This window comes from Cnephaeus nilssonii, assembly GCF_951640355.1.
Source record: "Cnephaeus nilssonii genome assembly, chromosome: 3".
Classification (NCBI taxonomy): Eukaryota; Metazoa; Chordata; class Mammalia; order Chiroptera; family Vespertilionidae; genus Cnephaeus; species Cnephaeus nilssonii.
This window is the reverse complement of record NC_137074.1, coordinates 26,746,689-26,890,867: the sequence shown is the minus strand read 5'-3', so window position 1 is coordinate 26,890,867 and position 144,179 is coordinate 26,746,689. Positions and strand designations below refer to the sequence as shown.

Below are 144,179 nucleotides of genomic sequence, written 5' to 3'. Positions count from 1 at the left end.
ATCACTGTTATTCTTTTATTTTCTGAAAATATACATCTCTTATGGGCATCAACATTTAGTTTCAAATTTCCCTCGTCCAGTAGGCCTCTACTGATACATAATCAATAAATGTTGAGTACTCTCTCAAATAGTTATGCACAATATATACTCTATGGTGATTTGGATATTTTGGAATATTTCAATTTAAGCATCCTTCAGTCACTTTTCCTGTTTGTGCCAAGAATTCTGGCTTTTCAATTATATTATAAGCACTTGAGAACACAGAGTGTCTTCAAGATGTTTTGTAGCCCAGTGTCTGGGGCTATATTTTGCACAGCTATAGGAAATGGATTCAGATAAAACATCTGAGTTCCATGGATCTTATCATGTTTCTTGAATAGCAACATTATTACCTTTCTTCCCATCATTTCTAACACCCAGCCTTAACAATAAACACTAGATAAATATTTGTTGACTAAATGAATTAAGTTTTAAAATATGTGTAGCCTATGAGTTCTTGTAAAAATTGGTAGTTCTTTGGAATGTAATAAAGAGTGAAAGAGGACTTTGGAGTGCAAGAAATATGTTAAGTGTGATAGTGTTAGGAATATAATAAGTTCTTTTCTTGGATTTCTTTATTAGTTATATATACATGGATCTCAAGGAAATAAGATTGAAGAAATAGTAGTATGAGTATATCTCTGGGGAGGAATTAATGAAGGAAAAGAGAAAGGAAGGAAGGAAGGAAGGAAGGAAGGAAGGAAGGAAGGAAGGAAGGAAGGAAGGAAGGAAGGAAGGAGAAGAAAAGGAGAGGAAGAACTAATAACCCTGGTTTTATCCTCCTCATTAGTAGCCAAAGCAGAAAAAAGAGCATGCACAGTCGTATGCAGATCTGGTATTAGTGAAGCTGGTGCTCAGTTGCTTAAATGTTTACAAATAAGAGCAATAATTTAGTAGGCTTTGTTAATATCTTCTTGCTATAATAGCTTAACTGAAGGTTCTACCACTTTGCTGATAATTCTACTGGAATGTTAATCCAGCCAAGAGTATTACAAGTAAATAAAACAAGGCACACATACAAGTATTATACATACCACCTTCCTTTAGATAAATATTCAATTTAAAATACTTATTGATACCATACAAAAGTACAAGATTTCACACTTACAGTGAGAGAACATGACTAGCTCTATCCCTATATTTCAGTCTCTGATCCTGTTATGCACAAATTGGGGTAAAATTAGATGACGAATAAAGAATTGAGTGGATGATCTTGTTGATGAATATATAAAATATATTACTACCTTTCAAGATCCAAGTTTTAATGCATAGCTAACCACATTTTTACTTCAATAAAGTGAGACTTTAAAAAGGAAATAAAAGTATCTGTGCTCTTATTAAAGTATGAATCTTTGAAATGCTACTATGATCATATTCTCCTCTATCTTACCAAAAACTATAATAATCAGTGAAACTTTAATTGGCCATAAATTTAGTCCAATAAGAAACATTTAAGGCAAATGCATATAGATTTTTTATAAACTGCAAGCATTTATTTTATTTATTTTCATGAAAACTACAGCCATGTAGAAATTCAAAGTCCACTTGAAGCTTACCATTGTGATACTGGACCTTGGCTGTCTTGGATGTTTGGCTTTTTGTAAAATTGCATAATCCTGTTTATATTTTATATTATCCTTGAAGTATACTTGTGTTTGAACTCTAATTCTATTAGAAAAGATATGACCCTAAACTGAATCATTTTTTGAATAAAGATATTTTAGTGCATTTAGAGTATAATTCAAATATTTTATAAGTTGTAAAAAGGATTGCAGAATTTCAAACTGTTGTCAAAGCAAATAAATTGCATGGAGCCAAGCATGTCTTAGAAGATGTAACATAGTCTACTGCCACATCTCCCTGAATGCGCCCAATTTTGTCTGATCTCAGAAGCTAAGCAGAGTTAGGCCTGATTAATACTTCGATGGGAGAAGATATAACATAAGAGTGTCTTGATAGTCAATGGCAACAGGGATGTAGAGATAATAAATTCTTCAAACCTGAAGTAGGCTTGTCCAAAATTAAGATCTAAAAATATTTTATGTTAGGACTATGTAATATATTGAGATTTTAAATGAAAATATTTATATGTATAAGTATGACTATATTTATACCCATATCCCACATACCTTTTTTATGGTTTTCATTAGTAAAAATGCAATGATGATATATTACAAAGTTAATACATATCTTACAAAAGCTATGAACATGAATTGTGTTTTATCTCTTGACTCATTATAGAGGTAGACCTACCATTTGACCCGATGATCCCACTTCTAGGCATATATCCTAAGAAGCCTGAAACAACAATCAGAAAGAAAATATGCATCCCTATGTTTGCAGCAGCATTATTTTCAATAACTAAGATCTGAAAAGAACCCAAGTGCCCATCAGTAGATGAGTGGATAAAAAGCTGTGGTATATTTACACAATAAAATACTATGCAGCTGTAAAGCAAAACAAGGATCTCTTACCCTTTGAGACAACATGGAGGGACCTGAAGAGTATTATGAGAAGTAAAATAAGCCAGTCAGAGAAAGACAAATATCACATGATCTCCCTTGTATGTGGAATCTAATGAACAAAAGAAACTGACAAACAAAATAGATTCAGAGATACAACAGCCAACAACAGACTGAGGAATTTCAGAGGGAAGGAGGCGGGCAGGAAGAGATTAACCAAAGAACTTATATACATATATGCATAACCCATGGACACATACATTAGTACAGTGAAGGGGGCGTGGAGAAATGGGGATCAATGGGGGGGGAAAGGGGGGTATCTGTAATACTTTTAATAAAAAAGATAATTTTCTTAAAAAGTTAATAAATATTTCAACTTGAATTTTTCTGAATAAGCAGCTGTGTAAAATATGATGCTGTACAAGGGCAGATAGGGTAATAATAACTCCCAAAGAAAGCTTTCTCATGCCTTAAAAAATGCTCACGAAGTGTAAGTTCTATTGGAGCTTTATAGAGTGCTTATATCTAAGAAACAAAGTCTTTTGCACTATTAAAATGTACTTTTTTGTTCATCATTTATAGTTCTGAAATTTTGATATAACCAAATTTGTTTAAATAGGCAAGGATCTCCTTTCACTATGTATGGAAATTCTGCTCTGAGTCAATGATATTTCATTATGGATTATGCTCTTATCTTAAAAGGCTAGTGTCAAAAACAAACAAAAAATATATATTTTAAAAACTGCAACAACTACAAATATTTGTTAAATGAATACTATCAGGACTTATATTTACCCTGCCCCCTGCTATTATCAGGTGAAGGGATGATTGATTGGGTAAGAAAAGACTATTGCTGCTTGTGATCTCATACTTTTGTCCAAGTTTCTCTATATAAAGCTACTATGATTTAATAGAAAGTAATGTCTAAAGAGGATCCAACAGATAACCAGAGATAAAAGGTTTAACTGCTAAATGCCTTTGTCCCTATAAACAATGGACATGGGATGGTGGTGCTCATTTTTGTCTTAATAATTAAATTATATAGCTTGAAAATTCTTTTTTTTTTAAATTTAAATTATTTATTGTTTAAAGTATTACATAAGTCTTCTTTTCCCCCCCATTGACCTCTCCCCGGCTACCCCCACACCCCAACACATGCCCTCACCTCATCCCCCCGCCCCCTCCCATCTGTGTCCATTGGTTATACTCATACTAGTGGCCCGTTGCAGGAAGATTCCTGCAATAGGGCTTCCTGCTGTGGTCGCTGCCCCGCCTGCTTTCCTCCCTTCTCCCCCGGCCCCGCCTGCTTCCCTTCCTTCTCCGCCGCCCCGCTTGCTTGCTTCTCCACAGCTTCGCTTCCTTCTGCAGGCTTGGCTTCTTTCTACATTGTCTTGATATGCAAATTAACCACCATCTTGGTTGGGTTAATTTGCATACTCACCCTGATTGGCTGGTGGGCGTGGCTTGGGCGTAGCGAGGGTGTGGTCAATTTCCATATTACTCTTTTATTAGGTAGGATGCATGCATACCAGTCCTTTGGTTGATCTCTTAGCTTAAAAATTCTTGACATTTTTATATAGTTTCAGTTCTCCACTACATTCTAGATTGTGGGATGAGGCCAAACTTTAAAAGGATGTAGTCATGATCCAGCTATTGTGGAGAGAAAATGGAGAGAAAAAAAGCTTCATATTCAGAATGGGGGACCTCTGCTACTGGCATTCTGCTGGTGTGTCTTTTATTTGTGATTTCCATTTTAAAAAAATACAGTTTCCATTCAACAGTATTTTGTTAGTTTCAGGTGTACCCATAGTGGTTAGACAATCACCTACTTTCCAAAGTGTTTCTCCCAATATCTCACGAACCCACCTGGCACCATACATATTTATTACAATATTGTTGACTATATTTCCTGAGCTTTACTTTACATCCCTGTGACTATTTTGTACAGGTTAGTACTTCTAATCCCTTCACATTTTTCACCCCAGACTCCAATCCCCCTCCACTGTGGCATCCATCAGTCTGTTCTCTGTATTCGTAAGTCTGTTTCTTTTGAATGCCTATCCCTATAAGCCATCATGGTGAAGGTAATTGTGACTACTGCAATAACCGCACAGGAAGACCTTTTCTCATACCTTGTAAAATTTTCAAATCATGCATTATCGCAAACCTTTTATAATGAACTGTAGCTGAAAAGCATTAAGGACTCTTTCTTACACTCCTGGCCTAACAGTTTATTTGGTATTGATAAGGAATTTTTAGAATTTTAAATCAGAACAAATGTAAACCATGAATGGGATATATGTAAAATGGGAAACATCAAATTCTTCCTTATAAGTGCTGAATTTATATAGAGAACTCAGTAGTATAATGCTTAAGAAACAATAAAACCTTCATAGGTGGGTGAGAATCCCTGTCCAGCCATTAATACCAACATAATCTTGGACAGGTTGTTTTAATATTTCTGAGCTTCTTAAACATGTTAAGTTACATGGTCAGGTTTATATTATTAAAAGATCAATTCTAGCTGTTGTGAAGGATGGATTTAAGGGACTAGAATGCCAGCTAAGAAAAGAGTTAGGTTTTAAAAACAATTTATTGTTTGCTATCACTTTAGATGTACAGAAAAGTTGCAAAGATATTAAAGAAAATTTCCTGTATATCCTTTAATCAGACTCCCTTAATGTTAACATCTCACAGAATGGTAGTGCATTTGTCAAAAGTAATAAAATGTACTTTTTCTGTTCCAAAGTTCAACCAGGATGTCACATTGCATTTACTAGTGTCACTATTATATTCTCCACATTCCAGCCTATAGATACTGGTGGCTTGGACTAGCTAGTAGCAGTGAAGATAGAAAGATGTTGATGTGAAACATATGCTGAAACTATGAACAATGGGATATGTTGCTAAATGAATGAGTCATGAAGCAAAGGAAAGAATCAAGGATGATTTCCACTTTGGGCTTGAAGAACTGGATGAATGGTGTTTATTAACACATCATGACTGGAGGGTTAGGATGGGAACATATTTAGAAGGAAAATCATCAGTTTCATTTTGGACTTGTTAAGACATATTAGCAATAATGTATGTAAAACATTTAAATCAATGGCTGCCACTTAGTAAGTGTTCAATAAATAATGGTCACTATGAAATGTCTATCATCATCATCATTGTCATCAACATCATTATCTTCAGGAAATAATTTCAACATTGCTTCGGGTTGCAAAGAGACTTTCTATGAAGGTAACGATGAGAGAGGCATTCTTTCTGGTTCTACACTTTTTTCTCTGTGAAGTTTTTCAGAGACATATCCAATGGGAGTATAAACTAGAAATTCCAGGACTTGTTTTGGGCAGCAGTAAAGTGGACTTATTTTGGGCAGCAGTAAAGTATGCATATAACATTCCCATTCTTCTCTATCCTGAATTGACTGCTGCAGTTGCTGCCCAAAATAAGTCTCTAGATAGAGACCCTCTACTGTAAGATGCCAAGTTGAGAGGGTACATATTACACAACTCTGACAAAAGCACAGGGTATAAATGACACTAAAGGTTTAAAAAATAGGAGAGGTTTAATGAGTTGAAGGGAATAAAGATGAGATTAGTAAGGCAAATTAGGACCATAGTGAGAAGGGCTTAAATACATACTAAAGAGTTTGAAAATCATCCCAGTAGAGGGCAGATTATACAATTTTGTAATATCAGTGGGAAAACTACATCAATGTAATAATAAAATTTTAATGTTAAAAAGTTCTCATATAAGCAATACAATTTCCTATGTTCAGTCCATTCTTAACCATAGTGCTCTTCAGAATATTAAGAATAAATATCTTGAAGATGAGAATGGCAAATTTAGTAAAAGAAGTCATTTTTTGCTTTCGATAAATATTTAATAGATTCCTATGCTGGAAAAGGCCCAGGGATGCTGTAAAGATTCAATTATGATGTACATTACCTCTATCCATCTTAAACCATTCCCTTCAAGTCAGGGAGAGTGGGAAGAGTAATGTGCCGACAACAAGGAGTTACACTTAATTTCCTATGTAGGATGGTAAAATATTTAAATCCTACCATAAGTTTTATTCAGGGCAAAATAATATAACTTGATTCTGGCTGAGCCAAAAATGTGAGGCATCTGCAGCTTAAGAAAGGGCAGTATCTATTCATGATGCTATGGGACACTTTCTTTGTGCTGTACATAGCCAAATGACCCAGATTTTATAAATGTCAGCATGTATCTAGCCGCTATGCTAATCCTACACAATAAAAGGGTAATATGCAAATTGATCCTAACAGCGGAACTACTGGGAACAACCAGGTGCTACGACATTCACTGACCACCAGGGGGTAGACGTTCAATGCAGGAGCTTCCCCCTGGTGGTTAGTGCGCTCCCACAGGGGAAGCTCCTCTCAGACACAAGCTGGGCTGACGGTTGTGAGCGCAGCGGTGGTAGCGGGAGCCTCTCCTGCCTCCATATCAGTGCTAAGGATGTCCCACTGGGGCTTAGGCCCACTCCCCCTGGGGAACGGGCCTAAGCTGTCAGTTGGACATCCCCCAAGGGCTCCCGGGTTGTCAGAGGGATGTCTTACTGGAGCTTGGGCCTAAGCTGGGAGCGGGCCTAAGCCAGCAGGTGGATATCCCCTGAGGGGCCCAGACTGAGAAAGGACACAGGCCAGGCTGAGGGACCCCCCGCAAGTGCACAAATTTTTGTGCACTGGGCCTCTAGTGATAAGATATTCTGACTAGAACCATATAGTTTTTATTCTATCTTGTGTTTGGTTCATTCTACATGTACCTTGAACATGAAGGAGGAACCAAAGGACAGCTTCAATATGCTGCTGAATGTAAAAATAGGAATGAGTTGTACACATGCTAAAATATTAAAAATTAAGAGTTAGTCTACCGTTCATTAGGTGGAAGGTGGGTGCATGTAAGTTGGTAGAAGGAAATCAAACAAAGGAACAAAGATTCCTTCATAGCTATGAATAATCTTTCCTATTCTATTCATATTTTGCCCGTGCTTGCATTACTGGGGATTATACATATTGCCTAGAATTATTTAATTGTGTTGACATAGGTCCTGGGATTCAGATTTTTCAGGGTGAATGGTACAAAAAGTATTGAAGATGACCTCACTTACTTTTCTGTTTACAATCTTATATTTGCTCTCTTCCATGCAGCCTTAAGTATATGTTTAATTTATTAGATCTGCTTATAATTTATTCTCTGAGCACATGTGCATGCTAAGCCGCAGAGAAGAATAATTAAGACTTACAGCATTTACAAACAAGGGAATGTTGTTAAGAAAATGAATTTTTTTTTCATTCAGAACTACCATAGTAGAATCCAGGTTATGAATCCTATTTGCAGATTTTGTCCTTGAATAGCAGTCCCTGGCAAAAGACAGAATGCCAATATAGACTGACTCCATATATAGGCTGAAAGTGTGATGTTTAAAAACATACACACTTCTTCTTAAACCATGGGATAATTTAATCTTACTGGTGTTATTTGAAACACTGGTCTCAACCCTTTTCTTTGCTTCTCCTATGTGGACACAGCCATAACAGTGCTGAGTGGAGAAACTACTGTTTTCATAATTTAGATATTGTTAGAACAGAAATAATAGAAGAGCCTACAATAATATGTGTGCCATTTACAAATATTTTTGAAAGTTCTCTGGAAAAGTTCTATAGGCTTCTTTCTTAAAGTAACAGATTCAATTTTTAAAACCTTAATTTTGAATGACTTCCGCATTGCTGTCTGTGATACTGCTGCATGATCTTTCTCAGTCACAGTGGTCCTGTTTCTTCACCAGTAATGGCCCCCCTATACTTACCTTTTCTTATTGTGAGTGAAGAATTAAATTCTATCACTTTAAAATTTAAATTTGCTATAAAACAGGCAACAAAGATGCAGCAACTTTATAAATAAAATGATCTGATGCCTCCTAAATTATGTTTAAAATGTGACTTTTAGGTGTATTGTAGGAATAATGCAAAGTTTCTTATTAAGAGGTTGCTGAAGTAGTGACAAGAATGTATAGTATCATATTTTGCACAGAATTATTGAAGACCTACTGCTTCAAGGCAAGCCATTGTGAATAGAAATCTATATGATCTCAAGGAAATGATAGACTAGTTTTGGTGAAATTTGTGACTTACACATGCAATATTATTTTAATGTATTAAAATTATGGGTATAGACAGAATGCATAATAAGAATTAAGAAGGAGTTGCATTTCTGTTTGGCAGAAAGTCCTGTGGTATATATTCTGATATCCTCAACACCCAGGTCAGTCCTGAGAAAGACCTTTTGAAATGCTAAAGAATGGAGCCTTAGCTCCCTGTTCACAGATTCTTTCTGTTTTCAGTCTGTGAACAAACTCAAACCAACTACGAAGAGTGTAGAACAGCAAAGTATGGACATTATTAGAAGGAAAGAATAATCATGATTCTACACTTAAAAAGCCTTAGCTGCAGATCACGTAAAGGCACAGGTATAATTATTCAAACTTTTACAATGTTTGAAAAGCGTTCTAGATTTGGAAAAATGCTGACTTGTTCAAACAACTGGGTCTGAAATCATTAAGCACTCCTTTTGCAAGGAAAAAAGAAGCTCATATCATCCTGGTTTAAAATATTAATTTAAGCATATTTTATGGAAATAAACTCCAGCTCTTTGAATTTGGTTGTATTGCCATCATTATCTCTGGATTCATAATCATTGTGTCCAAGCATCCATTTTTAAAAATTTTTTTAAATTGATTTCAGAGAGGAAGGGAGAAGGAGAGAAACATTAATGAAAGAGAATAACTGATCCACTGTCTCCTGCAGCCCCACTACTGGGGGTTGAGTCCACATGACCAGGATTCAAACCGTGACCTCCTGATTCAGGTTGACGCTCAACCATGGAGCCACAGCATAGCCACACCAGTTTGGCCTCCCTTTTATGACTGATAGAAAATGACTCACACTGAGATGAGAGAATGACTGAAGATATAGTGGCTGTACAGTTGAAGATCAGGTTTTTCTAGAATCTTCCAGATTGCTATCACTGCTATCATTACTCTGTAATGTTCTACTACTTTCAATAAATAATTATGGATCTTGGCAATAAACCTATAGGAGTCAGCAATATTCTGATTCTTAGAAGTTAGAGGTTTTCTTAAGGTAAAAATAATAAGCATAATACAATCAGTTCATAATCTGCACAATAACCCATGCCGTTATTTCTGTGGAGGAGCTGCTTATATAATCACATTTGACCAGAATGATTTAGGTGTAGTCTCAGGAACCCATGACAAGAACAAGATAAAAATAGCCTATTGATTTTCTGTCCCAAATATTTCTGGAATTATTTATCTTCATCTCTAAGAAACCATTCTTCAATTCATCATAATTTATTCCTAAACTACAGCAATAGCTAATTATTCTAACCATATTCCCTTTTGACCCTACCCACATAAACATTTTTTCAACAGTAGCAAAACTGATAATTTAAAAATATAATTTTAATTATTTCCTCCCTTCCTTAAAAACCCTTCAGCTAATCCCTGTAGTCCTCTCTTAGAAAGTCCAAAATCTGCAATATATTCAGAAATGTCTTGCATGGTCTCTACCTCCCGAATCCTTATCTCTACCCTCTCATCAGTAATCACTCTTCCCCTCATTCACTAAGCTCCAGCTACGCTTTCTATCAATTGTTTAAAATATTCAAGTTATTTCCCACCTGCAGAACTTGCTCCTACTGCCTAAAAGTCTCTTCCTCTACCTCTATGTTGGATTCATCCTACTAATCCTTTAACTCTGAGCTTAAAAATCATTTCCACAGGGAAGCCTTACTGCAAGCACTCACATCAAATAAAAGTAATTAGTGTTTTGGACTCAATATTGTGTGTAATTATACAATAACAACTGGATGATGCTCACTTCTTTTGAAAGACTAGAGGCCTAGTGCACGAAATTTGTGAACTCAGCGGGGGGGGGGGGTCCCCTCAGCCCAGTAGTTGGACATCCCTCTCCCTTCCTCTCTGAAATCAATAAAAAATATATTTAAAAAAATAAAGCAATAATATTCCAAATAAAAAATGTTGTAAGGAATCACAGCTGACTACATAACCTTGCAAGTTTGATAAAAATTTCCCACTTCCTAAAATTGCTGCAAATACAGGCCAGAGGGATCACACTAAGATCCAAGACTCACAGGATTAGATGAATGTCAATTCAGCAAAACTAATCAAACCCAGAGGAAAATTTATTGATTACAAAAAGCCAAACCCACATTAACATATCTAAATGTTCAAAGGCATTAATGTGTTTTGATCAAGATATTATGAAATCAAAGCATAATCTCTGAACCTATATATAGAGGCCTTGAGAAAGGAAATTCCTGGGACAGTCACAACAACTATATGTAGGGCTGTCTCTGGTTTCATTAAAACCATAAGCTAATCTCTAAATTATGAACTGTAGTTAATGGTAATAGTGAACTCTGACTATGAGTGTTCAGGTACCAAATTAAAACTATAAAACATAAATTCCACATAAATACTATGCCCTACATTTTTCTAAGTGTTTGTATTAGTATGTCTTTTTATCAAAAGTATTTATTTTGCTTAATAATTTTGTATTTATAGATCATTTATCATCTGAGGTCATACCATCCAAGAAATAGAAATTTGTGTTCAAAAAGCTTTTTCAATACTGAATCAATACAATTTAAATTTTAATTGATTAGTTTGATATACCAAGTTGCATTGATGCCTTCAAAAAGTTTTGTTTTTAATGTAGTTTGTCTTTAAACTTTTATTTCAAATGAATAATGAAAGGCAATTCCATTTATCCAAAACTAAAATTAAGTACCAGTGAATTTTTTCTTCATAAAAAAATCTATGGCAAAATTAGGTGGTGGAGAAGAGACAGATACTGCATGTACCTGTAAAAACAAAGATCATAACATATTGAGGCCCTTTTCCCATTTCAGTGAATTAGCAACAAGTAATGATCTTGCCTTCCTCAAAAAAAGTTAAATATAATTCCTTGTTCAGAAGGTCATACTCAGTATTCAGCTTTGCAGAATTATGTTTGTATTACTTAAAATGGGATTTCTGAGGTTCATGGGAGAGCAAAATCTGCCCCTTAAGATATATGCTCATCAATGAAGGGAAAAATATGGAATGTAGTTATGAAAAAATCTATTTACATAATTAATCTTTTACATGATATGAAATGTCCCAAACTTTCAAAATAGAATATGTTTTTTTAAAAAATCAAGCTTTTGGAGGAACCCACATTAATTATTCAGTATTAGTATAACAGAACTTCAGTCCTATGACTTCTTAAAGCAATGTGTTTTATCATCCTAACTAGCTGTTTGTGAAATATTATATTATGGGCTAGAAAGGGTGAGATGAAATCATGAATTTTTAAACATGTGCTTTACTTGTTTTAATGCTGGAATACATATGAGATGATCACAAAACAATTGTATAAGGTAACATTTTAGATATACTATTAAAGCATAAGGTAATGAATATCATATTCCTCTCAACTCTATGGTAGTTCTCCTGAGGGGGAGAAATGCTAATGGGAAAGTATTTTCAATTCACTTTGCTTTTCATACTTGGTCACTTTGTTAGCATGTTATTCATGTACTTAAAGGAAAAGCATCTATTTTAACACAAGTGCCTAATATTTAATTCAGGAAATTTGCTAACAATGAATTGTCTGGGTATAAAAAAGAAATTTGAAATCAGCACATATTTATTTCTAACAAGAAACTAAATAAAATATATGAATCACTACTATCTAGCATAACTAAAGAGTGCAAAAATTTATAAAAGTGATTCACTCTGGATTTGTACTCTGAAAATTGGTAGCAAACCTATGGAAGGCTTTGTCTTGTAGGTTCACATTGTTGGAGTCATTATTTTAAGCCTGAGAATACAACAACTAGGTAGGCTGGCCTTCTTTTTATGGGTGCACTATCGACTGAATGTTCATGCCCCCGTCCCCCAACTCATATGCAAAGTCCTAATGCTCAATGTGATGGTGTGAGGAGATGGGCCTTTGGGAGGTGATTAGGTAATAAATAGAGATCCCTCATGAGTAGGATTAGTGGCCTCAAACAAAGACCCCAGCCCAGGGAGCACCCTTTCACCTTCCACCAGGTGAGGACACAGTGAGAAGACTTCAGCCTATGAATAAGGAAGCAGGATCTCACCAGATATCAAACCTCCTGGTGCCTTGGTCTTGAACTTCCCAGATTCCGGAGCTGATAGAAATACATTCCTGTTGCTTATAAGCCAAGTATTTTTTATACTTGGAATATGCATGTTTCGTATCATTACATTAAACAATGGCTTAATGATTTCTGCTTGAACTGGTCCTCAGGAATAATAAGCAAGTTCAAGAGAAAAGATTAAAAAAAAATTCGGCTACATAGATTGCATGTGTAAATCTTAACAGACCAAAGGTTTTCCTTAAAACAACCAAACAAACAAACAAAAAACCATCTGTCTGTGTCTGTCTTTCTGTCTCTTTCTTGATTGTTTGATAATGTATGCTCCTAACTTTCAGAACTTGCATAGGTAGGGATAATGAAAAGATTACAGACCAGAATAATATTTCTGAAATTTACATTTTGGTGCAATAATATATCTCCATTGTCTGTAAAATGTATGTTATGTTTCCTACCACAAAGATTATGAGAGTGTATGATAGTAAAATTAGTTTGCTTTTTTTTTCAAGATCACATGAAGAGTGGGGCACATGTGAACTTTATCATAAATTCTCATTCATTGGAAGTATATGTTGAGGATGTAGACTTAAGAAAAGCTATAAAGAAGTTTTTTTGTGTTTTTTTTTTTAATACAGTTTATTGATTTTTTACAGAGAGGAAGGTAGAGGGATAGAGAGCTAGAAACATTGATGAGAGAGAAACATCATTCAGCTGGCTCCTGCACACCCACCACTGGGGACGTGCCCGCAACCAAGGTACATGCCCTTGACCGGAATCGAACCTGGGACCTTTCAGTCCACAGGCCTACGCTCCATCCACCTAGCCAAACTGGTCTTGGCTATAAAGAAGTTTTGAAAACAATTCACTGCTGTAATGAGCCCTAACTACACGTGCTATAAAAGAATATACATGCAAATCTTGTGGTCATATACAAATACCTAGTGTTAGGGGCTTTCATGATTGTATCTAGAGATACCTGTGAGATGGTCATGCTCTCAGGGATAGTTTAATGCCTTTAATAAATTTCATAATTTTATTCAAGCCATTCCTGACCTCTGATGAAAAAACAATAGAAGCTTGAAGTTCTTTACCTATTTTGCTTCTGCTGATGGTAATATTGGAACAAATTAGCTGCCTGTCTTTCATTTTATGAGCCATCCACCTGCCAAGTAAGTACTTCTGGGAAAAGTCTGAGTAACTGGAAAAGAATTTAAGAAATGGTGCTGAGCAAGGAAGGGGGAGCTAAGACTAAGGAAATGTACGGTAGCAAATTTTCCTAAACTAACTGGCGACACGGACATGATTTGTTTCAGTTGGCTATGATTCCCCAGATTTGGATAGACTGGACTAAGGTTTGGAAGGAGCTAGAGTAGGATAATAAGCTTTTCTAGACCAGTGGTCGGCAAACTGCGGCTCTCGAGCCACATGCGGCTCTTGGGCCCCTTGAGTTTTTAGCAAAGGCCAGCTTAGGAGTACCCTAATTAAGTTAATAACAATGTACCTACATATATAGTTTAAGTTTAAAAAATTTGGCTCTCAAAAAAAATTTCAATCGTTGTACTGTTGATATTTGGCTCTGTTGACTAATGAGTTTGCCGACCACTGTTAGACTAGAAACAGAAAGAACGTTCCCAGAATGTATAACAGAGATTATACTTGCCTTATTAGACTACAGTGAAAATCAGAAATGGGAGGGTGTTTAAAATTTGGCCTGGCCCTAGTTCGTTTGGCTCAGTTGATAGAGATTCGGTCTGTAGACCCAAGGGTCCCAGGTTCGATTCTGGTCAAGGGTACATGCCTGGGTTGCTAGGGGACATGCAGGAGGCAGCCAATTAATGATTCTCTCTCATCATTGATTTTCTATCTCTCTCTCCCTCTCCCTTCCTCTCTGAAATCAATAAAAATATATTTTAAAAATAAATAAATAAAAATAAAATTTGGCCTGAATGAGATGACATAACTAATAGTCTCAAAGAAGACAAACTGAGATGAGACAGGACTTTACAATTGTGTAACTGGTTTTTTGTTTGTTTTTAGTAAATTACTTCCATAAATTGATGCTTAAATATTAGTGATTAGGGTGAATAAGAGAATGATTAGAATGACATTTATCATGCTATCTGTTTTAAGTTTTAAATTTTTAAATCTGTATTCATGGTAGATTAATATTCTATAAACCTGGGTTATAGCATAGATCTGTGTTGGAAAGCAACAGAATAAATACCTGGCTCAAAAAATAAGTTATCTGAATTTAATGCACTTGTTTCAGTTTCAAGGAGTAGAAATTAACATATTTGTTAGGGTTGAGTAGTCATAAAGTGTCAATTAATTTTTAAAAATTAGCACTATATCTAGTTAAAAGTCATTTAAGCTCACTAATAAGACAGTAGTGGCTCTCTGAGATTTTAGTAGCTTCTACTAAGATTAGAAATAATGGGAAAATCAATGTTGATGCCATAATAAATGTTATTTGGTATTAAAAACAGAACTGCAAGTGTAAGAAAGAGATACAGTTAACATAAAAAAAAAAAAAAAAACAGGGACATCCAGCCACAAGGAAATAAGTAATTTTAATTAGTCCCTTAGGTCAGTTAAAGTACAAGGCACACCCTCACTAACTGTGTGCTGTGGTTAATTTTGGAAGCCATAAAACAGAGAGTAGGGGCTTTGCTTTGGTAACTAGATTGAAAATTGTAAAAAATGGATGAACATAAAATTGGAATTATTGGTATGTTTTCTTCACCCCTAGATATTACTTCCTAGTAGAAAAGCAGTGGGAAGAATCAGAAAAAAAAAAGTTTTTGTGGTTCAAAAGTCCTAGATAAGGAATGGATTCTTCCTCCTTTGACTTGAGATAAAAAACAAACAAACAAACAAAAAGCAAAACAACAACAACAAAAAAACTTCTATTAAAATAGCTTATCCCACTTGACTGTAATCACTTTGGGGTCAGAGGCTGTGCACATCTTAGTATCTAGCAGTACTTAGTGTTGGTATATAAAAAACTCCAAAAATATTCTTGTTAGTCCAAGTAGTAATGTTCTAAAAGGACAGGGGAACAATGAGTTAGTAAACATTGAACTGCTGTTCCTGAGGGAAATACATGTATATGTATATGTATATATATGCACCCTAGGCACATACATATCTCATCCTATCTAATAAAAGTATAATATGCAAATTGACCATACCTCCGCTACACCACAAGCCACACACACCAGCCAATCAGGAGCAAGTATGCAAATTAACCAAACCAAGATGGCTGCAGCCACAGAGAGAGCAGGAGGTTTGGGTTTCCCTGGCAATGGAGGAAGCCAAGCTTTCCTGGCCTGCCTTGGCCTCCACTTAAGGCTACAAAATTTCAATTATAGAAGATAAACAAATCCCAGATACCAGGGCCTCCACTTGGTTTGCCGGGGGGTGTGGCTGGCCTGCAAACCACCACAGGCCCCTCACCCAGGCTGCCCCATGCCCCAAAGGAACCCTCACCCTGATCCGGGACACCCTTCAGGGCAAATCAGCTGGCCCCCACCTGTGCACCAGGCCTCTATCCTATTTAATAAAAGGATAATATGCAAATTGACCGTTACTCCAACACACAAGATGGATGCCCCCATGGGGTCAAAGATGACTGCCCCCATGTGGACACAAGAAGTCTGCCACAAGATGGCCAGCAGGGGAGGGCAGTTGGGAGGGAACAGGCCTGCAGGGGAGGGCAGTTAGGGGCAAACAGGCTGGCAGGGGAGCAGTTAGGCATCAATCAGGCTGGCAGGGGAGTGGTTAGGGGGTGATTAGGCTGGCAGGTAGAAGCAGTTAGGGGCAATCAGGAAAGCAGGCAGGCTAGTAGTTGGGAGCCAGCAGTCCTGGATTGTGAGATTGTGAGAGGGATCCCAGATTGGAGAGGGTGCAAGCTGGACTGAGGGACACACTCCCCCCCCACCCCCATGCATGAATTTTGTGCACGGGGCCTCTAGTATAGATTATAATCTTAAACCCTCAAAACAACTCATTCTGATCTATCTCTATCTCTATCTCTATCATCTACATCTATATCTTTATATATATTGATATATTTTAATTTTACAAAAGAGAAAACAAGGCTCAGAAATGTTATGACTTGCTTGAGGCTGCCCTATTGATAGGTGCCAGAGTTAGGATCCAAATCCCATCTAACTGACCCCAGAGCTGGAGATTCCAGCATTGCATTTCCTATGACTCCATCGTCTAGTCATCTCTACATTAGAAATTAACCTAGGCAGAGTATTGCCATGTTTGACCTCAGTTGGAAATATGTATATTTTTAACTAACCTGCATATGTCCAATAACTACTCCAGAAAGTACTTCAAGGATTAACTATGGGGTTATAAATACATTTTACTGAGTAGGTGGATTCACAAATATTGGCTCTGTGGATAACAAGTCATAATTGAATATGACTGTATTCAATTCCATCTTCAAAAGAAGTATAATGTAGTTCATTTTTCCCTACTATGGAGGTGGCAGTAGTTCACTGAAGAAGCACTTTGACACCCATCTTTCTATTTAGCATAAAGAAATTGTAGAGTTTAGAAGACAACTAGAACATTTTTGTTCCTCTTCATGAGTAACCAATAATTCTGTTTTCTGCCAACCAACAGAAGTTTCATCAAGACGACTGTTCAGGTACACTCTATCCTTTGTCCTATATACAAGGGATTGAGAATGACAGAGCAAAGAATCCTTCCTTCCATTTTTTGAAGCTGCATATCGAGCAAGGTAAATAATAGGGTTTGCTGGCAACTAGCAAAAACTTAAGTACAAAACAGTATGTCAATTATAAAACAGTAACTATTGAGCTCAAATAAAGCCAATTAATCATCCTATCAAAGCAATAGTAAAATAATTAGATTAATGGAATGCATAGTAACTGAAAACCTGCTCTTTTCCTGCATTAGTGGAGAACATACAGTTATATGTAAGTTTATTAACAAAATATGTAATATAAAAAGCTTAAAAGATTTAATGTTCATATGTAACTATGAATTTATGCTCAGCAAAAGACATCAAAATTTATCAATTAGTTCTCTTAAAACATTTAAGGAAATGAAAGAGAATAAACATTAAATGTTTTGAATGGGCAGAAATAACTTTACAATGATTATTAACTAAATGTTCAACCCTTCATTTTTTTCTTTTTCAGTGATAATTTTTTGCTGTTTAGAGAATCAACTAATCATTATCTGGAAGTCAATACTGCTTTCAGTGAAAATTGCTTTAGAAGAAAAAAAGCTCAAATATACTTTGGGTTTAGCAGTTCCATACAACTCATTTGGTTTTCATACATGATTGTTTTTTGTTAAGTGAACATATTATTTTGCTATTACATAGAGAGTTTTTTGCACTATGGCATGTATTGTATATTACATCATAAGTGTGTGTGTGTGTGTGTGTGTGTGTGTGTGTGTGTGTGTGAGACTTGTCTGCTTTGTTGGACAGTGGGATGGAGGATGGCAGGGACTATGTTTTACTTATCTCTAATTCAAAAATAGTTTACATTTGGAACACACTAGGTATTCAATAAACACATGCTTTTAAAATTATTTTTTCTTCTTAATCTTGGATTACTAAAGAATGCTGGATAAATAGAAGACTATAAAGTAAAGTATTTAAATATTCAGTAAGATTATAACCAAAATTAAGTACTTATATTTTGATATATTTTCTGTTTTTTAATAAATGCACATGTAGCTATATATTCATATACAGATGTACATTATATTATTTGGATCACATAATAAATTCTGTTTAGAGCTTCCTTATTTTGCTTAATATTATACATGCTAATTTTGCAATATCACTAAAATCACTTAAGTATACCTTTAATGGTAGTACAATATATAACCTGATTTATCTAACCATTCTCACCTTGGCTACTTAATATTCTAAACTAAATTTATATGGTATAAAATTTGATGATGAAGCTATATGATCTTAGAGTCTATGAACATATAACATTATTATACCTTAACAGGAGTTTCTAATTTCTATGCTTCATTACTTTTTGTAAGATTTTTAGAGCATGTTATTAAATTTGACAAATGGTAGGACCAAGACTAGGGTGAGGCAAGCAAAGTGCCTTAGGCACAAAATTTAAGGAGGCATTCACTTTCCATTACAAATGCTGACCCTGCACTTGCAGGAACCTGAGAGTGGGTGCTTCCTTAAATTTTGCATTGGATCCCTTATTTGTCCTAGTCCCAAGATAGTGTTAATGCTAAATTTCTGAAGCATCCTAAACATATATATTGTGGGAGATGTATTATCACATTCAGGATATTCTGTTCCTAAACTCTAATCTCTAATTTCAAATTTAGAAAGGATTCTTTGTTAATAATTATTTTCCATTTGAAGTTCATCTGTGTGTATCATTCTTTTGAAGTCAGGATTTTTAAATATTTTTATGTTATTATGAATAAAGTATACTACCTCTAATGTGAATCTGCTTATAATATAAGCTGAAAACAACTTAGTCTTATTTTCCATTTCACCACTTAGAAAACTTAAGGCAAGTTTCTCTCTAATAAATATTAGAACCAACCATGTAAGATTTTTTAAAAATTATTAAAGAACAGAGTATCTGTAAAGTAACTTGCACATGTTTGGCATGAAGCCAGCCCTAAAAATTGAAGCTATTATTTATCATTTATTAACTATTACTGATATAAATGTATACCTTCTTTTTTCCCATCTTAGTAGGTGACTTATCCTACTGTTTGGTACCGATTCTACCATGCATGTTCTTAATTCCATGTCCTCCTCCGTCAACCCTGTGGTCATTAGCCAAATGCCTTAAATAGAAGAATCAACACTCAGTGCTTTGAATTCTTAATCTGTCATTAATTTCTAAATCTGACTAATAACCTAGTTTTCAAAACCAGTGAAAAATGGTCCTAGCCGATGTGGCTCAGTTGGGTGGAGCATCATCCCATAATCAAAAGGTTGTGGGTTCGATTCCTGGTCAGGGCACATGCTTAGGTTGCAGTTTCAATCACCAGTCAGGTGCATAGGGAAGACAATTGATCAATGTGTCACTCTCACATAGATGTTTGTCTCTCTCCCTCTCTCCTTTCCCTTCTCTCTAAAATCAATAAGTATGTCCTCCAGTGAGGATAAACAAACAAACAAACAAACAAACAAACAATGCAGGTATGTAGTATCTTTAACTTATTTTCCACTCAGTAGCACTGGACTATTACCTCCTTGAATTCCATTCTTCTTGCCTGGCTTCTCTAACACTCCTTAATCATGGCTGTCTTTGTAAATCTAAGGACACCTCTGCTTAGTGTTGTGTTTGCTTTTCTTTTTGTTATTTGTTTGCTTCTTTTACTTTTTTGAAATGGCAATAGACAAATAATAGGATTTGAAATATTAAGATGGTATACTCAAAGTCATATTTTGGGGAAATACTTTGCAGTGAAGAACAGGAAAAATAAAGAATAACTAAGTGGGTGGAAGTTACAGAAAAAAAGGAATTACAGGTGAAGGAGTTAACTCGGGATAAGAAGTTCAGTTTGGGTGTATTGTGTTTGAGAGGCCTATAGAACATCTGAGTGGGAAGATCAAGTAAGTGGTTGAAACATGGAGTTCTAAGAAAACTTGTTGAGTTCAGAATTTGGCCGTGATCAACATAGAGGTTGTCATTCAAGTATTTTTTTTTTAAATGACTTCCCTGGATATTTAGTGCAATAAGAAAAAAAGGAAGTAATAGAATTCTGGGAATGAAAATTCAATGGCTTGGTAGAAAATAGAAATCCTGAAACTGAGAAGCACCTGGTGGTTGACAATGGCAAAGTCTCTGAAGGTCTTATGAAGCCAGAGAAAACATCATTCTATTTGGTATTTATAAGGCATTTGTTTGACCTTTGAGGTTTCACTTTCAGGAAAGGGATATAATGTATAAGAAACTGAAACAATGGATGATAGTCTAGTAAGTTCGATATGTCCTCCAGTGAGGACATGTTTGGTGTTATGAAAGTTTAAATGGGAGCGCAATAGAAAGAAGTGATAACCTGAATGGTGAGCTGAGGGTTTTTCCCAGGGTCGTATCTCGTAATGCCAAAAAATGAGCTTCTCAGACCAGAAAATTAAACAAAAGGGTGAAAATTTTATTACAAGCAGATTCAGACTCCCTGCACATGGAGGGGAACCCAATAATTGGTTACCTATAAAACCTTGTGGTCTAGAGGTATATATTTGCTACAAGTCTGATCTATGTCTATCCCTGTCTCACCAGATTAATTCCCTTAATTGTTCTTGCCCAGCAACGGACTTGAACTTTCCCTGTTTCTATATGTCAGTTCACCTTATCATTGCAGACTCTCCCTAGTTCCACATGCCTCCTGCTTTTGAGTCCAGAAACATTTTATTGCTTCTGCACGGTTGGTTCCTGTGATTAGACTTGCTGAAATTGCCATGTCTCCCCTGCCTATGTTCCACCTGCCTGTTTTACACTGGACCCCTGCCCTATCTGCCTGTGTGTCACAGAGAGTTAATCCTCTTAGAAGGATTTTTTCATTAATCATTAAAAATGTGGCCATGTTGCCGAAACCGGTTTGGCTCAGTGGATAGAGCATCGGCCTGCGGACTCAAGGGTCCCAGGTTCGATTCCGGTCAAGGGCATGTGCCTTGGTTGCGGGCAACATCCCCAGTGGGGGGTGTGCAAGAGGCAGCTGATCGATGTTTCTCTCTCATCGATGTTTCTAACTCTCTATCCCTCTCTCTTCCTCTCTGTAAAAAATCAATAAAATATATTAAAAAAATAAAAAATAAAAAAATAATAAAAATGTGGCCATGTTTATAGGCCTACTAGTGAATTGAAGTTTGACTATGAATAAATAAAATAATTGATGGGTACAGTTGAGGGCTTCTCTGAAATTGTCTACTTGGCTTTTTAGGGGATTCAACTGACAGGTGACTTTTCTGTAGTGTTGTGTGTTTTTTTAATTTTATTATTTTTTAAATTTCTTTATTGATTAAGGTATCACATATTTGTCCTCATCCCCCCATTCCCATCCCAAACCCCTCCCCAAGCATGCCCCCACCCCTCTGTTGTCTGTAACCACTGGTTAGGCTTATATGCATGCATACAAGTATTTTGGTTGATCTTTCCCTCTTACCCCCACCCTCCCCTACCTTCCCTCTGAGGTTTGACAGTCTGATCGATGCTTCCCTGTCTCCAGGTCTGTTTTTGTTCATCAGTTTATGTTGTTCATTATTTCCCCTAGATGAGTGAGATCATGTGATACTAGAATTACACTTATAAGAACCCAAAATGAGACTAACAATAATGGTTATGCTGAGAGACAAATGAATCAGTCTGTAGTGAGTTTCTTTCTGGGCCAACAGTTCTTTTGAGTCCCAATTTCAATGTCAAACAGTTCCTATGTATACATGTCAGCAATGATATTTCAGTCTGGATGGTGGACAAATGGTGGTAATGCAGGTCCAACCCTCTCTGGTTTGGTCCTGGGCAACCTGCAGTGATGCACAGCTGCTGACTGCTAGTATGGCAAGGCGTCGTCAGCGTCTTCCATCTCTGGACTGTTTCTCTTCTGTCTTCATGGCTGGAGCAGTCCTGTAGTGTTTAGAATCATGGGACTTAACATGAGGAAGAAAAATGTGAAATCAGTGGAATTGGGGGAGAAGAAATGATGGGAATATGAGAATAGCCTGGAAATATTCTAAGTTTAATACAGAAGTAGAGCAGTTTCAAGTGGCAATCAGGTCCAAGAGGCAACTGTGCATGTGAGCGGTAGAGAGGACTTTAGGAACTGTACAGTGAAGGTGCCAGAAAGGGCTCAAAGATAAAGCAGAAGTCAAATATAACTGGGTGTGGCTGTGATAAAGGAGATTAACACATTCTTTTAGTTATGGAGTTTGACCCTTGGCATTTTACCACAAATTACTAAATAACTAATAAATTAATCTGAATAAAAAAGCTTTAAAACTGAAATGGATTATCTAAAATAGATTTGCAGAACTGCCATCATTGTGCAATTGAGGAACTGGAGAAATGTTGAGTTGTCTGAGGTCACACTGTTCATGCGTAACTAAGGCAACATTAACAGCATAGCATTGGGCTACCTGTAACTTAAGTAGATTCTATCTTACTGATACTGAAGAGTGTTTTCTATCACATGAAAAGTATCTGTGAAATTTGTCCTTTCCACAGAAATATGTTTTCTCCCATGGTAATAAATTTACTAATTGATAACAAAGATGCTTTTTTAGATAAAATATGAAGTTATGTAGAATAGCAAGTTCTGATTCGTTCTAACAGACTTATTACCCTTTAGCACATTTACATTTTATTTAAAATGTATATTGATTGAAGTGTATCTTCAAATTTTATCACTTCCTAGAATTGAATAATTTCTGAATCACATTACTCTTTGCCCAGATAAATATTAGTTTCTTTTAATTTCACCAAGCTCAATGGGAAAGTATTACTAATATCTTCTTGTGTATAGAATCACATACAAGAAGTGAATAGCTACATTGCTAGAAGAGATCACTGAGACTAACCAATCCTACACCTTCATCCTTTAGATCAGTGGTTCCCAACCTTTTTAATGCCGCGACCCTTTAATACAGTTCCTCATGTTGTGGTGACCCCCAACCATAAAATTATTTTCATTGCTACTTCATAACTATAATTTTGCTACTGTTAATGAATCGTAATGTAAATATCTGTGTTTCCCGATGGTCTTAGGCGACCCTGCTAGCGGTTCTCAACCTGTGGGTCGCAACCCACAGGTTGAGTACCGCTGCTGTAGAGCATGGGGTCATGCAGAAGGCAGCCAATCAATGATTCTCTCTCATCATTGATGTTTCTATCTCTCCCTTCCTCTCTGAAAGCAATAAAAATATATTAAAAACAAAACCAAAAAAAACACCACTGAAGGAACAGGTGGTCTTTCTGCTTCTGGGTGAATAGCCAAAACTAGTCAACACGTGGAGAGCCTTGTTACTGCTTTTGTGGCTGCAGCTGTGGCTGGAGGTGACTCACTCAGGCTGCAGGCAAAGCTACAACTCAGAGGCTAAGGGGGGAGGGAGGGACAGCAGAGAAAATGGATCATCAGCAGATTGCCTTTTGATACTGAGCTGAAGCTCATATCCATACATTCAGCCCAAGGTGGCACCGGCCCACAGTATGCACACTGGGAAAAGGCACCCTTCCTCTGGGGCGCACAGCAGGGTGAGCAGATTGCAGGCTGAAGTTCAGGGCTGCGCCCACTAAACCAACATGCACACACCTCATGGCCATCTATATCAGTGGCGTTAAAAAGGTTGAGAACCACTGCTTTAGATGAACAAAATGAGATGAAAAAGTTTCAATGTTTGGTCCCACGTGTCTTGTGCCACATGAGTGGGGTCTTAGGTTTCTCAATTTTCTTGGCACTTTCATGTTCCTCCTATCCCAGGAATCTAAGTATTTGGTAACAGTAGCTGTGGATTAATGGAGATTCTGAGTCTCAATCTCCACTACAATTTACTTTAGTGTACATTTTCTCTCCTCTCACTATAATATGATATACTAATTAACTTTACATATTTATATCCAGCCCATTCATATCTCATGAATATAAGCCATGAACTTTTTAGTTACAGAAAAGCATCCCTAGAAAGGGGCAGCCTAACAAGATCAAAAAAGTAGTTTTAGAAAATAACCACTGTATTGCAGAAAAATAAAAAAGAAACCCCTCCCAGAAATAAAGCTTGTACCTTTGAGATTTCTTTTTGCCCTCGAAGTCAAACTAATAACTGTGTTTAGTACAGAGGTGTTTGCTGGTTTTCTTTGATGTTTTTTCTAATGCAATAAACTTACTGCCTGCTGAAGTAAAGAAACCATGGCCCAAGCCCACTCATATTAGCACAGGCTCAGGGGAGCACAGACTTCTACCCTCACAACCATGTAATGGAGGCCTCTACAATCCCATTGAAATGGTCTCAATAGAGACCACACGGGGAGCTTGGACGTGAACCCTCACTGGGTAGTAATAAGATGCCCAAACCTTCTCTCTTTCCCCTCTGTCATGGTGTCAAAGGAGGCTTAATAAAGTCAAAATGCTCATTATTACCTGACAGAAATGAGGTCACCTCCTCCTCCCGTTCCCCCCCCCCCCCGCCCCTCCCCACACACTGCAGCATCAGTAGAGACCACTTGGGGAGTCAGAAATCCTATCACCTACCAATAAAATAAGAACCCTCCCCTTCATGTGTCAATGGAGACCAAGTGGGGAAACCTGAACATCTACCTCTACCAGGAAGTAATGAGAAAGTACCCTTCTTTTCCCCTGATGGAATGAGCAGTGTCAAAAAAATCCAATTAACACAGAAGGTTTAAGTAAGACATAAAAATTCATAATATAAAATATTCATGTTTCAACATCAAACCACTCATTAATCAAGTATCAGAAAGATCTCCAACTAAATGAAAAAAAAGATAACAAATAGATACCAACACTGGGATGGCAGAGATGTGAGAATTAACTGGCTAAGATTTTTAAGGGGCCATGATAAAAATACTTCAACAAGCATTCATAATCATTCTTGAGTGAAATGGAAAAAAAAATGAAAGCCTCAACAAATAGAAACCTTTGCTAAAGAAATCAGATATAAAGAATCACCAAATTGAAATTTTAAAACCAAAAAAACACAGTAACAAAATTAAATACCAGTGATCAAACTCCAATATAGAATGCAAGACACAAAAGTAAGAATCAAAAACCTAGAAGATAAAACAATGAAAATTACCAAACATGAACAGAGAGAAAATAGACTGGAAAAACACACAAAAACAACAACAAAACAAAACAGAATCTCAGAAACCTGTTGGAGTCCAACACAGGTTGGACTCAGAAGAAAGACATGGAAATCCATACGAGGATATATCATAATTAAGATGAAAACTGAAGACAAAGAAAATATCTTGAAAGCAGTCTGAAAAAAAATGATTCTGTATTTCTAAGGGAAAAACAATTCCAATGGTAGTTGCACATGGAGGTAGTCTCCATTGACACATGAAGGGTAGGGTTCTCATTTTACTCAGAAGTTGCACCCAGGCATGTATTCCAGAGAAATAGACTAATGTTCACTCAAAAACCTGTATACGAGTATTTCTAACAACTTAATTTACAATAGTGTAAGACTGGAAGCAACCTAGATGTCCAACTGATGAATGGTTAAATGAACTGTGGTAGATCTATACCATGGAAAACCACTCAAAGATACAAAGGAACAAACTGCTGATTTATACAATGTGGGTAATTTTGCTGAATGACTAAAACCAATCACAAAAGGTAATTTATTGTATGACTAAAACCAATCACAAAAGGTAATTTATTGTATGATTCCATTTATATAACATTCTTGAAATGACTAAATAAGTGGTTGCTGGGAGTTAAGAGAAGGTGGGGATTGGGAATGAAGTGTGGTGTGGCTTCAAAAGGACAATATAAAGGGTCCCTGTGACTCTGGAAATGTTCCGCATCTTAATTGCCTCCATATGCATCAATATCAGTATCCTAGTGGAAATATTATACTATAGCTTTTTTCAAGATGTTACCATTGTAGGTAAAGGATGCATGAGATATATCTGAATTATTTCTTAAAACTGCATGTGAATCTACAATGATTTCAAAATAAAAAGTTTAATTAAACAATCAAATTGCTAAGCTCTTTCTCTACTTTCCCTGACACTCATTCCACCACCAAAGGTTTCTGGAACAATAAAGTTACTCTCACGATATATATATATATATATATATATATATATATATATATATATATATATATATATATATATATATATCAATATCAATTCTAACACACCATTAATCATAAATGATCATAAGTCCTTACATGGGATGGAACAATGAAAATAACCAGATAACACCACCTCTTACGTAATCCTGTCCTGCTCACCATTTCCTCAGGCTGCTCAGGCCCCACCTGCTTCCTCCTCAAGCCACGTGGGGTCCTAAAGAGCCCAGAGCCTGTGCCTCCCCTCCCACTCTCATCACAGGGACCCCACTTGGACCCCAGGCCCACCTCCAACCTGGCCAGCCTCTTCCCTCCACACCTGTTGGGACAGACTCACCTCCCCTGCCCTGGGGCTGCAGGGGTAGAAGCCCCTGGAGACCCAGAAGCAGCTCAGGCCCTTGTGGACTGGAGGTCAAAGGTGAGTGGGTGGGTGCCACTTGCTTGCTTGTGGAGGGCACATGCCAGGGTGTGGGAGGCAGTCAGGGGCAGTCTGAGCAAGCACTGACAGCAGAGCCCCGCAGGGCCTCCATGCAGTCACTCCACAGAGCTCCCCTGCTCTGGGTTGTTTCTGCTGGGCCAGGTAAGCGCCTCCTTAGGTCCCCTCTGCCTAAATGCCTGTGGCTCCTCCCTGGCCGCCTTCATGGTGAACTCAACATCTGAAGGGATATTTCACTGTGCAGCCCCTATCCCCACGCTTGCCATCCATGTCCTTTTCCTTGTTTACTTTTTCTTTGTTCGCCCTACTATTCACTTTGGAGGTAGATATTTTAACTTCTTGTTAGTTTACTTTTCTTTTTTTTTTTTAATTTTCTGAAACACTCTGGTAGAAGGTAATCTTAAGGCAAGGAAAAAAAAATCCCTAGCCATATCTGCTTCAGCATTTCTGTCCGACTTCTGAGCTGGCTCTTTTTTTATGCTCTTGCTGTCACAGTCTAGATTCAAGCAACGTGAATTACTGCAGTAGCCTTCAGTGCATCCCCTTATATTCATTTAGAGAGAATTTTCTCAAATGGAAACTTGATTATGTTACTTCCCTGTCTGAAATCAGTTAAACGTTTTCCAATTAAATTTAGGATTGCACAGTAGTGGGTGAAAAAGTTCATTTGAGAAATTCAAGGATGGTTGAGTATCCTTAAGGACACATTTAAACTTGGAGATTGTAGAGTTATTCCTATTGCTCTGGGGTTTAGAGTTGTGGTTTGGGGGAGAGGGGGAGTGGTCGTGACTTGGGGATCTCTGGAATTTGTGAACAACATGCACAACTGCATGCGTCAGCCCTCATCCCGTCTGGACAAGTGAGTTTCTCCAGCTGCCTTCAGAATTCCAGGTTCAGACACAGAGAGGCAGACAATGGGATTTTCCCAGGATTTCTGTTTTTCTAGTAGTTTAACAATATTGAGAAACCTGGAAGTTTATTAGCATGAATGGGGGACTTTGTGAAGACAAAGTTAGAATGGTAGGGGAGTGAAACAGGGCAATATGTAAGAATTTGTTCAGATTTATAACATTCCCTGGTATTTAGCTAAGATAATAGCCTCTGATTGATGGGGGGAGGGAGGATGTGACATAGCCTGGTGCCTAGGTGCTGAGGACAGGAATTTAAGCTCATGTAAAATCATTGACACATAAAATGATAAAGCTAGATGATATCTTAGTATGACACTTGGTATTATCTTAGTATATATTTAATATATACTTTATAATATCTTTACAGATGTTTTATTCCAGGTAGACTGTGATTTATTTTGCTAATTTTAAACACTTCTATCTCAAGAGGCAATGTGGATAATAATTTTGTACCATCCTATATAATAAAAGGCTAATATGCAAATCGACCAAACAGCAGAACAACCAGTCACTATGACATGCACTGACCACAAGGGGGCAGATGTTCAACACAGGACCTGACACCTGGTGGTCAGTGTGCACAGGGGAAGCACAGCTCAGCTAGAAACTGGGCTCAGGGCTGGCGTGCACAGCAGCAGTGGTGGGAGCCTCTCCCGCCTCCGCAGCAGTGCTAAGTATGTCCAACTGCCAGCTTAGGCCCACTCCCTGCTAAGCCATCAGTCAGACATCCCCCAAGGGCTCCTGGACTGTGAGAGGGCACAGACTGGGCTGAGGGACCCCCTTTTCAGTGCACGAATGTCATGCACCGGGCCTATAGTTAGATAAATAATGTTATATTCTTATTACTATAATAAACTAATTTCTACTAGAACACAGATCATATCTGTCTTGCTATTTCTAGTTCCTAGAGCATACTTTTTATGCCTGGGAGCATACTTTTTTATTTTTTTTAATAAATGGATAACATTTATTAGTTTTATATAATTTGTGTTGAATATTATATTACCATTATACTCACTAAAATTTTTTAAATGTTTTATCTGAGTGAGAATTTGCAATCCTATGGTCTATTTATAAATCCTGTGAAGAAGAACATATGAAGGACAGTTTGATGGATAGATGTTCATGGTAGATTGCATTGAAGTTAGGAAAAGGAAAGGCCTTTGGTGATGAATGTAAAATTATTTATTTATTTATTTTCATTCTTGAGGTATTATAGATATGCCTCATTTTCCCCTTCATCTGGTTCCCGCTCCACCCCAGGCTTTCACCACAATATTGTCTGTGTCCATAGGCTATGCATATCTATAATAATAAAAGTGTAATATGCTAATTAGACCGGACAGCCAAACAACCTTCTGAATGTCCTTCCAGACGACCTTCCAGATGAAGCTGGGGCTGTGAGGGCCGAGGCAAGCCTCCATGGCTGAGAGGGCCAAGCCCCTTGCATGCATTTCGTGCATTGGTCCTCTAGTATGTGTATAAGTTCTTTGGAGAATCTCTCTCGGCCCCTCCTCCCACCTTTCTTCTGAGATCCCTCAGTCTGTGCCAGGCTTCCATGCCCCTGCACCTATTGTGTTTGTCAGTTTATTTTGTTCATTAGATTCCACATATGAGTGAGATCATGTGATACTTGTCTTTCTCTGACTGGCTTATTTTGCTTAGCATAATGCTCTACAGGTCCCGCCATGCTGTCTCAAGGGAAAGAGTTCCTTCTATTTTATAGATGCATAGCATTCCATTGTGTAAATGTACCACCACTTTATATAGTAGGTAATAGTCCTTATATTGTACAGTGAATTGAAAATACATTTAGGTTGTGCAGAAGCTGGATTTTAGTGGATATGATGCTTCTTTGAAGAGCATCACTAATCTTTATTTTTAACCTGGAGCTAATGGGAAATATATCAAATAAAAATTTGATAAAAAGATATATAATGGGGAAGTATCTTTTTAATTATTGGAGAGTAAAATTCATTAGGACTCTTAAACACTAGTAAATTTTTTATGTAGAGTTTTACAAATAAAATTTATCCCAAATAAAGTTTATATTTGATTATAGCTGAAATATCAACACTTTGTTGAAGTTAAATAGCTTATTTTCAATGATATATAAAGATTTTATAGTTAAAGATTAATGCTAAATTTTGGAACATGATTCACTCATTACCTGTTTATTGATAACCTACATTATACTAAGATACTGAGGCAAAGCAAAGTCTCTGTCAACACACACACACACACACACACACACATATTCCACCCATCCTACATATTCATATATACATACTTGTATGCCTACTACAAACATACACATACCTATATAATTAGTATATCTATTAACATACAGCTATTTACCTATTAGATTTACACATATAAATACTACTCATAATGTCATATGTATATATTTCCTGAGACTTAAGGGAAACTTCTAAATATGGAAGTTAAAACTGGAGAATCAAGCCATTGTGAATGGGAAAGTAATTTTATCATTTTAATAATATATGAATAAGTATGTTTATCCAAAATTTAAAAATAAATAAAGTAAGCATGACAAAACGATTGTTATTTTATTATTTTATTTTATTTTATTTTATTTTATTTATTTTATTTTATTTTATTTTTGTGAGAGGGCTTCCTATATGTGTTATTACAAGTTTGTCATTTTATATTTTGTAATTTTATATGAAGGAACATTCATATTGGAACATGTGCTCAATTTTTAATTAGGGCTTTGCCGTAATTTTAATTGCATCTCTTCAAGTTTTTTCTGTTATCTCCGAAGGATTCACTTTGCTAAAATGATTATACAACTTTAAAACCATTCTGTTTTCAAAATGTTGTGAAAGTAAAGGAGCTGCATCAATAAATTATTTAGCTTATTTTAAAATGGCACCACACAAATATTCTGCTAGGCCCTTTCTGTGCTTCCTGGAAACCTCACTTTATGAGATGCATTGACTCTTTCAGGTTGTCAAGGTGCTCTTTAGTAAATGGCTTCATAGGGCATTGATTTCTATGCAAACCGGTGCTGACTGCTCCTCTTCCTCAGCCATTCTTAAAAGTAGTGGTGTTTTTTTAAAAGATCAGAAAAAAGTCTTCATCTTTCCCTTGGTACATATATACCAAATGTATTCTGAGTTTTTTGTTTGTTTGTTTTATGTGCATGCCTTGAGAAAGCACGTTTTCCACCACACAGGGAAAATGTGACTCATGATAACCTGCGTTATCTCATCATTTTTATAGCTGATTATTATGGGATTTTTGTACTGGACAAAGATCAATTTAAAACAAGCTCAGGGAAATGCTGTTATAATGTGGATTGTTATCAAGTGGAATCAGTTTTATGTCAAATTTTGTCCTCCAAATATTTAAGGTACATACTGTAAAAACTTGATAAACTATTTACCTAACATAAAGTGATCATGTTACATACAAATTAGAAAATACAAGGAATGAGGAGACAGTTGCTGTGTGGCTAGCAAGCTCCAAGGATTTTAGTGCCTCCGTCATGGTTCGTACACTAAACTGCATCGACGCTGTGTCCCAGAACATGGGCATCCGCAAGAACGGAGACCTGCCTTGGCCCCCGCTCAGGAATGAATTCAAGTATTTCCAAAGAATAACCACAACGACTTCAGCAGAAGGTAAACAGAATTTGGTGATTATGGGTAGGAAGACCTGGTTCTCCATTCCCGAGAAGAGTCGGCCTTTAAAGGACAGGATTAATTTAGTTCTCAATAGAGAACTCAAGGAACCTCCAAAAGGAGCTCATTTTCTCGCCAAAAGTCTGGATGATGCCTTAAAACTTATTGAGGAGCCAGAATTAACAAATAAAGTGGACATGGTTTGGATAGTGGGAGGCAGTTCCTTTTATAAGGAAGCCATGAGCAAGCCCGGCCATCAACAACTCTTTGTGACAAGGATCATGCAGGAATTTGAAAGGGATACATTTTTTCCAGAAATTAATTTGGAGAAATATAAACTTCTCCCAGAGTACCCAGGTGTTCTTTCTGATGTCCAGGAGGAAAAAGGCATTAAGTACAAATTTGAAGTATATGAAAATAATGAGTAATGTGAAGGTGTTTTCTGATTCATTTCAAGTTGTTCCCCATCCCCTTCAAACAATTATATATTTAACATTAGAGAAAGATATTTCTGTTAATTAAAAAAAAAAGTATGAGGAAATGTCAGAAGGTAGGATGGGGAATAAGGTAGGATGAAAAGTCAGAAGTCAGGAAGAAAGGAGAAAGAGAAGAATGGTAATCAGTAAACAAAATATTATGTTTAAACAGATAAAGAATAAAAATGTTTCACCCTGGCCAGTGTGGCTCTGTGCTTGAGCATCAACCTATGAACTAGGAGGTCAAGGTTAGATTCCAGGTCAAGGCACATGCCCATGTTATACGCTCTATCCCCAGAATGGGGTGTGCAGGAGGCAGCCGATCAATGATTCTCCTTTCATCATTGATGTTTCTATTTCTCTCTCCTTCTCCCTTCCTCTCTGAAATCAATAAAATATATTAAAAAAAAGAATAAAAATGTTTCAACAAAACAATCTATTGTTAATTCTCAGTTATCTGATCTCTTCTCTCAGTTTCCTTGATATTTGTGATGTTAGAATTTTAAAATTTTAAATCACTGTTCCTACATATGTAATATCCTCTTTTCCTTAGCACCAACTCATTTTTGTCAGCCAGGAAATATTTTTAAAAAATTGCTTCTATGAATGGAGGTGGGGATATACAGTATATGCTTTAGCAATTGACTAAATTAAGTGACTACGCTTTAGCAATTATGGCATTTCAAGGAAAACATTATTGGTCCTATCAGTTTGTAGTTTTAGTAAGCCCTCCAAAGGAGTAGCTAAAATCAATGTCAGATGGTTCTAAAGAAGGTTTTCGAATGATTGTCTCATTATTTGTTTACTTTGGGAAAAGTGTTCCTTTGAACAAGCTACATAACACTGTCAACATGTGTGCCTCTGGGCTATGACAGAAACTGTGACCTTAGTGATAATAGAAGAATCAGCTTGATCAGCTTTAAAGTTCTTAAAATGCAGATTCCTCAAATTGTTTTAGCATATGAATTGCCCAAGAATCTAGTTGAAATACAGATTTTTGGCCCACTGCCTTTAAGATTTAGACCAATTATTTCTGGAGCTAGGTCTAGGAATCTGTTTTTGATGCATATTCCAAATGATTCCTATGTAGCTTTTTTTTTTTTTTTAATCTTTATTGTGGAAAACATTACATATGTTCCCTTTTTGCCCCCATTGACCTCTCCTATCCCACCCCTGCCCCCCACCCTAGGCCTTTACCACCCTATTGTCTGTGTCCATGGGTTATGTATATACTAGAGGCCCGGTGCACGAAATTCGTGCACTGGGGAGGGTGTCCCTCAGCCCAGCTTGCACCCTCTCTAATATGGGACCCCTCGGGGGATGTCCAACTGCAGGTTTAGGCCCGATCCCTGTGGAATCGGGCCTAAACCTGCAGTTGGACATCCCTCTCACACAGATCGCCCCAGGCACCCCAGGGAGCGGCCACGCCCCCATGCCACGCCCCCTGGGGTGCCGATCGCCCCAGGCACCCCCGGGGAGCGGCGGCACGGGCGCGGCCACGCCCCCCCGGGGTGCAAATCTCCCCAGGCAACCCCGGGGAGCAATGGCAGGGGCGTGGCCACGCCCCCCGGGGTGCCTATCGCCCCAGGCACCCCCGGGGAGCGGCCACGCCCCCTTGCCATGCCCCCAGGGGGTGCCGATCACTCCAGGCACCCCTGGGGAGCGGCCACGCCCCTATGCCACGCCCCCCCGGGGGTGCCCATCGCCCCAGGCACCCCTGGGGAGCGGCCACGCCCCCATGCCACGCCCCCCAGGGTGCCGATTGCCCCAGGCACCCCCGGGGAGCGGCAGCATGGGCGCGGCCACGCCCTCCGGGGTGCCGATCACCCCAGGCACCCCCAGCGAGCGGGCACGGGCGCGGCCACGCCCCCCCAGGGTGCCGATCACCCCAGGCACCCCCGGGGAGCAGGCACGGGCGCGGCCACGCCCCCCCGGGGTGCCGATCGCCCCGGGCACCCCCGGGGAGCGGCCACGCCCCCATGTCACGGCCCCCCCGGGGTGCCGATCACCCCAGACACCCCCGGGGAGCGGCCACGCCCCATGCCACGCCCCCCGGGGTGCCGATCACCCCAGGCACCCCCGGGGAGCAGCTGCACGGGCGTGACCACGCCCCCCCGGGTGCCTATCACCCCAGGCACCCCCCGGGAGCGGGCACGTGCGCGGCCACGCCCCCCCGGGGTGCCAATTGCCCCAGGCACCCCCGGGGAGCGGCAGCACGGGCGTGACCACGCCCCCCGGGGTGCCGATCACCCCAGGCACCCCCGGGGAGCAGCTGCACGGGCGTGGCCACGCCCCCCCGGGTGCCTATCACCCCAGGCACCCCCAGGGAGCGGCAGCACGGGCGCGGCCACGCCCCCCCGGGGTGCCGATCGCCCCAGGCACCCCCGGGGAGCGGCAGCAGGGGCGCGGCCACGCCCCCCCGGGGTGCCGATCACCCCAGGCACCCCCGGGGAGCGGGCACGGGCGCGGCCATGCCCCCCCGGGGTGCCGATCACCCTAGGCACCCCCGGGGAGCAGCTGCACGGGCGTGGTCACGTCCCCCGGGGTGCCGATCACCCCAGGCACCCCCGGGGAGCAGCTGCACGGGCGTGGCCACGCCCCCCCGGGTGCCTATCACCCCAGGCACCCCCAGGGAGCGGCAGCACGGGCGCGGCCACGCCCCCCCGGGGTGCCGATCGCCCCAGGCACCCCCGGGGAGCAGCTGCACGGGCGTGGTCACGCCCCCCAGGGGTGCCTATCACCCCAGGCACCCCCAGGGAGCGGTCACGGGCGCGGCCACGCCCCCCCGGGGTGCCGATCACCCCAGGCACCCCAGGGGAGCAGCGGCTCGGGCGTGGCCACTGGGCACCGCCATCTTGATTTTATCAACGGTCGACAGGCCACCCGGAGTCCCGCCCTCAGCCTCCGCTGGCCCAATCATGGGCATAGCGGAGGTGCGGTCAATTTGCATGTTTCTCTATTATAAGGTAAGATGCATACAAGTTCATTGGTTGATCTCTTCCCACCCACCCACCTTCCCCTGCCTTCCCTCTGAGGTTCAATGGTCTGTTCCATGGTTCTACCTGTCTGGATCTATTTTTTTCATCAGTTTATTTTGTTCATTTGATTTCACATAAGAGTGAGATTATGTGATATTTATCTTTCCCTGGCTGGCTTATTTCACTCAGCATAATACTGTCCAGGTCCATCTATGATGTTGCAAATGGTAAGACAAACTTAACAAAAGGAAGACAAACAACCCAATTAAAAAATGGGGAAAGGACCTAAAGACACTTCTCCAATGTGGGCATGCAGAAGGCCAAGAGACATATGAAAAAATGCTCAAAGTCACTAATCATCTAAGATATGCAAATCAAAAGGACAATGAGGTACCACCTCACACATATCAGTATGGCTATCATCAACAAATCAACAAATGACAAGTGTTGGCAAGGATGTGGAGAAAAGGGAACTCTAGTACCTTGCAGGTGGGAATATACACTGGTGTAGCCTCTGTGGAAAACAGGTATGGAGTTTCCTCAAAAAATTAAAAGTGGAACTTCCATTTGACCCAGAGATCCCACTTCTAGGAATATATCCTAAGAAATCAGAAACACTAATCAGAAGGGATATATGCACCCCTATGTTCATAGTAGCACAATTTACAATAGCTAAGATTTAGAAATAGCTAAGTGCCCATCAGCAGATAGGTGGATTAAAACAAAACTGTGGTATATTTACACAATGAAATACTAAGCACCGGCAAAAAAGAAAGAACTCTTACCATTTTCTCTGTAGCTTCTTTAAGGACCTTCATTTTAGTAAAACATAAATAATCCTTGCTAATAACAAGCCAGGAGGTTGCTTTTGTAGTAATGCCTATTCTAGGTATCAGAAATTTCAGGCATTACACAGTTTGGATAACTTTCTGTAACCACAATTGAAATAATTTAGAATTTGTGAAGATAAAAGTTAGTTAAAATCACCGAGACCATATTATTCAAAGAGAACTATATTCACTGCACGTTTAACCTCAGTAAGTGTTAATAATCAAAACAAGTGTGTATTAAAATGAATTCCTTTGCACTCAGAAATCAGTAACTACTTGGAAGCTTAAAATTCCCTTTTTAAATTAGAAAATACGTTTTTCCAAGTAAGTAATGAAATTATTCAGTGCTTTTTTGTTGGTGGTGATACTTTTTTATGTTTTAATTAACAGATATTAAATAAATATAAAAATGCTTGAAGCTTTTTCTTTGTTTCTGAGCAAAGTACATCATAAGTTGGGAGGTAAGAATACTAGTATTGTTGCTATGTTATGCCTTGGAAGATGACATTGGAAGTGTCAATACCATATTTTTCTTTTCTTTCACTCCACTATCTGTTGTGAAATGAACCAAAGTAGGAAATCTTTAATTTTTTTCTTGTATTTATTCTCTTTATTTTGAATTATTGATTTAGATGTCATCAATTTTCCACATCTGGAATTCTAGAAAGCAGAGGCCTATAAAAAAAATCAGACAATTCAAAGAGAATAGAAATTTGAACTGGAAGAATTTTACTTAGAAAACTGAGTAGAAAAATGGTTATTAAGCAGGGCTGGGGAAACAAAAGTCCTGTTTCTCAAATGTGCCCATTCACAGACTCACATAGTTTACTTGCTAAAAATACGGGTTTCAGAGGTCATAGGTGGGTCCTGGAACCTATATGGTTAATGATTACCCAGGCCTTTTTGTGACCATACACATCTTGAAGACACTGAAAAAGCATTAGCTTGGAGGGGACATGTTTGCAAAAGTCTTCACAGCTGAATCTGGGAGGAGTTGATGACCCTGGCCCCCAAATATGGGTGAGTCTTAGTTTTATAGTCACAGAGCTTTTATAGTCTCCATAAACTTTAGTTACAGTACGATAGCACAATTCCCCTACAATAAAATATACACATTTTAAGTGTGCCTTTGAATGAATTTTGTCTCTATACAGTTCTTTTTTTTTTTGTTTTGTTTTGTTTTGTTAATCCTCACCCAAGGATATTTTTCCATTGACATTTAGAGAGAGTGGAAGGGAAGGGGAGAGACAGAGAGAGAGAAATATCGATGTGACACACATCTATTGGTTGCCTCTTGCATACCTGGACCAAAGCCAGGGATTGGATCTAGCCTGCAACCACTGTATGTGCCCTTGGCTGGAATCAAACCCGGGGACCCTTCTGTCTGAGGGTTGATGCTCTATCCATTGAGCCAAACCTACTAGGGCTCTATGCAGTTCTGATGATGAAATACTTGGTGCATAATAATGTTTTAAGAAATAGTTATTACACATTTAAAAATTTAAAACAATTCTCCATTTTATATTTATAGAAACCTTAAAAGCAGAAAGCCTCAGAAAATGCCTTGTTACATTTGTTGGTAACTTCCAATAGTTTGACAGTATGAATGCCTTCAAATCTGATTGCTTAGTCATAGTGAAAACAAATTATTTTCCATGAGCCTCTTACATGTTCTTCTTTCAGTGTTGAGTTGAAGTTCCACATCTGAAGACATTACACTGAAAGGCATAGCATTCAATAATTGCAATGAGCTTATTCTAATTTTCAAAAATATATGACAATCCTGAAAATTTTGACAAAGGAACCAAAGAATACTAGAGAGATTATCTTTAAAAATCACAATCAGATAGTCTTCTGTTACTTTTGCAGAAATTTATGAGACTGTTGCCAACACTACAGAATGCTATGTACAAGACCATGTTATTTCTGAAAATTATGTAACTCCCGCACGTCACAATCATTTAGGATATTAAGACATGCTTATTCTAGTAGGTGTTGTGAACTGAATAGGTAGTAGAGAGTAGATAGTGCTATCAATCATCATCCAATTCAGATCTTTACCCAGCAAGCCTATATAAAACCAGAATACACTAATGAACAACTTATGGATTTATTTAATTTATATTTGCTTAACAAATAACAGCAAACAAAAACATTTTGATTCTTTAAATAGACAGCCTTAATTTATGTTTTATCACTAATTACTACATAGGTTCAGTAGTTAAGAACAGTTTTTAACTCAGTGATTAAGAATGCTCAGTAGATTTTGAAAATTTTTTTAAGTTTTTAAATTCTAAGGCAAGGTTTGTAGGTAATATATGTATTTGAATCATTTACTTTGTCCTTAAGTAAATGTCTATTGACTGTCCTGGAGTGATGTTTACTTCACTTCATAGTTTTTTATTTAAATCACCTTTTACATAAGTGGAATTCATTCCTTTTATATTTTACTACAAATGTACTTTTTATAAGTTTTTAAATCTAATAATACTCTTTTGATTTTTTTGTCTTTAAATGTATCACTGAGGCTTTTATACTTTGTTTAGTAATTATGAGCATAACTTACTGCCATCTATTCCCTTTAATTTCTTCTCCTTGTTCAGATGGCATTTCATCACCTAATTTTTATTTCAGACCAATGCTTATGAATATGAAAATGCAAGTTTTGGATAGTAAGAATGAGGCATTTGTCATCCTGATAAAATAAACGTATTAATCGAGTGTGATAGCTTTAAGGAAAAAAGTTAGTAGCCTTGAATTGGATTTGGCACTGGATGCCATATACATTGATGTCCTAAATATGAGTTCTTCAAGAAAACCATTTGTATGAGTTAGGCTACAGTTTCTTAGTCAAAGTGACTGTGAATTGCCAATGTTCTCCAACCAGCATCATTTCTAAAGTTCATGTTTATTATATAGCATCTACTGTACTGTTTTAGTTTGAGGAAAATAAATATAAAGTTTCTTCAAATATTCCCCAAACAGTTTAAAGTTAAAGAATGAATAGAAAGGGACATATCCTCTTCACAAAAAATAACATAGCTGTTCAATTTATTGATTTCCAGTCCATGTTGTGTCATTTATTGTTAGGTATCCTGAAACTTACTTCTAAATCCCCTCTCCGACAAGAATCCATGACAAAATTAAATCGTACTTATTTTTACTTTTAAAATTATTTTGGTAAGTAATACTTCTTAAAAAGAGCCTGAAAAATATATCATAAAACATTAATGTCATGTTGTTTCAGCTTTCACAGATTTAAGTCAATGAAAGGTTTAAAAAACCCTCTAAAGTTAATATACTGTAAACCCCAAAGTATTTAAGGCTGTTTCACATTATATAATGATAACTAAAAGTTCATGTTAATCAAGAACAATTTAAGAACACTTAAATATGTATTTATCATTTCATATTTCCATACAGGAAATTCTGTTTGAGAATGTACTCTATGTTGTTCTGAATAAGTTATTAAAATTAGTCAGACAACAGATCTGGTCTTTTCTATTTGTAATACCCTTATGTCTCTGACTAAATCACTTAACCTTCCTGAGTCTCAGGCTCTTCACTGGCACTGCTAAGAGATAGACACTGTTATTTTATAAATTGTGTTCTAAATTATGAAAATTAAGTGTAGATGTGTTAAGTCACTTATCAAGGACAAAAAGCCAAGAACTACCAACAAAATCTTAGACTGAGGTTGTGGCTCATGACCCGATTTACTATAACACAGTGTCTTTCATAAAAATAAGATTTTCATCTTTGCTTTATAATTGAGATAGATTGAGACAGAGAGGTTAGGGTACTTAACCAAGATTACAGGGTTTATAAATGTCAAAGCTGAGACTTGTATACAGAGCTTCTAATTCTGATTCTAGTTCTTTCTTCTGTACCAAGTAGTCTACCGAAGTAAATGCCTCATGAAGTTTAGCAGTACTAAGGAAAAAAAACAAACCTCTAGAAACAATGCCTGGTGAGCGTGCACGCGCACGCGGGTGTGTGTGTATGTGTGTGTGTATGTGTTGCATATATGTACACTTTATACAAATTATAAATAAATATGTGATTTATATATATTTTATATATAGTTTCCAGCAGATTTAGTCACCCCGCGCCCAAATTTGGTAATACATGTAAATGCTCCATATTATTCACACTATTTTGCTCCTGGTTTTCCCCTTGGAGGAACTGCCAATTAAATCACTTCATATCTGTTTTACTTTTAATGGCTGTGCAATATTCTGTTTTATATGTGCACCATAGTTATAAAATCACAAACTTGTGAATTCCATTTTTGCTATTATTAACAAAACTATAGTGAATGTACATCAGTTGAGTGTGTGCAATTATCCTATATAATAAAAGCCCAGTGACTGAACCACATAACAACCAGAATGACCGGTCAACCAGTCGCTATGATGCACACTGATCACCAGGGGGCAGACACTCAATGCAGGAGCTGCCCCCTGGTGGTCAGTGTGCTCCCACAGTGGGAGTGCTGCTCGGCTGACCAGGATGAGTGGTGCTCCCCATAGGCCACGCTCCCACCAGTGCACAAATCCCATGCACCAGGCCTCTAGTACCTGTATAAAAGAAAGACATATGGTTGTAATTGCTGTGTCAACAAACATACATTTTTAACTTTAATATATATTTTCCAAATTGCCATTTACCAAGTTGGCATCAATTTTCTACCCAACTGCCCATAAGAGAAAGACTGTTCTATACATTCTCTCACAGTGTCATCCTATTATTTTATTGCTCAAGGGAGAAACATGATCTGGCAGTTTTAATTTTTGTACCTCTTATCATGGGTGATTTTGAGCATGTTTATTTTTTAAGAGGCATTTTTTCCCTTGGATAATGTTAGTTCATATGTCTTGCCATTTTTTGATTGAGCCATCATTTTATTTCTTATTGACTTGTAGAAACTTTACTTAATTCCAGAAAGGAAACTGTAACCTTTGATAAGAATTACCAACATTTTCTCAATTTGTCTTTTAACCTTCTCTTTGTTTAGAGTGTTTGGGGCAAAGAAGATTATTTATATTTTTATATATTTTATTTATCAATCTTTTTCAATAGCTTTTGACTTTTGAAATACACTTAGATGCATTCCCTATTCAGTTTTCATTCTTTTAAAAGTAGAAGAGAATGAATAAGAGAACTTCTTGTTTTCTTTTATGGTTTTTTTTTTTTTTTTTGGTGTTAAAATTCTTAATTTATCTGGGAATTATTGTGGAGAAGGGTTTAAGCATAAGCCCAGTATCTTTTTCTCCAGAGGATTACCCTCTTTTTTTAACACTCTTTATAAATAATCTTTGATTTTCCCACAGATTTGAAAGACAAACTTTATGGTCCAGAGTTTCCCCCCCAGTATTTTATAATTTATTTAAGAGTTGTCTACCATTTGTTATCCAAGTTTATCATATCAGGGGGATGTTGTAATACTTCCTAAGCCTTTGAGTTACCATGAAAGCAGTGAGCACTAGTTTGACCATATGAAATTGTTTAGTGAAATGTTTATTTTAGTGCAATTTGCATTAGTATGATTTAGTTAATGATTAGTGGTAAAGATATAGAGTAAAAAAATCAAGTCAGCAAAAGGGAACGCCTGTCCATAAAAGTCTTGGAAGATATAACAGTGGCACACTTAGGAAGAGTTAGTCATTAAACATGACAGTTGGCATTTGGAAATGCACAGGTTTATTTAAATATTTTAGAATTTTTGGAGGTGGGTGGGGTGTCTTAGATAGACCGTAAAAATGCATTTAGATATGCAACAATATTTATCTTTTGCGCTCATTTTTAGTTATCTACTTAATTTTTAAAAAATGGTCACCCTTTTCACATTTGTATCCTCTGTAGTTGCGAGTGAAAAGAAATATGCTTTCCCTGACAAAGAGCCTCATCAGAAACTAGTCACTATGATAACATGTGATTCCTGCTTGCATTGAGCTAATATTATAAATAAAAATGACCTGGCGAACTCTGGGACTTCACCCAGGTAATTCAGATAGTGCTAAATAAATTATTCACACCCAGATTATACACCGTTGGATTATTTACTGCTCAAATTATATGGTAAGCTAAACTCCAAAGGTATTCATGGTTTAAGGCTCAGAACATGCCCTTCAGAGATAGATTTCTCTGGCTTTTCCATTCACTGTGTACCTGGGTACATTGAACCTTGCTTTCTCCACCTGGAACTCTGGAACAACTGTTCATTTCATGTTTATATTTTATTAGCTAAAATAAAATAATGAGAAAAGAAATAGCACACTGCTTTATATAAAGGTTTAGTGAATGTGAACTTCTTTTCCTTTTCTCCCCACTGGAAACTGTTTTCATCTCATAATACTAAATGTTTTAGCTTACTTTCACAATTTGCTATAATAATTCTCCCAGGATATTATTATAATTCTGATGTATTTTTATTTCTGAAAGTCATTTCTTGTGGAAACTAGCTTTTAAATGTAAATTCATTTTTCTTTAAGAGCAAGGTAACTTTATAATTGACCTGAAATAGCCAAATATTTCATGTAATTGATTTATTTTAATCAATATATTAACCTTTTGCACTTGGATGTCGAGTGTGACTCGACACGGTTAGCATCGGTAGCAGCTCGTATGTCGAATTGTATTGAATGTATCAATAATTTTAAATATAAAAAAATCCAAATAAATAAGTTTGTATGAAAAGAAACTCCAGTTTTTTATTCTACTGCAGCGCTTTGTAAAATCTGGGGTATTTAAAAAATTAAATCCCGAGTAGAATAAAGGAATCGAGAAAAAAGCAAGCGAGTGCAAAGGGTTAATTTATATATATATAAAAGGCTAATATGCAAAGTGTCCCCTTGGGAGTACGACTGGAAGAACGGGAGTTCGATCACTCTATGATGTGTGCTAACCACCGGGGGGCAGCGCGGAATGAAGAAAAGCCCTTACTGGCAGCAGGAAGGCCCTAATCACTGGCCAGGCCTTGGGACCTTACCCGAGCATGGATTTTGTGCACCGGGGCCTCTAGTTTTTATGACAAAAGCAACATAGATTCACATAATACTGTATATTTTTTAGTGTTTAAATAATTGTTAGACCCATGACTCTGCAGCTTCCTAGTGAATCACCTCTGGTAGTTCACGTAGCAGCTAAGAGCAAGGAAAGGGACTATCTGCTCCCTTTTTCCCTGAGGGATGGTCCTTATTTCCCATGTCTTTGAGTCTTCCCTTCAGTGGGAAGGGTTTTGAGATGTTATTGCTATCATTTTATTTTAGCCGACCCCTATTTAAGGTAAAAGACACGATATTGAATGACCTTCAGTGCTTTCTGAGATGGATGCTTTGCTAAAATGGTAACATTTAGTAATAATATTATACAAGAGGCATTATACACAATTTAAAATTAATCAATGGTCTCTTTTTTGAACACTTTCTTCAATATTTGGTTTTATATACTTTTGACATGTTGACATTTGGCAACCTGTTGTTTGATTTCAGAGTTTATTACTCTGTGCTCATAAACTCTGATTTAGTGGGTTTTAATTGTGACTTTAAATATCTCAAAATAAACTCATGTATGCACAATGATTTTATTATTCTACCAAGCTGACATTTACTTGTCAAATAGAATAGCTTCATTTTTGCTATGGTAGACTCATGTTCATTAACTTACCCATCAACCAACAGTTTTTTATTAAGTGTCTGCTCTGTTTTCAGAGTGGACTTTAAAGAAAAAACTAAATGTTTCATACTATATGGGGAGAAAACATGTGATTTAGAAAGTTTTTCAAATTATATATCAGAATAGGATTGCACCCAAATTTTCCTGGGTGATTTAGGGGTAGACATTATTTTCAGTCTCAATGCAACCATCTGTAAAATGGGTACTAAAAATTCTACTTGCCAGATTTTGGTAAAGATTGAAGATTAAAGATTACCTTATTTAGCACATAATATTCATGGCTAAGTCCTACACACCTGAAACCACTAGGGAAAAAAATTTAACTAATTTTAAATGAATTTAAAATGGTTGTAGAAATACTGATACAATGAAAACTCTTAAGAGCTTAGATAACCAAAACACTCCATGAAAGAACCTCAACATGAAGGACAGTGGGTAGATTTTGAGGATGGTAACTATGGAAATGGTGTCACTAAGAGATGTTGAATCATTTTAGGAGAAAGTGAGCTCTTCATATTTTTCATGATTGTCAAGCAATATTGAGCTAAATCTTAAAAGAGAAAACAGCAAAATAATGTGTTTATTGACTTTCGAAATTACTTTGGAGCTCTTGTTCTTTCTCAACATCCTGACACTCAGAGACTCATCCTTCAATTGTCATCTCTATACTAAAGACTATTGAATTTGTTTTTTTAGTTTAAGTCCTATCTGGAAAGTAGAGGTGCAATTCTAATTATATTTTAAATAATATTCTGGCACAAAGAAATATTTCATTTATAGATTAGGTACGTTTAAAAAAAAAGTTTTTTGACTCCCCTATCTTCTCCCCTTACCCAAATACTCTATCCCTTTGGAATAGGAAAGCTTTGTGGAACAGAAAAATATCCTTATGTTTTAGTAATGTGCACTTTCTAAAAAAGTCTTTAAACTAAATTTTAAACTAAACAGAATGCATTGCTTTTTATGACCCCAAATTATACCTGCAAATAAATTATTTTATATTGCCAAGTTTTAAAATAAAGAAGTTATATTGAACACAGATGATTCCATCTTCTTTTTTAAATATATATATAAAAAATACATATATATATATATATATACATATATATATATACATATATATATGTATATATATATATATATTGATTTCAGAAAGGAATGGAGAGGGAGAGAAAGATAGAACATCATTGATGAGAGAGAATCATTGATCAGCTGCCTCCTGCATGTCCAGCACTGGGGATGGAGTCTGCAAACTCGTGTGTTCCCTAAGCAGAAATCAAACCCTGGTTAATAGGTGGATGCTCAACCACTGACCCACGCCAGCTGGGCTGATTCCATCTTCTTAAAGACTTTTATTTAGCAGTCAATTATGAGTAGGGACAGTCATATTTATATCCAGTACTTGCTCATTAGGACAAGTTGTGTCTTTGAGATGTGCATATTATGAACATCAATATAATCAAATGCTTCATTCATGATTTAATTATTGTTTTAAGTTGAACAAATAATTTCAAAAATGGGCACTAACTATTTTCCCCCCCAATTTTATCCTGGCTACTAATATCTTTGATTATTTTCTATTTACACCAAATTCTCAATATTAGTTTTTCTCAAATTGATGATAATTGATTTCATGTAACCCCTCAGGTGTCTTTCTCATCTCATAAACTGAATATATACATGCTAATGACTTGTTTTCCAGCATCTTTTTCTCATATTTTCCCAAAATGCCTGTTTTTAAAAAGATGAAAAATTCTATATAAGAAGAAAAGGATAATGGATAATATTTAGAGTACTTGCATTCATTTCTGAACACATGTGCAGATCACACACACACACACACACACACACACACACACACACACACAAACACACGAAAGTTCTTGGGTTATATGGTTTAATTATTGTCATTCAACCTTATCCATTTTTCACTTTTGAGACCAGAGAAAAACAAGTGCACAGGAGGGTGAAATTCAGGTATGTTCTTTTGAGGCTTGTTTACTTTTTCATGAAGTTGTTCAATATACCATCTGTTCAGCTGACCATTCGGGACATGCAATAGGGAGTGGCATTTAAGGTTTCACTAGAGGAGTGTAACCAAAGTCATTGACAATTAATTCTTATCAAGTGGTCAATTTAGAGAGGCAATGGCACTTTAGCAAATGTATACAATTTATCTGTTCTGCTATAGTCTAACTTTATTTTTTAAGTGTATTTTTATTGATTTCACAGAGGAAGAGAGAGGGAGAGAGCTAGAAACATCAATGATGAGAGAGAATAATTGATCAGATGCCCCCTACATCACACCCACTGGGGATCTTGCCCACAACCTGGGCATGTGCCCTGACCAGAATGGAACTGATGACCTCTTGGTTCATAGGTCAACGCTCAATCACTGAGCCACGCCCGCTGGGCTAATCTGACTTTATATTGTAGCTATAGCATGTCCAACATCCTGGGGAAATAATTACAATAGTATCATTGTAAACTTTTTTGTATAATCTAAAAACAGGGAAGTTTGCTAATAGCATAAAATTGTATCACTATAGCCTGTGTTCTCATTTTCTTGGACAATTTTTCTATTGTGTCATGAAAAGCTTAATAACTTAAGGCTTTTGTACCCAATGCAAGGTCATTTATACTTTATGGAGTCAGCGATTGTAGAAGTGGGAGTATCATTCATCTCTTTATCCTCTTTGGTGCAAAGTTGGCATTAATAACATATTAACAGGCTAGAGCGGCCATAAAAATCTCAAAATACATTGCAGTACATTGAGCTCCACAGAGACAGCGCTGGGACAGGTGTGAGCAGAACAGTCACGGGCTGACGACTTGCTGAGGAGAAGTAATTAAACATGGGCGAAGCAGATCCTAAGAAGCCAAGAGGCAAAATGTCATCATATGTTTTATTTGTGCACAAGAAGAAGCACCAAGTTGCTTCAGTCCACTTTTCAGAGTGTTCTAAGAAGTGCTCAGAGAGGTAGAAGACCATGTCTGCTAAAGAGAAAGGAAAACCTGAAGACGGGGCAAAGGCACACAGGTATCCCTGCTCAAACAGAAAGTAAGGAGAAAAGGATCCCAATGCACCGAAGAGGCCTTATTCGCCTTTTTCTGGTTTTGTTCTGAGTACCACCCAAAAATCAAAGGAGAGCATCCAGCCTATCCATTGGTGATGTTTCAAAGAAGCTGGGACAGATGTGGAGTCACACTGCTGTAGATGACAGACAAGCAGCTTGATGAAAAGAAGGCTAAGCTGAAGGAGAAAAACAGAAAGCATGTTGCTGCATACCAAGCTAAAGGAAAGCCTAATGTGGCAAAAAAGGGAGTTGCCAGGGCTGAAAAAAGCAAGAAATAGAAGGAAGAGGAGGAAGATGAGGAAGATGAAGAAAATGATGATGATGAGGAAGATAAAGAAGATGAATAAGTTGGTTCTAGTGCAATTTTTTTTTTAATCAATAAAGTGTTAACCCCCTCCCCTGGACACAACTCATTACTTTTAAAGACAAATATTGAAATGTAAGGCTGTGTAACCTTTATTTTTAAACTGTACAGTGTTCTTATTTTTTGTACAGATGACATACTATGGAATATGTCTTTAGATAGCCCTGTCCTGGTGGTATTTTCAATAGCCACTAACCTTGCTTGGTACATTATGGAGGTTGTTAACTGGCATGAAAATTTAAATCAATTTCTTGTTGATGCACAGCACAACAATAGTTATATATGGGAAGGAGGTTTTATGTTGTGTTTTGTTTTCTTTTTCTTTCCATTTTCAATTGTCTCTGATGCAGCTTATAGGAAATAATTGTTGTTCTGTTAACTGAATACCACTCTAATTGCAAAAAAAAAAAAGTTGCAGCTGTTTTGTTTACATTCTGAATGGTTCTAAGTAAAAACAATTTTTATTAGAAAAAAGAAACTCAAAATATAGTGAGTAGGATATGTGGGGGTAGTTTCTTAGTTCACTGGTCCTGCATTATCTTGGAAAACTTGAGCTAAATGCGCTTATGGCCTATATTTTCCTCTTAAAAATTTATGTTTCATGGAATGAGTCTGATATGAGTAAATCCTACCTAATAAAGACAGAATATGCAAATTGACCATCACACATCACAAAAATATGGCGGTGCCCATAGCCACAAGATGCTGGCGCCCAGTACCCTCAGCACTGCCAGAGTACCCCAGTCCTTTCAGCCCCTGCAGGGTTGGCAAGCGCACGGTGTGTCTGGATGACCCTCAACCCCCCAGCCACCCAGGGTCGGCCCGAGGCGCAGGCAAGCCTCAGATGGTGGCTGCCCAGCCACCCACGGCCACCTGAGGCTCAGGTAACTAGGGCTGGCCGAGGCTTGCACTGCTGGCAGTGGCAGCAGCAGAGGTGTGATGGGGTGTCACCTTCCCCTGATCGCCGGGTCACCTCCTGCTCCTGAGGGCTCCCAGACTGTGAGAGGGGGCGGGTCAGGCTGAGGGACGCCCCCTCCAGTGCATGAATTTTCATGCACCGGGCCTCTACTACTAAAATAAATATTGGAACATTCTGATGTAATCTTTTTTCTTTTGTTTATTAAATTTATTGGGATGATGCTGGTTAATAAGATTATATAGGTTTCAAGTGTATAATTTCATGATATACCATCTGTATATTGCACTGTGTGCCCACTACCCAAAGTCAAATCTTCTTCTGTTACCATATATTTGATGCTCTTTACATTTTACTATCCTTCCACCCCCCCCCCCTTCCCTCTGGTAACTGCTATACTGTTATCTGTATCTATGAGTTTTTGTTTGTTTTTCTTAGTTATTCATTTCTTGCTTTCAGTTTTATATCCCACATATAAGTGAAATCATATAGTCTTTAACTTTTTTTGTCTGACATTGTCTTAACATGATATTCTCAAGGTCCATCCATGTTGTTGCTCCCTATTGGTTGAGGTTAATGAATGGAACCAGAACTAAGGTGGGAGGAAGTATGGAATAAAGGAACAAAAGAAACTGCTGAAGCCAAAGAACAGTTCATAGAACCAGAGAGGGAAATGTGGATATGAAAGAGAAGATATGTAATTTCAATTTACGTAAAGCTTTTTAAATAGAGAAGACATAAACTACATACACGTAAAAGAAAATCTAAAAGATGACTGAAACTTGACAGAGATTAAGTTTCATTTCAGTGATATGGGAGGCTGGAAAGAAAGTTTGCCTTTATCTTTAAAAGAAGGGAGAAAATGGGTAAACAGCTAATTAATTGCTTATTTTGAACCAACCAGAAAAATGAAATTGCAGGGATAACATAAAAAACTAACCTGAATTTTAAGATTAATCTAGGTTGTCATGAATATTCATGACTTCACAACTTTTCACTGCTGAATAATATGCCATTGTATGCATATGCCTGGTGTTGATGGGCACCTGCATTGTTTCCAGTTTGGGAAAATTGTAAATAAAGTTGCTATAAACATAGATGTAGAAAATTTATAATCAACTTGTCTATAGCTACCTGCTGGGATTTTTGTTGGGATTACATTGAATATACTGTATATGTTTAATTGTAAGGCATCCAAAGCAGTATAATATTAATTTGTATAACCAATGAATATAGTCTATCCATTTATTTAGATCTTTGATTTCTTTTATCAACATTTAATTGTTTTCAGAATAGAAGTTCTACATATATTTTGTTAGATTTATACTCAAATACTCATTTTAATGCTATCATAAATTATCTATCCACTTATATCTATAGATATATATATGCTGGATAGATATGTATGTATCTTTTCATTTTAGTTTCCAATTGTGATATAGGAACATGATTGACTTTGTATATGACCTTATATTCTGTGACTGCTACATTCACATCCTAGTGCTATCAGATTTGGATGGATTTAATGACATTTTCCACATATATAATTTTGTGCTCTGTGAATAGAGAGTAAATCACTCATGATTTTTATTACATGGAACTTAGTTCTGCCCACTGAGACCATTCTAGAAGGAGTCTAATCATATTTCCATATCACTGCTCTTTATATACTGGAAGTTCTCCTTTATATCTCCCCTGAGTCTCACAGTAATCCAAGCATACACTTCTCATATTGTTTCTCTTTAAACTTAAAAAGCTAGTTACTCTCTTCTGTGTGACCACCTTTAAATACATATACACATTCCTTTAAAAAGATAGTGGGAGATTGTGTGCAGAACTCAGACACTAACCTTTTTAGAGTCAAATTGTACTCATCATGACAGTAGAGCTGCAATAATGATAATAGACAATTTTATCTCATATAACTCTCACAATGACCTCTTGGATAGGTATTTTTTTAAATATATTTTATTGATTTTTTACAGAGAGGAAGGGAGAGGGATAGAGAGTTAGAAACATTGATGAGAGAGATCGATCAGCTGCCTCCTGAACACCCCCCACTGGGGATATGTCCGCAACCAAGGTACATGCCCTTGACCGGAATTGAACCTGGTCCTTGAGTCCGCAGGCCAATGCTCTATCCACTGAGCCAAACCGGTTAGGGCATGGATAGGTATTTTTCTTTCCACCTTATAGATAGAGAGACTTAAGCTTAAGGAAATTAACAAATTTGCCCATGGTTTCTCAGGTATATGTAATACAGCTGGAATTTTCCCAGGTTTATCATATTGAATACTTTGCTCTTAAATTCTATACTAGTTTAAACCAGAAGTGTAATTGAAACTGTAATTTTTACTGAATGAAATGGTAAATAGTTATAAGATAATTTTGATAATTAAATTAGTGCTTTAATGAGAACAGATAATTAAAATGTTGATTTTAATTTTGGATTATTTACTTACATATCTCTACTTTTGCATTATATTTCTATGAATTTGGTCAATTCTTCAATCTTAAGAAGATTCACAATGAGACACAGGAGATAACTTTTATTAATCATTGCTTTTTATGATTTATTAGCTTTTAATAGTTAGTTTCTACAAATGTTTTCTAAATCTCAGCTTACAAATATGTTGCTACTTTCCAGTGAGAGTTTAAATCTCACACAATGAGATAAAACAGTCATGAAGAAACATCCAAATAAAAAAAAATTAAACTTTGAAAAGAGAAAAAATAGTATAAATAAATACTTTTATGTTTTTATGCTAATTCATAGCTTACAGAAATCAAAGACTATTTCAGAGCATAATTATTAATTAACTTATATTCCCAGAGGGAAATATTGTCCTAAACTATTTGAGGGTTAAGGCTTTTTACAATTGCCTGTTGTGCATGTTTATTAAGTAATGATAGGCTGGTTGAGGGTGCAATAAAACTTTATGAGTAGCTTGATATATACCTGAGCAGTTTTCCCTGATCATTACTTTGGCAGCATTACCCAGCTCTGGTACAAATTAGCAAACAGAAAAGGCTATGAAATAAGGTAAGTTTATAGGTAACAATTCTTTGTTTTTTTCATGTTTCCAATTAGTTATGTGTTCTCTTAGTTCATGTTAACAATCTTCCTGTCTATCTGCACTTTTTTAAAATATTAAAGATAAATATTTCCATTTGCCATTTTAAATATATAGCCTCTTATACTAAAATAAGAGAGGAGATTTCTAGTTTTTATAAGATGTAAGAATATTTTCTTTGTCCAGCTCTTCATTATATTTTTTGTCAGTCTTAAGTGAATTTATAGCAGCTTTAGTTTAATTGTTTTAAAAAGAAGAAAATAAGGATCAAAATATTTTGTAATATAGAAAATACTCTAAGTATGATTAAATATATTTTATCTAAAAATATATACACAGGCTGAGTAGAATGGTACATTAATAAAACATTTGATCTATTTTAGTAAATCTTTTAAAGATCAATTACCACATTACCATCTAATAATATATTACTCATTTTGAAAATAATATACAGAGAAAGGACATAATATCCCCAAAGTATATAATTTCCTCAAAAAATATATTACTTAAAGTTAGTGATTAAAAATAATATCACTGTTATTACCATCTAGAACATATGAACAATTTTAATACTGATTGTTTATGAATATTCACATAAGAATTTAATTTTAGTACATTAATTTTGTTCTCATTTTTTAGATACCAGAGGGTTTGTTGCATGACAATAGGCAGTTCTTTTACTTTCCTTAATAAAAAAAAAAAAAGCACAATTATTTTTGGCTTTTGGCTTCTTTTTTTTAAGTTATTACATATGTGTCCTTATCTCCCCATTGTTTCTTGATAACAAAGTAAGATATTACTTTGAATGAGACTTAAAATATTTAAAGTTAAACATTAAATGCAGCTGTGTCATTTTCATATAACACTGAGCAATTGAGTTTCATTTTCTAAACAGTTTATATATCACCTGTAAGGTTTAGTTTCTACTTAGTTTATCTGAATGTTACCAATGTAATAAACAGCTTATATATTTGTGAATTACAAAACATTTAAATATCTATAAGTTATATCATAAAAATTGAGGTTGTACTTACTCGATGTCAGGTTCAGAACGACTTTTATGATTCTTGTTATGAAAATATAATAATCCAATAGGGAAATTAACATATGTATAAATAATTGCAATACATTTGCTATCTGCCATGGTAAAATGGAAAAAGTATACATTCACTCTGCCTCTGTAAGCAGGAATGGACTCACTGAGGAAATGGGATTTGAACTGGAACTAAACTAGAAAAGCATATATGGAAGGATTGAAGAAAGATTAAATAGCGTGCACTGCCCTGACCGGTTTGGCTCAGTGGATAGAGCGTCAGCCTAAGGACTGAAGGGTCCCGGAGTTCGATTCCAGTCAAGGGCATGTACCTTGGTTGCGGGCATATCCCCAGTAGGGGGTGTGAAAGAGGAAGCTGATTGATGTTTCTCTCTCATCAATGTTTCTAACTCTGTATCCCTCTCCCTTCCTCTTTGTAGAAAAATCAATAAAATATATTTTTAAAAATAGCATGCACTAAGACATATTATCCAAAAAAGATGTTGTAGTTATGGGCATCATTCTGAAAATAGTTTGGAAGTAGAATCAACAGGACTTGTAGAATGATTGTCAGTGGTAGAAAGATATGGGAGAGGGAAAAGAAGCTTTAGGTTGAGACAACTTGGTATATGAACTGACATAGATAGGTGCAGGAGAAGGAACTAGTGTGAGAGGCCCCCCCTCAAAAAAGTTGATTTAAAAACCATTGAGTTAAGATTTATATAAAAATTAAAGAATACAGAAAGGCCATAAAAACCTGAAGGTTAGAAAAGATGTGTGATGTATAGTCAAAACAAAAATTAAACAAATAAGCTTTAAAATAATTACTAAAATGAGTTCTTCCCAATTTATATTTAGATATCTTCTGGATGCTAACTCAAATGCATAATGCTATCTTAAAATTAATATATATATATATATATATATATATATATATATATATATAGTTTTGCATATATATATTTTATTTGCTTTTTAAGGAACTTGAAGATTATATAGTTTGAATCATTTTTAAAGCAACAACTCACAATTATATACTGCAATATATATATATATAATATATTTTTATTTTTTATTTTTATATTTATACTTTTTAGATATGTTATATTTGTATTTCCTCACACATTTATAATCCTTTCACAATATGGTTATAAGAAAACTGTTGGAATTTGAGAGACAATAGTTATAGTAGGAACAACCACATTTTTTTTACTTTGAAATTCTTAAGTAAAATGTGCATAACAGTTTTTTTCATACACTGTATCCTTGTGAGAATTAAGGAACATAGTACAAATGTGAGGTTTGTTAGACTTGAAAAATGTTGTAAAATGAGAGAGTAAGGCACACCTGCTTGGAGATCCTTTTTAAAAAATTATTTCATCTTAATGTGCTACTAAATGCACATCCTGAATTCACTCTTTTTACTTAAAATTGAATGTGTTGTTTACATTTTTCCGATGTATATTATTTTAGATTGTAAATTTATGGAACTGTTTCCAGCTTAACTGGAGTTGTACTTAACTCAAAAATGTATATAATTTTATGATAATGATGATGGCTTTTTGTAGCTATGTTTTTTATATTTTAAACAAATATTTCTTTTCTTTTCTTTTTAGATGGCAAGGAAAAAGTTTAGTGGTTTAGAAATCACTCTGATTGTCCTCTTTATTATAGTTACCATAATAGCTATTGCCCTAGTTGCTGTTTTAGCAACCAAGACACCTGCTGTTGAAGGTAAGTAGTGTTAAAAATAATTGCACAATATAATGAAGTTACAGGGACATTTACTCCACAATAGTTAGGCTTTTGGAAAAGTAGTTTATGAGATGGAAATGATAAAAAACAGATTTGGCTAAGTTATGTAATTACTCCAACTTATTCTATCCATTATATCCTAGTTATTTCAATGACGAGCCATTGTAATTAAGGAATCTGTGTGCTTTCACATTAATCCTCTTCCCCACAGTGGGCTGCTTGGGAAACAGCAAAGAGGCAAAGGGATCAAGGTGTTAATGAAGGTGGAATAATTGTCTACCAGGAGACTCTTCCAATTAGTGGGAAAACCTGGGTTTATACTCTGGCTTTCAGGCACTTGCAAAGGGGGGTGGGAAATTTGGGGGAGCACCCTGTTTGTTTTAGACTCTTTAGAGAAGAGAGAGAGAGAGAGAGAGAGAGAGAGAGAGAGAGAGAGAGAGAGAGAGAGAGAGAGGTTGTATGAGAAAAAAGAAAGAGGCAAGGGAAATAAGGCTTGAAATGTTTACCTTCTTTATGAATTATTCTATTCTAATTTAGAGTGGATGAATACTACTCTGGTCAACCTAATCTGCTTTCTCTTTTCATCATTCTATCTTGACTAAATAAAAACTGGAATGGATGTTAAGTTATCTTCAAAGTAACTGTAGTTAGCACTTTCTACTGCTCTTAGTCTTTTGTTTTATCTTTTTCCAGTAAACCAAAAGCTCACTACATTGTGAAGCAATCAAATTAAGCTTACCCATACTTGATGGCTGGAAAGTTCTTTATTATATAGACTAGAGGCCCAGTTCATGGAATTTGTGCATGGGTAGAGTCCCTAGCGGCTGCTGGCCTCTGGCTGGGGTCTCCGTTCTCCCGGCTGCCTGCTGCCACCGCTGGCCAGGGCCTTCCTTTGCACCTGCCTTGGCCTGGCACCACCTGCTCACCTGATCCACCATCCTGCCGAGGTCCTGCTCTCATAGGGGTCCATCAGGGCCAGCAGCACCTCTACTGCCACCCACTGCCAGCACTGCATCACTGATGCCCGCCATGTTCCGTGCCAACCCCTGGTGGTCAGCACACATCTAATTCCCGGTCGGTCCAACTCCCGCCCGTAGGGACAATTTGCATATTAGCTTTTTATTATATAGGATTTGGGATTTATTTTTCATTGGTATTCCCCGGTTTCTCTTTTAATTACCTCTGAGTATCTTCTTTCTCCTACTTTTCTTTTTATTTCTTTAATTTCTGTCTCCTTCTCTACATTACTTTCCCATCCATGGTTCTTCATCTTCTTTCTTCATCTATACAAAACAAATTGTAAACATGGTGGGAATGTACTTTTTGTTTCCTTTTAAATCTACTTCAAGACCTTCTGTGAATATATTTTGTTTTCCTGAAGAAACAGTCAACAGGGCTCTACAAATCTATTTTTAAATATCATCTGGATCTTTTCCTTTTAAAGACTAAGATCTGAATTTGTGGGTTCTAATTTAATGCCAAGTTTATTTTATTTTATTATATAAAATATCCATGGATTATTTCAATGTAAATCATTCACTACTTTAAAATATGAAAAAATAATATAATATCACATTTCATTTTATTGACCTTTTCCCCCAACAGGCACTGGTTCTACTGCAACTCCAACAACTACTCGTTCAACCACTGTGCATCCGGGGTCAGGAAAATGTCCAAGTGAGCAATATGATCCTATCAATGAGAGAATAAACTGCATTCCAGATCAATTTCCAACAAAGGTCCATAAATAAGTTTTTAATATTTTTATGAACAGATATATTCATAAATGATATTAAGATATTACTCAATATTGGATCAATTCCCATATTTTTGAAGATGTAGCCATTAATTAGGCTGCATTCATCTTTTTAATATAGTTCTGTATAAACAGATGAGAGATAATAGAAATAATTGAGTTTGTTTTTCTGTATCTCTATTCAATTCAAATTGAAAAGTTAACATTTTTATACTTAACAAGGTATTTTTAATTTTGTAAACTTTCCTAAAATTCTATCCTCTCAAATCAACTTATTCAAAAAACACACCTTTGACAGTATATAAGAAGGAGAGAATATCTATTCTCAAATAGACTATTTGTAATGGCGTTAAGAAGTATCAGTGGAAAATAAAGTAACACTGATTGTTTGAATAATGTTAATTTTTTATTACTTGGTAATTTGGGAGAAGCTGAAATAGAGATAATTAAGGGTAACTGAATGTATTCATATAACCTTAAGTTGATTATTCCTTGGTCTTCATAACATGCATGGGAATAAAGGTCAATGAGTGTTGTGTGTGTGTCTTTGTGTATTCACCTTTTTCAATATCTATATATTATAATGTATTATATATGTAATATAAATATTATATATTAATCATCATAATATTATATACCATTATACAATATATTTAAAATATAATATACTAGAGGCCCGGTGCACGAAATTCATGCACAGGTAGGGTTCCTAGGCCTGGCCAGTGATCAGGACTGATCAGGGCCTTCTGGCTGCTGACCGGGGTCTCCTTTCCCTGGCTGCCAGCCACCACTTTCCTTTGTTCTGCGCTGCCCCCTGGTGGTCAGCACACATTATAGTGAGTGATCAGTCTCCCATTCAAACTCCCATGGGGACAATTTGCATATTAGGCTTTCATATAGAGATATTTTCCTATTATATGCCCATTATATAATATGCCTAATATATTACATATCTCTATAATAGAAGATTGTATGCATATATATATATAATCTGTTATAACCACAACATATGTCTATAATATGTATATCTGAATCTCACATAATTTTCTAATTAATTTGGCATGAGAACTTTATTTTTTTTATTTTTTAATAAATCTTTATTGTTCAGATTATTACAGATGTTCCTCTTTTTTCCCCCCATAGCTCATCTCCACCTGATTTCCCACCCCACCCCATGCCCTTACCCCCTGCCACTGTCTTCATCCATAGGTATAAGATTTTTGTCCAGTCTCTTCTTGTACCCCTCACATCCCCTTCCCCCTGAGAATTGTCAGTCCACTCCCTTTCTATGCCCCTGATTCTATTATACTCATCAGTTTATTCTGTTCATCAGATTTTTTATTCACTTGATTTTTAGATTCACTTGTTGATAGGCATGTATTTGTTGTCATTTTGTTGTTCATAATTTTTATCTTTACCTTTCTCTTCTTCCTCTTCTTAAAGAATACCCTTCAGCATTTAATATATTCCTGGTTTGGTGGTGATGAACTCCTTTAGCTTTTTCTTGTCTGTGAAGCTCTTTATCTGACCTTCAATTCTAAACGATAGCTTTGCTGGGTAGAGTAATCTTGGTTGTAGGTCCTTGCTGTTCATCAATTTGAATATTTCTTGCTACTCCCTTCTGGCCTGCATGGTTTCTGTTGAGAAATCAGCTGACGGTCGTATGGGTACTCCCTTGTAGCTAACTAACTGTTTTTCTCTTGCTGATTTCAAGATTCTCTCTTTATCTTTTGCCCTTGGCATTTTAATTATGATGTGTCTTGGTGTGGTCCTCTTTGGATTCCTCTTGTTTGGGGTTCTCTGTGCTTCCTGGACTTCTAAGTCTATTTCTTTCACCAAAAGAAAGGTAGGGTACGTTTTCTGTCATTATTTCTTCTAATAGGTTCAATATTTTGCTCTCTCTCTTCTTCTGGCACCCCAATAATTTGGATGTTGGTATGCTTAAAGTTGTCCCAGAGGCTCCTTACACTATCTTCATATTTTTGGATTCTTTTTTCTTTTTCTGGTTGGGTGTTTTTTGTTTCCTCATATTTCAAATCTTTGGTTTGATTCTTAGGGTCCTTTGGTCTATGGTTGAATTTCTGTATATTCTTTATTTCAGACAGTGTATGCTTAATTTCTGACTGGTCCTTTTCCTTTTTTTTTTTTTTTTGGCATTCTCATTAAGATCCTTAAAGGTCTCACTAATTTCCTCAGAGGTTTTTAGAAGATTCTTGAGTAACCTTATAAATGTGGTTTTGAACTCTATGTCCAGTAGTTTGCTTTCCTCCATTTCTTTCATTCGTGACATGTTTCTTTGTCTCCACATTTTGGCTGATTCCCTGTGTTGATGGGGTGGTTTTCTGTGGTAGGTGACCTATAGGGCCCAGTGGTTCAGCCTCCCCTATCACCTGAGGTGGACACTCTTGGTGCACCCCTTTGTGGGCTGAGTGCAAAGTCTTGTTGTAGTTAAGTCTTGATTGCTGTGGGTACACAGGGAGGAATTGACCTCCAGGCCAATTGGCTGTGAGGACCTGCTATGTCTATAATGGAAGAACTGCTGTGCTAGAGACACCCTTATGGAGCAGGACTTGTTTCAGTGGGGCTGTGGTGCTCACTGAGTCTGCCTCTTGAATATGTCACTTATGGATATGAGGAGTTGAAATCTGGTGTCATCTCACACTGACCACTAGGTACACTGGCTTCTGGATCTCAAATGGGGTGCAGGTCAGCTACTGTCTGAGGCCACCCAGCAGGAGCTACAGTTATTTCTGCAGATTTCTCCTCTTTGCTTGGAGTTTGGAGGTTTTGGAGCTGTCTGATCAGAGCTACAGTTTGTTAGGTTAAGCTGCGATTGGGCAGGCCATTTATATGCAAAAGCCTCTGTGCAGAGCTTGTGTGGGTTTGTAAATTGTGTGGGGCAGGGTCTCAGGGAATCATTAGGCTAGGGCGTGGCAAATAGTGATGGCTGCCAGTCAGCCTTCTCTGCGTCTCCGAGTTTCTGCATCCCCGCGTCCCCGCATCCCAGAGCAGTAAACAATGATTCCTGTGCGTACCTCTGCAGGAAAGCTGACCTCACTTTACGACCCAATGGCAAACAGTCCATCTTCTCCCCGTAGGGGTTTGGGTCCCCATAGTCTCTCTGAAACTGGAGTTCAGAGTAATTGGGAGCTTGTGTCTCCCTTCGGGTTGAAAAAAAAGCGCACCCAGTTGCCAGCTGCCAGCCCGAGTCGTGCGTGCCTCTGTACCTCAGCTTTTCCGCGCTTGTGCACGTCTCAATGCTCTTTTCCCTTCCTTCTAGTTATAGAACTTCTACTCATCCAGCTTTACCGTGGTTCTGGGTGATAGACATTTTTAGTTGTAGTTTTGGTGTGGTTGTGAGAGGCAGCATGTACAGGTGTATACCTTATGCCGCCATCGTGATTTCCTCTGCCATGAGAACTTTGAAATAGGTGAGGTATTTTTTTTTCATAAGACAACTTTAGGAATAGTGGGTTCTAGTCCTTAATAACTGAGAAAAATAGCTAAATACCAGTGTTCAATGTGACACACTGAGCAAATTGGACAGATATTCTTTTAAGCTAATATTCTCCTTAGGAAATAATTGAAGCTTAACATACAATTCTGTTAGGAAAAATTTGGATTATTAAAATCTTCAAGAGAAACAACATTTAAAAGCCATTGGTTTAAGGCTTATATGCCTACTATTAGACTTTAATGCAGTCTGTTAAGCTGCTAAAGAGTGATTTCAATGTGAAACAAATTAAACTTATGAATTCAACAATTTTTAGCTAATCTATTTTATATTTGTCATTTAAGAATAAAATGTGAATTTTAAATGGTGTTTTAAGAAATAACACTACCCAGAATGTATTTATTAGTCAGCTAAAATAAAATACCACTGATTGGATGGTTTAAACAATAGACATGTATTTTCTCACAATTCTGGAAGCTAGAAGTCAAGATGCCATCTTGGTTGGTTTCTGGTAAGAGTTTTGCTGGTTTTTAGATAGCTGCATTCCTTTGTCTTCACTTGGACCTTTGTTCTGTGAATGGAGAGAGAGAAAGAGGGAGAGAGAGAGAGACTTCTTTTTCTTAAGAGTTTACCAATCCTATCAGATGAACCTCACTTAATAACCTCATTATTTAACTCTAATTACCACCTTAAAGTGTTTATCTCCAAATACGGTCACATTAAAGGTTAGAGCTTCTTACATATGAAGTGTGTGTGTGTATGTGTGTGTGTGGGGGGGGGGCACTATTTAGTTCATAATACATAGTCCACCCAGTATATATGATTACATATAATTCTATATGTGTATTTATATACACATAAAATAAAAATAAGAACATGAATTTATTTTATATTTATCTACCAAAGTTTATGCCTATTGGTGAATATTTAATGTTTTAATTGTTTTGCCTTTTCAAATGAAGCAGAAAGAAAAGTGAAGTTAGAAGAGGAATTAAAAGTAATAGGAGAAAATGCCTAAAATCCTGAAAAAAAGGCAAATGATAAACATAAATAACAAGTATCAAAATCTATGAAAATACCTCAAATTATTAATATATTAAGAGCATGAGGTGATATACATTTTTAATTTAATATTTTGTTGTATATATATGTACTGTGTTGAATGATGTTGTACACAGATTTATGTTTAAGTGGAGCCTCAAATGTGACCTCCTTTAGAAAAAGGTCTTTGCATATTGTACTTAGTTAAATGAGGTCATACTGCATGAGGGTGGGCCCTAAATCCAATGACTGCTGTGGTTACAAGAGGAGGGCTGACACACAGAGGACCACAGGGAAGAAGGCCATGTGAAGATGGAAGTAGAGATTGCAATAATCTATCTTCAAACCAAGGAATTCGAGGGTTGCCAAGAGCCACAAAAGCCTAGGAACAGACATGGAAGAACTATTCCCTATGGCCTCAGAGGGAGCCTGGTTCTGCTAACACCTTGCATTAGGACTTCTAGACTCCAAAACTGTGAGAGAATAAACTTTTGTTGACTCAAACTACCCTTTTCATGGGTGTGACAGTGCTGTTGAAAACTCATACAGTATGTTTTGAGGAACTTCATGTAACCCCATTTTACTAAATATTTTTTTTTTATTTTAGCAAGATAGGATTATAATTTGCTTATTTATCATCTCTTGTTTTTAAAACTTTACACCTTTCTAAATAAGTATGTGTATGTCTAATTTTACACATTTAAAAATATTTTCTAAATAAAGACTACTATAAATGACAATATTTATGCAATCATTTCTTTGTATTGCTGGAAGTATTTCTATAAGTTAGATAACTAGAGATAAAATTACCTGATCAGCCCAGCCAGCATGGCTCAGTAGTTGAGTATAGACCTATGAACCAGGAGGTCATGGTTCAATTCCCGGTCAGGGCATATGCCTGTGTTGTGGGCTCAATCCCCAGTGTGAGGCATGCAGGAGGCAGCCAATACATGATTCTTGCTTATCATTGATATTTCTCTCTCTCTCTCTCTCTCCCTCTCCCTTCTTCTCTGAAATAAAAATATATTTTAAAAAATTGCCTGGTCAAAAGCCACACACACTTGAGAGTACATAATGTACATGTATGTATGTGTGTGCATATTTGTGGGTGTGTGCACACATGTTTATATGATGCCACTTTAATTTGATGTTAAAAGAAATAGGATAGAAGATTACATGTATACATCATATAGTTACTAAAAGTGGGTTTTTTACTTTTTTCCCAGATAGATAGCCAAGAAAATAAAAACCGTAGGTGTTCAAGTTATGAGTGTATCGCACTATAAAATTTAAATATTAAATACATTTTAATTGTACCAGAGTTTATACATAACATCACTTTGTGGCCCGACTTTTTATATAACCATATATAATTTTTCTCCTACTCTACACAATTTTTCCATATAGATAATAAAATTACTGAAAATACAGTATTTTGCTTTATACATTGACTATAATGGCAGCAACTAGTTGTAACACTGGGCACATACACTAGTTTAAATAGTTGAAGTAAACTTAAAACTAACAAATTAGCTGGAAATAAGTACATTACGTATATTATGTAGACATGAATTCAGGGCCATATCTTCATCTTTGTGGAATCACTTGCCCGTTGATACATTAGTATACAATAAAAATTTTAGTTCTTCTGCATTGACTGTAAGACAACAGAATAGATTGTAATGACCCAGAGCAGTGGTCGGCAAACTCATTAGTCAACAGAGCCAAATATCAACAGTAGAATGATTGAAATTTCTTTTGAGAGCCAAATTTTTTAAACTTAAACTTCTTCTAACGCCACTTCTTCAAAATAGACTCGCCCAGGCCATGGTATTTTGTTGAAGAGCCACACTCAAGGGGCCAAAAAGCTACGTGTGGCTCGCGAGCCGCAGTTTGCTGACCACGGACCCAGAGGGCAGAAACCTTAGAACTTACAATTATGTGCATGGGTATGGAAATTAAACACAACTCAGGGCATCAATCTCTGATATGATGCAATCAATTCAATTGATAAAATATTTATATTTCTTTCAAATGTGAGAAAGAAAAGAATAAGTGGTATGTTAACATATGTAAATAAACAAGCTTTTAAAAAAACATTCATTTAAACATTTTTTTTGAGTGAATGAATGTTTAAGAAAATAGAGATTGACACAAGTGATAACAGTACTAACCATATGATTCCTTTTATAAATATTTTATCAGGCTACTTGTGAATTGCGAGGTTGCTGCTGGAGACCCTGGAATAATTCTGTTATACCTTGGTGTTTCTTTGTAAATAACCATGGCTATACTGCTGCGGAAATTAAAACCACAAATGCTGGTGAGGATTATTCTATCGCGGTGATCCAGTATCATATATTTGAAGTGGAATAAAAAATATGTTTTAAGTTTTTCTTTGAAAAATATATTAAATAGAATCAAATGGAAAGTATGTATTCAAGAATGTTCAAAATGATAATATTAAGAATTTATTTTTTATAATAGTATCTTCTATATTGAAAAAGAGATCAATATTTGTGATAAAATCAATAACATTGCAAATATAAGAAAAACATTTAATAATTATTAATCTTTGTAAATAAAGGCATGACTCGTATCATCTTTTTTTTTCTTTAAGGACTTGAAGCCCAATTAAACAGGATTCCTTCACCCACAGTATTTGGAAATGACATTAACCCTCTTGTCCTCACAACTCAGAGTCAGACATCCAATCGTTTCCGGTTCAAGGTTTGGTTTTTGAGATTTCTTTTTAAAAAGTTAATAATAAAAAGCGTATTATGAGCATACCATTCATTCTACCAAGACATTTGCTCTCTCAAGGAATATTTACTCCATAGCAAAGGACTAATTGGACTAGTTACTAGACTTCCTTGAGCTGGTGTACTCAAATGTAACATAAATAGTTCCTCAGGCAGTATTTTTGGAGACTTTAATAATGTAGTTATTGTAAAATACAGTATCTTGAGAAGAAAACTCAATAAACTGTAGTAATTTTTATTACAACTACAGACTGTTACTAAGAATTAGTTTAAATTTTAATTTGAGAAAGGGGTTAATTGTGCTGTATAAATGTGACTTACACTCCCTAGTGCTTTTTATTGGTATCACTTATATTTGTGATTTTAAATAAACTAGCTTTTGTGTTTGTTTTTTGGCAGTAGTTTACTAGTATGGTCTTTTGGATTTGAAAGTGAAAACATCATATCCTGTGTATATTACTTGTTTAGCAAAATTTCACAGGAATTAAGGCATTTTTTTAAACAAAATTTAAAATCATTATGGGATTTCTAACGAGTAAATAATGAAAAGCAATAAGGATAATTAAATTCACAAAAACCTAGTATTCACAAATCAATATTTTGTAATACTATTATTAATTTTATATCAGTCAATAAAAATCTTTATTTTATACACAGTACTTTTGTAACCAACTAATTCTATTTATTTCTTAACAACTTATACAATTTATTTTGTGCACAGCTATTCAACAATGTTAAAATTAATTATATGGCTAGATTAATAACTCATTTATAAAATTATTAAATGTATTAATTTCTATTTGGGATTTGAATTTAATATTTAATTCAGAACTGGAAAATTAAATAACAGTTTTGAATAAAATAATGCTATCTTGTTTAAATCTTTGTAGATCACTGATCCAAATAATAGAAGATATGAAGTTCCTCATCAGTTTGTAAAAGAATTTACTGGAACTGCAGCTTCTGATCCATTGTATGATGTGAGAGTTACAGAAAATCCATTCAGCATCAAAGTTATTAGAAAAAGCAACAATAAAATTTTGTAAGTAATTGGAATTATCTTATTTTACTTTTATACATGGTTACATAACTATTCAATTTTATCCTATTTTAGAAATAAGAAAATCTTAATTTTAAATCATTTTCAGAAAGAATAACTTTCCTTCCAAAAGAGGGTGATGTACATCTTTGTAAAGACATATTTATACAGAGATTTTATTTTCTGCGGATGAAAATTACAAGGACAGGCCAACCAAAGTTGAAGGTGGACAGCATCAACGATACGTGTTAGCCTTGCCTATATTTTCACATACGTAGAACCCCTATCGTGTCCTTTCCCTATTATTTATCTTAAGTCTGTTGTCAATTTATAGTATCAACTAGCTACTATTCAGAGAGAGGCTAATTTTTATAGTGATATTAAAGGTCTTTTCTTATGTATCGGTATTAAATTTAATATAGCATTGAATGCCTTCATTATGAATGTAGTGTGAGGAACATTTGAGAAAGAATTTAGTAATTTTTCAGATAAATTCTTTTGCATCTCCAAGAAATGTTAGTTAAGCAGTCAGGATCAAATCTCCACAATTGCCTCTCTTAAATATCCTATCTAATAAAGAGGGGATATGCTAATTGACCATCACACCCTCACAATGATGGCGGCATCCACAGCCAATAAGGAGGGAATATGCTAATTGACTGCCATGCCCTCAAAGATGGCATTGCCCACAGCCACAAGATGGCGGCGCCCAGTCCCCTCAGCCCCACCAGGACACCTATCTCCAGAGTTCCCCAGTCCCCTTAGCCCCCCGGCCATGCAGGGCCTGCCCGAGGTGCAGGCAAGCTTTAGATGGCAACTTCCCAGCCACCCAGGGCTGCCCAAGGCTCAGGTAATCAGGGCCGGCTGAGGCTTGTGCTGCTGGCAGTGGCAGCAGCAGAGGTGTGATGGCGGCATTGCCTTCCCCTGATCGCTGGGTCAACCTCCCGCCCCTGAGGGCTCCCAGACTGTGAGAGGGGGCAGACCAGGCTGAGGGAAAATTCATGCACTGGGCCTCTATTATTTTTATAATTTGCAATTACCTTTATGTTAAATCACAAAAATGTTAAATGTTATTTCACATCTCATAGTATATATTTGATATGCATAAAATATATAACATTTTCTTTTTCAAAAAATGATTTTGAACTCAATTTTAGCATATATGTTAGAGGAGGGAAGCCTGCCTCTGGAACCAGGCAGAACTGGATTTGAAATCTGGCTCTGCTGCCTACGAGGTTGTCACCTTAGAAAACATGAATTCATTTTCCTAATTCTGTAATTTGTGAAATGGGATTGATAAAGGTACTTGTGCTTTAGGATTGTGATTAAAGGAGAGAATGCATGTGAAGGAATATATTGGTGATAATCAATCAAATTGTGTTGATGGAATTAACAAGTTCTGCTTATGGTAGAACTCATGTGTTCTTAAGAAGTGACCAAGGTTAACAAGTGACATATTTAAAATGAAACGTTCTGGAAAATAACATAGACCTGTATCTAGTAGAGTATTTTTTTATATTTCTAGATCATTTATTTCCTTCTTTCATGGTACAGGTTTGACACCAGCATTGGTCCCTTGGTATATTCTGACCAGTATCTACAGATCTCAACCAGGCTTCCCAGTGAATATTTTTATGGTTTTGGGGAACATATTCATAAGAGATTTCGTCATGATTTGAATTGGAAAACATGGCCAATTTTTACCCGGGATCAACTTCCTGGTGATGTAAGGAACTATCTTTCTTATTATAAATAAAATCACTATATTGAAGCAGATAGTACTTGAAGCCTCTTTGAAAAACTCCAGTGTTACATAATCCAGAAGTTTATTTATTATAAGGGCAAGAACTGATAACTAAGTCCTAAATTATATCAATAAGTGACTAACATATTTTATGTATGTTTAAATAGGAATTTCTGGTTTATGAATGTTTTCTTTTGATTTTCATATTTTATCATTTCCTTTTCGGTCACTCTTGTACTTAAACCTATCATTGTATTAAAATAATTCTAAACTCTTAGCATGTTATACATGGTTTTGTGTGATATAATGTCTGCCTATCTATTGGAGATCATATTGGGCATTTATGCCTACTTCTTTCTCTTCCATAACATATTATAACCTCCTATAAGTTCACATATTTGCACAAGGAGTTGGTTCTCTCTGTAAATACTGAAACCTGAAGTTCTTTATCATGTATTCAATGTCATTGAGGGCTCATTTAAAGTTTCACCTCATAGCAATTTCTCCCAAACTCTTTTATGCAGAATTAATATTTACTTTCTAACCCTTTATTCATATTTAAATATACCAATCATCACAGTGTATTATTTATGCATATACTAGTATGTATCTATACTTGCAGAATATGAGATTCTTCAGAACAAAGACCACATCATTTAATTTTTTTTTACTAATTCATGATCGTTTTGAGTCAAATTATAGCAACTTAAAAAATGTTTTTATTCATTTTTTAAAGAGAGAAGAAGGGGGAGGGAGAGATAGTAACATCAATGATGAGAGAAAAATTATTGATTGACTTTCTCCTGCACGCCCCCCACAGGGGATCAAGCCCACAACCTAAAGATGTGCCCCAGCCGGAAATCGAACTGTAACCTCCTGGTTCATAGATCTATGCTCAAACCCTTGGCCACACTGGCCAGGCAAATTTTAGCAGCTCTTTAAATGCCAATGTTAACTATTTTATTCCTAAAAAATGAATAACTAAATTTGTTTTTAAAAACCTCACTGGGTACAGGATGACTAACAAATTCTACCAATCCTTGTTTATAGTATCATATCTGTAATAAACACCAGGGTGACAACCTCATAGCTATTTTAAATGCATTCTTTCCTTTGAACCTCCATATCCAATCAGTCAAGAACTCTTATTTCTTTCACCTCATAAGTGTATTTCTGATTTGCCTCCTCCATTTCATCTACTCATCAGCTCTCAGTAAATGTACTGCCAATGTTCTATGAGAGTGGACATAATTTGGCAATTCTCTGCAGTGCCTTGGGTATACATGAACATAATGGTTAAACATGTCAATACTCTATCATGAGTAGCTTATTAAAACTCATTTAATCATAATAAAACATAAAGGAAAGTTAAATAATTTCTTACTAGTACAATGTATATATTATATATTTTATCTTAATAGGTTAATAATTAAAATCATTTTGATGTTTCTGCGCTGCAGAGTTTCACATGGCACATACACTGTAGTAGGAAAAATTAGCGTAGAGCTAAGAGGGTTAAATAACAGAAACAAAGTTGAATTTGTAAGAACCATTTTAAATAAACTTTTTGTGTTAAATGGACTTAAAATTTAATTTTCAACATTTTGTCTTATAGAATAATAATAATTTATATGGCCATCAAACATTCTTCATGTGCATTGAAGATACTTCTGGAAAGTCATTTGGTGTTTTCTTAATGAACAGCAATGCGATGGGTAAGAGTAATTTATCTGATGATATATTTAAATGAGATTTAACTTTAAATATTTTAACTACTCTTCTTATTCCAATAATAGATATTATGTGAGAGTAAACTCTATTGTTTGTGGTGTAGTATGTGAAATTATAAGTAGGTTTTGTAGTTAATGAGACATTGAATTTTTGCATGCCAGTACTCTATTTGGAAACAAATGTTACATTGTGATATTCTGGATTTTTTTCTTTCCCTTCAGAATAACATTGAAACACACCCATTTCCATAGCCTCATTTGTTCAGATAAGTTAGCATAGCACTACAAATAAAAAAGAGAAAGGTCGATATGGGGAGAGAAAGAGGAACTAGTATTTTATTATTTTATCATAATTCAAGTAATGTAAAATCTTTTGTTTTTTAATGTTATGAATGCAATACCTATATTTAACAGGTAAACTGATGATAATAAAAGCCACAAAATTAATAATACAGCAAGACAGTAATATTGGATGGTTATCCAGGCAATTATTGTTTTTACATATAGAACCATCAAATTTTACATGTTTTTCTTAGAAATAACTACTTGAAATGCAATTTAAGAAATAAATCTTTTTCTGGTAAAATGACTGGTTTTTTATTTCTTGCTATGAAATTTCTATGGGAGCTTTTGCCAGTATCTTTACAAGGAAACATCTGGGATATCCTATCATAAACCTCATACATGGTAGCATGTTACTTTTTCCATGTATTTTTCCTATCTTCAATATATTATTTCCTCATAATTATTTAAAAACAGCTTAAATTATGTGGTTAATAGAAAACACTTTAAATAGATACTATAATTATTTTATCACTCTTAACCTTTTTACTATTTACATATGCTTTCTCAAATTTTCTGTTGTAGAGATTTTCATCCAGCCTACTCCTATCATAACTTACAGAATTATTGGTGGCATTCTGGACTTTTACATCTTTCTAGGTGATACACCAGAACAAGTAGTTCAACAGTATCAAGAGGTATGTTTCAGGTTTATATTATAAAACATTTTGAAAAAATATATATTTTCATCTAACTTGCCTACATATTTAAATGACTTTATTTAAGATATCTGGAGACTGATAGCTAAATATATGTTTAAATCTTACCATTTCTCAGTTATGAGTAGGTGGTTTTTATTTTTGGTTTTGTTTTCTGTACTGTGAAACCCATGTATATTTAAATGTCTATCTATCTGATATATAATTGTGTATTACTTATAGGCATTTGAGTTCAGGAGTTGAATTTCATTATGAGGAAGTATCTTCAAGCCTCAGAATAGGCAATGAATATATAGGTTATACAACTCTATGATAAAAATTCTAGAAGCAACTGAATTATGAGGAAGACTAGTAGGTAAACTCTCAGAAAATTGGCTATGACACTCTGGTTTATTTAAAAGGGCAGATTTTGAAACACACTCTGAAGTCTTATGTTTTAAGGTTACCGTCTAAGCAATTCTCACTTACCTATTAAATAATACCCTATTGTAACTGAGTCCAAAATGGGCCTTGGGGAAGTGAGAAATCAGGGCATTACTTGAGCCTGATTTTTAGTTTCTTCCTTATAATTGTTCTCCTGTGGCATATATACTTTCTGGTGTTATCATAGAAAAATAAATCATTTTTATTGGTATCAGATGTATGGAACATGCTTATTTTTTAAGTCTTGTTATATTGAGCCCTGGCCAAGTAGTTCAGTTCGTTAGAATGTTGTCCTGATACACCAAGATTGTGAGTTTGATTTCTGGTCAGGCACATACAAGAATCAGCCAATGAATGTATCAACAAGTGAAACAACAAGTCTCTCTCTCTCTCTCTCTCTCTCTCTCTCTCTCTCTCTCTCTCTCTCCCTTTCTACCATCCAATCTCTATCTAAAATCAATCAATCAATAAAATAAAATCTTGACTTATTAATTATATTTTGACATACAATTCCCCTTTCCTAAGATAATCTCAAAGAATAAATTATTGCTATAAAAAACTGTCTTTAATTAGTATCCAAAACCCTAAAATGAGAGTAGCTAGTATTATACATAATTGAGTAATTAAAATGTCCAACAATTCCCAAATAGCTGTTTATAAGAGTGAATTTCAGAAAAGAACACAAAGTTACAGTCTCTATTATATGAAATCATAATTACAGTGCTAGGCTGGCCTGTATACAGACTTTGTGTATGGTTAGCACACCATCAAAACAAGGGACAGCCCATTTGTTAAAGGAATTTGACATTTTGCTTTTGACATATTGATTGGGATAGTTGTCTGTTATGTGTTGAGTAAAGCAGTAGTTGAGACTGAGTCATGCTTGACATGTGAATGCAGTGTACATATAACAGTGCACTTGCTTGCATCATTTTATGGGTCAAGTTGCAAAGGCTTGAATGTAAGCACTACCGTAAAATACTGGTATAAAATACAGCACTACTAATCACAGCTGCATTTAAATGAGGCTCAAATTATGTGGAGAGTAGACAAAATAAATTTTGTTTCTTGTTTGAAGGAAAACTAACTGTTCTCTTTGTACAAGCTGACCAATTAGTGGGCTCAATGTGTTAAAATTTAAAACATAATTTATTTGACTATCCAGACAGTTTTATGTTTTAAAGAAAATGTGTACATATGAAATGAATAATATCTAACTAATATAATATATAATAAATACTTTATATACTTTTATTAAATATAAATTATGCCATATTTGTAACCCACACATACACACACAAAGACATTTCAATCACATGTCCAAATCTTTAAAGAAATTTTGTGGAACATTAAGATGAATAGGCAATGAGTATATAGGTTATACAACTCAGTTTAAAATACTGAGTTTCTAAGTTTTATTTGATTAACTACAGGCCCGGTGCATGGATTCGTGCACCAGTGGGGTCCCTCAGTCTGGCCTGCACCCTCTCGCAATCTGGGACCCCTCAGGGGATGTCGGCTGGCCTGCAGGGATCAGTGTGAAACTGGCAGTCCGATATCCCCCGAGGGATGTAGTAGTATGCGAAGCAACAGGAGGCCAGGGAGGAGTTGAGCCCAGGCCAGGTTCCACACTGCTCCCACTCATCCCAGCCCCGCAGCACCTGCCACTGCCGTGGCTCAGTAGTGCTGCTGCAGAGGCAGGAAAGGCTCATGCCACCACAGCTGCGCATGCCAGCCATGAAGCCCAGCGTCTGGCACCCCTTGGTCAGCTGAGTGGCGCTCCCACTATGGGAGCACACTGATCACCGGGGGAAGCTCCTGCATTGAGTGACTGCCCCATGGTGGTCAGGGTGTGTCATAGCAACTGGTGGTTCAGTCGCTTAGGCTTTTATATATATACTAGAGGCCCAGTGCATGATTGAATCATGCACGTGTAGGGTCCCATACACGCTTGCGCTTTTCGCGGTGGAGCTGGGTGCCTGTCCGCTGGTTCTGGAGCAGACAGGCACCCAGCTCCCCCGCTTTTGATGGTCTGCGGCCGCTGAGGGGGGCTACCCTGCTGTTGAGAGGCGCAGAGGGCGCCCCCTGTGCCTCTCAACAGCAGGGTAGCCCCCCTCAGTGGCAGCAGATCCGTGCCTCTCAATGGCCCCAGCCACGCTCCGACCCCGCCGCGCCGCGCTCCGCCGCGCTCCGCCCCCGCCACGCCGCGCTCCGCCCCCGCCCCGCCGCGCTCCGCCCCAGCCACGCTCCGCCCCCGCCGCGCCGCGCTCCGCCCCCGCCACGCTCCGTCCCCGCCGCGCCGCGCTCCGCCCCGCCCCGCCGCGCTCCGCCCCCGCCCCGCCGCGCTCCGCCCCAGCCACGCTCCACCCCCGCCGCGCCGCGCTCCGCCGCTCCGCCCCCGCCCCGCCGCGCTCCGCCGGCCCCGCCGGCCCCGCCGCACTCCGCCCCGCCGCCATCTTTGTTGGGTAATTTGCATACTCACCCTGATTGGCTGGTGGGCGTGGCTTTGGCTGGTGGGCGTGGCTTGGGTGTAGCGAAGGTGCGGTCAATTTGCATATTACTGTTTTATAAGGTAAGATATATTGTGAGAGGGTGCAAGCTGGGCTGAGGGACCGCCCCCCCATGCAGGAATTTTGTGCACCAGGCCTCTAATCTGTACAGATTAGAGGCCTGGTGCACAAAATTCCTGCATGGGGGGGCGGTCCCTCAGCCCAGCTTGCACCCTCTCACAATCCAGGACCACTGGCTCCTAACTGCTCACCTGCCTACTTGATTGCCCCTAACTTCTCATCTGCCTGCCTGCTTCATTGCCTCTAACCACACACCTGCCTGCCTGATCACCCCTAACTGCTAGCCTGCCTGCCTGATTGCCTCTAACTGCCTCTGCCTCGGCCCCTGCCACCGCAGCTTCATCTGGAAGGACGTCCAGAAGGTTGTTCGGCTATCTGGTCTTTTAGCATATTATTCTTTTATTATTATAGATTTTTATGATAATAAATTTAATTCTTGATTGAATTCAATAGCCTAATATTAGTATTTAAAAATTTTACATAGTAGTATTTAGACATGTATGAAGGATAAATCATGGAATATATGTATATATGTATATATGTATATATGTATATATGTATATATGTATATATGTATATATGTATATATGTATATATGTATATGTGTATATGTGTATATGTGTATATGTGTATATGTGTATATATGTATATATGTATATATGTATATATACACACACACACACACACACACACACACACTAAAACCAAAGAATAGTCATCATTTCAAATAAGACTATTTGTCTTAATATAACCTAATAGTTTTAGTGAAAAAGAAATAATATGAGTTACACCCATATTTTCACATGCAAAATCATGTTCTCTGTTATTGTGATTAAGACACTAACAGTGTGTTGTGGGCATGCAATGAACGTGCTTGGGCCACCGAGGCAATGGAAGAAGGGCCTCCATTGGGCCTCTTGGGAGGAGAAGCCAAGGCCTACATGTGAATGAGATAAACACCTTAAAGGATAACTGAGTGGAGCCTTGTAGAACACATATGTTATTAATATATGTGAAAACTAGGAGAGAAACAAGTGCCAAAATGTAAGGACATAGAAATTATGTACTTTTAATCATCTTTTTTCTACCATGATGACTTCATTTATTCAATCATTCAGTCATTTTGTTGCTAAAGGAAGTGAGAGTGTGGTTGGACAGTTTATTTTTGCTCATATCTCTTTGATGCTATTAATGTATTCTCCTCTTTTATTTTACATGCTGTGCAAAATATACCTTTGCAAATGCTATTTTAAGTGCTAACTTTCTAATCTTCCAACTCAAAATAAACAAAAAAGTTACGAAGTTGTTTTTAAGTGTTTATAGACTTGAACAGAATTGTAATAGAATATCTAAGACACATTTGAAAATCTAAATATTTTTTGAAATATGTAATTAATCTTAAATGAATGCTAGAGATATAATAGAATAAGAAGCATATTGATATTAGTTTCTAATACTCTTTATTGGAACTAACTAAATGTCTATTTACTTTAAGCTCATTGGGCGACCGGCTATGCCAGCATATTGGAGCCTTGGATTCCAGCTGAGTAAATGGAATTATAAATCACTTGATGTGGTGAAAGAAGTGGTAAAAAGAAATCGGGAAGCTGGCATACCATTTGTAAGTGGCATAAAGTGTTTGGGGAATGTATACCACATTAAATATTGTCACATAATCATAAATGTAGAAAATTGTCAGGATAATTATATAGATGCATATGGATTATTAAATTGCCTTTTAATGATAAAGTACATTTTATTACCATACATAATGCCCAGACCTATGTGAAATTTTGAGATATGGTAATAAATAATACTATAACAAAATACATGTTTTACTGTGGACAAAATCATACTTAATTTTTTAGTAGACTTTATTTCTTAAAGCTTATATAGTTTTTAATATAATAGTTTATGTAATATGTAGGGTTTTTATACAATTAATCATATTATATAATAATGCATATTTAGTTATCACTGAAACAAATGTGAATAATAATGCTTTCATAATCTAGGATTAGAAATACTTATAAATAAATATCATTACATCTTTAGTGAAATAAAAGGGATCTAAGTTCATTTACTTTTAAAAAATTTTATATTTATAATACAAGTTTTTTGGACTTAAAAGTTGAAGTATTGTACAGTTATTTCAGGGCTCTTTATTGATTCATACTCTGCTAATCTTTAGGATACACAGGTCACTGATATTGACTATATGGAAGACAAGAAAGACTTTACTTATGATAAAGTTGCCTATAATGGGCTCCCTGAATTTGTTCAAGATTTGCATGATCATGGACAGAAATATGTCATCATCTTGGTAATGACTGAGTATTTATTAACACAATTTTACTATTTACACTTTCATCAGTTAATAGATTTTCTATCATTTCTTTTTTGCTATTATTGTGTCTGTTATGTGCCACTGAATCAGCTCTGACTTCTGACAACCCTATGAATGAGTGATGTCTACACAGTCCTTTCCTCAACAGCCCTGCTCAGCTCCTGTAGCGCATGCCTAGTGCTAGCTCCCGGATTCTTTTATGGAGTCAATCTATATCATAATTGCTCTTCCCCTTTTCTTGCAGTCTCCTATTTTTCCCAGCATTATTGTCTTTCCAGAAGAACCCTGCCTTCTCATGATGTCCTGGCGGGTGGACAGCTTCAGTTTTGTCATGTTTGCCATCAGTGACATTTCAGGCTTAATTTGCTCCAGGACCCATTAGTTGGTATTTCTGGTGATCCAAACTATCCATAGAGCTCTCTCCCAATGCCATGTTTCAAATGAATTCTTCTTTTCCTATTCTTCTTTTTCACTGTGCATAGTAATTAGGAAAATTAGGGTGTAGATGATTTTAGCCTTGGTGTCCAAAGACATATTTTGCCCTTGGTGATCTTTGCTAATTCTTCTATTATTAGGACCCTGGAATCGCCATAAGTAAGCGTGCCAATGGAGCAAACTATGAAACCTATGAGAGGGGAAATGAACAAAAAGTTTGGGTAAATGACTCAGATGGGACTACAACTATTATCGGAGAGGTAAATTATAATAATTATTAAAGTTGTGTTGGTCAGATTTTCTCTTGTGCAGTGACAAAGGTTTTGTGTGTGTACACATATGTGTGTATTCACTTTCAAGTCTAAATTTGATATATTTTTTAATTTATTTATTTTTTTATTGATTAAGATATTACATATGTGTCCTAATCTCCCCATTGCCTCCCAACCCCCCCACTCATGCCCTCACTCCCCTGTTGTCTGTGTCCATTGGTTAGGCTCATATGCATGCATACAAGTCCTTTGGTTGATATTTTAATTGTGTAGAGATATTTTAGACAGAGTAAATATTCCAATCATCTCTAAAACTAATTAGATGACTATAAGACAGATAATTTTTAGTGCTTATCACAATTAAAACTAAAGATAAAAATATGATAAATAATTTATATTACAAAATTCTGATAACTTTATGTAAAATACATATATAAATTAAGTACTTACAGGCTGTGTATTAAGTTTTATAGTTTATATTTAACCCTCACAATTAAATGAGATGGTTATGATAAGAATTCTTAATTTATAGGTAAAAGCGTGAATTTGAGAGAAGTGAAGTAACTTTTCTAATATCACAGAGCAAATAAGAGCAGAGTCAGGATACTGCCTAGCTCCAAAGTGCAAAATTTTAACAAGGATAAATATTCTTTTGGAGACAACTTCATAAGACATATAAAAACCCATAATATCTAGGTATATTGACTTGGTAATTCCACTTCCGTAATTTAGCCAAAAGAATAAAACAGGATAAATTGTGAAATTATATTAAAAAATTTTATTAATGCATTATTTAAAATACTGAAGAATATCTTAACCATCACTTTTTATCTCACTTATCAAAGTTAAGTCTTCTTCAATTAATTATGCACTCCACCAGAAAAGAAAACTGAATTTTCTCCCTATAGAAGAATGCATATATAAGTTGAGTACTTATATGTTGTGTACTAAGTTTTATGGTTTACGTTTAATCTTCACAATAATATAAGGTAGACATGATTAAACTTCTTAATTTATAGGTGAAAAAATGAATTTGAGGGAGGTGAATTTCCTACTTACAAAGCCTATTAATAAGTCACATAATACATTTTGTTAAGACCTGCTCTGTTGGATATGCGGGGATCACATAACCCATATGCACAATTTACATGTAAAACAATATTATCTATCCCAATTTACTTGAAATTGAATTCATCTAGCCCAACTTCATTATTTTAAGTAATAAGTGAAATAATTCAAAGAAACATCAATCATAAAAAGCAATATAGTCTTGACTCCATTGTATGGTCTTGCCTCCTTTGTCAAATATTAATTGAGCATAATGGCTTGAGTCGATTTCTGGGTTCTCTGTTCTGGAAGGTCAATTGAAAAAAAAGGAGACATATGTACTACTATTTGTAATACTTTAAACAATAAATTAAATAAAGGCTATTAAGTAGTGACTCTTCAAAAAAAAAACAAAAAACAATATAGTAGGTGTAGAGTTTAATACCATGGACTTTGATATGAGAGTGCCTGAGTTTAAAGTTCTCTGTCACTTATTAGTGATATGACCATGAACAACTTATTTAACTCATCTGCTCATCACTTCTCTTGTCTATAAAATGGGTTTAATTATAGTACCTACTTCAACTATAAAATGATGATAAAAATAGTACCTGTCCCCTAAAGTTCTAGTGAAGAATAAATGAGTTAATATAACAAAAATGCTTAAACCATTGCCCAGCACATAAGTGTCATACATGCATTTGTTAAATTGAAAAAAATATATATACAAGGAGTTTTTCCCTTGAATTTTTTTGGAAGCAGTTGCTTTTGGACTTAATAATATACTTCCTTTTATCAGTCATTGAGTATATTATACGATTTTTATTTTTTAACCTAACCTACTAAGATGCTAAGAATTAAATTAAGCTGCAGTCAAAATAACAACCTCATCCATCCCATTTTCTTCTATTTTTCCTTTCATAAATGCTTCATGTCCTCACTCTTTCTTTTTTTTAAATTTACTTTCTGTTAAATGCATTTTAAAGTAGGTCTGAGATTATTGTAAATATATATTGGGCAAGGGTTACAACATTATGACTAATAATTCTTGTACCCTGTTAGTTTGAATTCTCATTTATTTATATTAAAAATGTATGTATATATATGTAAATGGTCTATTCTTCTAGGTGTGGCCGGGATTATCAGTATACCCTGATTTCACTAATCCAAGGTGCATAGAGTGGTGGGCAAATGAATGTAGCATTTTCCATCAAGAAGTGAAATATGATGGACTTTGGATTGTAAGTAGCTATTTTAAGCCAGTGATTTTGGACAAAACATATAATTATTCTTCTATTATATAATTATTAAGTTGACAAGACATATTTTATATTGTATGAACTTAAAATTAAAAGGTCTTATAATATTTTTTTAGAATGTATAAATACAATACTTGTTATGCTCATGAGTTAGACAAGAATAAAAACTAAAAGCTGAAAGTAGAGATTTTGTTAATCTTTAGTAAGACACTTTATAGAATACATTGCATTTCTATTACTGAGGTGTTGTATCTTTATGACTAATAACTTATTGTTTGAAAAAACAGTTAACACGATTTGAGAATAATCCAATATTAGTACAACTCCAAAAAAAATGTATTAAATCTACAGTAGTCAAGCAATTGCAATAATGTGAACCTAAATAAGCCCTTACCCTTTAAAAACATTTTTCATTAAGTTATAGAATAGACAAGTCAAAATTGGCTATAGGTTAAGTGTTTTACCCCAACATAAACAACAACAGCAAACAAAATCCTAGATAACTGATATATTTATTACATTAAAACACTAATCTTTAAAAGTTTCCTTGGATGATATTTTCTATCTGTAGATTTTGATAGCATGCTGCTAGGTTTGTTGTATAGAATAATACTGTATGATAATAGATGATTTAGTATTTTTGGTTATGGAAATTATAGCTGCATTTTGGAGTGAAACTATTTGGTGAGCCTAAAAATCTATATTTCAGGAAAAAAAGTATAATAAATCTGAACACAGAAAAAACATCAAGGATTTTGTTTAGAGATATTGCAATAGTCCAGAATTTTGGAAGGAGAGATAATGAGATTTCTGGGGATAGCTGTCTTTTCTTTGGCTGTTTAGGTTCATAATATTCCTATTTCCTTAAAGTCTTTAATCCTCATTCAGTCATTATTTTAGTTAATAATTTATTTATTAATTCAAATAATTTGTTAGATAACAAGTCTTTTTATCTTGCTCCAACAATATATCAGGTATTTTATGGGTCATATAAAGATAAGAAAACTATGTTTTCCGCTGACAACATGAAATTGAGTAATAGGTTAAGCATAATCATCAGGATTTCAATGACAGTAATAGGATGAGAGGGAGAAGTTTTAGTTATTAGACAAAAAAATCTGTGAGATCATGATGAGAATACCTCGCTGCTGGTAGAAATAACAAAAAAAATGCATTCTGCTCTTGAGTTTTGTTTTCAATTATAGCGCTAATTTCAATTGTATTATTTAATTTAAATTGCAAGTTTCTTCATTCCCTTTTCTCGCTTGCTTAGGACACAATCTGAGTTTATTAGAATGGAGTTAGAAGTATAAATGGCATTTTAAGAATAGGGAGAGAGAAGATGGCTGCACTGTGGAAAGAGAGAATACTCCATTTCCTGCAACCATTCAAGACTGAAATGCCTGATTCAACTCCAAAGAGACAGGGAATGGGAGGAGGAAGAGCATCTGAGAAAGGCAGAGTCATTCTGATGCTAACATAGAAGCATTTTGACTAATGCTTAAAATATAACAACATAACATAATAATGAGAATGATTCCAAACCTCATTAATATCACTGAGTTAATTATACTATGTATAAAGAGTGGGAAGTTCTTACTGGAATGATTGCCAAATACTACTATTAAGTTGTTGTTGTTTTTAATTTCTTAATTTTCTTCACATATTTTTTCCTGATAGGATGAATTATACAGTAAAAATAAATGTCATTTAACTGAATTTAAGTCAAATTTTAAAATAGTTTTGTAATTTGCTAGATATATAATTTAGATACCGTGCTAATTTTTTAAACTATAAGTTTAAATATTGAAATCACTTTGAAAAATTATGTGAGCTAAATTGTCATGGAAAAAAATTAACATAACAGTTCAAGTAATTTAATAAAATAACTCCAATATGTATTTTAGAATAACTACATAAGTTTCCTTCTTTGTGGTTAAGAAAATATTTGGGAAAAAAGGAAACATTTACTTTTGAAAATTTGATTCACATAAATGTATTCTTTTGAGTACCCTTAATTTTTCACATTAACTACATGTGGGTATGATACGGATGGACGAAGGGAAGAGTAACAAAGCAAACATACACCTGAGGAAAACAAAATTAATTAGACACTTGATTAAGCATGATGACTTTTTAAGAGCAGAGACAAGAGATATGGGGAACAAGGTGGGGCAAAAACAGATTTATAGTTGTTCATATGGAAAATAATGCAATAACTAATAAATACTAATATATGAAAATACTTTGTCTTGAATACTCAATCAAAGATATCCAATTCCTCAATCAAAGATATCTCTTCTGTTTGTTATCTACATTCACACAAAAACAAATAATATTATTTTTCTCAGTATAATGACTTGTTCAGACCCAAGGGAGAATCAAGTAGTGACTATAGATAAGCAAATTTGTCTTTAGCTTGGAAGCAAAATAATATGTGTGCCTTAGATTAAAAAAAATGCAAGTAACTTAGGTTTATATGATTTATTATTACTTCAAGTCTTCTGTTCTTCAATTTATATCCATTTAGGACATGAATGAAGTTTCCAGCTTTGTTCAAGGTTCAACAAAAGGATGCAATGACAACAAATGGAATTATCCACCTTTTACTCCTGGTAAATTTCATTTGGTTATCTACTCAGCATTAACTGCCGACTGGTAAATTCTAGCATATATATTCCTAAATCGCAAAGTTTGGTAAAATTTTGAGACCCCAAAATCAATATTTTTGTTTGTTTTACTTTTGGCCACAATATGTATGCCTAAGCAAAGGAGAATGATTTAAAAATTTGATATAGCATGTTGATTTATTTTTATTTGCTGGTGATTAAGTGATTAATGAAAAGAAACAAAATTTGTTTGAAATCAAAATTGAAATGACTGATTTTTTTTCATGAGCACATTACTATAAGTCTGTGCAGTTATCAGAATGTGCCTGATCAGAATAGTTACATCTCGCATATTCTAAGAACTTTTTTTATCATTTAATGTGGGTAAAATAAATAACCAAAGGAAAAAAAAATGTGCTCTTAGTGGAATAAATAGCTACAAGGACATCTGAAGAAAGATGACAATAATTATTGCAACATCATATATGCCAGCAAATGAAAGTACAATTAAAAAGATTTTTTGAATGGTTTGTAATTGTGTGACAAGTCTACATGTATAGAATTAGATCATATTTAAGTTAATGATTATACTATAAAGCTTTCAAATGGATCTATAGATATTTGATATACAATTTAAATGTATACATTTCTATACATGTATGTTAAAGGTTATTTTCCCCTTGAATTCACTTATTATTGTAGTTAGGAATGTTAGTGAAAGTGCAAATTTAATGTTTAATCAACAAGAGTGGAATGTGGAGACCTATTTGGAAATTAAATTCTCATTTTTATTGTTTTTAAAATGAATATGGCATTACATACCATTTAAGAATTATAAATATTAAAATAGCAAAAATATCTTATTATAGAATTTAAAATAGCAAAGAATTTATAGAAGATGTTCCTTATATATTTTCTCCTAGATATTCTTGACAAACTCATGTATTCCAAAACAATTTGCATGGATGCTGTGCAGACCTGGGGAAAACAGTATGATGTTCACAGCCTCTATGGATACAGCATGGCTATAGCTACAGAGAGGTGAGTGCAATTTCATTCAGAAATTTCTTTCCTATTTATTGTCTAGAATATATTTGATAATTTACTAATGGAATTTGAAAATAGCACAAATGTAAGAAAAATAATATTTTCATGATAGAGAAATTAATATATTAAGAGCATCAGTTCTTTTAGTATTATTCATGAATTTGGAACTTAGTTATCAAGAATAATATGGTGTATGTATTTAACTATGATTCTCTTTTATTTTAGATTTAAAGTACCCTTCAAAATTTTGATTGAGTTTGCTTCTCTGAATATAATTGTGTTCTAAGCATAAACTTCACAATTGGCCTGGAAGGATGGCTCTTCTAGAACAAGTCTTTAACTATTTTTCAAAACCAGGGTTTTCAATTAAAATGTAATTTTCTATGTAGTATCTCCTAAAAAGCAATTTTCTAATATAGTGTGTTACTTTTGTATAAAAAAGAACATGATATAAAACAAAAGAAAGGGGCATCTTCTCTTTATTGCCTACTATTTTTCAAGCATTGTATAAATACCTATAATGTGACAGTCAATAAAAACCAGATCTTAGTTTTAACAAAGTTTTAATTTTTTTTTAATCCTCACCTGAGGATATTTTTTCCATTGAGCATCGACCTATGAACCAAGAGGTCACTGCTTCGACTCCCAGCCAGGGCACATGCCCTGGTTGTGGGATCAATTCACAGTAGGGGAGAACTAGGAGGCAAGCTGATCAGTATTTCTCTCTCATGGATGTTTGTCTCCCTATCTCTCTCCCTTCCTCTCTTTCTCAAATCACATATACCAAAATACATATGTGAAAGAGAAACATCAATTGGTTGCCTCCCACAGGCACCCTGACTGAGGCGGAGTATCAAGCCTGCGACCCAGGTAGGTATGTGCCCTTGACCAGGAGTCAAACCCACTACTCTTTGGTCTCTGGGCCAACACTCTAACCACTGAAAACACAGGCCAGGGCAATTTTAAATTTTTATATAATTAAATAACTACAATTCAGTTTTATTTTTTTAAATATATTTTATTGATTTTTACAGAGAGGAAGGGAGAGGGGTAGAGAGTTAGAAATATTAATGAGAGAGAAACATTGATCAGCTGCTTCCTGCACACTCCCTACTGGGGATGTGCCCGCAACCAACGTACATGCCCTTGACCGGAATCAAACCTGGGACCCTTGAGTCCGCAGGCCGACGCTCTATCCACTGAGCCAAACCAATTAGGGCACTACAATTCAGTTTTAATTCAAACCTATGTTTATTTGGTCCTGAATCATACCATGATATGAAAAATTTATACGGTGTCTTCTCAGTGTTTGTTTCTTCACTTCTTAAACCCAGTAAAACATTACATATTACATTATGTAAATGAGTAAATTGTAGAAAGAGAAAACATTATAGTTCAATATTTTAAAGGTAATAATACAGGAAAAGCACCTGATAATTCTAGTATAATTTTACTAAGGTAGTCTGGATAATTTCATATACTGAATTAAACTTTTGTATTTTTTTCCTGATTATTTCCCATTTATGGAAATAAAAAGTTGCCATTAATACTCAGGTACCAATAGAGATGAGATGAATAATTCTTTTTAAAAATATATATTTTATTATTTTTTTACAGAGAAGAAGGGAGAGGGATAGAGAGTTAGAAACATCGATAAGAGAGAAACATTGATCAGCTGCCTTCTGCACACCTCCTACTGGGGATGTGCCCTTGACCAGAATCAAACCTGGGACCTTTCAGTCCATAGGCCGACGCTCTATCCACTGAGCCAAACCAGTTAGGGCAAGATGAATAATTCTAATAGTTGTGAATGATGAACTTCTAGAAACAAACAAAATAAAATACTTGTCAAATATGTACATTTTATCCCAACATTGTTTGCTATTATTTGAAAATGCAAACATTAATATATAATTAAAATCATTGTAACACAAAAATATGTATTGAGTTAAAGTTCAACCATATATTTCAAAAACAAATGTTGAATGGATAAAAAAGCACATGTTTATTTAATTTGGTAAAGGAAGTCATTCAAATCTGATTCATTTATAGAATATTTTTGTCTGTATTTGATCAGTGTGTATTTAAATAGTATTGATAACTAAATATAAAATTGGAATAAACATTGATAAAATAGTTGCAAATATTATGGTGTAGCTCTAGGAACTGTATGTAATACATACATTTGAAATTGAGACTTCAGAATTTCAAATATCTGTATTATTTTTTAAAATCTTATTTATTTAGGTATTTAAAATACATGTTTATCGATTTCAGAGAGGAAGGGAAAGAGAGAGATAGAAACAGTCATGGTGAGAGAGAACCATTGATTGGCTGCCTCCTCCACACGGCCTACTGGGGATCGAGGCGCAACCCAGGGCATGTGCCTCTGACAGAAACAGAACCTGGGACCCTCCAATCCTCAGTCCGACTCTCTATCCACTGAGCTGAACCAGCTGGGGCAAAATCTTATTTAATAATTGGATTTTATTTTTAGAGCGGTACAAAAAGTTTTTCCTAATAAGAGAAGCTTTATTCTGACCCGGTCAACTTTTGCTGGAACTGGAGTCCATGCTGCACATTGGTTAGGAGACAACACCGCTTCATGGGAACAAATGGAATGGTCCATCGCTGGCATGCTGGAGTTCGGAATGTTTGGAATGCCGCTGGTAAGCATTTCATTCAATGCTATTCATCAAAGCTGTGAGTTACACTTAATTTTGTAATATTATTATCTTAATGATTTTCACTACAATGCCTAAAAGTATGTTAAAGAAAATTAAACCTTTAGTCTTAGGGACTTTATAAAAAAAATTAGGGATATAGGTAATGTCTATAACATTCAGGAACATGGAATAAACAAAATTCAATCAAATCAACATAAATTCATGAAACAAATATCAATATAAAGCATATCAAAGTTTATATAATAAGTGTAAAGCATCAGATAAGATAGTACAGAAAAAGCCAAATAAAAGTAAGTGTCAGAAGGCTAAATATATTAAAATACTTGATTGTTAGTTCAGGTTAAAAAGTAAAGCTTTTCTCTCTATTTAAAAAAGATAAAGACAGAGATTTTTTAAAAAAATTAAAGCAGAGAAAATTTATACTAAGAAATTCTAAACATAAGACATTTTGTAAGTCTCTTTATATTAAACAAAAGAGTATATAATGTTCATTTAAACACTAAAGAGGTCCACTACACAACAAAATAAATTCAAAAATACATTAGGGTACTATAGGATTCATTTACTTTTTCTTTTATATGCACTGAACAAAATAAAAACAAAGAACCTATCAAATAATTTAAAAAATAACACAAACACACACAGAATCTTGATTTTGGAAATTAAAACAACACATCATCAAATTATTTATGAATCAAAAATAAAATGAAGAAAAATGGAGAGAAACACAAAAACTGAATGCTCATAATTGTAGTTATATCATACTAGTGAAACATTAGCTAAGTTGACATTTAAAGTAAAAACATACAGTATTAAATGCTTAGACTCAAAACAAACAAACAAAAAAGCTGAATAATAGATACTTCTCCAAAGTGGACATAGAGAAGTCCAAGAAACATGAAAATATGCTCAAAGTCACTAATCATCTGAGAGATGCAAATCAAAACAACAAAGCGGTATCATCTCACACCTGTCAGAGTGGCTATCAAAAACACATCAACAAATGACAAGTGCTGGCGAAGATGTGGAGAAAAGGGAACCCTAATACACTGCTGGTGGGACACAGACTGGTGCATCCACTTTGGAAACAGTATGGAGTTTCTTCAAAAAACTAAAAATGAAACTATCATTTGACCCAGTGATCCCACTTCTAGGAATATATCCTAAGAAATAAAAAACACCAATCAGAAAGAATATACTCACCCCTATGTTCATAACAGCACAATTTACAATAGCTAAGATCTGGATATAGCCCAAGTGCCCATCAGTAGATGAGTGGATAAAAAAACTTTGGTACATTTACACCATGAAATACTATGCAACTATAAAAAGGAAAAAATCTCTTACTCTTTGAGACAGGACCTGGAGAGTATTACGCTAAGCGAAATAAGCCAGTTAGATAAATATCACATGATCTCACTCTTATGTGGAATCTAATGAACGAAATAAACTGATGAACAAAATAGATCCAGAGACACAGAAGCATGGAACAGACTGATGAATTGCAGAGGGAAGACTGGGATGAGAGGTGGTAGGGGAGAGATTAACCAGGGAACTTGTATCCATATATGCATAGCCCATGGACACAGACAATAGTGTGGTGAAGGCCTGGGAGGGGGAGTGTGGGGTGAAGGGGGTCAATGGGAAAAAAAGGGGCATCTGTAATACTTTCAACAATAAAGATACATTTTTGGAAAAGGCTGAGTATTGACTGAAGTGCATAAATTAAGAAAATGAAAGAATAAAAACAGAATAAGCCTAAAGAAAGATATAGGTAATAAAAGTAAGAAAAATTGTTAGTGTCATAAAAGCAAAGTCTCTAGAGGAAAAAAAAAAAAAAAAGAATAACAAGCCAAATACAAAGATAACTGAACATTTTAATAAAAAAGATCCATCTATGGCAAGTTTTGCTCAAAAGAAAAGAAAACATAACGAATGGTAGAATGTATTTTGAGATTAGTTATTTATTTTAGTGACTAATTAATAAATATTAACCAGGAGTAAATGTTAAAAGTGAATGTATAAAGAGACAATGAAGTAAATAAAATTTAAATTAAAAATAGAAGTAAAAAGATACAATGAAGAAAAAGAATAACATGATTAGAGGCAAGTGTATAGCAAAAATGCAAGATACAGAAGCTTGGTTAAAGGAGAATATATGAAGACAGTAGGACAACATGATTATAAGTCATACAAATTAATCCATTGAGGTAAAACGTGTGTTATTCTGGGCATATTTGAGAATTTTTACATGACAAATAATATATATATATATATATATATTGTCTAGGTTGGAGCAGATATCTGTGGATTTGTGGTGGATACCACAGAAGAGCTCTGTAGAAGATGGATGCAACTTGGGGCCTTCTATCCATTTTCCAGAAACCATAATGCTGAGGGATATGTGGTAAATTCCTCTTGCTTTCCTTGTTTTGAAATAAAACATAATCCTATTGTTAGCAAAGTATTTAAATTTATAGCTATACGAAATATGGTCGAAAAGCTTGTAACATAATTCATCACCAAGAGTTAGAAGTCCTCTTCTCAAGGCCTATAAATATTTTTATATAAAAGTGGTCAAATAAGGAAATTATGAAACATAATGTAGTCACTACATAAATATTCTATTTAAACCTAAAGCATATATAAGTGTGTTAAATCACAAATGTTTAAATTAAAGCCAAAGATTTTTCAGTCTGGGTTCTTGGATTCTAACAAGTTCCATGTAATTTTTCTTTCATAAAATGTATAATCCTATCTAATAAAGATGTAATATGCTAATTGACCCTCATGCCATCACAAAGATGGCAGCACCCACAGCCAATAAAGAGGGAATATGCTAATTGACTGTCCCACCCTCAAAGATGGTGGCACCCACAGCCACAAGATGGTGGCACCCAGTCCTCTCAGCTCTGCTGGGGCGCCTGCTTCCAGAGTCCCCCAGACCCCTCAGCCCCCCAGCTGTCCAGGGCCAGCTTGAGGTACAGGCAAGTCTTGGATGGCAGCTGCTCAGCCGTCCAGGGCCACCCGAGGCTTGCGCTGCCGACAGTGGCAGCAGCAGAGGTGTGATGGGGTGTCACCTTCCCCTGGTATCTGGGTCACCTCCTGCCTCTGAGGGCTCCCAGACTGTGAGAGGGGGAGGACCGGGCTGAGGGACCCCCCCTCCAGTGCATGAATTTTCATGCACCGGGCCTCTAGTCTATAGTAATAAATGCATAATATGCTAATTAGACCAGACATCCTTCTGGACGAAGCCAGGGCGGTAAGGGAAGCCTGGGTCCCGGATGCCAGAGGGAAGTTGGTGCCGGCAGCTGGGGGTAGGAAGGCCTACTCTTGCATAAATTTCTTCCATCGGGCCTCTAGTATACTATTAAGGATTTCCTGTTTTTGTTTCACTTAAGAAACACACACAAAATTAAAGCCACTTACAAAGCAGTTTGAGTCCAGAGTCTTTCTATAATAAACAAAACTGGAATGACATATTGGGATAAATAAAACTAATGCTTTAAAAAACATGTATCTGAGCTGGTGGGAGCATAAGTACAGGACATACTGAGCTATTCTACCAATTCTGAGATTTCATGCTGTGGGCTCCCATGGACATACTTTTCAGAGGGAATGGGGTAATTAGGGTAAATCACTAAGTTAGTTAAGTGTGTGGTGGTTAAAAACGTATTTACAGTTCACACACTGATTACATATAGTGCCTTAGTTCTGTTTGAGAAGGTGTACAACAATTCAGAATTTAACCTGGAAGGAGGCATAATAGAACAGAAGTAAAAGGCACACATTGGAGAGAAGTCGCTTTCTAGTCTATCGAAATTGTGCTTTCAAGAAATGTGTGTTCACGGGAGATCCTGATATGAATTACATTACACACTGTTTTTCTAGGCCCTCCACAAAGCAGATGCCACAGCAGAATTAGACACCATAGAGATTTATTGGTGAGATACTAGTGTAGGATAAAGGGAAGGGAGCAGGGGAAAGTGGAGAGAGCCTTCAGATCACAATTAGGCCTGAACCTGGTGAGATGAAGCCAAACAGGGGGTTTGATAGGGAAAGTCATGTTGGGTTGTAGGGTTCCTAATTTAAAAGCGTTTCAGTCAGTCCCATGTCACATCCTCAAGGGAGAGTTGAGCATTAGAAGAATCATGTATCTCCCAAAAATGGGCCTGAATAGTATTCTCACCATTCTAATTGATTAGCTGGGAGCAGCCAAAGGAAAATATGGTTTCAGGGTAAGAAACATGATGCCAAATCCAGGGAGGCAATAGCTGGTAACCTTAGTTAACTCTGTTACCCATAAAGCAGGAGATATAAGCAGGTTTGATCACATCATTGTACCTTGGCTGAGCATCAGCTGACCTAGCTTACACTCTGCGGAGAGGCTCTCCTCCAAGTTGCAAGTTTGCAAATGGCCAGGTAGCTCGGTTTCTTGAATCCCTGGGACATCAGACTACCTAGACTTAGTATTCGAAGGTGATGGTCAAGCTCAAGGCAGCAAGTCCTCAGGGAAGTACATTTTAAACCCTCACTTGAATGTGTCACATGGGCCAGAGTATGTCACATAGCTGAGAATGAAGCCAACAGTGGGGAAGGGTGTACTCCACCTTTATGGGATGGTCTACAATGGTACATAGCAAAGGTTTGGATACAACAAAGCATGAAAATGTGATCCAATAAATCAATCTACCACAAATAATATCAGTGGAAAAATTCCTTCTTAAAATGTATTTTTGTCTTCTTTTTGTGTATTTAAATGAGAAAATCTACTTTAAAATTAAGTTTAATTAAAAATTATCCAAATAAAAACTAGAAATGTTCATATACTTTGATGATGAAATAAGAGTAATTTTATCTTTTTATGAACAAGCTGAAATGTATACAATTTTCTTTTCTAAAATAGATTAAATACTTCTAAATTAATTTTATTCATATTTTAGATTTCTTATTTCAGTTTCTCTTTTTATCCCATAGCATCAAGATCCAGCATTTTTTGGACAAAATTCTCTTTTGGTTAATTCATCAAGGCACTATTTGAATATTCGTTACACTTTATTACCTTTCCTCTACACTCTTTTTTATAAAGCCCATACATTTGGAGAAACAGTAGCAAGGCCATTTCTTCATGAGTGAGTACAATGTTCAAGAACTTTTATCTTTCAAATTATACTTGCACATATATTAAGAAATTAATGGAGATAGATCGGGATGTCAAATAGATTTCTACTCCTTATTTTTACATTCATATAAATGATTTGATGAACTGTAGAATGATAGAACGATGTTTTGGACAAGATTAATGGAGAAATCTGAGTCTTGAATATAATTTAGAAAATGTAGAGAAAGTATAGAGAATGAATTAGGGAAATTATTTCAGTAAGCAAGATTAAATATAGGATTATTGAAAACATATCATTTATACATTGTGAAAATCACCTAAATATAGAACAAATGTAATATGGGAGGGGGGGGGGAACAGCAACACCAATGAATTGTACTTATCTTTGTATATCTTCACTAAGGCAAGACCTTTCCTCAAGAAATGACTAAAGATCCTTTCAAATCCAAGTCAAAATGGAAGTTAATAATGAAAAAAATTTAAAGGGCAAAATGTAGAATAGAAAAGATTTCTGGTACTTTATGAACCCATCTTATATGAGAAAATGAATTAAACAGAATAGTTATTACAGATAAAAAATCTTAGAATATATGATAGACTTTTTTTGAATTCCAGATACACTATTTTCTTCCACCACCTTTCTTTCCTCTCTCCCTTCCTTTCTTATCTCTCGAGCATCAGTTGAACCATAAACATATAAGAAATATCGATTCAAAATGACATATGAAGCAAATAAAATTAAGCTAATAATCATTCCCATAGAAAAACTGTAAAGGTAAACCAAATAAGAAATTTGGATAAACTCATGTTTTATCATTATATTATAAACATTGTCATTGTTCTTAGGTTTTATCAGGATACAAATAGCTGGATTGAGGACACTCAGTTCCTATGGGGCCCCTCATTACTTATTACCCCAGTCTTGAAACAGGTAGGTTTTGAAATTAATAAATTTATTGCTTAAAGGGATGTTTTATAACCAAATCTACACTAAATTACAAAACATCTTCATAATAAACAATACTCAAAAGAGTGTTTCAACCTAATAAATGTTAAATTAAATTCTAAAATGTGGAAGACATTTTGAAAAATTATAAAATATTAACTAGATTTATGCCTTTAAAATACATAATGTGTAACTGGGAAGAAGAAAATTGCATACTTCAGAAAAAGAAAGCTTTATTTATAGACTCAAAATCAGATCTTATCTTACCTTATAATAGAGAAACATGCAAATTGACCGCACCTCCGCTATGCCCACGATTGGGCCGGCAGGAGGCTGGGGGCAGGACTCCGGGTGGCATATCCGCCGTTGAGAAGATCAAGATGGCGGTGCCCAGTGGCCGGGCCCATGCCGCAGCTCCCCGGGGTGCCTGGGGCGATCAGCACCCCTGAGGGGCGTGGCCGGGCCCATCGGCACCCCGGGGGGGCGTGGCCGGACCCATGCCGCAGCTCCCGGGGGTGCCTGGGGCGATCGGCACCCGGGGGGTGTGGCCGGGCCCATGCCGCCACTCCTGGGGGTGCCTGGGGCGATCAGCACCCCTGGGGGGCGTGGCCGGACCCATGCCGCCGCTCCCCGGGGTGCCTGGGGCGATCGGCACCCCAGAGGGGCGTGGCCGGGCCCATGCCGCCGCTCCCGGGGATGCCTGGGGCGATAGGCCACCCGGGGGGCGTGGCCGGGCCCCTCCCGCCCCTCCCGGGGGTCTGGGGTTCGATCGGCCACCCAGGGGGGCGTGGCCCGGCCCCTCCCGCCCCTCCCGGGGATTCCGGGGGTCGATCAGCCACTTGGGGGGCGTGGCCGGGCCCCTCCCGCCTCTCCCGGGGGTCCCAGGTGTCGATCGGACACCTGGGGGGGCATGGCCGGGCCCATCCTGCCCCTCCCGCCGCTCCCGGGGGTCCCAGGGGCCGAGGCTTTCAGGGCCTTGGGCACCAGCGGGGAGCCTGCACCGATCACAGGAAACCACTGGGGGTCGGCTCCTGCGATCCTTAGCAAGGATGTTGGGTGCCGCCGAGCCCAAGGCCACCGCCCTGGGCCAAGCCCCGACCCTGAAAAAGGCAGAAGGCGGTGGCCACAGCCAAGGCCTGGGTCCCTGGTGCCGGCAGAAAACTGGTGCAGGCAGCCAGGTGAATGAAGGTCTATTGCACGAATCTTCGTGCAAACGGGCTACTAGTCTATAATAATAAAAGTTTAATATGCTAATTAGACCAGACAGCCAAACGACCTTCCAGATATCCTTCTGGATGAAGCCGGGGCTGCAAGGGCCAAGGCAGCAGACATGGCTGCAAGGGCTTGGCTCCTTGCACGAATTTAGTGCATCAGGCTTCTAGTACTAATAATAATGAACTCTCATTTAAGTAGACATAGATATTTAAATTTTACTAAGTTGTAAATAAACTTGCAAACTACATACATATCAGATATGATACACACATATATAAAAATTATCTTGCTTTATTATAGGGAGCAGAGATAGTGAGTGCATACATCCCTGATGCTACTTGGTATGATTATGAAACTGTAAGTAAACTTAATATCATAATAGACTCACAGGTATTATATTGTGAAACATCTTTACATGGAAACTTAAGTCCAAACATGTACCATATCTATTTGCAGTATTTCTGTTATTATTATAGAAAATGAATAATTTCAAATTTAAATAATGTGTAAGATTTGTGCATTTCATTGTAAGTGAACAAGTATATGTTTTGTTGCACATGGTTAATATGAAGTTATATTTTTTATATAAAGAGTTATATTATTTTCAAATTGTGAAAATAAAAGGTCTGGAGTAATTTTAGAAAGGAGTGGTGACATTTTAATACTGTTTCTATTTTGTATATTTATCTCATTGCCAGAAAAATGAGTATTGACCTAATCTTAAACATTTGTTTTTATATACTACACTTAAATATTTGGGAAAGATTTTTATTTAAACCCCAAAAAGGTAACAGCAGCATTCATACACACATTCTATTTATTTAATTAAACAAGACATTTTGAAAAGTGGTTTTTTTTAAAGGCATTATTTTGCATATCATTTATATTTGTTAAATAGATCTTTTGTTTTTATAGAAACACTGATTTTAAAAAACCATTTTTAGAAACATAGTTAACTATAAAACAAAGAATAAAATAGGGCTGCTTAAGATTATTGTTAATTATTGTAGCAGAGAAATAGATTTTTCTATATTTTTTGGTTGTTGTTGTTTTTGTTTGTTTTTTTTTAGAAAAATGAACTAATTTCCCCCTACTTTGCTTAGTAAACTGAAAAAAAATGTTTTCTTTAAAAGTTAGAAAACAATATTTACTTGGATGACATTAATCATCATACTAAAAATTATCTCTACATATAAATTTTGATGCTTGTAAAATGGGGTGTGAAGTTATACTACTAACAAAAAATCTTCTTAACTTCCAAATATTAGGGTGCAAAAAGACCATGGAGGAAACAGCGTATTAATATGTATCTTCCAGGAGACAAAATAGGATTACATCTTAGAGGAGGTTATATTATCCCCATTCAGCAACCTGCTGTGACTACAGTGGCAAGGTAACATGAAGAATTATAAACTAAAATCTAAAATATAATTTCTTTCAATATTTCATAAATTTTAAGAATCTAAGATTAATGTTTAGTTATCCACCAGAAGAAGTTCGACATATGGAGGAAATTAACCATCATGTTATAAAAAGAAGAATTAAATTATGTATATTAATACAAATTTATTAATTTAAAAATTAGACCTAAATATATTGGAAATTTATTTTCTGTGCAAAAATGTATTGACATTCTTTATAGAATATGTATAATTAATCCTATAAAGAAAGTTAATTACTGATTCATATAAAATATGAAATATTAAAGTAAATTCTATACTTGACAAAAGTATCATTTTTTAAATATCTGGATTTTCAATACCTAAATGTCACAATACATTTTATTCTGCTATAGTGTTTTACTTTTAAGTTGATAAATGAGGTGCATAGTTCTGTTTAGATAAAGAACAAGATAGAAACTAAATTGTTCAGTAAGAATCAAACCCAGAAATATTTAGAAAAAAAAAAGAAGAAACTTGAAAATTCAGGTGCTTCATCTTGCAGCATTTGTTCTGGGTATGAGGGCACAGAAGGCGTCATATTGAATTCACATATTTCCTCATATTCTGCAACCCCCAATGCATAGTCACTCACTATTCCTTACCCTGAGGTTTCTTTTCATAACATTAAGAATATCTGGAATTATATTACTTATGTCTTTGTGTATGTAGTGTGTTTACTCTTCTAGACTACAATTCCATGAAGGCAAGGACTTGACTTTTGACTACTTTAGTACCCAGACAAATAATAGTCTCTGGCCCCTAATTTTCTCTAAACATTTGTTAAAGGAACAAACTAATGAGTGAAGGAATGTGCTAGTAATTTCATTATATTGGCATTCTAGAATTGTTTACTTTAATACTGTAACTGTTTCATGCCTGTTCTCAAAACAATGGCTTCTACTTTAAAGCTGTATTAAACAAGAGAAACATACACTTTGGTGAGTGCCTGCTGGAAGGAATATAGTCTGTATAGAGCAGTTGCCTATACCATATAGCTTCAGGGGTATTATTTTAGGTTAAAAACCTAAAATGATATACAACAGAAAAATTTTAGTGATCCCATGCCCCATTTCTTATACTAGAATTAGCTTCCTTTCTAAGATTATTAGAGATCTCATTAAGTGCTTACAAATGTTAGGTTTTTCATTACTTTGTATATAAGATGTAGCCTTGATACATTGCAATTTGGGGTTAATTGAAATGTGACAAATATATGATGTATTGAGCATTCATAAGATATATTTAATTATTTCTCATTTTAATTGAAATATACTATTTCTGAATTGTTGGTGTCTTAGCTTCCAAGAAATTCTGTATTTATTATATTCATTCCTTTAATTTATTTTATAATCTCACAAATTATTTCATCATTAAAAATTATTAATGAGCATAGACATGAATTTTATTAATATCTTCTCATACGGATGTGGAATTCATAAAACATCCTTTAGTTTGAAATGGACTTATTTAGAGGAACTTTTAATATTATACATTTATTTTTAATCATATATGCTTACAAACTTAACAGCCGGAAGAACCCTCTAGGACTTATAGTTGCATTAGATGAAGATAACAGAGCAAAAGGAGACTTTTTCTGGGATGATGGAGAAACTAAAGGTAAGTCTCAAAGGGGATATGCTTCTTTTTTTATTACTGATTTCAGAGAAGAAGGGAGTGAGAAAGAAATAGAAACATCAATGATGAGAGAGAATCCTTGATAGGCTGCCACATGCATGCTCCCCACTAGGGATCCAGCCCACAACTTGGGCATGTGTCCTGACCAGGAATTGAACCATGACCTCCTAGTTCATAGGTCAATGCTCAATCACTGAACCATGCCAGCCAGGCAAGGAGAAATGCTTTTAGATGTCCATTCTGATGATGGAAATATTTGACTTTATTAATATAAAGTTGCATTCACTTCAAAACTGTCACTTGTTTTAATTTTTAATTCCTGTTTTTAATATCTTTTAGGGTCTATGTTACTTAATAAAATTTAACATTGTTATTTAAATTATATTTTAATTGCAATATTTAGTTTTGTCTATTGGATCATTATAAATGTCTTTGACAAGTATAGAGAGTTTATTAGATTATTCTTCTTAACTAAACTAGTTAAATCCACATGTACAAATCACATCAGATTTTCAACTGTGTTACATGGTTCTAGTGATTAAAAATAAAATTTAATTACTGTAAAAACAAAGAGAAATATATTTAAATGTGTTAAATTATTTTATAAGAATGTTACTATATAAATGGTTCACAATTTATTTCAATTGTGTCTTTAATTTTATTTCATGAGCCCAAACTTGGGAATTCAATAAACCATGAGAATAAAGAACCAATTCTTTATAGTATCTAATTATGCCAATAGTAAATATATTTGTTTGGCTATAATTTGTCTATTACAGTTACCTTCATAATTTTGTGAAGTATTTGTATCCCATTTCTCTTAGTAGAGGGCTCTGAGGTATGTTTTTAATATATGTGTATACAAAATAGTTTAGTTCCTATTTTATAGGGCACTACTTCTCTGTGTATTAAAGACTATCCTGTGCCTTTAAACATCCAAATATTTCTAAATTAACTCCAAGAAGTAGTCTTATTGGTGTGCTCTCTTATAATTTGAAAATATGAAATCTATGAAAAATCCTATTTTATTAAGTTTTATCTGTGGAAACATGGATTACCACAATAACTAATACAACAATATATCTGCTCTACATACAGTCTTCCCCTTGTCAGTTGATGTTAATTTCACAAAAGGCTGAAAACCCTAAAATTGATTCCTCTCTTCAACCTGGGAATTTTTCTTGGTTCTACCTTACCTGGGTGCCCTCATCAGGCCATGTCTGTCATCACTACCATTTACTTTATTATTACATTAGCTATTTAAGTGGTTTATAGGTCTACTGGAGGCCCGGTGCATGAATTTGTGCACGGGTGGGGTCCCTCGTCCTGGCTGGCAATCAAGGCCATCTTGTTCAGTCTCAGAGGGGGGGGAGGGATCACGGGAGGTTGACCGGCCAGGCCAGATTGGGCCAATGGCACCTGGCCGAGGAGGGAGAGGTCAATTGGGGCCGGCTGGCTGGGGGAAGAGACTGCAGGAGGTTGGCCGGCTGGCAGGTGGGGGGGTAGACTATGGTAGGTTGGCCGGCTGTGGGAGGTTGGCTGTGGGAGTGCACTGAACACCAGAGGGCAGCTACTGCATTGAGCGTCTGCCCCCTGATGGTCAATGTGCATCATAGCGACTGATCGACTGGTCATTGAGTTATTTGGTCATAATTGTCACTTAGGCTTTTGTATTTATAGATAGATTTTGTTAAATAAACCCTTTTACATTCTATTTACAATCCAGCAGGTAGAGGCATTCTTTCAGAAGATGATTCAAATCATCCCATCTCTGCTCAAGACCATATATATAATACTTTTCTGTTTCACTCAGTTAGGCACTACAGTATTTACCAAGACTTAAAGCACTCGCTATTACCTGTACTGTTGTGTGCTCTCTCTCTCTCTCTCTCTCTCTCTCTCTCTCTCTCTCTCTCTCGATATCCCCTGTGGCCCTGCATGTATCATTCTACTCCAGCACACTAGCCTTCTTAATATTTCTCAAATACCTTAGAGCCTAAGATCACTAGAGTGAGCTGGCCCATGAGAATAGGTGCCAAGCATTTACTACATAAAAATGGCATAAAAGTGGACTCCAGCAAACTAAATTATTTGTAAACATCAATAAAAAATGTTGTTGAGATAATACCTCTGCTGTTAGCATGTGGAACTTGATTTTAAGATTATTTTTTTTAATGATATAAATATCCTAAATATATTTCTTTTTCTACTTGTAAAACTTGATATTGCTAATCTATCTTTACATAAGAAGATGAATAAAAATATGAAGGTATGACTGAATCAGTCAACTAGAGATGATATCTATATAATCATGTGCTTTCAAAAGATAAAATCACAGTTTTATGAAAAATTAATTTGTAAGTAAACATATAAACAACAAAATGACCTTAAATTCAGGTTCTGATTCTAATTTTATTTCCTAGGATTAAAATTATAAGTAAATTAATGTTATTGAGAGAATTGTATAAATCCTAGGATCCCTTTTATATTTTCAATCTGTTTCTTTGAAAAAATGTTGGTTATAATTTTAAGTTTCTCTGTTAAAGAAAAATGTTGATAAAAATTTATTTTTTATTATAAGTTTTGTTTTCTCTGAATTTCCATAAACATTTTAGCAGTCTTTAAAAAACTGAACTAAACAAATATGCATTCATTATTTTTATTTACTGGAAACTATACTACCGAGATTACTTCATTTAGAGGTAAATAAAAACCTTAATTTAAATGGAAAATTTGTTTAATTTGCTTTATTACTAAATAGTATTTTTTTCAAAGTTCTTTTTTTTGTTTTATTAATCCTCACCCACTGATTTTTAGAGAGTAGGACAGAGGGAGGGTGAGAGAGAGAGACATCGATTGGTTGCCTCCTGCTCACAGCCTGATTGGGATTGAACCTGCAACCCAGATACATGACCTTGTCTGGGAATCAAACCTGTGACCTTTTGAGTCATGAGCTGATGCTCTAACCACTGAACACACCATCCAGGGTCAAAATTCATGTTGTATAAGTGTAAAAATAGAGCAGAAATTTTAACCTTACAATGTGATCTAATAACTTATTTTTTTTCCATTTCAGATACCATAGAAAACGGCACCTACATTTTGTACGTGTTTTCTGTTTCCAATGTAAGCATTCTCCTTGGACACAGTTAAATATATACCTCGTTAAAGTCTGGGTTATGCCTTTATTATGGGTTTTTTGAAATATGTTTACATATACATCCTGATTGTAATAGAAAGAAATGAAATAAATTATTAAGTTAAATTATAAATAAACTGTTAGCTTATATTTTAAAATATTTAAATGTAATAGGTAACTTAATGATGATGAATTGATGCACAGACATTTTAATACTTTTTAAACTATTATGTCTGATTTAAGAAACATGCTCTAGAAAAATAATCTCAACTTACCTCAATATATTTTGATATATCAGTCATAGCAATAGTTGCCATGGATTTAAGGTGAGGATGAAAAAAAACTGTATGGAAAAGGTTACATTTTGATAATTAATAACAATGTTTCTTGTAGGTATTGGGTTTCTTTATATATTACTAGCGTTCCCGTTGCAGGAAAAATCCTGCAATAGGGTTTCCTGCTGCACTCTACCCCGCCCTACCTGCTCTCCTCCCTTGTCCCCCACCTCGCCTTCTCTGCCAGCCCCCCTGCTTTTCTCCCTTCTCCGCCAGCCCACCCGAACTTCTTCCTTCTCCCCTGGCCCCGCCTCTGCTCTTCCCTTCTCCCCCCGCCCCGCCTCCACTCCTCCCTTCTCCTCCCCCCGGCTTGCTTGCTTCTCCACAGCTTTGCTCCCTTCTGCAGCTCTTGCCTTCTTTCTACGCTGTCTTGATATGCAAATTAGCCACCATCTTTGTTGGGGTAATTTGCATACTCATCCTGATTGGTTGGCGGGCGTGGCTTGGCTGGTGGGTGTGGCTTGGGCATAGCAAAGGTGCGGTCAATTTGCATATTTGTCTATTATTAGGTAGGATTTTTTACCCCAAACTAAGTTATTCTTCAACATTAGGGCTGGAGTAGAAAGGATATATATTGGTTTTAATCTTTGATTATAAATGTTATGGCATGTTTACAAAAAATTGAAGAGTTACTAATGGGTATACTGTATTTATATGGTATATGCTACTTGGACATGGAGAGCTGGTGGAAATGGAAGGATGGATGATTGGTTTTCTTTCTATTTCACAATTGCATTGTTATTTCATTATGTATCCAAAGACTTTCTGTTTAGTATAGAATATTACATATTTTTTGCAGAACAAGTTAGATATCAACTGCACACACTCATCATACCAAGAAGGAACTGCTTTAGCATTTGAGACTATTAAAATCCTGGGGCTCACAGACGATGTTACAGAAGTTACAGTGAAAGAAAACAATCAACCAATGCAGACTCACTACAATTACACTTACGATGCTTCCAACAAGGTAAATATCATCTTTTAAAATGTTTTCCTTGTCATGTATTCATATTTAACATTGCATAACCACTCAGGCTTTTGTGTTTATTTTTCTTCATGACATATCTTTCTTTTCTTTTATTTTCTTCTCCTTGTGCTGCCAATATTCCATTTTAGGTCATTCCAGTTTATATTTAGATATCAATATTAAGGCACCTCCTTGCTACTTCTCCCTGTTTAATTTTGTCTTTAGTAGTACTTATCTGTACCTTCCTAGTATTTTCTTATACCATCTTCCTACTCTGAACTCTAAGGTACATCTATTGCATACAATAGTGTAAATATTTTAGCTTCTCCTTTAAGACTCTCAGGTGTGATTTAAGCCACATCTTTAATTATTCTCTCGGCTTCTTCTTTCATGAACTTTCATTGTCCTCAATATACTTTGTATATGTTTCTTCACATTTTTTGTTTACAGCCCTTCTAGTACAAGATCCATATTGTACTTTTTGCTTTTTTGAACAGGTGTACTAAAGAGGAAAATATGTGCATTTAATCATATCAAATTAATCTTTAATTATCTCAGCCTCCTCATTTATAACATGAGATATTTGAATCATAATGTTGCTTTGGGTAATAAATTTATGTAGTTAAATATTCAAAATAATAATTTAAAACACAGAAGTGATTTTTAGTGGTATTTACTTTTCTACCACTTATACAGTATAATGCTGAATTATCAGTAATATCCACCTAAATAAATTATAAATTATTTTAGATACACAATATTTTCAGAGTATTTTTGTCTAACTCTTAAGTCTCCTGGCCCAGAGTTTTTCACTTAGGGACTTCTATAAAAATATGTATTGGCTAATTATTTTTATTTAGTAAATATAGTATAATTTATCTATTCCTAGGACAACAGGAATAAATCAATGGAAATTAAATAGTACAAGTTTATTTGCGAACTTTATGACTCTAACAAAGATTATAAAGAACACATAATACAAAAATATTTTATTTGGTTTTTGCAATTTCAACTTACATATGTCTATTTTTATGTTTATGTAATGATTTGAACAGATACTAGTAGACATAGTTCCCTAATTCTGATTGTCATAAAAAAATATTCCTGAATGTAGATTTATGAAAATACACTGGCATAAAAAACTAAGCTATGTAGATGAAACTCTGGGACAAATTATGTCCATGTTATTCCCAACTTATATAAACAATAACCAAATGTAACTTTGCAATTTCCCAATAATATCAATAATTGTGGATAGAATATACATATATACTCTCTCTCTCTTCCTCCCTTCCTCCCTCCCTCCCTCCCTCCCTCTCTCTTTCTCTCTCTTTCTCTAATATATTTTTGTTTTTATGCATAATGCCATATTAACACTCCTCTAACTTGTTCCTCAAATATTTCAACAATGAATAAAATTAAGGACAAAATTAAAGAAATAAGTATGAATAATTATTTTCCTCCTCTGACTCTAGGAGCCTCCGTATCAACGAAAGTGCTCAATTTGTTCTTACCTTTTTCTTCCTTGAGGGACCTAACATGTATTTCATACCTCGTATGTCCCAGGCATTATTCTAGGTGCTTTAAAGTTTACATATTCATTCTATATAGCACCCTCTTATAGTAGGGGTCATTATTGACATTTAAAAATGTGAAAAAGTTGATGGTAGACAATTTTTCCCAAGACTCATGAGCACTAAATGAAAGAACTGAGAATTGAACTTATGTCTGATTTAAAGATAATACTTTACCTGCATATCTATAATTCTCATAGTTTTCCTGTTTTGAGGCATCAGCCATTTCAGTGTCATTCTATTCCATTCTTTAAGTATTATATTAAAACACTTATGACTTGATTTGAAGAATTGTTGTGGTTGCTGCATTTTATAAATGTTAAATACATTTAAATTATCCAATGGTCAGAAATAATCTTTAATGTTTTCTTTGTCTCCAAAGATTCTCCTAATTTACAATCTCAAGTTTAACCTTGGAAAAAACTTTACCGTTCAGTGGAATCAAAATTTCTCAGAAAATGAAAGGTTTAATTGTTATCCAGATGCAGAACCTGCAACCAAGGAAAGCTGCGAAGAGCGTGGCTGTTTATGGCAACCGGTAATAAGAATTTTAATTTTGATCCATGGTATGGTTTTCACATAAGCATTTAACTGTAATCTTTACATATTATAATTTTAATTCTGTAGCATAGAGACTAAATTCATCTGAATAAGCATTTGGGATTTAAAATTAGGAATTCTGATAGAAAATTTTTCTTTATCTTAATTAATTTTCCAGACCTCACTTAGTAAATGCCAGACTGAATGAAAGTGTAAGTTATTTTTCAGGCACTTTGGATAACGTAACTACATTTAATAAAATTGTGGTGTATCTGCTGGCTGCATCTCAAAATTATCTTTGTCTTCACCCAATTTCACATTTGTACTTAATGCTGGCATCAGATCACACAAACTCTCAAGGGTCCTATTGCTCTGATATCACTGAAACCTTAGATTTAAAAATCTTAGAAATGATGTTCATGTGTGAAGAGGAACAGGGCTGAGTCTTAAAAATAAAATAAAACCTAGTCAAAGACATATTTAATTAATTAATTTTAATTAATTAGATATTATATAGATAAACCAAGTTTTAAAAAATGATTTGTTGAATGCTAACTCTATAGGTTTTTATACTATTTACGTAAATTATGCAGGAAGATTGTTTTCATACTGACTGAAAACTTAGCAATGCTGATGAACTAACAGTAAGAAAGATAAATAAGAACACTTATACAATGATAAAGAGGAATTTGTATTAGGAAGAAATAAAGCTATCTATGAGAGAGACATATATAGATTCTGCCATTTTCTGAAGTCAATCATAGTTCTGATTCTATTGACATTCAGTTTAATGCAGTTGAAATAAGTATTGTAGTATTCCTATCAGTTAAGGATTGCTTGAAGCTGAGAGTATTAGAGAGCTAAATCTGATTTTGTTAAACAAAATAGGATTTTTTTTACAAATAAGAATCCAAAGCCTAATATGTTGAACTCTCAATGTCATCAGTGTCCTATATTTCTCATTTGTTTTTCATCATCAATCTTATGTTATAGCTTCCACCATTATATATGCATTCCAAGTCCAGAAAGTATAAGTGCAAAGGGCATCCTAATTAATCACCTTATACTATTTTCTTTTAAGGAGGTTTGGAAGGTCATATACATCTTGCTCAAAAGAGAATTGAAAATGTAGATGGGCACATTTCTTCTCCCAAAAGTATAATCCTACCTAATAAAGACGGAATATGCTAATTGACCATCACACCCTCACAAAGATGGCAGTGCCCATAGCCAATAAGGAGGGAATATGCTAATTGCTGCCATGCCCTCAAAGATGGCGGCACCCACAGCCACAAGATGGTGGTGCCCAGTCCCCTCAGCCCCCGCTCCACAAGCCTGCCTCTGGAGTCCCCAGACCCCTCTGTCCCCCAGCCACCCAGGGCCGGCCTGAGGCGCAGGTAAGCCTCCGATGGTGGCTCCTCAGGGCCGCCTGAGGCTTAGGTAACCAGGGCCGGCCGAAGCTTGCACTGCCGGCAGTGGCAGCAGCAGAGGTGTGATGGGGGCATCGTCTTCCTCTGATCACCAGGTTGCCTCCCGCTCCTGAGGGCTCCCAGACTGAGAGGGGGCAGGCTGGGCTGAGGGACCCCCCCCCACCTTCCAGTGCATGAATTTTCATGCACTGGACCTCGAGTAATTTAATAAATAAGAAAGATTGAATAATGGATTATGGTAATCAACTAGTAGTTAGTGCCACAATTATTATTATTTTTCTTAGATCCTATGTTCCACCCCTATGTAAACCAATTAGCTCTGATCTTTGGTCAGTATTTTTATTTCAAGTACGGGTCAAGTTGTAATTGACCAATATAAGGACCAGTCATGAAATAAGGAATATTATAGTTTTGCATAAGTAGAAGAAAATAATTTTAAGTACTTGCCCTTTTGAGGGTTGTTTAACACACAAAGGGCAATAGTCAGTATAAAGATCAAAATTTGCATGGATCAAAATTTACGAGTAATATACTTAATTTTTGCAAAGACTACACAATCATTCTATTTTCTGAGTTGAAAATAGAAATTTGATCTTTCTGCTCTACTGGTCTACTTTTAGAGTTAAAATACAAATATTGTCTATAGTATTTTAGTACATGGTATCTTGAGTTACATAATAGATATTTTATGTTGTGACTGCAATTTCACTTTATATTAAACAATAAAATCTGTAAAGCAAACATCATGTGATTAAGCATGTTTACCTTACATTTTTAAGAGCCAAATATTACATTGCTTACAGTGTTTGTCAATAAACATATATTGTGTTTTCAGACTATGTCCAGAGCACCAGATTGTTACTTTCCTAGAAATGACAACTCTTATTTAGTCACTTCAACTGAATATTCATCAATGGGTATAACTGCTGACCTCCAGCTGAATACTGCAAATGCTAGAATAAAGCGACCTTCAGAACCTATCTCAACTCTTCGTGTGGAGGTGAAATATCACAAAAATGACATGCTGCAATTCAAGGTATGTTTAGTGTAAATAATTAAGTATTATTAATTGGATTGATGACTTATTTTTCTATAAAGCTTATAGCTAGGTGCACATTAAATAAAGCTTCTCATTTATGTTAACTTTGTGAATAAGCATATAATAGTAATTTTTGGGGTGATTGGGGTGGGCTAGAAGGGGTCAATTGTGAGAAAGGGGATACCTATAATACTTTCAACACTAAAGATAAATTTTAAAAAATATTTTTAAACTAGTGGCCTGGGCACACAAATTCATGCATATTAAAAGGAAATTAATTAGAAGGTTGCTGGCAGGGCAGAGCTGGGCAAGATGGGCCAGACACGCCCTGGAGCCAACCTCCCATGGTCCCTCCCCAGCCGGCCACACCTTGGGCAGTGCCAGGGCTCGAAGGGCATCTGTGGAATGAGTGGGGTCCCTCCGGCAAGTGGGGTCCCTCAGCCTGGCCTGTGACAATTGGGCCAAAACCGGCTGTTTAACATCCCTCAAGGGGTCCCAGAGTGTAAGTGGGCACTCTGCAAAGTTGCTGTTGTACAGAGTGTGGGACACAAATGCAAGTGTGCAGTAAACCAGATGCGGGGCCGACAGTGCCCCAGCAACAACATAACCCATGGCCGAAGGTGGAATCGCATGGCCCTGCGAGAAATCAGGCTCCCTCCCTCTGATTCCGGGGTGTGTCAGCAAAGAACTGCTGCTGCCAAGTCACTGAAGCTCCCAGCTCCTGCGTTGAGTGTTTGAGCCTGGTGGTCAGTGTATGTCATACCTCCCGTCGGTCAGACTGTCATACAGTCGCTTAGCCTTTTATATATATAAATTATTGCTAAATAGATAAATCACTTAGAATGCACTATGCTGCTAATATCATTAAAATAAAATTTTTAAAAAAGCAAAACAGGATTCTTACTATTTCCATTATATTTACACAGTTATCTAAATTTTCTGTTTAATGCCTTAAGACATACAAAATACATACCAATTTCTTTCAAAAGTTACACTTATATGTATCTATTTTTTACTTAAGACTTCCAAAAGAATCCAATAAAAACAACACTATTACAAATGATAATATCAGCAAAATGACTGTATATAAAATGTGTTTCCAAAAAATGTTTTATTGTTCACTATCATTCACCATATAGAACTTGAAATGGTGGCAAATCCAATTAGCAAAATCAAATGAGAAGAACAATTATATAAATACTAAAAATATTTAAAGGCATAGAAGTGAGTTGACTGACTATAAGAAAAAATAAGTATTAAAAAGTGTTGATAGATATTAAATAAGTACTGAGAAATCCTAACTGACACTAAATTTTTAAAAAGTTAACTCATTTTTTATCAATTGATGCTTTAAAATAGTTTTCATAGAAATCTCAATGGAATATTATTGGAGACTTAATAACAAAACCTTTATATTTACCTGGAAAAGTAAACATATGACAATGACAATATTTAAAAATTATCTAAAAAATAAACATTTACAAAATTAAAACAGCATAATTGCCATTAGAATACCTCACAATTTATCACAAAATGATGACATAAAATATATATGTATATATAACATATAATGATAACATGTATATATGTAGTTTTATATATATGTACTAGAGGCCCAGTGCACAAAATTCACGCATGGGAAGGGTCCCTAAGCCTGGCTGGAGATCAGGGCTGATAGGGGCCTTTCAGCTGCCTACTGGGGCCTTCCTTTGTTCCATGCTGCCCCCCAGTGGTCAGCGCATGTCATAGTGAGCGATCAAACTCCTAAGGGGACACTTTGCATATTAGCCTTTTATATATATATATATATATATATATATATATATATATATATATACACACACACACACACACACATATATATATATATATATATATATATATATATATATATATATAAATAAATTAAGTAATTCAAACATAAGCCCAGAAAACAATTAGCTGCATATTTATCTTGTATCTGGCTAGTAAACGTCTTTCAAACCATAGATATAATAAAGACATAAAACTCAGAGATAAAAATCTATGTATTTCCTATGTAAACAACTACATTTCAACAAATAAACACTATAAAAATGAGAAGACAAAAAATGGCTAAATATCTGACACCTTGGTCATAAAAAGCAAGCAATTTCAACTTATGCAAACAAGAAAAATATTAAGATCTAAAAACATGCATATAATAGAAGAAATAATAATTGGAAATAAAAATATTATAATACACTCATTAACAATCAGAAGAATAAAAGACAAATTCAAAGAATGGGAAACCTCAATGTTGAATAATCATGTAGAAAAACGTTGGTCAACATTGTCAAGGAAATAAAGGACAATTTAAAAAAGAAACATTTTTAATGTACCATAAAACAGTACTAGAGCACACATTTTGGTGAGAATATTAATTAGTACACTAATTCTGACAAACAGTTTACAAATAGGTATCAAGGACCGTACAAATATTAGTATACTCTTACCAAATCCTTTACTTTTAAGAAATGTGCTGAGGAAATGAAGGCATGAATAAATGTATATTTACATTAATATGTAGGATCATACATATGACAAAAATTTTGAAACAACTACTATGTCTAAACAGAAGTGATAAATAATTTTGTATCTCCATATATGAGACTATTTATCTCTAAAAGCTGATTTTGATGATTTATCATTTTGTTGAAAAAAGAATTACAAAATTTAAAAAAGCATAAAACACAGTAGGTAATTTGATCTCATTATCTGTTCATTTATGTATATGGGATTGTATATGTAATGTATATGTATATGTATATGTATATGTGTATATATATATATATATATATATATATATATACATATATATATATATATATGGTGTCCCCCAAAAATGTATACAGACTGTAATAGCTGATAGCTTCAGATTCTATTATATTTTGAAAATGAAATGTATTTTAATAAACATTGCCTTTAGAGTGTGTATACATTATACATTTTTGGATAATAAATATATGTACCATATTTTCCGGTGTATAAGACGACTGGGCATATAGAAGATTTTCCTGGGTTAAAAAGTCGTCTTATACACCGGAAAATAAGGTATATGTATGTATATATATGCCATAGATACAGAATTAAGAATGATATAAACAAGCATTATATATATTCTTGTTGGAAACATCATTTAATTTTTTAAATATTTACATAACATCTCACCAAACTAGAGCAAAACATTTCTATTTTTACTATTATCTGCAATAGATTTATGACCCCAAAAATAAGAGATATGAAGTTCCAGTACCTTTATACATTCCAACCACGCCAACAAGTACTTATGAAAATAGACTTTATGATGTTGAAATCAAGGAAAATCCTTTTGGCATCCAGATTCGACGAAGAAGCACAGGAAGAGTTATGTAAGTGAATGAATTATTTGAAATGAACAATATCTTGATTTTATCCTAGGAGGGGAAAAGAAAGATGATTATTTCCACAGCCTTCACTGTGCTAAAGTATCATCATACTAAAAATGGTTTTAGTTGTATTAAATAAGTTAACCTACTTTAACATTTTTAACTTAAACAATTAGAACGTAATAGGACTATCATTAAGGATTGCCTAAAATGTCATTTACACTTTGGATGTGATTGATTTTATTATTACACTAGAGGCCCAGTGCACGAAATTCATGCATCGATGAATTGGGATCGGACCTAAATGGGCAGTTGGACATCCCTCTCACAATCCAGGACTGCTGGCTCCCAAATGCTCACCTGCCTGCCTGCCTGATTGCCCCTAGCCACTTCTGCCTGCCGTCCTGATCACCCCCTAACAACTCCCCTGCCAGCCTGATCAATGCCTAACTGCTCCTCTGCCAGCCCAATTGCCCCTAACTGCCCTCCCTTGCAGGCCTGGTTGCCCCTAACTGCTTTCCCCTGCTGGCCTGGTCACCCATAACTGCCCTCCCCTGCAGATTTGGTTCCCCCCAACTGCCCTCCCCTTAAGGCCTGGTCCCCCCCAACTGCCCTCCATTTCAGGCCTGGTCCCTCCCAACTTCCCTCCCCTGCAGGCCTGGGTACCCTAACTGTCCTCCCCTGCAGTCCTTGTTGCCCCCAATTGTCCTACTCTGCTGACCCAGTCACCCCTAACTGCCCTCCCCTGCAGGCCTGTTCGCCCCCAACTACCCTCCCTTGCAGGCCTGGTCCCTCTCAAATTCCTCCCCCGCTGGCCTGATTGCCCACAACTGCCCTCCCCTGCTGGCCATCTTGTGGGGGGCATCTTGTGTCCACATGGGGGCAGCCAACTTGTGTGTTGGAGTAATGGCCAATTTGCATATTACCTCTTTATTATATAGGATATTCAGACTTTTTTTCAAAGCAAGTTGATAACCCAACCAAGACTCCTCTTAAAAATCATGATGAGTTTTAGCAAAATAAGTAATTGGAAATGTGTTATGTAAATATTTTATTAGAACTTTTATAATCAAAGTTTAATGGTCCTAGAATTTGATTAATACTATTTCTGCTAGGCACTAATGAAAGGAAATTAATATACATACATCTAGATATTTTTATGTCATAATGAATAAATTTAAGAAAAAAGTTTTGTTTTTTGTGTGAAATTCTCTATTTATAGATAATCATAGTATACTAAAATATATTTTAATGTAATTTAAACTTGCCATTCTATCTTTGAGAAGATGTTGACTAGATATTTTCACAACATATTGTCAGAATGGATACAAATAATAAAGAAAAGCATGTCTGTATTATAAAAAAAATTTATTATGAGAATAATTTTGTTCTAAAGGTTAACAAACTCAGCCATTTTGTAAAAAAGTCCTGGTGCAAAGGTATACTTATCATTATTTGAGAATCATTATTATTTAGTAAAGACTTTTTCATAATTACTATAAAAATGAAAAATGTCCCAATTCTTTGTAATACTTATATTTTCTTACACTGCCAATCCTAATTATTTTCCTCCTCTTTTATGTTCTAGTCATTACATAGGGAGAATTTTAAATTAAAATATCAATTATGCCTTATAGTTTTTTTTAAATATTGATATGTTTTTATTCTACATGTAGAAAAAACATTACTGGGATATCTCAAGGTAACAGGTTTCTAGGACCTATGTTACTTCCATGTAATATATTATTTATAACTTCATATTAATTTTATTTTTAAAAGCAATATATGTCTAACGATAAACATAAATAATCATGTTAATCATATTATGCTCCCTGTATTGATAATGGTGAATATGTGAAATATATTTGAGGTATTCCTTAACTTAGCCAAAAAAAATATATTTTGGAATAATTATCTATTACCATGTGGTATCTGCTTACAATAAAGTATATAGAGAAAATATTATTGACTTTGAGCTCACCCAAGGAAGAATCACCATTGTTATTTGTGATACTATTTTGTAAATGTTTACAGAAATGTAATGGTTTTCTTTTGTTTTCAGCTGGGATTCTCACCTACCTGGATTTACTTTTAATGACCAGTTCATTCAAATATCTACTCGCCTGCCATCAGAATATATATATGGTTTTGGGGAAGTGGAACACACAGCATTTAAGCGAGATCTAAACTGGAACACTTGGGGAATGTTCACAAGAGACCAACCCCCTGGTGTAAGTATCTATTTTCAGCTATCTCATGAGGCAACTAAGACCGTGATTAGGATCCCAGGCACTTCTATGTAGGCCTGTACTAGTTCATTGGTATTGAAGTAATGACAGAGACGCTGGAGATCGCCTAGTTGCTAAAATGATTTTTTGAAAAACAAACAAAAACGTCACCATCAATTACTGGCAAAAGTAGAGGATTAGATGAATAACATTGAGTACAGTGAGATGTGAGGTAGTGACCCAATTCCTTATCTCAACTGCAGAAAAAGAGCATTGAGATTCAGTATTCCCTGCCAAATCCATGTTTACTCCCAGCTTTTAGAAAGTAACTGAATAGAGTTCTCTTTAACTTTTTTTCTTTTACTTCTTAATGATTTGATGCCACGTTTCTCCTTTATGACACACAGCTGCAGTTGTGCATTTTTATGAGTCTGTACTGCTAGTTCCATCTTTAAAAGATGTTTTTATAAGCTCATGTCACTTTTCCCAAAGTTTCAACTTATTAATTAAATACACATCATGAATATTTAATGCACTGCAGAACTAATATCAGCTATAATTATGAAACCAAAATGTGGTGTTCGGGTCCGAGTTCGTTGTCTCCACAAAATTGAAAAATGAGTTTGCGGACAAGAACAGTAGGCGGAAGCAAAGTTCACTGAGACAAAGACAGACTCCCTGAAGCAGGGCACAGCAGGAAGAGGGCCCAAAGCAGGTTACCAATGAAGCTTCTTTGTCTCAGGTTCCAAAGTCCCATGTCCCCCAAGCCACGCCTGGGAAAGGTGCTGCTGGGGTTCCAAAAGCAGGCCAGTGTACAGAGCTTCCGTTCCACGATGCAGCAGGCCAGTGTACAGAGCTTCCGTTCCATGTTGCAGTAGGCCAGTGTACAGAGCTTCCGTTCCATGTTGCAGCCATGTGGAGTTCAGCATCCAAGCTAATTCAAGTCCATTAGTCCATGTGTGGAGTCCCACATGGCCGTAAGCCGGGTGGGCACAGGGGAGCACATCCACTGCCACAGGAGAGGCAGGGACGAGAGAGAGAGAGAGAGAGAGAGAGAGAGAGAGAGAGAGAGAGAGAGATGCCTTGTTAGCCCCTGATTGGTCCTTTCAAAGAATTCTGCCTTAGTAACATAGTTAGGATTGGTTATAGGCCTCACTGCCTTGTGATTAGTTATCTGCAAGCTGTCTGTCTTAGCAACATCCTTACATTTTAAAGTTCCCATCTCTCTCTGGCGCCCTTCTTTCCCCACCCAGCTGGGTTGCCTTAGCTGGGTTCAGTTCTAGGTCCTTTTGTTTCTCTGTGATGCAGTCAACAAGCTGTACATCCTGTTCAGGTCTTCAAGGTCCTGTGATTCTAGGACTTCCCCTCTCTTCTCTCTTTCCCCAGGTCCCATCTCTGACTGCCTAGCCCTTCTATCTCCTCAATTATTCTAGACATATCATGAAAAAATACATTTTTTTATAAATACTAGCTTATTTCCATGTGCCACATGTGATGCTTACTTAAATGATATGCTAATTACAACTTTTAGCTAGAGTTTTTATTATTAGGTGCCTAAACAACTCTTTTTGTAGCACAATATTTCAAACTCAGCTTATGAAGGAGGTTTTTCATTTATACCTAATTGAAAAAATATATTTTACCAAACTTAACTTCTTTAAAATCCTTCAACATTAGCATTGGCACTATTAGGTTAATATACCCTTTATGCAAATTTTCTTTCACATGCTATTCAATTACTTGGATTTCTTATGGGTCAGAGATATTAATTTTTTGGGGGGATCATCATCTTATAAGTGTTGTGACCCTTGGCAAGTCATTTAATGACCCTAAGTATAGTTCTTTTATTCTAAAATATAAAAAATCTAGTTAAAATGTAATTAAATGTTTATATGTTATAATTTTAAATATAAAGTATATAAACTTAGATAATGATCATGACAATTACCTAAAAGGTTGAATAGTTTAATCATTTTTATGGAATTAAATTATGAAAAAAGAACTACAACTTTATAAAATAAATTAACATATACAATCTGTAGAAAGAAACCCAATTACTCTAAAACCAATGGGTTTTTACATCAATATGAGATAGTTTTGTGGGTATTACATATCTGTATATTTATTTGCATGATCTGAAGCAATCATAGTTCTAATAATGAAAAAATCAATTTCTAAGGGAAATGTGGTTAATTCAGTTTGTTTGTGCAAAGGAATAGCATTTAACTTTCTAGGCTCACTCTTATAATGAATTTAAATATTACATCGACAAACTTCACATGGTCTTATCATCTGAATATATGGTATGTTTATTTTTTTAGTATAAACTAAATTCCTATGGATTTCATCCCTATCACATGGCTCTGGAAGATGAGGACAATGCTCATGGAGTTCTCTTACTTAACAGCAATGCAATGGGTAAAACCATCATTTTTAAAATTTCTCATGTTTTATGTGACTTTTAATAAATAATATTTTGTACATGGATAACAATGTAATCATGTTTTGAATTTCTAGATGTGACATTTCAGCCAACTCCTGCTCTAACTTACCGCACAATTGGAGGAATCTTGGACTTTTATATGTTTTTGGGCCCAACTCCAGAAGTTGCAACAAAGCAATACCATGAAGTATGATTGAGTTTGTTTTTAGAAAAAAACACACACATAAATTTCTCTCCATAAGTAATTCTCTTAGTTCACAAATTATTTTTGTTTTTAAAGGTAATTGGCCGACCAGTCATGCCACCTTATTGGGCTTTGGGATTCCAATTATGTCGGTATGGCTACAAAAATACATCAGAGATTCAGCAATTATATGAAAGTATGACAGCTGCTCGGATCCCCTATGTATGTACATAGACTTTTAAAACTGTTTTAAATATGTGTTGTAGAAAATCAGAATGAAATAATTAAACACATGTGCTTTAAGATTATTTTAAGCATTTGGCAATAATCAAGGCTTAGTTTTCAGTAGCACCTAATAAATTGGAAATAAAATTTTTATAAAATGTAAAATCTTTATTAGATTGATAAAGGAAAAGTAATAATACAATTTCTTTTTCTGTTTTTCTCCTATTCCATGCCCCAGAGTTGTATTAAACAAGTCACTGTGCATTTGTATTTCTCTCATCAACATTGGGTCGATTAGATAGTCCAACACATTCCCCATATTCTCGATAGATGAGAGGGAGGGTCCACAGAACTTTCCATTAACTAATGTAACAAATTACAGGGAAGAAATTGGAGGTAAAACTGTGCTTTTTGCCCTGGAATAGATGATACTTGTAATGTTAGACTACAGAATTAGAGGGCTGGCAGAATATCCTTATCCCTCCATGTTTGGGAAAATAAATATTCCTAAGTATCCAGAAATAATCATTCCCTGTAATTTTATATTTTAGTAGTAAGGAATCCCGGAGATCTGCCTGGTAACACTTAAGCATGGGAATCTAGAGAGGTAGATGTATATAAGGACTCATTCTAAGAAGAATGAGAAGGTCCACATTATAAGACTGAGTACGTATAGTACAATTCAATATCTGGTTCCTGAACATATTATTATGAGGATTTAGCTATATAGTGGATGAGATAGAAATATGCAAGTGGGATTTTTTTAAAGAAAAGGAGATTTTTTTCCAAATTTTTTTTAATAAAAAGGGCCATCCACTATATTTGTCATATATTTTATAACAACTAGAAGAAAATTAAGCTAACATCTATTAACAGAAAATAATTAACAAATTTGTTATTTAGGCTTAATTAAAAATTTCATGATAACATTCAAACATTTATTAGTTTAAAGATAACTGCAAATACCTATTTCAAGGCATTGTTTTGCTTATATTAGCTTGGGCTATTATTTCAAAATTGACATTGTTGATTAAAAAAAGAAGAAAAAATCTTACACTATTTAATGGATTTACTAGTAATCCTTTCTTCCTCTTTGGCAATATTAGAATTATTTGAAATTACCCTATATTTGCTTTATTTTTCCAGAAATAGTGCAATGCCTATTTCTGTATACACTGTACAAAATTCCAAATTGCCATTTAACATAATTTTATAATGTCATAAATCCTTTATTTCTATGCCTTCCTGTTTCCTCTGGGAATTACATGATAAAAGATACTGACTTGAAAGAATTTTGACTTCTAAATCAAAATTATGAAATGGACTGTTAACAAAATATTTATGTGAACTTGTTCTTAGAATATTTGGCATCCTTACATGCTACTTTTATTCCTGAGTATTGCATTACCTGATTAATTCTCTTTCTGATCAAGTGAAGAGGCATTGGAACTTTTACATTGCTAGTGTTTTCATAAGTATGATAAAATGCGATACACTCATGCTTGTGATTCTTGCCCCACTACTGCAATTCTCATATTTTTCAGGATGTACAATACACAGACATTGATTATATGGAAAGGCAACTAGATTTCACAATTGGTGAAGACTTCCGTGACCTGCCTCAGTTTGTTGACAGAATAAGAAGTGAAGGAATGAGATACATTATTATCCTGGTCTGTATTTACAGTTTATATTTCATCGGAGTCTTAATACCTTTCTTTTATTAAGATTTTTCTCCTAGATTTAGGGATACGGGAGGTGTTTCAAAATAGGAATTATATAAGTTTGGATTTTACTCCCAAATCAACAACTTTCTTCCTTTAACACTTCATTTTATGTACATGGGCTGCTACCAGAATACCTTTATACTGGGTATATATCTTTAGAGACCTAAGACTAAAGCTGGGAGTCAAAAGCTAGCTGGTTTTTAGTAATCACCCATGCTGTAAACTGGCCTCAATGTATACTAGAAGCTATCACAAAGTGATGATGGATTTTCTCTTCCTATACAACTCCCAAATCATTCTCTAGAACTGTGTCTTACATTTCTCATGTTTGAAAGTTTGCCTTCAACTTAGTGATTCAGTGGGGAGCATATTTTATCCATATCTCACAAGAAGTATGCTAAGCGGCCAGAAATCCCACTCGGAAAATAAAGGCAAAAGAAAAACTCTAGTAATCTTGCTTGAAATCGTAGCAAATATATTTCCAAAATTCTTACATTTTTTTCCTAAGGAATTTAGAAGAGAACATAGCTAAAACAGTAAAATTTATATCATCAGTCCATTTTTTAGTCCATGTCTCTGAGAGTACAATATAACGATAATGTGGTAATGAGAAATTCCAATGTTTCATAACAACTACCCAAGAGGCTTTGGTTTTATCCCATAGTAATGGGGTTTGTATTTCATTTCAATTTAGGATCCAGCAATTTCAGGAAATGAAACGAAGCCTTACCCTGCATTTGAAAGAGGACAGGAAAAAGATGTCTTTATCAAATGGCCTAATACCAGTGATATCTGTTGGGCAAAGGTACTGAATTGACCTTGAAATAAAATATGTAAAACATGCTATTTCATTGAAAGTTACTACTGAATTAAAACACTGTTAAAAACATGTTCAGAGAAATATATATATTGTGTGGAATGTAATGGTTTAATAACTAATAAAGAAAAGAATATATACTATTGAGTTTAATCCAAATTATTAGAAACAGAGAAAGAAGTCATACAAGTTGTATGTCCAAATAATATTTGTTTCATCTTTAAATTGTCTTTCTTGGTACTTCATTTTTTAAAAACAAAACTACCATTAATAACATGACAATTTATTATCCTATACTACAAGAGTCATTTAAATGTATGCACATCTCTTAAAAACATTTCATTAACAAAATAAGCAATGTTTTTTAAGAGCTATTCTCATATTTCTAATTTGAACAAGGAATATAATTCACTATATTGCATTTAAACAATAATATTCAGACCTGGGTATGTATATAATTAAGAAAATACCCGATTTGGCTTACATTTAAAAGAGAGAAGAAAAAATATTCATTAGTCATTACTAGAATGAAAAAAATATATACAAAATTCCATGGTGGGAGAAATAATTAAATGCCTTGTGGGATCCTTTGTGGATTTTGGACCACATATAGGTCATCAGTGATAAAAGTGGTGAAGTTCAAAATTTCCTGTAGATTAGTTAATAGTATTGTATTAATATTAACCTCTTTGTTTTGATCATTGCATGGTAGTTCTACATATGTGAACATTAGGGGAAGCAGGGTGAAGGTTATAGAAAATCTCTAGGTATAATTTTTGCAGCTTTTATGTAAATTTGAAAATAATTTCAAAATTAAAGGTTAAAATAAAATGGGGGAAAAAAAACCTATGATAAACTTAGTGAAAAATCATATTTCAAGAAACATGCAAGTATAGGGTATGACCTATTGGACATAAAAAGGGATTTTGTTCTACCTGCTTTCTTGTCACTCTATATTTCTGTACTTTTTCTGTATGCTTCTAATCTCTAATCTATTTTTCCACTTTTAGGAACAAGTCCTTTGTAGGTAATTAGTCCTTTGAGGATAATTTACATTTTTATATGGGACTTTCTAATTTCTGCAACATAGAATCAAATTCCCAGATATTCAGCGTGATTGGATTGGGTCTCCTTTTTGCGTGTTTGTGGTTGAGGTGGAGGAAAACATTGTTAGGAAGGAGACCGTGGCAGGGATGGTCGTGGAGGTGGAAGGAAGGGAGAATAGGATTTAGTACAAACTGTGAAACCAAAAAAGATATTTTCCTCAGCATGACATCATCCAACTCAGATCTCCATTACCTTTTACAAAAAAATATATTTACTATTTTTATATTTTAATCCTGGAATAATTATAGAAACAGTTTTAATATACTACATTAAATTAAATTTAGTATATGGTTTTCATATTATTGCTTCCCCAGACCTTTGGTTTTATGAATTGTTTCCAAATCACTACCTACTGCTCCAGCTGGCTTTTTATTTCTTATTTACCTTATTAAATTAGAGATTAATATGGGAAATGGGAGTAGTTTGAAAATAGCATATATTGTAAAACAAAACTGAAAAAGCTAAATGAAAAAATTACTGATCTGGAATCTTGAGTCTATATTATGCCTCTAAAACTCTATTATGATTTATTTACAGCACAGTCATATCATACTGAAGTTATTTTAAACTGTTTTCCAATTTCTTCTTTTTTTTGTAGGTTTGGCCAGATTTGCCTAATATAACGATAAATGGAAGTCTGACTGAAGATGAAGCTGTTAATGTAAGTTTTGCATTCATTAATTATATAACTAAAAGAAATTCAGCACATGGATTTAATGATGACTTTGACCAATCATCCATTTTGAATGCTTTCCTGAAAAAGTAGATGGCTTATTTTCTAACTAGAGGCCTGGTGCATGAATTCATGCACCAGTGGGGTCCCTTGGCTTGGCCTGTCCTGTGGGATTGGGCTGAAACTGGCTCTCCAACATCCCCCAAGGGGTCCTGGATTGTGAGAGGGTGCAGGGCAGGCCGAGGGACCCCACCGGTGCACGATCAGGGCTGGGAAGGGACTCGAGAGGTTGTCCAGCTGGAGAGGGGCTGCAGGAGGGCTACAGGGCGTGTCCGGCCCCTCTCGCTCAGTTCCAATCTGCTGGATCCCAGCAGCAAGCTAACCTAACAGTCAGAGCATCTGCCCCCTGGTGGTCAGTGCACATCATAGCAACTGGTTGATGGATCAACTGCCTGCCCCTGGTGGTCAGTGCATGTCATAGTGAGCAGTTGAGCAGTCTTAGCATATCATTAGCATATTATGCTTTGATTAGTTGAACAGTTGACTGGTCAACCAGACACTTAGCATATTAGGCTTTCATTATATAGGATTCTCCTCACCATGCACAGCAATGGCAAAGCTACTGTATAGGGCTCTAAGGATAAGGTATAAACACTTCCCTATCACTCTGAGAAGCACTGAAATACGTTTCTGTATGTTTTGAACTGTTTATTTACAATCCATAAGAGAGCCCAGACTGTTCTCTCTCTCTCTTTTTTCTCCATCGCTGCTGGGTGCTTGGAGGGAAATCATGTACATTTATGGAATTAAAGGTGATATCAGGTTGTCTTTCTTATCACTTGTCCATATCTTGTGGATCTGACAGACAAATGTCTGACTTAGATGCACATGGTCTCTCTTTTGATTTTATAATTCTTGGTGTAAATTTTATCTTTACAGGCTTCCAGAGCTCATGTCGCTTTTCCAGATTTCTTCAGATATTCCACAGCAGATTGGTGGGAAAGGGAAATTATAGATTTCTACAATGACCAGATGAAGTTTGATGGCTTGTGGATTGTAAGTAAACGTTGAGTAATTTATATTCTATGTCAGAGACTTTCAACAGGTATGCCACGGCAGGCACAATGATGTGCCACAAGAAATTTTAGAATATGTGATACCTAACTATTTTGTCAGAGGCACTGACTTCTGTCAAATAAAAAAATGACAATAGCCAACACAACAATAGCTGTCTGGTATGAATGAATCAAAATTATACCTATTTTTGTCATACTAGCAAAAAATGTATTTTTTGGTGTGCCACAGAATTTTAGTATTTAGTTTATGTGTGCCATGAGATGAAAAAGGTTGAAAATCACTGTTCTAAGTTATTTATTGTGTATTGATTATACAAAATTCTTACAAGATTCTAATAATGTCAACAAAATATTTGTGAAAATTAGCTCATTCACTTTTCCATAAAGCTTTCTTATTCAAGAGATTGCTAAGATACAGTTTTATCAATTCAATTTATATACATGAATGCTATTTTCTGAATATTCAAGTGTTATATTTTCAATTTGACCAAGGAACAAATATAGCCTAATTTTCTAACTATTCATAAGTGCTTATAAATATGTATTTTATTTTCATTCAGTGTAGGTATAAACCTCACACTCAACTCTCTATGGTGTAAGAAATCATAACCTCTTACATGTTAGACAATATTATTTCTCAAACAATCTCTTACTATACTTTTAGGTGTTACTTTAAAATATTGTTAATAATATTGATAATAATATGATTTTAATATAGCATAAAAGTTTACACAAAATATTTATTAAAGATATTTTACATAATACTTCTCTAGATTTTTGGAGGTGATATTTCTTTGTTGATTTTGTAACAGGTATGCATTAATTTACTTGTTTGAAGAAACCTTTAAAAAGGTGCTGTTATATGCCCATCTTGAGAATATAAAATTGTATAAAGAATCCCTTTTTTACATTAATGGTAAATGCAGATTTATTTCACGCATAAAGTTATGCACTATAAGGGATTCCATTTAAAATATCTCCAAGAAAGATATCTTGATCCAGAAAATACAAATTTTTCTTCAGATGGAATAATAACCTTTAAATGGTAGCTAATATATATATTTATGTAGATGATGGTCCCTTTATATGTGGGTACTAGGATCCTGAAATGTGTTCTCTGATACTCTCTGAAGTTTTTTGTAATTGTAAGCTACATCTTACGATTTGAAAATCCACAAACCTTTGTGTTGCTTTTTTTAAAGGAATTGATCCAAGGCATGAGTGTTCAAGAGAGTGCATAGGAGAATATACACTATTATGTATATATTATGTATATATATTATGTATATACACATACATATTATTTATGTCTAGAAAACAGAAAAAAATCACTTTTATGTACATATTACAGAAAAAAATAGACATTTTAAGTTTGTCAAAAACTAAGCAATGAATTATAAAAAAAAAAGAAAGAAACACTGAGCTAACCTAAAGTCTTTAGTATCATTAAAATTTCTTATTTTTTGCTTCTTAGAAGTGATTAAATGTCATTACTGAAATATGCTGCTTGAACTTACTGGCCCTCTAAATTAGTTCTTTTGAGAATGCAATTTCTAAATTTGTTTTCTGTTTACTTTTCTTCCATTTTTCTAAAGGATATGAATGAACCATCAAGTTTTATAAATGGGGCAACTACTCCATGCAGAAATAAAGAGCTAAATTATCCACCTTATATGCCAGGTACAATATTGTTGCTTTTACTTTAATGTAATATTATTATTAATTTACTTATTAGGTTTATGTACTTTATGATTAGAGAACAGGATTCACATTCCCAATTCTCACTACCCATCTTCACACTGTACCACACTTCAATCTATTGCCAATATTATTTAACACTGTTTTGGGAAGAAAAATCAAGAAAAATGTTCTACTATAAGAACACATTTCTAAAGTGTTTGAATTCATTACTTTAATTTTCATAAGACTTTTCCCAGATTTAGAAATTCTCAATATTCTTTCTAATAAAAAATAGAAAGTCTTTATAGAGATTTTAAAAAAAATGTTTCTTTACTGATGGGGGAAATGATAAAATAAAAACACTTTTTTGGTTGCCCCCAACGTGGGAGGGAAAGGTCCTGCCCTTTGGTGTTCATCCTCATACTTTTATATGGGCAGTAAACTTCATAAACTGTTAACATAAAGTGATGGCAAATCTCTGAAAAAAAAAAAAAGTATCTTAAACTGAGAAAAAGTGAGTCAAAAGCTAGTGTTGGTTCTTAACCCCAGGACCTTATGTTACAGTTTGATTTTTTAAAGTCTATTTAATCAGTATTTCTCATCTAAATGAGTAAAATATAAAACACATTTAGGAGTACATTAATGTTTCTTGTTTTCCTTTTGTTACTGACTCTAGTAAAAATTTTCACAAATTTCCAGTCACAATGATAACTACAATCTATACTAATAGAAGGGTAATATGCAAATCGGTCACAGTAATGACCAAACAGGAGGCTATGTGAGGCGACCAGGCCAGCAAGAGGGGCAGTGAGGGGCAACCAAACGACCAAACAGCAGGCTGTATGGGGTGATCAGGCCAACAGAAGGGGCAGTGAGGGGTGACCAGGCCAGCAGGGGGGGGCAGTGAGGGCGACAAGGTCAGCAGAGGGGAGCAGTGACAGGTGACCAGGCCAACAGGCTGGGCAGTGGGGGTGACCAGGCCAGTGGGGGGGCAGTTGGGTGCAACCAGGCTGGAAGGAGGGGGTATTTAGGGGCAATCAAGCTGGCAGGCAGAGGCAGTTAGGGGTGATCAGGCTGGCAGAGAGGACAGTAAGGGGCGATCAGAAGGGACAGTTAGGGGTGATCAGAGGGGGCAGTTAGGGGCGCGATCAGGCAGGCAGGTAGGTGAGCAATTAGGAGCCAGCTCTCCCAGATTATGAGAGGGATGTCCGACTGCTGGTTTAGGCCCGATCCCTGGAATCGGGCCTAAACCAGCAGTCGGACATCCCCCAAGGGGTCCCGGATTGGAGAGGGTTCAGGCTGGCTTGAGGGGATACCTGCCCCTTGTGCACGAATTTTGTGCACCAGGCCTCTAGTCAATTATAATTATAGACTGTTTTTTACATTTGTTATAACATTGGCAACGTGTATAAATGGTTAAAATCAATAATATTTAAAGCAAATTGTAATGTTTTTGCCAAAATAGTATATACTAGTAGTTGCCTTTTACACAATTTTAATATAGGGCACTTGATAATATATTAGTATTTTTTTCATTGTTTTTTTAATTTTTTTCTTCTTCTTCTTCTCTAGCACTCACAAAAAGACATGAGGGATTACATTCCAGAACCATGTGTATGGAAACCGAGCAGATCCTTAATGATGGATCATCAGTTTTGCATTACAATGTTCACAATCTATATGGCTGGTCAGAAATGAAACCTACTTATGAGTAAGCAGTATTCATAATTATCCTTTCTGACTTGACATCATTGGGATATTAGATTTAATGTTACCTATTCTGAGAGTCCTTTGCTGTCCTTATTTTGTAGCACTTTTCTTTCCAATGTTCTCTGTAACTTACTTGGTCCTTCATAACACTTAGAATAATTGTTTTTCCTCTCTCTCTCTTTCTTCTTTTCTCTCTCTCTCATCTACAACATTGTTTTAAATTTTACCCCATTTTCAAAAGAATATTAGAGTATTTTACTTTGTTCCCCACAATGTACTCAGCTTATAGGAGCACAACACCTAAAACATAATAGTTGCTCAACAAATAGTTTTGAATGAATGAATAAATAATATATAATCTGATATCATTAATTAAGACATTAATTCTTGGATAAATATGTTATTTAAATTCATTACTAGCAAATTAGAGTTTGTGTGAATGACCTTGAGCTTCTCAAACTTTAATGTCCATATGAAAATAAAACTCTTATGTGAGGCCAAAGATAATGGAACACAGGCCATCCTTTGAGTATCAAGTCTTTATTGGCACTGTCCAATAAACTTCCTACAATGATAGAAATGTTCAATAATTCTGGATTGTCTAATATGCAGCTACTAACTATATGTTGCTGTTGAACACTGTGCTTAGTATGACTCAGGAATGGAATTTTAAATTTTACTTCATTTTAATAAGTCTAGATTTATTAAACAGCCCATGTCGCTAGTGGCTACCATATGAGACAATGCAGCCCTAGAACATTACATTTTGATTACACATTGTAATTGCCTGGAGATTTGCAGTAAATTCTGATTTAATTGCTCTATAGTATAACCTAAAAGTCTTAATTTCTAAAAAATTATCAGATGATTGTAATTTTAATCCAGGATTGAAAATCACTGCTCTAGTATATGACTGAAGTAGGTAAAAGAATGAGAATAATTTTGGAATAAAGAAGATAGATAATATTTCCTCACTCAGTGAAACATGCTTATACTATTTCTAGCATGAAACTATTTTTCAACACAGAATATGTGAATTATTTGAGATATTATTACACGAATGAATGTCTACAGATTTGTTAACCAAATCCAAATGTAGAGTCACTAAGATCATATACAAAGACTAGGACATGACATTCTTAAGAGTAAATAAACTGGTCCTTAACAATGCCTTTTATTGAGAAAAGCATTTTTTTTTAATTAACCCTGCTGGAATATAATAATGGAAAACAATTATCCTCAGCTAACCTCACTTTACCACAAAAATATACATATTAAAAAGAACAAAAATATTGAGAATTGACTCATCTTGCTGGCAAAACTTATGCATTTTAAGATGAAAATATGTAATTTAAGGGAAATTGAATGAAAATATTTTTCTTCAGAGGGCAGGTAATTGAACTTCTGGAGAATCTACGATGGTTCCTGACACATTGTGGAAAAGCTTATTAAATTTAAATGAGTCAATTATTATCCCACTACAACTATCAAAGTTGTATGAATAAATTCAAGGCAACCGTAGGTAAAATTTTAAATAGTTGACATTTAAAGGTACTTGAGGATGTTTAAGGTTTATTTTAACTATTAAAAAACATTATGGGGAAGATATCAGTACTATCTTCTGAAGAACAACCTTTAATATAAAGTCATAAAACATGTATTTAGTAGTTTTAATTTTGCTCTAGTACATACATTTTTCAGAAAAGATTTCAACCATGTTTGTTATTTAAATTAAACAGATTGAAGTTTTAAATGTTGAGTTAAATTTTTTCTTGAGTTATTATTCTAAGCCAAGTACTATATTAGATTTAAGGGGTACAAAAAAGATTAGCACAAAGTCCTTAACCTCAGGAATCTCAAGGACGCAAGGAAGAAGCTCTATATATAAACAAATCAGTACAAACACTGTGGTCCAAGTTATAGCAAATTAATGATTAGATGTTGTTGATCACATGTTAGTGAGTTGTAAAGTCTGCCTAATTTGGTATTTGAAGTATTTTCTCTGAGGCAGATCTCTAGTCCTTATGCATATACAATTTATTTTGAGTAATATAAAAAAACAAAACGTTTTATTTCCAACTACTATAATTTTCATATATTTTTCTATTTTACATATTCTTACAATGCAATATCAGAGAGAGAAAGAGAGATGCATGTAATAAAAAGTAATGCATTATTATTCACACTAGAATACACAATAAATCATTAAAATCATTCTCCAAAGAGTGAGGAGGGGAGGACAAAAATGACCTTATTTGTAAATTCCATTCTCTTGACCTGGCTTTCAATAGATTCCATTCTTAAAATAAAAAAATTACTTTTATTTTTAAGAACCAGGAAAGACTTGTACTCTTTAAACTAGCCTCTAAAACAAGAGATATTATAGCAAGTATTCTCTACAGAGTAATACAAAGAATAAGTATTAGCCAAAAATTAGAAGGGTTTGGACCATCAATAGTTAGAACCTAGAACTTTATTCAAGAGAATACATTTAAGTAGAATAAAATAAGTTCATTAAAATTTTTTAAATGTTTGATTGATTTGATAATACAAATAGTTGATTTAACTTGTGTCTATTGAATAAATAAATGCAGGCAGGCCACTCAGGTATGTCAATCTAGTAAATGTTGGAAGAAAAAAGATATCCTTCATACTCCTGAGAATTTTCTAGTATAGTGAGAGAAGACTCACATGTAAGAGCTAGTTGTAATAAGAGCCAACATACCTACCATAAACCAAATCCTTTTTTTTTGAGTGGAGTGGTCAAAAGTAGAAATATTTGAAGAAAATACCTAATGTAAATCCTTCTTCACTTTGATTAGTGCATTGCTGAGGGCAACTGGCAAGAGAGGAATTGTTATATCTCGTTCCACATATCCTACTGCTGGACGATGGGGGGGACACTGGCTTGGAGATAACTATGCACAATGGGACAATTTGGACAAATCGATCATTGGTATGTGAGAGTCACCATCTTTATCATTATTCTTTTGAGTTTTCTGTTAAGTATTCACTTTTTCTGGCATTTGTTCATATACCTTATAAGTGCGTCTCAGAAAAATGCTTTGGCATTATATCTTATGACAAATAGCCCCATGATAAAGTAGTGGTTCAGAAATCAGGATCTGGGATTCTGTATAGAAACTAATGATTTCCAACTAGTTTGTTTTGAGAAAATAATTTCATCACTTTCTGTTTCAATTTCTTGGTTTGAAAGGACAGGAGATGGAAAAGATAATAAACTAAGAATAGAAATGAGTAGAAATTCTAGATTCTAGGGAATAAGAATCACTCATAGGTGGTAAAGAATTAAATATTTTAAACCACATTTAGAAAGAGATTTCTGGCAATGATTGGATAAATAGTAAATAAGACATTATCATTTTAAAGAGCAAAGGGATATTTTTCTGTTTGAGATCTGGTCTTAAAAATGCTTTACGATTCATTTAGGTTTCAAGGAAAACACATAATGCTTAGAAGTATTCCTTTAAAAGAAGAGTTGGGAAACCACATTTTATCAAAGTGATCATTCCTCAGAAGATTCTATTTAACAACAATAATTCAATTTATTTCAAATGATGAGACCTATAATTAAATAATTACAAAGATAGCCTTTTAGTATAAAATATGAAATCAAGGAAATCACTATCACTTTCTTCTCATATGATAATGTGTTCATAACAACTTTGTACTTTATGTTATCTTAAAATGTCAAGGATGCATATCCTGTTTTATTTTTATAAATGTCATTAACACTATAAACTTAAAAGTATAAAAATTATAAAAATAAATGATAGAAAAGTATGTTGATAATCAAAAAAATATTTGAATTAGAGTTTGGTATTAGAAATGGAACATCTTTATACCTAAAAAACATCAAAATATATATTAAACTGTAGCTTTCTAAGACATTTTTTTTCTAATTTTTTAAGGTATGATGGAATTTAGTCTCTTTGGAATTTCATATGTAAGTAATTCTATTACCTTTATCTTTATCACTTATAAATGTTAAGAAACTAACTGAAAACTAATTAAATACAACAATGTATTTTAGACTGGAGCAGATATCTGTGGTTTCTTCAATAACTCGGAATATCACCTCTGTGCCCGCTGGATGCAACTTGGAGCATTTTATCCATACTCAAGAAATCACAACGTTGAAAACACTAGGGTATGTAATTATTGCATTTACTCTTCTTTCTCAACCCTCCCCTCCCCGCCCCACTAAACATATGTATTTTTTAATAGAATTCACTCCACCTCACTGATTTCCAGGCAAATGCTTAAACCTCCATACATTTACTGAGGACCTCTAAGCACATAATTTTGAAAATTTTCTGACTTGAGTTACTGTATACTTTTGGGTTCAAGACTTGGTTAGCTGGCATTCTTACTGCTGTTCTACATAATTTTGGAGTAGCTAGGACAAAAACAAAAGCCTCTGGAACTTCTTACAAACCAGAATGGAACAATAAAAAAAAATGAGCTTCAAACTAAATAATTAGTCGTAAAAGCCATTTGAAACACTAGTATCAATGCATTAAATTGGAAGGTGTAAAAGGCATATGTTAAAACCAATGAGTTGAAGAATTGAGGGAAAAAAAGGAGAGGGGAATCATGAGAATTATTTTCTGTGTGATGACAACACTCTTCACTAAGTTGTCAGAAGAAACTTTTGAATGAGAAGGGAGACGGTACTAAAGATATGGAAAAATATGAACAATTAGAGGCAATGTTTAAGCAATGAATTTTATGAGATTGACTTTCAGTGAATAAGTACAGAGGAAAGGTACATTTTCAAAAGCACCTAACAGAAGGCTGTGGACAAAGCTAGTCTTTAAAGGATGAGTTCTAGCCATAGCAACTGAATGGCAGAGCTCACCATGTGCTTGAAATGTCTTACTCAGAAACTTTTAGGCAGAATAGAGGAGGAGGTTTATTTTAGAAAATGAAAATGAAAACCTATAATGAGGCAGAAAAAAAGTATGTGAACATACTTTGGAAGAATTTGAAAGTTGGACAATAGAGGCATAGCTTGTTGGGATAGAAATATTTAATAGGAAAATTTAACAATAACACAATTTAGAAAGCTGTACTATTAAAAAAGTAGGGTATGAATTAATAGAAACCTGACCATGGATTCATTTAACAAGTATTCATTAAGAGTTTACTAGTTAATACAAAATTCTGCCCTACCAATTCATATAATGTAGGAAGGATAGTGATAATAGATAATTATGTGTATATTTATACTTATTTTTTTTATTATATACATACTAGTGTTCCGGTTGCAGGAAAAATCCTGCAATAGGGTTTCCTGCTGCACTCTACCCCACCCTGCCTACTCTCCTCTCTTCTCCCCTGCCCCGCCTTCTCCGTCAGCCTGCCCACTCTCCTTCCTTCTCCCCTGGCCCTGCCTGCGCTCCTCCCTTCTCCCCCGCCCCGCCTTCTCCGCCAGCCCGCCTGCTCTCCTTTCTTCTCCCTGGGCCCAGCATCCGCTCCACCCTTCTCCCCCGGCCCCGGCTCTGCTCCTCCCTTCTCCCCCGCCCCGCCTTCTCCGCCAGCCCACCCACTCTCCTTCCTTCTCCCCCGGCCCCGCCTCTGCTCCTCCCTTCTCCCCCGCCCCGCCTGCGCTCCTCCCTTCTCCCCCGCCCTGCCTTCTCGGCCAGCCACCTGCTCTCCTTCCTTCTCCCCTGGCCCCGCCTCTGCTCCTCCCTTCTCCTCCCCCCTGCTTGCTTGCTTCTCCGCAGCTTTGCTCTCTTCAGCAGCTCTTGGCTTCTTTCTACACTGTCTTGATATGCAAATTAGCCGCCATCTTGGTTGTGGTAATTTTCATGCTCGTCCTGATTGACTGGTGGCCGTGGCTTGGGCATAGTGAAGGTGTGGTCAATTTGCATATTTGTCTATTATTAGGTAGTATATTTATACATTTATATAAAATGTCACATACAAATAAATGCATATGAAGGAAAAATGGAGTAAGTTAAAGTGATAGAGATTTATGGGGCTTCTGTTTTAGAAGGGTGTGTCAGGGAAGTCCTCTTGGATGAAGTCACATTAGCATTCGAGCAGAGAATTGGGTGGAGGGTCAGAAACCAATATAAATATACTAGAGGCCCAGTGCACAACATTTGTGCACAGGTGGAGTTCCTAGGCCTGGCCAGTGATCAAGACCGATCAGGGCCAGGCTGATCAGGGCCAGGCTGGAGAGGAGGTGACGGTCTTTTTACCTGCAGTGTGTATTCTAGAATAGATTTGGGCATGTTCTTTTTTCTTGTCCAACATTAATTAGGTCTTCACTTCCTCATATATAATTAGTTCTTTAGTACCATAATTTATTTATTTCTGATGAGAACATGCAATGTGCAGGGTTAACATGATAGGTCAGCATGCATCTATTTATTTTAATCTATTTTTATGGCATTTCATTTATCTTCTAGACTTTTGACCCTACACTGTTTGTCGTCATAGTTGACAATGTTTTTGTCACATATTCAAATGTGAACTGCTCTTTCCATATGATAACTTAAGTTAAATCAAGCCAGGGACTTAATGTTCATTTTTCATGTTTAAATATTAATATTGTGCTCTCTGTATGAGATATAAACATTATTGTATAAGATTTTTTTGTGATGTAGTATATTGTACATGACAGTGAATTAATATTATTGCTTTTTATTCTCCAAATATGTATTTCAAAATTATGTTTTAAATAAAATTAAAAGTTTATAACTATTTAAATTGGGTTTATTTCAGAGACAAGATCCTGTTTCCTGGAATCAAACTTTTTCAGAAATGTCAAGGAATGTTCTAAATATAAGATACACTTTGTTGCCATACTTCTATACACAGATGCATGAAGTTCATGCTTATGGTGGCACTGTTATCCGACCTCTGTTGCATGAGTAAGTGCAAATACTTTTCTAACATAGACAGATAGCGTCCAATTAATTTACTCAATAATGTCTTTTAGTACAACGTACAATATATTTTTAAAGATTATGAAGCATTTTACATTTCCCCTACCACCAGAACACTTTAATTTTTTAAAAAGAATACCCACTTAAAAATGTTTGCATTGTTTTTAGAAAGAGAGAGAGAGAGAGAAAGAAAGAGGATGATAGAGAAACTTTGATGACAGAAAAGGATCAACTGGCTGCCTCCAGCATGTCCCCTACTGGGAATCAAGCCACCAACTCAGGCATGTGCCCTGACCTGAAATTAAACCAGGTGACGTCTTGGTGCATGGGACAATGCTCAACCAACTGAGCCATACTGGTCAGGGCCAATATATAATATTTTGAATTTAAAATTTTTCATTATTATTTTAGTGTATATTTTGGATAAACAAACGTTTTCATAAATCTTCTGATTGGTAGGTTTATATATGCCATTAAAAATGAGGCAAAGTAGTTACTAAAAAGTAATTATTCTTCCTATGAATAACTATTGTATTCCAGATGTTATTCTAGATGACTTATATACCTTATTACATTGAGTATTTTAAAAAAGTTTTCTACATTAAGTAATATTGTTTCTGCATTATGATTAAATTAATTGCAATTTACAGCAGTTAAGCAAATCTTATACATATCTATATATATAAAAGCCTAAGAAATGGGCCAACTGGCCAACAGTCTGGTAGCTATGACACATACTGACCACCAGGGGGAAGACTCTCAATGCAAGAGCAGAAACCACAGGCATGAAAACATGGAACAGACTGATGAATCCGGGAGGGAACTGGGGAGGGAGGAGGGTGGGGCGATATTAACCAAAGATCTTATATGCATACCAGAGTCCTGGTGCATGGATTTATGCACCAGTGAGGTCCCTCAGCCAGGCTTGCAGGGATTGGTTTGAAACGGGCTCTCCAACATCCCCTGAGGGGCCCCAGATTGCAAGAGGGCACAGGCCAGGCTGAGGGACCCCACCTGTGCATGAATCTGTGCACCAGGCCTCTAGTTAATTCATAATTGAAAAAGATTACACCCCTTTTTGTAGGTGTGCTAATGGGGTACCTTAGGACAGTTTTAACATTCTCCTTAGTAAATTTATTTGGATTCATTTTTAAAGCTCAAACTGATATATGGCTAAATATTGAAATTTTATTCTAACATTTTAGCTTATTCTATTTTTAAGACAAATACATGCTGATTCTTATTGTACATGTTACAAAAAACAAAATACACATTCAACAAAAATACAAAGAAAACCTTAAAATAATCATAGTACATTAAGCTATCTGTGTACCCTATATTACCACAGTAATTGAAAAAGGCAATTTGTAATATTGCACTATTGATAAACCAATGAAAATTACACAGCATAAACATTTACTCAGATTGAACAGTAGTAACCAAGGTAAAATTCCCAAAATAATAGCATGATCATTATACCTTAAATTCTAATAATAAGATGAAAGATCCAGCTTTCTAAAAAAAGTTTTTCTTCCTAGATTCAAATTATCATCTCTAGTTGCTTTATTAAACCATAATCCTTTCTTTATTCCTGGTAACAGTTTATTAATCTCTTGCCTCTTTCATTTTCACACTCCTCACTCCCTTTGTCATCTCCCTAGTAACTTCCCAGAATCAAGTATCAGATCTGGACTGAGTCCCAGTTAGAAATATTATTATTAACTATGCAAATTCTTGTCCTGTTGAAAACACCTGGGTCTTTGCTTCCATTGGAAATTCATGGAAAAGTAAACCCAGAAGTCTGTCTTGGCATTAATCTGTTTGTAATAGAACAAAATATAACAACCACAACAAAAAAGAACAAACATACAAACAAAATTATACTTCCATTTTAATTAGAGGAAAATTGTGACTATTTAATAGTGTCTATTCTCAAGATTTTATTCTTTCCAGTAATTTATATCTCAAATTCAGACCTCTAGTAACATATAAAGGAACCTTTAAGAACATATAAACCCACTCTTCATCAAGTTCTAATAGAAATAAGATAAACAAACTCTTTAAAATTACCAAATCAACATGCTTGTCTCACACTTTTTTCACAGGATATTTATAATTTTTGTTTTCTAGTTTGTTAATATCCTATTTCTAGTTAATATTTTCAAATTAAATTTCTCATGCAGTGGTCTTACAAATTCAATCACAATTCTCTCCATCATGTCAGGAGGTTTAGTCATGGTCTAGATTTACTTGTCAAGTATTGTAGTATTAAACATTGAATTCCAAGTCACAGGGTTATTTTTATTTTTTTTCATTATTTGGTTTTCTTTTCAATCCACACAAGCCCACACTGCAAAATGTGATTTGAATACTTATTTAATGGTATCCAGAAGAGATAAAGTTCTTTGATTAAACTATCTATTAATATTTTGTCAAGGTTCTATAAGGAGAAGCCTACCTGGGACATATTCAAGCAGTTCCTGTGGGGCCCAGCATTTATGGTTACCCCTGTATTGGAACCTGTAAGTCCTACCACATATTTTTGTTCATAAAATATTTTTCCTAATTGATATATTTTTAAATAACTGTATTTTTAAATTTCAGTATCAGAATGTTGTAAGAGGCTATGTCCCTAATGCTCGGTGGTTTGATTACCATACGGTAAGTAATTAAAGAATTCTGGGGAATTTACTAAACAGAAATGGGTTTAAGTTTGATACTAACCTTTTCATTAATGATGTATTTGATTTACTTTCCACTTAAAATGAGTAAGCTACTTTTTGCTAATTAGATCTGAATCAAATGAACACATAGTGAAAGAGAATTAATTTATTCTGCCACAGTTGATCATGTAGTCATTGATTTATTTTACCAAATAAACATGGGAAGTATATATTGTACATCAAAAGGTCATTGCCCTTTATTGGCTGTGCAAAATGATTACAGGTAATGCAGGCCTCCCAGGAATAATGTATGTGGCAGGCAGGAATAGTTTTTGTGACCTTTCAAAAATCCGTACATTGCCCTAGCCAGTTTTGCTCAGTGGATAGAGCATACCCCTGGGGACTGAAGCATCCTGGCTCCATTCTGGTCAAGGGCACATACCTGGGTTGCAGGCCCCTCCCCATGCAGGAAGCAGCCAATCAATGATTCTCTCTCATAATTGATGTTTCCATCTCTCTCTCCCTCTCCCTTTCTCTCTGAAATTAATACAAATATATATATTTTAAAATCCATACATTTTTGCATGGATTTAGTATGACAAGAATAAGTAGTTGTAAATTATTTTCAAAGCTACCATGAAACCAAGTACTGAGTATATGCTTTAAAGCACATGATCTTCTTAGTAAATGTCTGTGTCTTTATTTTAAACTAGAGGCCCAGTGCACGAAATTCATGCATGGGGGGTGTCCCTCAGCCCAGCCTGCACCCTCTCCAATCTGGGATCCCTCACACAATCCAGGACTGCTGGTTCCCAACTGCTTGCCTGCCTGCCTGCCTAATTGCCACTAACCGCTTCTGCCTGCCAGCCTGATCACCCTCTAATCACTCCCCTGCCAGCCTGATTGACTCCTAATTGCTCTCCTGCTGGCCTGATTGCCCCTAACTGCCCTCCCTGGCAGGCCTGGTTGCCCCCAACTGCCCTCCTCTGCTGGCCCAGTAACCCCTAACTGCCCTCCCTTGCCAGCCTGGTCACCCCTAACTGCCCTCTCCTGCAGGTCTGGTTTCCCCCTACTGCCTTCCCTGCTTGCCTGGTCCCCCCCCAACTGCCCTCCCTTGCAGGCCCAGTCACCCCTAACTGCTCTCCCCTGCAGGCCTGGTCCCCCCCAACTGCCCTCCTCTGCTGGCCTGGTCACCCCTAACTGCGCCCCACATTGGTCTGATCACCCACAACTGCCCTCCCCTGCAGGCCATTTTGTGGTGGCCATCTTGTGTCCACATGGGGGCAGCCATCTTTGACCACATGGGGCGGCCATTTTGTGTTGGAGTGATGGTCAATTTGCATATTACTCTTGTATTAGATAGGATTTGGAAAGTGTGTCATTTGATTTTATAAATGTGCCCCGTCAAGTTGCAATATCGCTGATAATTCCACTTCTTGCTGCTTTTGTTCTTCCTTCCAACCCTGTCATTTCAAGGGCCAAGATGTTGGTGTCAGAGGAACGTTTAAGGATTTTGATGCTCCCTTTGATAAAATAAACCTTCATGTTCGTGGTGGTTACATCCTACCATGTCAAGAACCTGGCCAAAACACATTTCACAGGTAAACGAAGAGGTTACAGAACTCAGATTAAATTTTAAGATATATCATCTAGAATTGCCAAGGATTTGGAAGGGTCTGCAATTCTACCCTAGTTCCAAGCTTACATATAGCCTGCTAGTTTCATGGAGCTGAGTCAGAAGCAAAGAGCCTTTTTACTCATGGCATACCAAGAAATGTGACCTTCATGTTTGCTTCCGTTGTTCCAGTCCCATGGGGGTGACATGAAGTGGCCTAAAGATAGTGCATATGCAGGAGGTTTGAGACACAGCTAAGGAACTCCAAGATCAAGGAAACTCAATTTATTTTGGTATCAACTGTAAACAAACCTGTGTATACTTTGCTTTGAATTATTATACTGGACAGTGATTTAAAATTTTATTAAACATGGCCCTGTGTACCAATACCATTTGCTTTAAAAGCATCCTTTAAAGGATAGTTGAAAGAAAAACTGTCAGTGCCTCTGTATGCAAGATATGCAAAAACTAGAGAGACTCATGGAAAACTGTCTGAAAACATGACCTTTCCTCTTGTAATAAGAACATTTAACAAACTAATATACCAACTAAAACTTACTATCTAATGCATAAATATGCAAAGGTTTTGACAACAAATGTCTAAGTTCTCCTTTTTTTCCTGCCTCTGACATGTGAAAATAAATACTATGAACATGATTTTTAAGTGACCCTTTTTTAAACTTTAAGCAAATGTTCCCAGAAGGTATCTCTGAACTTCAATCTTTTCTGTTCCCCTTTCTCTGCCTCCCTCTTTCAGTCAAATACTCTTTGACTCAATTTAGTCAATGAAAATGTGGATATCCATGGATGATTTCACTACTCCTTCAAATACTAAGTCTACCGCTGCCCAGAGAAGAACCAGATGCATCTCTTAGTAGCCTTGTCCCATTTAAAGTTAAAAGATGATTCAGATTTTTCTGTCCATTGTCATTCATAGCAGATTATCTGGCTAATACTCTCCTCTCTTCTTTGTCCCAGAAACCCCAATCAGATCTGAATCAAATGAACACAAAGTGAAAGAAAATTCAGTTATTCTGCCAGTTGATTGTGGTATTTTCTCCCTCTCATTCAGCAATATGTCCAGACTGTGTCTTCTGTGACTGCCACAGTCTTCATTTCCACTGCCTGAATTCAGACTTAGACATTCAGGTTCTAGAGGACTTTGTCCCTCTAGCTCTTGTCTTTCCATACTGCACCCACTCTCTTGGTCATCTACATGCTCACAGCCCCAGTTGGCATGAACTGTCTCTATATTCTGGAGCCTTTTAGATCAATTTGTATCAATATTCTACTTTGGTATCAATTAAAGATAAGAAAAATGATCTTATGAGAAAAATAAGCGTTGCATGGAGGGGACCCAAGGTGTTCCTTGAAGAATCCTTTTGTTATGAGAGAGAAAATAAGCTACTGTGTGTGTGTGTGTGTGTGTGTGTGTGTGTGTGTGTGTGTGTGTGTAAAGTAAATAGGATATTGGTTTAGGTATATACAGAGTTAGGTAAAAGCAGGTTTACAGTTATGAATACACAAAGCACAGAATTCATTGTTGTATTGTTATTTATTTATTATTGTATTATTTTCCATATGAACAATTGTAAAACCACTATTGTCCCACCCTGTATATGGAGTAGAATGCAAGTTGAGAAATCCTTTGAATCTGTTTTTAAATATGTTGGAAAATTGTTAAATTAAACCAGAGTTTTAATGTTGATAAGATATACTTATCTTCTACACCAGTGAACTGAATTAAAATACATACATATATTCATGCTAAGACATGCTAACATTTGTACATGGAAAATATCAAAGTGCTATGATGGTATAAATTTTAGATATTTTAGGAGACTTCCATGGCAGTATAGCCTTTAACATTGGTGATAGGAGGAGTAGATAGCTAAGCATAATTTGTCTGAGAAATCTTTCCTTACTAGTATGAGGTTGTTAAGCCAGCTCTCTTGTACAGTGAGCATGGAGGCAGATATTTAGTTTCCAGACTGGCCTATGGAGCCAACAAGCTTGAGAGATATTGTCCATTCCAGTGATAGGACTTACAACTTGCTGGCTACCCTCCACATTCTTATTAACAACTTCCAATGATAACTCAGTGATTTATATATGGAAATGTGAGGAAGATATAAGACATAAGAGATACAAAATGCTACAAAATTATTTCCTGTTTAATGATCAATGACAAGATTACCAGTAAGAAGAATAAAATATGCCAATAAACTTAACATGGTTTTAATTCTTATATATGAGGGCTTTCCTGATTTATTACAGTAGGTGGACCCTTGAGACCAAAATGCATGGCTGGTATTTTTATTAAATATCAAAAATGTTATGGGCTATGTCATTCCCATAAACTCACAAGAAAAAGTAAAGTGCTTTACTTCCTTTGTCTAAAACAGTTGCATCCCCCTTAATAGTCTTAGTTGTGTTCTCTTGGATATTTATATGGATGTCATATCATAACAACATATATGCTACTCTATAAATATTGATAAAATGATATTTCTTCCTTGTAGTCGACAGAATTACATGAGGCTCATTGTTGCTGCAGATGACAATCATATGGCACAAGGATCTCTGTTTTGGGATGATGGAGAGTCTATACGTGAGTGGTCTATTTAATAGATAAATGTAGTTGTTGACATACATATTATCATATTACTTATATGTTGCCTATTATTGTAATTTGGAAGCTTAATAAAAATCTAATAATATTATTCAAAGCTAAAATAGTGTAACAAAGAGTTGAATCAATTTTTTTAAAAAGTGTTATAACTATTTAAAGAATTTGTTCTTATCGTAAATATAGTTCATCTCTATGGCAAATGTCTGGATAACTAGAAAATTTGATTAGGCAGGGATTGTGTAGCGATTATTTTTGTTCTTCTAGAAGCTATTCCAGTGATGCTCACATAATAGACATTCACTATGTATGAGGTCAACTGGGCTGAAAAGCTGTGTTCCATGTGTATGTACTATTGATGCATAAGGGTGCCTCTAAGACATGAGATATTCCAGAAACAAAATTCATGTTTGGTCTCTGGACTTTATAGCTATTTTGTAATTTTTTTTTGGTTTTTAATATTTAGCATTTTGATATGAAAAATTTAAGGATTTAAATCTATATTTACTCTCTGACTATTCCTCAAGACCAAACTGAACTGCTAAACTTTAGCAGTGTGGGCTCTGCTGACCATTGTTATCAGAATCACCTGGGTAGTTTGTAAAGAATGATGATTCTGAAGAAGGTAAAGGGGGATAAATAGTGATGGAAGGAGACTTGGGGTGGCAAACACAAATACCATATACAGATGATGTATTGCAGAGCCATATACCTGAAACCTGTATAATTTTATTAACCAAGGTCATCCCAAAAATTCAGTTAAAAAAGGAATGCAGATTATGGGGTCCATTCAAATTTCATTAATTTGGGAAGAGGTCCAAGAATCTGTCTTCCAGTAAAATGTCCCCAGGTGGTTATCATACTGGTAGAGGATTAGATTTACAATAGTAGCTCTACTAGATAGGCATTTTGAATGTTCTCTTAATAAAAACCTTACTCATAAAACTAACATCTGTGTAGAGCTGAAGTTCTCATGGGTTGTTCACTGTAATTTAAATAAATTATGCATAGATGAGAGATTTTTCATTAATAGTAAAGACATGTATCTTGCATCATTTTAAGTAAACCATAGTTAATATTCTGCAACCATAAGACATAGTAATCTATTAGCAAATAAAATATATTAGAAACTTGATATAAGAATCATGTGAAAATATTTTTAAAGAATCATATGGTGGTTAGCAAGATTCTTACAATAAAATAAAAAAATTCTCAGTATTTTATGATTTAGAGGTTGAAGAATAGTGAGAATCCTATGTGGTAAAAGCCCTGACCTTCATGAACACATTAATTGAAGTTCTACTAACCTTTATCCTACTGAAGTTTTGTTGCAGTCTTTGTTTTTTAAACACTGGAAAGTAACTGCACATAATTTAGATATTCAGACAAGCCAAATAGTTCTGGCCAATTAAATCCACTTTTTTGGTTATATTGTGTAATATCACTATATTTGTTATAATTGAATATAAAGATTTTAAAAGTCTTCTGTAATTTCTTGAGTAAATAGCAATAATACACAATGAATACTTAGAGTCTTTGGATTTATTAGATCAGAATCTTCAAATAAGTTTTCTCTCTTAGTAAGCTTGCAATCTAGTTAATAGACCTCCATCTAAATAATTAAGTACATTCAGATTTCATGGAATGTTATTATTTGCTGTCATATTCTTTCTTTCAAAGAAAATAAAAAAATAAATCAAAACAAACTTATTCTGACACTTGTGTACATTAAGCAATTTTCAGAGGATTAAAGAATACAATGCTGGCATGTATAAGTGGAAAAGGGAATTAAAATGTATTGCCTTTTCAATGTTATCCTAACACTTACTTGTTTCAATCATGCATTTGACTCTACTTTGACTTCCTGTCTTATGCTTGTTGGGTTTTACATAGAAACACAGTCTTATCAGTCAGGGAAACTGGACTTGATTCCAGACCTTGATAATGAAGATGGCCGTCAACTTAATGATGGGTCAATTTAGGATCTTTCATCTTTATAATGGTGTCAAAGGAATGCACATTCAGTAGAAACCACACTTTGAATTTTGATCCATTCCGGGGCTAGTGATAGGCTGTATGATACTCTCTCATGATGCTGGGCAGCAGCAGAGCCACAGCTCCCAGGATCATGAGGTTATCAACCCCTACTCTGCAGTATACTCTTGCCAGCTTTTTTGGATATCGTGTTTTGTGTTTTCTGTATTCAATACATTTCAGAATTCAACAATTTATTATAAACTGGATTCTGTGTTAGATGATTTTGCCCAACAGTAGGCTAATGTTAGTGTTCTGACTATGTTTAAGGTCAGCTAGGCTAAGTGAAGATGTTCATAGGTTAGGTATATTAAATGCATTTCGGCTTACTATATTTTCAATTTCTGATGGATTTATTGGGATATAACCACATTGTAAATAAAAGGGCATCTGTAATTAATGGTTTCACTTTGGGCCATTTATTTAACTTCTCTGGAACTTGCTTTCATCTTCAATATAGTGGGAATGATGATAACACATATTTCAGAATAGTGTAATAAAGTACTTAGAAGTTAACAAGTAATAAGCACTTCATACATTATAGCAAAGAGCAATTTTCAAATTAGTTTTAAATATGGCAGAATTATAATTCATATACAAACATGAATATAAACCTTATGTGTTAGAACCATTTCAGGTGACTCATCCTTCATATTTTAGTGTTGCTGGGACTGTGTTTGAACAAGTAAATATAATGCAATGATGATTTGAGTGCCCTTTATACTGGGAATGTCAAGAAAAATATATTTGTATTTGCTATTCTTCTTCTTTGGAAATATAAATATGTCACTTTTAATTTTCTTTACAGACACCTATGAAAATAACCGATATTTCTTGGCACAATTTGATTTGAACAAGGTATGTATTCATTTCAGATCATTTATGTGCAATTTTGTTAAATAATATTTGAAGTTTTATATCACACTTTATAATTATTTTGTATTTAAATACTTATATTTGGTATTTAACACACCTTATTTCAAATATATGAATAAACAATTTGCTGTACTCTGGAATATATTTTGGTTAACAGATATATATTTTTAAAGTTTAAATTGTTGTTTTTTTCAAATGAAGAATTTAAATTATTTCTTTGTCTTTGTAGACCACCTTGACAAGCACTATATTGAGAAATGATTATGTAAACGCAAATGAAATGAGGCTTGGATTCATCAATATATGGGGGATAGGAACAACTCTTATTAATCAGGTTAATCTCATATATAATGGAAATAATGAGACACTTAATTTTATTCAAGAAGCAGATAAGCAGGTAAGTGATAAAAGAACATAGTTTTTTTAAGTAGAGAAATTTTAAATATCTACATAGATGTTTTTTTTTATTTCTCAGCCTAAAGAAACATAATTATGTGACTATAACCTTTCTTATTTATTTATTCTCATTGAACTTCCATATCTATTTTCATATTATCAACCTTGAAAAGCTGTCAGACAAGTCAATTTAATGGTATTTATTTTAAAATTGGCTTAACATATTAAACCAAAATTATATTTTACTTTAAACCTCTAAATCATTGTCCTCCATGGATGGTAAAATGCCTCAATTATTTTTCCCCAAAAATAAAATATCTGCATTTCAACTTTTAATATATATTAGATAAGATATATTTGAAAATTCTTGCAAAATTAATAAAATTGTCTATGAATAATTTGACATACATGTGTATGAAGCTTTAATTCATAGATTGAACAAGAAGTCAACATATTTATGTTAAAATTCCATTACTGACCATAATTAGCCTTTTATTTTGAACAAATAATTTTAGGCTTTTGTTTTCTTTGCAATAAGATAGGAACATGCAAGGAAACAATCTCTTAAGGTCCTTCCAATCCTAAATTCTGTGGATCTATGTCTTATAAAGGTTAATTTTAAATAACATATATTCTAGAAACCAACTAACTATTGTGATTGTGTGATCTAAGTTTAAGGCTACATCTGCACCACTAAAACTGTGTATGTATGCACATATCTGCTTGTGTTTAGAGTTGAATGGAAACAACTACCTACTAATCAACCAGTCTCTCATGTGAATTTAACTTATACAATAACCAGTTGTTTGACTGACTTCAACTTTAAAACTAAATATTTGTGTATTGGACGCGGTGTTAGGTCCTGATAGATTTTATAGGGTGTGAGAATTAAACATCACCTGAGGGGCCATTTAATCCAAATGAAACTGTCCTATTGTTACTGTTGTTTTGTAGTCAAGTAAAATTATTTAAATTAAGTATTTTAATATTAAGTATTTTATTTAAAATTAAGTATTTTATTTAAATTATTTAAATTAAGTATTTTAATTAAGACAGTTTCATGTTAAACTGTCTTAATTAAAATACTTAATTTAAATAATTTTATTTCTTTATATTATATAAAGTTTAGAAAATTGGAATTGTGTATACTTAACATCCTTCCTTGATAAAATAAAAGTTGATATCCAAGAACCTCACTATACTTTTTCTTCTTTTTAACATTTTACTGGATTTTAAAATTCCAGTGGAATGGAATCACTGATTTAGTCTTATGTGGCAGACCAAGAAACAGTCCTGAAATGAAAAAATTAATTCTCCACAAGTAAATATTCAATACTTATCAGTCACAATTTGAAATCAGTTTTATTGAACTGCCTAATGTTCAACAGATAAAAAAAAAAAGCATGGTTTGCCTTATATGTTTTCTTGCTCGTCATATACTACTACAATGGTGAAAAATAAAGCTCATGATTTTTACTATAAAAATAAACTAAGCACAGTCAGCTGAACAATGTTAAATATTTTAGCATGCCAAGTATTATTTCAAGTTTATTTTGACCAAATTCTTGGCATAAAACATACTATTTATAATGAAAAGTTCCTTCCACTGTTTTCAAGGATATTCACACAAAATTTTAAGTACTAAGAATAAAATTTTACAGTGTTTTATTACCTCAGGATTGCAAAAGAAGACATTATTTTTACTAACATTGGAGCATTTCCTTTAAGAACATTTAAACAAAACAAATATTTATAAAAAATATCTACTATTTTCCAAACCTTTATAAATATATGGGAATATAAGAGAGTGGTCAATTTCTCTCTCTGCCTGATTTTTCTTCTCCATGGTTGTGGGAATTACATGCAGAGGATGGTTTAATTGCCATATAAATACGATTTTTACCACACTTTCCTAGCAATAGTCATGCCTAGTTGCCTTTTGTACAAGTATTAAAAGCTATGTGATGTACTTATTGCTTTTAACTTTGATATTCAAAGAACTAGATTAGCCTTAGTTGGTTTGGCTCAATGGATAGAGCATTGGCCTGGGGACCAAGGGGTCCGGGGTTTGATTCAGGTCAAGGGCAAGTACCTTGGTTACAGGCTCCTCCCTGCCCCAAGCTTGGTCAGGGCTTGTGCAGGAGGCAACCAGTCGCTGCCTTTCTCTCACATGGATGTTTCTCTCTGTCTTTACCTCTCTCTTCCACTCTCCCTAAAAAAATCAATGGAAAAATATCCTCTCAGATGAGGATTAACAAAAACAACAACACAAAAAAGTACTAGGTTAGGTTTTGATGTAAGATGGGTCAGTTTCAAACATAAGTAGTGCATATTAGACAGTTATTCAACTATAACCTTTCTAAACTCTTCTACCCTAAAATGTGGGATATGAATCCTAAGATGCTGGGCTTTGGTGAAGAATAAATTTTATAAAGCCTCTAGGAGAGTGCCTGGTATTCAGTAAGTACTAAAGAAAAGGTGATTCTCTTCATCTTCTCTTGCACAAGTGATGATTGAATCCAAATTTTCTGAGCTAAGGCACAGAGAGTAGTAAAAACAAAGCAGCAATGCCTACTGACATCATCATGCAAAACTGTAGCAGATGATTATTTGTGCTCAGCTGCTTAATTGGTCACCTCCAAAATTAGTCCCTAAGTGGTCTATTTGAGATTGTCTCCCACGAAAAAGAGTAACACACACAAAACTGAAATAATTGGTAATAAATTCAGCATTCTAAAGCATTTTGAGTTTAATGTCAAAGAAACATATTTCTAATCTAAATGTTGTGTGTAGATGGCTAGATAATATTTGAGGGCAGGAAGCATAGAGATTTATGTAGTGCAAGTATGAATAACTGTATATGTAAGACTCACGGAGAAAAAGTAAAGTAATAGAATCAATATAATTGGTTAATAGTCTTAGTTGTTCACCTTCTTTTGAGAACCATTCCACCACTCTGGGATTTATTTTCATCAGCTGAATAATGGGTGAGTTGGGTGAAATTATTCCTGAAATGGTTGTGAAATCTCTGGAATAAAAGATTCAGCAAAATGAAAAATAAAGTATACCTTGTTTACTTAGATACATATATTTATTTATGGATATAGTTTTTGTTAAAGTAATGATTCTGATTAAACAATTAATTGCCATATTTCTTATTTTAGATATTAAATATAAATCTGGCAGCGAATAATGTTATTCTCAATGAACCACTAGAAATCAACTGGTCATGAAGATCATCATCAATTCCAGTTGCCAAAGGGACATTAACATCTGGATTCACATTTTACCATACTTATAAGCTTTCCTTTTCATTGGTTTCTTACATTGTGTAAAATACAATTTTCATAAGATCAATCTAAAGTTATTATACAAATTGAATACTGAAAATTGTGACAAACAAATAAATAATAATTTTGTTATATTAATGTGGCCTGAATCAATTTTTAAACCTGTTTAGTAGGATTTAAATAGTTCCTTTACCCTTGCTAAGTATCAGTTAAAACACCCCATTTTCACCAATATTAGGTTGTGAGATTCTTTCAGATTTCAAGAGAGTTACTCAGCCAATAGGCTTTATTGTATGTAAAAAGGGATAAGATACACAGGTAAGTCAGAGCATAAGGGGAAAAAAAGGGAGAACAGGCAGAATCATTAGAGAATTATCACCTTGAATAGTCTATCACACTCTTAATCCCTTTTTTTAATGACTATCTTTATACAGAAACTACCAATAGCTTTTCTTCTCCAACTTTTGCCTCTGTGCACTCATGGTTTCTATGTTCTACCTTCTCTTTAGATTTCTTGTTTTCAAATCCAAAAAAAAAAGTGTGTTACCTATTGTTTTGTTCATCTGTTACTATGAAAAAAATCACCCCCAATTTTTAAAATCTAAAACAACAATTTTATTATCTTTTATGGTTTTATGAGCCTTTGTTGTGCCATGTGGTGAGTCAGATGTAGGTTGGGACTGGATGTATTTGAATATTCGATTGGCTAGAAATTCAAGATGACATCTTCACTTATACTTGGTGTATCACCAGCCATCCTCTAAGCCTCCCTTGACAGTTGATTTTCTTGGACTTATTATATGAAAGCTCAGAGCTCCAGCAGGAATTGATAAAATTTGTAAAAACAGTCACTGACCAAGCCAGGTTCAAGGAGGTGAAAAAAATAGATGTTCTCCATGGAGGTATGGCAAATTGATGTCAACATCTTTGCAGACAAGCTATCAGATCTTTGAGTTTTATATTCTTTTTCTCCAGCTTTCTTTTTCTTTCTTTTGCCTCATTGTTGGTACTGAAAAATCTTCATTGCTTTTCAAGTATTAATATCACTGGGATTTACATGTAAAGAAATTGTTATATATATATATATATAGATAGATAGATAGATAGATAGATAGATAGATAGATAGATAGATAGATATAGATAGATATGTAGATATAGATATAGGTATATATATATAGATTCCACTATTAGCAAATTAACTTGTACTTAATATCAATCATCCCACTAAATAATTTGAGGCTAAAAAGTTTAGACCAACACAAAAATATAAAAGCACAAAGATAATTCTGTGCAAGTTAAATCTGAGCTATTTAAATATTATTTGCACATTTCTGTTTTCCTATAAATTTGCCCTCCATATAGAATATGAAATGGAGCCATAGCCAATGACTTTCCTCTGATTATTAGGTTATTCAAAAATGGCAATTTTTTGACATAAGTATAATTAGTGGTTGGTTGCTCCATAGCTTAGAAAAATAGGATTTTTAATGGGTAGAAAAAGAATTTTCTTTTTTTAATCTTGAGAAAGCCATGCTAGGTGAGAAAAAATTCAAGAATAAGGAAGGTGCAAACTCATTGGTGACAGGGTCTCTGCAGGAAACAACATATGTTTAATGTTGTCTATCTGAAGTTATTGTTTAATTGCATCGAAGTTGTGAGAACGCTGCACACAGAGGACCCTTGCTGGAGAAATTTTGGGTCAGCTAGGAAATGAGAGATGCATCTTTTGAGCAGTTAAAAGATTGCAGAGGAGATGGAGGAGCTTTTACCTTTTGTCATTACAGTTGTTATGGATGCATGTGTCAAAATTGATAAGGGTGCATAACATTACAGAAAACAAGATGTTATATGATTAGCCCATAATGTTTTATTTTTCAAGATACAACTCTTCAATTCCAGAGGATGAAGTTGACAAACTAATCAATAAACAAATCCTCTCACAGTCTCTCTTGAGAGCATGTGGATTATTTTATAGTGACAGAGGACAATAATTTGCAGTTGCTCATTTATCTGGTTTTCCTGATTTTCATATCTTACAAAATATCTTTTGTCTTTCTCAAACTTTAAATATCTTTATCCTTACATTTTCTTTTGAGTTGTCAGACTTTCAATTCCAAGTCCAAGGGATTAACTATTTGATTGAAAGGCTTATAATTTCAAGTCATACATAATATGTCAAGTTTAAAATGGAACAAACTTATATCCAGATGTCCAGACAATTTTCAGAGTTTCTGGAAGACCTAAGAATATACAATAAGTTATATGAACAAGAAGCAGAAGAATACAAATTTTATAAAAGAACACACTTCAATTTTTCAAATTTGTTGAACCTTTTCTCCTATGACATGTTATTTATATGTTCTTTAATATCACCTGAGTAAATATTTTAAGCCTCTTTGACATAACTTTCTGTTTACTATGGATATGAATATTGGTTTACTTTTTATATGAATTTTAACATATGTGGAGACCACAAACATCATTTTACTTTAAACATGAGACTGCAACTGCAAATGAAAACACATAGTCTTATACTTTGTATTTATTAACAAGTATCTCATTTCTTAATAAAAAGTTTGGAAAAATTATAACTCAGGTGAAATTTATACTTGAAATATGTGAATATGATCTATTATGCAAAAAAAAATCTCAATCACAGTATACAATTATTTGGAAAAGATTATAAGGATTACAATAATTATTTGGAAAAATAAGATTAGTATTTATCATATGTTTACCCTTAAATTTCAGTTGATGTATTTAAGTAAAATGTAAAACACTATCAATATATAATATTGAGATTATAATAAGGCAAATCCTGAGAATTTGGAAGTAAGGTTGTCTCTAGAATTAACATACTGTCACAGAACTTTATTTCTCAACCTCCTAACTCTTCTTTGAGCCTTAACACATTTTAGCTTCACAGTCAGCAAATGCCAAGATCTTCAACTTCTACAAATGCCCCAAGCAAAACGTTTTATTGTCCTCAGTTGAAGCCTGGCTGATGCCTGATGCCACCATTTCTCTGGCTGTTTATTATTTCAAACTTCAACAACTTTAAGCTCCAGACCAGCTCTTTATTCTACTCTATCCTTTTCAGGAGTTCCTCGGACATCTCACAAGCACATCCAACAGGACTTTTCAAAACTGAGCTCCTGAGGCTGCTAAGCTCCACCTCCCCAAGGCCATTTTACTAGTAATTGCCAAACTAGCTCTTCATCCAGTCCTTTATATTTCAGAATATGACCCCACTTGTCATCCAATGCTTCATACCTAATTTTTGGGTCTCATCGTTGACAGTGGTTTCTCCTTTATATCTAAGATCTAATGTGTCAGTTCTAGGTCTTAAGTCTTTTTTTCTGCTTTTCATCCCTCCTGCTACCATCAGAGTACAAGCCATTGTTGTGGGTCAAAGAGGCACCACCATAACCCATTACTTACTCAATCTCCCTCAATTTCCGCAATTCTCAATTCCTCTCTTCTCTTTTAAGAAGTCAGTGTTTGGGTTTTTTGTGTGTGTGTGTGTGTGTTTTTGTTTTGTGTTTTTTAATAAAAACCCAGACCTAGCTGGTTTGAGCGTTGGCCTGCAGAGTGAGGAGTCCCGGGTTTGATTCCTGTCAAGAACACATGGCTGGGTTGCGGGGTGGATCCCCAGTAGGGTGTGTGCAGGAGGCAGCAGATCAATGATTCTCTCTCATCATTGTTGTTTCTATTTCTCTTTCTCCCCTTTCCTCTCTGAAATCAATAAAAATATACTTAAAAAATAAAAACCCAAATACATTTTTATTAGCATCATGTTTACCCATCAATGCCTTCCCTCTACTCTTAGGGTGGAAATAAAGCATTAACATGTGCCCAAGGGTTTCTTGATCCAGGGTAGATCTAGTTCTCTACACTTACCTTGTGTCACACTGTCCTTCACTCTCTCTGCTTCAATTACACTCACCCTCTTTGTCTTCCAAGAAATGCCATCCTTCCTTCCACTTGAGACGTTTGGACATAATATTCCTTTTGGACACTTTCTTGTTCTCCAGGTGTAGACTCCTCACTTCCTCTGGTCTTTGCCAATCGTCACCTTCTTGGTGATTTTGTTGAAGCAGGAATTTTAGGGGGATATAGGCAGCCTTGGGGATTTTTTTAGAATTGGGCCCATGGAAAAAACACAGGG

General features: G+C 35.3%; 2 protein-coding genes and 1 pseudogene across 3 annotated transcripts; all 3 read left to right on the top strand.

The window, feature by feature from the left end:
* Window positions 1-31,391: 31,391 nt before the first annotated feature.
* LOC307097197 (dihydrofolate reductase-like) lies at window positions 31,392-31,999 on the top strand. The gene has a single exon (XM_079767225.1). It carries the CDS (start codon window positions 31,406-31,408, stop codon window positions 31,967-31,969), a length of 564 nt encoding a protein of 187 aa, XP_079623351.1. The 5' UTR covers window positions 31,392-31,405; the 3' UTR covers window positions 31,970-31,999.
* Window positions 32,000-46,357: 14,358 nt separating this feature from the next.
* Window positions 46,358-46,926, top strand: LOC307097210 (high mobility group protein B1-like; annotated as a pseudogene). Its single transcript has one exon. The product of its transcript is annotated as a high mobility group protein B1-like (transcript).
* Window positions 46,927-53,582: 6,656 nt separating this feature from the next.
* Window positions 53,583-139,953, top strand: SI (sucrase-isomaltase; the record flags this gene model as incomplete). Its single annotated transcript, XM_079767238.1, has 47 exons — window positions 53,583-53,700; window positions 55,327-55,460; window positions 62,178-62,295; window positions 62,593-62,702; window positions 63,625-63,776; window positions 65,328-65,499; window positions 67,133-67,232; window positions 68,115-68,227; window positions 72,737-72,862; window positions 73,433-73,564; window positions 74,164-74,283; window positions 76,470-76,583; window positions 79,132-79,216; window positions 80,134-80,251; window positions 82,755-82,926; window positions 85,235-85,351; window positions 87,922-88,076; window positions 88,913-88,997; window positions 90,528-90,584; window positions 91,496-91,620; window positions 93,198-93,286; window positions 96,381-96,430; window positions 97,578-97,748; window positions 99,705-99,860; window positions 102,128-102,328; window positions 105,566-105,720; window positions 107,780-107,948; window positions 110,267-110,363; window positions 110,463-110,575; window positions 110,669-110,794; window positions 112,342-112,470; window positions 113,219-113,329; window positions 115,047-115,109; window positions 116,061-116,177; window positions 117,793-117,877; window positions 119,450-119,588; window positions 122,410-122,543; window positions 123,520-123,554; window positions 123,642-123,758; window positions 126,344-126,492; window positions 128,945-129,029; window positions 129,112-129,168; window positions 130,647-130,771; window positions 133,308-133,396; window positions 136,257-136,306; window positions 136,554-136,721; window positions 139,885-139,953. 47 exons carry the CDS (start codon window positions 53,583-53,585, stop codon window positions 139,951-139,953), a joined length of 5,472 nt encoding a protein of 1,823 aa, XP_079623364.1.
* Between the last annotated feature and the right edge of the window lie 4,226 nt (window positions 139,954-144,179).

Coding starts and splice junctions, on each gene's coding strand:
- LOC307097197 (XM_079767225.1), top strand. CDS start 31,406: ATGGTTCGTACACTAAACTGCATCGACGCTGTGTCCCAGAACATGGGC.